The sequence below is a fragment of the Delphinapterus leucas genome, chromosome 11, assembly GCF_059928025.1.
Source record: "Delphinapterus leucas isolate spDelLeu-1000000601 "Yukka" chromosome 11, BTC_Dleu_Yukka2, whole genome shotgun sequence".
NCBI lineage: Eukaryota > Metazoa > Chordata > Mammalia > Artiodactyla > Monodontidae > Delphinapterus > Delphinapterus leucas.
The window spans coordinates 8,365,549-8,498,224 of record NC_143139.1 but is presented as its reverse complement, the minus strand read 5'-3'; the positions used below and the strand labels follow the sequence as shown (position 1 = coordinate 8,498,224).

Genomic DNA, 132,676 nt, shown 5'->3' with positions numbered 1-132,676 from the left:
TGGGGGTAGATCAGGTGCTTTCTGGCCACACCTGGAAACAGTGAAGCGAGTCATGTGAAGAGCTTCTTCATACCCTGGGAGGGCGTCCAGGGAGGACGGCAGCTGGCTCAGGGAGCTGGGGGAGTGAGCCACGGCCAGGATTCTTCGAGCCGCAGGGCCAAACACTGACTGCAGGGCTGGAGAGGAAAGAAGGACTAGAGCTCAAGTAAACGCGGCGTCCACAGAAATCAGAGACTTACGGCACACTCAATCCCCTTTCATTTTAAACAAGTGTCCAAATTCATCATCACTCTTGGCCACAGATGTTAGGAAAACCCTGTGAAGCTTGTTCAGAAACCAGCTTCACTCTTTGCTAGGAGGTCCCATCTTCTCTGGATTCCTCCGATTCTAAAGTGGGCTCCCATATCTCACAACCCTGTCCTTTTCCCTTTACGGATTTGGACCCCTTTATACCAACACACTTAAGTTGCAGACTCCTTAGAAATAGTTGTTTCTGCCTACTTATCTTTTCCCCAAAATGACAGTGAGAAAAGAAAAGCAGGATAGATGAACAACGTGCTATAGTGTTCTCTCTTTTCAAAATAAATATCACAGGGTATAATCACAGGGTATAATTCATCACAGGGTATAAATATCACAAGGCCTGCTGTTCTGCCTTGTATTCATGCTCCAATTTTAGCAAAGAATATAATGCAAAGAAGAGAACAGAGGGAAATAAAGGAAGGTGTTTTATGATCATCCAGTGTTGGGTTTAATATCTAATGGTTTAAGACCTGGTGAATAAAGAAAGTACACACAACTCATTTCTCTAAAGATAAAAAAAAAATTAGTATAGATAATAGAAAGTGTACGTTTTCACAAAAATCTAAGACATTTTCAAAAAAGGGATATGTTCAGAGCTTCAAATGGTTTTATCAAAATAATTATTTATAAACTTGGGAATTCTTCCTGTAAGACATTTCCAATATTGTCTCCAACATTCCATTTCTTTCTTCACTCCATTATCTGACCAACAACTGAAAATACAGCATCCATGGGAGACCAGGTCACTGCACCATCAGGCTTTGGGAAATTAAAGCTGCCCTAAGTTTTAGAATCTTTAACGCTATTTGATGAATGTTTTTACACCGTTGCACTGTCCTAAGCGATCGTTGAAACCTGGGTTCACTTCCCACGTCCTACGTCAGTGTACTCACAAGTGATGGTGCTCTGGAGAGTGTTGTCCTGGTCAAAAGCGATGACCGTCACTTCATAGGGTGGCCGGCCCTCGTCTTCCCCATTTTGCTGGTGACCCAGACAACAGCGGAAGCACATAGAAGTGAGGCCACACAGGAGAAGCAGCGCCCCAATGACCACCAGCAACCTGTAAAGACCCCACCCAGCAGTGAGAGCTCTGTGGTCTGGCGTTTTTCCCAACTTTGGCATAATCAGTCTTCAGTGTCTCCATTTTGATTTTTGTTTGAGTGTTTTATAGAACGACTATCAGATTTTAATTCCCAGGTTTTCTCTTTGCGTACATGCTTCCTTATTTTGCCAGCAAGACTAAGTCAGTTCACTAGAGCAATTCATGACAGATTTAAATGTGGTTTGGAGGGGCTACTTTTTACTGAAGTAATCTCCTCTCTGTGGCTTTCTCTAGAGCTGACCCTGAGAAAGTACACAATAATCCGTCGATGTTGGCCCAGGAGATGGTATTGAAATAGGAAATCCTGGTATATTGTCACACAGGTTAGTGATGGGGTAAAGAAGCTTTACTCCATGAGATGCTAGGAAATAGGCTGGATGTCTCAGTTTCTTTTCTGCTGTCAATATATTTAAAAACTAAAATAAATAAATAAAAGTAATACCCCTGAGAAAAACTCCCTTTTAAACATCTTTCTGGGTAATATAGCTGAAACTTACCATATATACCAGAGATGTACCCAATCTGTGGTCAGGCAACTATGGAGAAAGAATAAAGGTTTGTTTGCAATAAAAATATAGTCAATGCCTGTTATAATTCCAGAATCAGAAATACAAGTCACAATGTATGATACCTTGTTATAATAAAAGCATCACAGGTTATATTAACTTCGATGTAACCAGCTGAATCTATTATGAAATGGGATGCCTTCAGTAGTGATTTATACTATAGATGGCATTGTGTAAGTCATTATGAGACAGACTAAACTAGTGATCATGAAAATAATGTTAATAGAACCTGTAACCATGACCATCGTAAACAGTTTTGATGACAATTACCAAGAAAGAACTTTCAATGCAAGTTTACAAAGAGTGGAAATAAATGTGAAAGTTAAGGTTTGTATATATTTGAGGTCAATAAAATTTAAACATAAAGAAAATTTCAGTTATAAGTGTGATAGTTTGTAATTTATGTTTTGCAAGTTGTTGCAAAAAGGGCCACCATATAAACAACAAGGTCCTACTATATAGCTCAGGGAACTATACACAATATCCTGTAATTATCCATAATGAAAAAGAATATGAAAAAGAATATACATATATATATTTGAATCACTTTGCTATACATCAGAAACTAGCACAACATCACAACACTGTAAATCAACTATACTTCAAGAAAAAAATAAAAAGCAGAAAAAATAAAAAAGGGCCACCATAAAACCATAAAAACTCCCACCATAAAAAGGGCTTTAAATTTTCACATCCAGGATCAAGACAGATAAGCATACCCATTGAGGCCAAACAAGGAGGGGGAAGAAAATGTAGAAACCAACTTCCTCATGACAAAAGCTAATTAAATGTTCTGAATGAACTAGGGCAATTATCAAGTTTCTCTATAGAATGAAGAAAATATGGATTGCAAGGGAGAAGGAGTGTGGGATAAGCTGGGGAGTGTGAAGGGGAGGGGAAGGAAAATATTTGTTTGTCACTGAAGATGAAAACATTTACTACTTTATGATCTAGTGATCTGTTGAAATCCACTACTATATCCTCTCTGTTTGCACAGTTGTAGATCATACAGTTTTCTTTTTCACTGAACAGTGTCTCTAGATGTTCTCACATTCCCCGTTTGTTCAAAGCCCCTTCCAGTTCTACAATGTTACAATTCTGATTCTATTAAAAATAACCCTCCTATGGTGGTAGGTGTCTAAAACCGCAGAGAGCTCGTGGCAAGTTACCAAGGCCATCACCATTTCCTTTGGGTTTAACAGACTTGGCTGTAGGGAAACTCTTCCTGTGGCTAAATATGTGTTTTCCTTCAGCCTAAGTAAGTCTCTTCATTCAAATTGTCCCTGCTTTCTTAAATAGTTTACCTCCAAGAGGAATGAATCTCTTCCCTTTTTATCTTTGTGTCCTCTGTGTCTACATAGGACCTAATTGTGACAGGTTTAGATTGAGGGATAACTACCTCAAACTGATAGCTGAATGAAGTCTGCAATAAATATTAACATGCCCCGAAAAATAGGAAACGCTTTGCAGATTTGAAATGGTGGTGCTACGCTGGCAATCCCCCAAGTATATCTTCGTGTCAGTAGTGAATCCTGTCTGTCTCGGTGACTCACTGAGAGGCTTGGGAAAGAAAATCTTTTGCAAATCACTGTGACTCTATAAACTGAGGTTAAGTCTGCTGTTTTGACAGGAAGATCGGCTTTGGAAAAACGCCACCAGCAGTGTTATCTTGAGTACCTAGGACATGAACACCTGTTTTTGGATAACCTGTCTTTGAGATTAGTGGGTTGATGCCATTTAAGTAGAAATAAGGGAAGTCAGAGATATCTAATGACATTTTGACCCTGTTTTGGGTGTTGATGTTTTTGTCTGTCTCGCTTTCTTCCCAGTGTGGACTCTCAGATACTTACTGTTCAGGATTGACACAGTTCTCCTCACATCTTGCCCAAGGAAGCTGTAGGAAGGGAAACAATCTCAGACAGGGAAATGGCCTCATCTGCTGTGCTCAGCCGCCTACGAGTCATCCCTCACGAGTGCGCTGTCAGGTCAGCTGGTGACAGCAGGGCAAATACAAGGACAAGGTCATGGGGTCAGTCATGTTTAGGACTGTTTTCATCTCTCCTATACCTGACCTTTATTAAATTCACAGTGGGAAAACCTGGAAGAGCAAATACCTAATCTGTTTTGGTTTTGGTTTTTTGGTGGTGGGTGAGCATCACCGCCTCTGTGAATGAGAGGCAGCATTTATACCAATTTGTTTGTCCTAGAAATTTCCTGATCTGTCTCTCAGGATACAGTTCTTGTTCTCCTAATTCTCTATCAGTTAGAAATGGAATTCAACCCCACCGCTCTTCTTTATTCCCTCCGTACATCAATAACTCACCGTACAAGAGAAGAGGGGGGGAAAGGGAGGGGAAAAACTTATTGACTGAATAGCTACTCTATGCCAACCAGATTGCTAAGAATTTTTAACATTTCATCACAATAGCCATGCTGGTGGGTACATTATTTTGAAACGTTAAGAGGCTAAGGCATAGAGGTTTGAGTAACATGACCAACTGCATACACCTATTGAATTGGCCAGAATTCAGATCAGACTCTCTCATGTATACGTGTGGAATGAATCACTAGAACCAGGGACAAGTCTGCTCTAACAGCTGTTGACATTGCTGTCAGGTCCCTTCTACTCCCAAAAAAGGAATGTCCCACTCCTTCTTTTACCTTATATTTCAGTTGACTTTCTCCTTCAAAAACCTCTCTAGGTAAACTTCTATTCTAGAAACTGTCTCTCTCTTCCAATAACTTGGATGACTTGATATTTCAGGAAATCAACAACAAAGGCCACAAAGTTACTCTAAAAAGAGGCAAGAATTTGTACTTATTGGGAGTTTGAGGGGAGGGTGGAGGCAGGCAGGGGACACACCTGCATATGACATTGGGTGAAAAGGATTTGTAAAAGAACAAACAGCTGGTCTCTGTAGAAGGCATTTGAGAAACTCCTGGTTTTGTTTTAATTTAAAATAATTGGCCACTAAGGATGACAAAGTATGTGTTTCCTCAACCCACCCCTGGTACTTCGCTTTGTCTTCTTGACTAAAGTTTAAAAAAAGCCTAAAGTGCTCAGCCGATAAAATGCCTCTTTTCAGGCCTCTTGCAAAAAGAGAAGAAACGAGAAAAGAAAGGAAGGGAACGACAAGGAGGAGAAGAAGCAGTAAAAAGAAAATACAAGAAACAGCAAGAAAAGGCTATGGTTTCAGACATTCCATTAACTGGTATATAGGAAGTAAAGTAGCACCCTCCCTGTTAGGAGCTGTTCAGGAATCTGAAACTGGCCCATTTCTTCATTTGCTTTTCTTCTTAATAGATTTCATATCTGTGTAAACTTCCCCTTGAAAGTGATCCAGAATTCCTCAGTCCAATGACTCTTTCTCAGCTAATGAGTTACTCAGAGTCTTCTGCTTCTTAGTGGGGAGAAATAAAAAGTGCAAAGTATTTTAAAAGAGTTTTCTTTCTCAACTTATCTCTGATCCAGAGGCACCTAAACTGCTAGAGTAGTATTAGGGCTGATATGAGAAACACTATTTAGGGGAATTATGTACTTGGTTTTAATAATTTACTTGGATTTTTTTTTTTTTTTTGGCCATGCCACGCAGCTTGTGGGACCTTAGTTCTCTGCCCAGGGATCGAACCCGTGCCCCCTGCAGTGGAAGTGTGGAGTCCTAACGACTGGACCACCAGGGAATTCCCAGTAACTTACTTGGGTTTTTGAGGGATAGGTGAGATGTTAAAGATAGAAGAGATGTTAAAAGAGAGAAATATACATGAGACACTTCTAAATTGCCATTGCTCTCCTACTAGTATATATGTCCTTCTTTTCACTGATGTCATTAGTCACACATGCACTATATGTAATCCTATAATACTAAGGGAACATTCCAGTTATTCTTTTCCCTACCATCCCTTTGGTTCTATATATGTCTTCCCCCCTCATTCATTTCTCTCCAGGTTCTTCTGAGAGTTGATTTATCTGAGAAACAGAGGTCTTATGCCTACGTTTTCACGACTCACCTGGATGAAATATACCAGGGCAGAAGCCATCAGGGCTCGGGATTGCACTCTCATCGGGCTGGACTCCTACTTCTCCAGATCACGCACTGGGCGTCTGTTGCCTCCTTTCCATGCTCTGTGCCATGTCTGACTTCTTGACCTAGAGGACCTAAGGAGAGAAACTCTTCTCAGCAATAAATTGGTTTTTCCTCCTCTCTCTTTCTCTTCTCTTACTCCCTCGGGCTGTTATTTTCTGTGGTTTTTCTCTCCCCTTTCATCCTAGCTTCTTTCTCTATTTCTATTCCTGGTTTTAAGGTCTCCAAGTTTGCTTCCCTGTGTCTTCTCTTCTTCCATTCTACTCTTAGCCCTTTCTAGATGTCTTTAAATTTCTCACACTGCCTCCAAAAAGAAGACGTTCAGGAAGGACACATCAGTCCTGTGAATTAGATATTTTTCTAGGCAGTGCTGAGAAACTGGACTTGAAGGAGGATCAAAGGCACGTTGAGGGTGACCACATAAGTTCTCTTCTCCATCAGAAAAGGAGTAATATTCTTGGTCCTTCACCCAAGCACTCCAGGGTGACGGTTGCCAGTTGAAAGTCACCCTGCCAATCTCCATTCACTCCCCTCTCCGTGTGATTAGCCCGCCTCTCTTGCTCTCCCCTTCAGTATGCAGGCCTCGCCTTCACTATGTTGATAATCAACTCTCCTGGTTCTGGGTCATTTATTCCTAGACACTGGAGTAGGGCTGAGAGGTTGCCAAATGAACTGGAAAGCTATAGCATCTTTGGAGAAAGCAGGTGGGGAGATTAGAATTTCTGGGTGCTGTCCATGAAATAACCCTCCACCCTGGCTTCAATTCCCATTGAAATAGTTAAAGAGACATTTTTAAAACAAGATTCAAGATCTATATATCTCTCTCACTCTCTGTCTTTCTCATATAATGTAAAGTCAGAGCAAAAATAAGCACACACGGAAAGAACATAGAAAATTTGTAAAGACGCACCTCTATAGGAACAAATGAATTCTGTATAAATGATGTATGCTTAAGCCAGTAATCTTTTAATTAATACAAAGTATTAAAATTTTTTTAAATACAAAGTCTTTCATAAGAAAATTGGACATTTGTTTACAGGGATCTATCTTATAAACATTGGGAAAAAAACAACTTTCAGATGCTAACTCTGAAAATCTGATTTTACTGAGTTGTTGAGGGGAGACCCTTGGGCGGGGTTGATTCTAAAAGCCCTCCCACCGCATAACAATGTGATACGAGAATGGAGAATATAAACTTAATTTTATTTCTTAGCTAAGGAAATCAAATAGTGAGAGAAAAATCTGGTATGATACTGGTGATTCAAAATCATTCATTTCCAAAAATAAATGAACACTACATTATAGTTGTAAATGTAAGAGTACTTTCCAAATTTTAGCAGAAAACTTGGCCAGGTAGGAGGTATTTTACAGGGTAAGAGAGCAGAATTCTAATCTAGACCCTCCACTAAATTATTATATAATTTCTTCAGTTCTCAGTGTTCCCATTCATTAAATAGGAGTGGAATGCCCACTGGACCTGCCCTAGATGTTGCTTTATGTTGCATCATGAAGGCATTTTGATTGGAATATTTCTAGTCAGAGTGTCATGTACATGTTCATATAGCATCATTAACCTTGCCCTTCTCTTTCTCTTGTCAGACAGGCAGTAGGGCATCATGGCTAAGAATCCAGCTTGGTTGTCTGGGATTAAAAACAGTACTTACTTGGTCACTTATTAGGTGTGGGATCTTAGGCAAGTTATTACATCTCTCTGTTGGCTTAGTTCCATCCTATATAAAATGGATAAAATAATGTTACTTCATACACTTATAGAGATTAACTATGTTAATGTATATGAAATACATATCCTAGTCCTGATATAACAAGTATTTTGTAAGTGTTAACTAAGATTGCCTTGATTTCCACTCAAGTTTAATAGTAACTTTTCCCTTCAATATGCTGGTAACTGATGTCCTCCTGCGTTTCATGTGTATTGTTACCATGACCTTGTTTTAGCTGTCCTAGCATTCCCGTTCTTGAGTATTTCCCCTTGCTATCCTGGCCCTCTCTTCTCCCAGTCATGCCAGCCTTCACCTGCATGAACAGGTTTGCCCATTAACATGACTTTTTTCCCCCAATTGCACTTTTTTGCCATGTGATTGCCATCATCTCTTTGCCCTCCAGCTTCTTAACAGGTTAGAACAAAATGGAATTCTGTTAATGACCTTCCTGTTACTTTTCTTTCTTAGAATTACTACTGCCCCTTGTCCTCCCCCCACCCCTCCCTCCACTGGATTAATCCCAGGAGAAAGAGAACTTATTGTTTATCCTAATGGAAGTGATTATGCCTTGTGGCAGTTTTAACTCTGAGCTCAGTCCCTATCAAAACATCCATGTAGGGAACGATGAGACAGGAGAGAGGATTAGGGTGGGAAGACTGAAGAGGTCCACACTGGAAGGGCAGGTGCCTGAGGTCGAGGGGAATGAACTCATTACAACCCTACACAATCTTGTGGTTCCATTACGCTTGTGAATCATTAGCTTGTACCCAGGTTGTTAAGAACATGGGGTGGAACCAATGGAGAGTACTGTACCAAAGCCTTTTCACCTATGCTTCAGGGAATTGTTATACAACAGTGATAACAAGTGGGGCGAAAGAATTTCTTACTTCTGGTTCCTTTGATTATTCTCCTTTTGACCTTGCCTAGGTCAGGTGACTCACTGCAGGTTCCCTTCCTCTCTGTGCTTCAATGAAATAGAGGCTAGGACTATTATTACTCTGAGGCACCAAGAGTGAGCTATGAAGAGCTGACAGTGGGTTGGACCACAGCCATGGCTTCAAAAATAGATAATATGGCAGGAGAAACCAGTTTTAACTTGCATCTACTGGAAGCTCCACTAGGAAGACATAAAATAATAGTGTCTCTACTTTATGAACCATGATTGCAGCCTAAGGTTTTTTTTGGCCATACCACACGACATGTGGGATTTAGCTCCCAGACTATGGACAGAATCTGTACCCCTGCAGTGGAAGCTCAGAATCTTAACCGTTGGACTGCCAGGGAAGTCCTAGATTTTTTTTTTCATTTTGTTTAAGCAGCCTAAGTATTGAGTGGGAATCTCAGAGGCACTGAAAGTCAGTGATAGGATTAGATTTAAGGAATTTTACAAAACAGGAGGATTAAGATTATCACAGTATTATTAACTTTATATACCATGTAACACATTACCACAAATTACGTAAGCAGCAATGTAAAATGATGCACATTTTTATCTCACAGTATCTGCGGGTCAGAAGTGTGGGCACAGCTAATTTGGGTCCCTTGCTTAAGGTCTCACAGGCTACCATCCAGGTGTCTGCTGGGTTGTATTCTCATCTAAAGGCTTAAGTGGGGAAGGATTCATTTCTGGGCTTCCCTAGGCAGAATTCATTTCTCTGTGGCTGTAAGATTCACGTAAGCTGTTTCTTTAAATACAACCAGGGAGAGAGAGAGAGGGAGAGGGAGCGCACAGGGAGAGATCCATACTTTAGTGAGATAGGCACTACACCTTATGTAACCACATATATGTGATCACGTACATTACATCACCTCTGCTGCACTCCAAGCCACAGATCCCACCCACACTCAAGAGGACATTACACAAGAAGGGATAATGAGAACCGCTTAAGGTCTGTCAAGTCTGTCCATCTATCTGCCACGTAAAAATTGTAGAAATTATTCCCATGGATGTTTCAAAAACAGAAGAAACCCAAATGTCCCTCAGTGAATGAATGGATAAAGAAAATGTGGTATACCTATGCAGTGGTATATTATTCAGCCTTAAAAAGGAAGGAAATTCTGACACATACCACAACATGGATGAACCTTAAAGATATTATGCCAAGTGAAATAGGTCAGACACAAAAGGACAAATACCATATGCTTTCACTTGTATAAGGTCCCTGCTGTAGTCAAATTCACAGAGGCAGAAAGTAGGGTGGTGGTTTCCAGAATCTGGGAGGACAAAGGAATGGGGAGTTGTATTAGTCAGGGTTTTCCAGGGAAATGAAAACAATAGAATTTGTATATATAGAGAGAAAGGAATTTATTATAAGTAATTGACTCATTTAATTATGGAGGCCGGCAAGTCCAAATCTGTAGTGTGGGCTGGCAGACTCAAGACCTAGGAGAGCCAATGGTGCAGTTCCAGTCCAAAGGCTGTCTCCTGGAGAATTTTTTTCTTTTTTGGAGAAAGGGTAGTTTTTTGTTCTGTTCAGGCTTTCAACTGATTGGATGAAACCCACTCACATGAGAAATCTGCTTTACTCTACTGATTAAAATGGTAATCTCATCCAAAAACGCCCCTGCAGAAACACTCAGAAGAATGACCAAATATCTGGGCACGCTGTGACCCAGTCAAGTTGACACATAAAATCAACCGTCATAGGAGTTACTGTTTAATGGATACAGAGTTTCAGTTGGAGAAGATGAAAAACGTTCTGGAGGTGGATAATGGTAAAAATTTTATGTTATGTAAGTTTTACCACAATAAAAAAAGAGAGGAATAGCTTAACACCTATAGGCTAGAATAGCAAAAGGCAAAATATGGCCATGTTGAGGGGCTAGAGCACCCAGAAGATGGTGACTGGTCTAGTTTTCACACTGTCTGTGTTGTGACACTTCTGCATGAGCTTCTGGTTGGAGGGACATCAAGAAAAGATTTGAGGGTGCCCCTGATGTGGGTATCCTCTACTGCATACCACATTTAAAGTCTACTATGAAGTGGATATGCTCTGCCTTGGTGATCTGAAAAGTCTCTCACTGAATCCTTTGAGAGAGATTCATACTGCGTTTATAATATCACTTAAAAGAAGATACCTATGTCTTTTTTTTTTTTTGATACCTATGTCTTTTATGATCTGGTATAATTGAAAGAACAGTGAACTGAGTTCTTGTCTAGCATCAGGTAGAAAAGAGATATTCAGTAAACCACTTAAATTTGGGGGACTTTAGTTCCACTTTCTCAAAATAAAAGAATTGAGATAGAATTTTCTTAGATTTCTTTGTAGTTTAAAAATCCAGTTTATGCTGGTGATGTCTTCACAATTAAGAATCTCGTGTTAACTGTCAACTGTCTGTAGAATATTGGCACAATTAGTATGGTATGCTAGGGTGGTAGAAAAGAATGAGATTTCCTTAATAGAAGGGGATCTATCCTTACTTTTAAAGGGCTTATAATTTAGTTGGAGAAATGGAATAATATTAATGAAGTTGAAAATCAATACAGTGCATGTTAGAGGATATAAAATGAGGGGAGAAAAAGAAACTGACGATGACAATCCGACCTGTAGGTGTTAAGGTGAGAGGATGTTTTAAATATCCTGAAAATTTTTTTAAATTTAAAAAAAAATTTTTTAAAGGAAAAAAGAATTGTTTTTGAAGGAAGTATAGGACTTGTAGAGCTCACCACCAAGTCCTGGACTGCTTAGGGAGATTCCTGTGAGTGTTGACCCAAAGGACAATGGATGATTATGCTCTCCTGGGTCTCCTGGGTGAAGTGTGGAGGTGAATATCAGAGATCTGGGCGATCTAGCTCAATCTTAGGCCTTCTGTAAGGAATGTATTTCTTTCTGGTCTTGTGTCTTTCCTTGGGTATTTTAACTACATACTCACATGCATCCTTCTGAGATACTTCTTCCTATAAAAAGCTATGAGGATGTGATGGGCTCACAAGAAATATGTGTCATGTCCATTTCCTCAACAAGGGTACCTATATGTCTCATCTTAATCCACTAGAATATTGATGGCATCTGAAATAGCGTCGCTGTGGGAAATGATTAAGTGTCCACTTCACTGTGGTATCATTTCAGTATTTATTAATCATCATTAAAATAATTTCCTGAGATCCTATTTATGTGAAAGTCTCCATGGCAAATGCAGTTATGCATCTAATCTTGCTTCCTGGCACTCACAATCAAGGGAGGTGGTGTGGGGCTTGAGGGATAAAGGTAAGTAACATTGATTTGTTACAAGCTGATTGGACTAGGATATATTTGTGAGTTGCTGAGCCTCCTTTGTGATCCGTCTCATAGAGTAGCACTTTAAATGATCAACTATTTTCAGTTTGGCCTCAGATACCCTGCACAGAAAAGGGGAATAAAAAAAATTTAGGGAGGAGGAGAGAAACGGAATCCTAATTAGGCTTTCATTTTGGTGAAAAATTATTACTGGTGAAAACTACTCATTTTCCTAATAGTTTCCTAGACTTTGTTTATTTACATATTTTTCTCCAATCTTTTATGTATTCCCTTCTTTTTATTTTTCTCTTGGTATAGTTTAAAGCAAATACTAGCTATCATATCATTTTTGCCCATAAATACTTCAGAAGATATCTCTAATAGGTAAGGATTTTTTTTTTAAAAGCATGTATAACTGCAACAAGATTTTTTTTTCTGGTTATGAGGTTGTGAGGGAAAAATAGGTGAGAATTCTATCAGTGAATACATATAGTATCTTTACTGGGATCCCATAGAAGTCTTTGTGACTCAAGGCAAACATATAAAATGTATTCTTTGATGAGCAATTCCACTGTGTTGAGTATTACTACTGCTAATATTAATAACTACCATTTATTGATTTCTTATTATGTTTGAAGTACAAAGCTTAGCATTTTCACTCAATATCTCATTTGAACACCTATAGCAGCATTATCAACATTATCAAGTGGACATTATAATGTCCTAATGTATAGCCAAAGACGTTCCCCAAGATTAGAGACCAAGGGAATAGCAAAGGAAAGATATGAAACAATCTCCACCTGGCTCCAAAATTCTCTCTGCTGCTATGTTATACTGCCACTGTACGAGATAGCACTCCTAACTAAGTTCTAAAATTACCTAGGTTATCATGGCTAGAGAGATAAGAGTCATAAGTGATTAATCCCCAAATTCCTAAGTCTATAGCTGATGAAAAAAAGTCAGAATTAAAAAGGAAAATGTGAGACGTATGAAAGACTCAGTATAGAGATAGTCTGCTACAGTGAAATAAGCAAATATGGGTATTGGCATCAAGTAATCTGGTCTAATGCACACTCTTTACTGTGAATTACCCTGTTAAATTTCAGTTTCCACATCTGAAGCGTGGGTACAAATTCCTCTCCTCTAATGCTCATGGAAAATACAGTTTTCCCTTTCATAAATTACTTAGTGAAATATCCTGAAACACTATCAGAATCACCACTTTCCCCTCCTGCAATAGACATAACCCAAGAATTTGCGTCAGCCAACTTCCCAGTATGAAGCAAAGCCTCTCCTTCCTCCTACCAAGTCCTCCTACTCAGGACTTCCTCCTGAGTCATTCTACTAGATATCAGTAGCTACTTAAACACTCCAGCAGGAGCTCACACATTTTTACTTTGTAGAAGTCCTTGGCGGCTTCACTCTCTCATTCTTGGAATAAATTTGGAAATGACTTTTGCTGACCTCAAGAGCCAGAGTATGAAGGGTCAACTGGATCAGAAGCCAAATGGAGAGAGAGACAAAGGTACTAGGGGTGGATAAATATGTACAGGGACAGAATTAGGTTAGAAATGTAAACTAACTGAATATAGGATTAGAAGACTACAACACCTGAATGTGGGAAAATATTAAAGAGTTAATAGCACTTACTTAAAGGAAAAACAAGTCAGATGTAATGGTGATAACGAAGATGATGTTGACGAATAAACTAACTTGGTATGAATGATGCTGTAGTAGAGGGTGATAACTAACTTTTATTGAACATTTGCTATAGGCTATGTTCCATGATATTCACTTTACATGCATTATTTCTCTAAATCTTCACAGCTTGAGATTAGGACTAATCTTATCTCCCTTTTACAGAGGACTAACTAGGGATTGGGAGGATTAACTAAATTACCCAGTTTTATGTGGCTAGTAAGTGGTAGAGCTAGGATTGATCTATAAGACGGAATGAATATTGACCAGAGAGAAACGTTGATTGAAAGATTTACTGAGATATTTGCCTCCAAGGCTAGGATTGGGCAATTATTTGCAAGACACATAACTGTCTTCAACTTCTTTTCTGCCAACTTGCTATACACATTTCTGGGAGCTTAATAACTTTTGAATCAGAGAACAAACCATCCTGCTTCCTGTCAAAATTTCTATTTTGTTTGGGTCATCTGTAGAGTCCATTAGGAGTGCTTCTGACACGTGAGAACTCTGTGAATATATTTGACCACTGATTGATTGGAATCATCATACATTCCGGCTGGAAGTTTTGTGATGTGACGTTCTAAGTCACATAGCTACTGACAATTGGATTAAAGACCTATGTTTGGATCTTAACATTTGTGTGATCTTAGGCAAGTCACTGAATGGTCAGTTTCCTTGTTCGCATATGGAGGATAACATTATCAGTGTCTTATTTGTTTATCTAACAAGGTGAGGAGTCCAAATCCATCACGTGAAATGTTTTCCCGCTGAACCAGTAATATCTGTGCTTTTTAAGTGGTGGACCTCATAATAAGATATTCGTACACCTGTGAGCTACATGATTTATTTATTTTTATAATAATGGTGAATTTTTCTCTTGTAACAAGAAGGCCACAGCTGGTGTGAGTATAGGACATGATGTTAATATGAATCAAGTGAATATTGAGATTTCATTCCTATTTTTCTTTGGTCAATAACCGCAGTTCCAAATAAAAATTGAATGGCACAAAATTATGTATTAGTTCTTTGAGGCTTTCTCAGTTGGTTAACTGACTAAAGGCTTATTTGCTCGATATCTGACATGCGTTTATGGTATGTTACTTATAACGTGTGTGTGTGCACATGCGTGTGTGCATGTGTTTGCACGTGTGTGTGTGCGCGTGCATGCGAGCGTGCATGTGTGCGTGCACACGTGCGCGTACATACACATGGTCCATATTAAAAACATCAGGCTCTCTACCCTGTGGAGGAAGTTAATCTAACCAAGCTGGGCTGAGAGTTTCTTGAAGACTCACTGTGGGGACAGCAGACAACGCATAAGCTTTAGATTCTAGATTTGGAGTCAAATATCTGGTATCGAATCCTGGCTCCTAGAGTTGCTAGCTGCATGACCATAGGTAAATTGCTTAAATGCTTTAACTGTACATAGTTCACATCTGTAAATGTGAATAATGAATTATTTGCAAAACCATTGGGAATACTAGAGGTAAGCAATGCAAAGCACCAGGTACAGACAGTATCCAAAGAATTGTTTGATCCCTTGCCTCCATCATTTTTGTCTTTCTGAATCTATCCTCTGTCACTTTAGGTCTTCGTTTTCTCTCCTCTCGGAGGTGGTACCCTGCTGCTATGGCTCTAGGGATCCTTTGTCTGGGATTACTGGTGACAGTTATATTGCTGATAATCCAATGTAAGTGCTGAAGCCGGGAAAAGATGGAGAACAAAAAATGAGAACTTATAAACATGGTTTATTTGTTGGTTTCATAACAGCTATAAACAGCCTTAATTTAGACACATTTTAGGCAGACTGTTTTAAGAGTGAGTGGGAAGATGAATGGGTACATTGTGCTCTTCCCTCAAATAGATTGAGGCACGGGATGAAGATCATGAATGGTAGGTTTTTGTTTGGTTTTGTTTTCATAACTTCATGGATAAAGCCTATTTAAACCCCAGAATAATGAGGAAGAAAATAATTTGAAGTTACTAACCCACAAGGTCACCCGAGGGACCCAAAAGTAAAAGAAACTTCATTTAGTTCATGCTGAGTTTTAATAGAGATGATTAAATACCAATTTAAAGTTAAGAACCCAGAAATACAGTCTTCATAAATAAAACATTTAAAACAAAACATTCTTCAAATTTATAATATGGCCATTTAGGAAAGAGGGGATGTTGAGAGGAAAAGAAATGAAAGGAAACATGAAAATGGCTAAGAAAGAAGGAAAATGGTGTTGATCATCCATCTAATACACCTGTGTATTTAGGTCATAGATCTGAGTTATTTATCTCTAGAATCCTAGGCTCTCTAGAGTCCTAGAATCCAGGTTACTAAGGCCTTTGAAGTGCTAATTTGTTTCTCGGTTGTTTAAGGTCTCAAACAACTTATGTTTTCAATCTATGAACACTTTCAATCTATAAAACTTTTCCTACTGATCTAGGAGAAGAGCCCTTGACTCAGAGATAGTCATTGGAAGGGTCTTCCTCTGAGGCTTGGACCACTCTGCAACAGGGTCAAATCTGGCTTTCAATCCAAGAGGTCTACTTTGTACTGAACCGTCAACCTTCTAGAACTGAGACATTGGACCCTTAACATTTGCTGCCTGCTTGATTTCACAACTTTCCTTTCATCTCCACCCTTCCTAAAAAAGCAAAACAAAAAAACCAAAAACCAAACCAAAAAATAAACTAAAACGGAAAAATATGTTTTCAGACTCTTGTGTTAGCAGCTTAAAAAAATTCCGTGAGAGGGTTTCTCAAAAACGGGGTGAGTGTCACAGTTTTTAACTAAAATCAGGAAATGTGGAAGGGTAGAGAAAGGGCAGAGGAATTAAGACACAACTAGAGTAAGTCATTAATGACAAGTGCTACTAATAGTCACTGAGTCCGGTTTGTGTCTGACTATCTTAGATCGTCTATATTTTATTTATGCCGCTCGTATAAGACTTATTCTGTGATCCCTTTTAACTTGTGTGTAACTCTCAACAACAAGTAAAATCCTGTCTTACTTTTTTAAATCACAAGTATCTGTGACAGTTCCTCACATTTAAAAAATATTGCATGAGTATCAAGTAATTTCCAAATCTGTAATTCCTGAATAAATTTGGGTCATTGTGCAGCAGGTTGTTGTCAAAACAAATGGTTTGATTTAGTTCTTTGATTTCCTCGAAATCCTGTGGAGGAATTTTTACTGGGGTTGGAAATGGAGTCTTAATTCAGTTCTGATTTAGTATCCCAGGTGTCTGATCTAAAGCAACAGCAAGCAAACCATACTCACCAGGAAGATATCCTGGAGGGACAGATTTCAGCCCAGCACCAGACAGAAAAATCTTCCCAGGAGTCACAAAGAGAACTCAAAGAAATGATAGAAACCCTTGCCCACAAGCTGGATGAAAAATCCAAGAAACTAATGGAACTTCATCACCAGAACCTGAATCTCCAAGAAGCTCTGAAAAAAGCAGCAAACTATTCAGGTATGAGGGAGGGAGGGGTGAAGAGAGACTTCTCTGTAAATCTTAACATTTTTTGGAAATATCTCTAGGCACAAAATTGGCATATTGATATATGTATCCTTTTTTGTTCATCGTGTTCTACACCAGAAGTCCTCTCTTTTTGTCATCCTCACCCTATCCCATGCCAAATTCTTGAGTTAATTTGATTCAATCAACCATACTTTTTGGTGGATTTAAGTTTTCCTGCCTCACAAGAGCTTCTCTTTCTTTATAACTTTCTGGTTTTGAGATTTTTCTGGAAGAAATCCCTCACCTTTACCCTTTGCACAGATTCTTCTCTCTTTCCATTCCAATGTATCTTAATCATTGATTTCTTTTCCTGAGGGGTCTCCTTTGTCCTGGGGAACCCCTTCCTCTTCATTAGCATTATTCTATGGGACTGTTTCTCATAAAGTGTACTACATCAATGTAAATTGAATCAATAGAGGTGAGCTGGCTTGTAAGTGTTGAGTAGATACTTCAAATTAGACAAAGTTATGAGAGACCCAGGAAGTCAATGTATATGAGAAGAACTGAGTTGATCTCAACTGACTAGGTGAACTCAGAATCTAGGAGGCAGATAGAAACATTTATAACATGGAGATAATAATGTGAACTCAATATTACAGAAGTGATCTGTACAGTTAGTACAGGTTTTCTACAACGTATAATTAAATCAGGTATGTGCTTTTAATCATGGGGAGAATTTGAAAGTGTGAAATAGAGTCACTTTCAGTGGTACATTGCTTTCTTGGCGTTAGTAATTAGCCGCCACTAATAAAAAGAGATTTCTGCAGCTTCTTGCTTGTACAGCTCACCTTAATCTCAACCACGTAGTTTTGTTGAATAAAGTAACAGTTTATAGGTACCCGTCCATTTATTTTATAGAGGAAACCCAGGTAAGTTAAATGATAATAACGATAAGTAGTTTTGTATAAAGTTTTGCAGTTTATAAATCCCTTCAGTATGTACAGGGTTATTTAAATTTCCAAAATTAGCAGACGTTTATAGACAAGCTGATTTTTTAGCAAGTGTCAAACATATATTGAATCTCTTTAAGGAAAGAGCTGTTTAGGACATAAAACCATCTCAAAGAAGGCTTAAAGGAAGGAGGCTAATATATCAAGGACAGGAATGTTTATATAAGCTGACATAGCTACATACCAAAAATGGTTTATTTCACAGGTGGGGCTGTAAAATTAGTCTTGTTTTTATCAGTGGTATGGGAGTAAAGTTATGTCAGGATTGTTCAGACTCGTATCCCAGAGATGCCAAGTGTGGACAACTAATCAAAAATAAAAGGTGATATGTCTCTTGTAGCAGATACACCAAGTAACGTGTTTTCATTCCTTGGCAGTGTCAGATAAAAGCCAATTAGTAGAGATGTCAAATAAAGCACTGCTGTCCATCAAGCAGCTTTGAGAAGATTCTCAAAAACATTAATAATAAAATACTATGCAAAAAAATTATGCCAGTTTTCTCAAGTTTGAGACAAGTTTTATCTTTCTTACTAACCAGTCTGTGGTCCTCGGTATATGTATGAAGAGGGCAAGACGCTGAGAAATTGGCATATGTGACTTGCTTGAGGTCAGCCAGCTAGAAAGATACAGAGTCTTCAAAGTAACAGACTACATTTTAGAACCTGAATTAGTGGTGGTTCTCAACCCTTCGTGTACAAAATTATCACCTAAGTAGCTTGTTAAAAGTGGCAAGTTCCAGATTTACCCCAAAACCCTGTATCAAAATATCTTGAGGGGGCATCAAGAAATATTTCCTCAGTTAATTCAAACTCAGGAGTTTGAGAGGTAGCGTAATATAGTGATGAAACACACAGATGCTAGCGTTAGACTGCTCATGTTCAAAGTCCCATTTTCTCTATCTTTCAAATGAAGAAAATTAACCTAACTCTTACATACTGTGGTTATGAGGATTAAATGAGCCAATACATAAAAATGACTGCCAACCATTTTTGGCACGTTGGTTAACACAGTGGTTATTGTGTTTGTTAAATAAAAAAATAATCATAATTAAAGGACATACAGGTGGTTTGAATGCCACATTTTAACGTTCATCGTTTTCACTTTTTCATGGCTTGGAAAACCTACCTAGACCTTTCTTTTAGTTCAGGAAAACCAATATACTCTTTCCTTTGACATAGTAAGACAGGACTAGGCAAATTAATAAATTAGGAAGCTTGCATTCTTTGTTTTCAGTCCGGGCTTATGTATAGCCTTCCTCATTCACTTTCTTCTTTCATAGTTCAGTCCCTTCTACTTTGTCCTCTCTGATAAAGCCTATTCTTACAAAATTATCTGATGGTTTTATGCCACAATGAAAATTGAAATTAAAATGTTGCCTTGCTCAAGGATTTGAGGTTTGTTTTTTTTTTTTTTTTTGGTCACAGCGTAGAACAAAGGGCTTTGTTCCCCAGTAAAGAGGCTTTGTTCCCCAGTAAAGAGATTCCAAGTGTTAGTAACACACGGAAGGGATGATGATGAAGGGGAGAAGAAGGGGGAGGAGAAAGAGGATTTGGGGATCGTTTAAAATATCTGTAAAACACATATCTTGCCTATTGCCTAAGCCCTGAGTTGAGTTTTTTGGACTCTCTGGGAACTTTCTGCTGAAAACTTTCCCCTACTTTCTGAAATCTTATTTAAATTGAGATACTCTCTTTGCACCAATATACTGTTCTCCCTAGAACAGTTCTGTCCAAAAGAAATACAGTGTGTGCCACATATGCAACATTAAATTTCCTAGTAATCACAGTAAACATGAAAAATAAACAGATGAAATTAATTTTAATGACATATTTAACCCAATATACTTGAAATATTATTTTGACACTAATCAGTATAAATATTATTAATGGGATATTTTATATTCTTTTTTTCATAGTACGTTTTCAAAATCAGGGGTATATTTTACACTTACAGAACATCATCTCAATGCAGACCAGCCGTAGCTCAAGTACTCAAGAGCCACATAGGGCTACATGTCCAGAATCAGGAGGCACAGTATCTAAACCCAAATCCATCATTCAAAGACCTGAAGTTTTAAAATATATAAGCATATCTTTTTTAGTAGCAGAATAGCTTTACATATTCATCCCCCCAACTCTCACTTCCATGATTCCAAACATAATTTTTAAAAAATAGATCAGGTTCTAAAATTACATCCCAGCTCAAGCCTTGCTTTTTAACAGTCTTGCTTTTTAATTGAGTTTTCTAAAATCAGAATGCTTCATTTCTTTTTTCTCCAAAAAATGGAGCAATAAAGACTCTAGGCTATTTAGGTATTTGCAGAATCTGGGTATAATTCTAATTAAGAAGAGGCGGTAGCATGTGAGAGTCCTGAGAGGTGAATTGATTTAAGAATTGTAGAAATATTTTTACTCAGGCGTAACTCACTAATTAAGTATATTACATTTCCTAGGGCCTTGTCCCCAAGACTGGCTCTGGCATGAAGAAAACTGTTACCAATTTTCCTCTGGCCCATTTAATTGGGAAAAAAGCCGGGAGAATTGCTTGTCTTTGGATGCCCACATGCTGAAGATTAATAGCTCAGATGATCTGGTGAGTTTTTAATGGTTGTGTGTTGGGCTGGAATATTGGTTTACAGGGAAATAGATCAGGTTAAGGCCCTCCTTGAGAATCAGAATATGTACCTGTTTTCTAGCCTAGGCTGGCCACTGGTTACGTGCATGACCTTGGATGGACAGGTTATGAAGTATCTCTAGGCTCCAGTAGACATTTCTGTAAAGCCTTCAGGAGGATGTCTAAGAGCTCTTTGGGTTCTTTCGTTTTGTGAATCTAATTGAAAAAGTCCACATCGACTCTTTCATCAACTCAGAAACGTGACTTCCCACAGGAATTCATCCAGCAAGCAATCGCCCATTCCAGTTTCCCATTCTGGATGGGGTTGTCTCTGAAGAAACCCAACTACTCATGGCTCTGGGAGGATGGTTCTCCTTTGCTGCCCCACTTGTAAGTTTCCTATTCTTTGCTGAACCTACTAGTGAAGTTACTGCCACATTCCACGCAATGTCCTCTTCTTGCTGGAAAGAAGCTTGGGGAATTTCTGAATCTCTCTCCCCAGCTCTCTCACACAGGGACTTGCCCGTTTACCCATTCAGATCTTCTCTTACATTTTCCTTCTCACGTTTATTGCTGACTTGAAGCTTTAAGACAAGGCTAAGTGCCTGACACAAGGTGGCAGTAAATCTAAGTTTGTTTTTCTCCCTGCCTGCAGGTTTAGACTCCAGGGAGCTGCTTTCCAGATGTATTCTTCAGGCACCTGTGCATATATACAAAGGGGAGCTGTTTTTGCTGAAAACTGCATTTTAACTGCATTCAGTATATGTCAGAAGAAGGCGAACCTATTGAGAGTACAGTGAATGTGAAGGCTCTGGAAGAAAAGGAGGAGAAGACCTTTGAATTTTCTTCTGAAAATTAAGCTCTACTTCGTCACTTAGGTGCAAACCATAAAAGCCCTGAGGACTTCCTGTTACTAGCTAAAGTGCAGAACTCCTTAGCAGAGACTGGGGCCCAGCTGCTTGACACCTTGATAGCAAAAGTTTTAATTCTCTATGTATATTTTTTTTCACCTAGCTTGTTCCAAGCCCCCCTGCCAGTCTTCAGTGAAGTCCATTTTCCTGTTTCTAAGAACTTGTTGCCTAACTCAAGGTCACAAAAATTTTTCTGCTATGTTTTCTTCTAGACATTTTATAGTTTCAGATTTTACGTGGAAATCTTTAACTTTTGGGGGGATAATTTGTAAGTCACGTACGGATGTATAGAAGTTCTTTTTCTTTTCCTTTTTGCATGTGGATATTCAATTGCCTTTGCAACATTTGCTGAAAAGACTATTCTTTCTTCACTACATTGCCTTTGCACTTTTGTCAATAATTATGCATACATGTCTGGGTCTATTTCTGGACTCTATTCTGTTCCATCGATCTATTTGTGTATTCTTTGTGCATAACACCATTACGATATTTTGGATTCGGTAGTTTTATAATATATCTTGAAATCACATGGAGGTAGTTCTTCAATGTTGTTTTGGTTAATCTATGTCTTTGCATTTCCGTCTTAATTTTTGAATTGGCTTGTCAATTTCTAAAAAAACTTTCTGAAATTTTGAATGTGATTTCACTGAATCTATAGATAATTGGGGGAAATTGAATTCTTTAGAATACTGATTTGTTCAACTCATGGATCTTCTTTATGCGATGTTTTGTAATTTTCTCTGTATAGATGTTTCACATATTTTATTAGATCATCATCATGTATTTCACATTTTTATGCTACTGTAGACAGTACTGTTATCATTGTAGTTTTTATTTCCAATGTCCTTTGCTATTGTATAGAATTATAACAGTTTTTTATATTAACCTTATATCCTGAAACCTTGATAAGCTCACTTATTTCTTTTAGTAAGTTTGTGTGTGTGTTTGCGTGTGTGGTGTGTGTATGTATTTCATTGGATTTTCCTCATACATAATCATGTCATCTACAAATAAAAATATTTTTATTTTTTCCTTTCTGGATGATTTTTATTTCTTTTCCTTGCCTGATTTCATAGACTAGAACCTCCAGTACAATATTGAATAAAAACGGTGAGAGTGCAAATTCTTATTTTGTTCTTGATCTTGGGAATAAGTCAATGTTATACCATTAACTAAGGTGTTAAGTGTATATTTTTCATAGATGAATATTATCAGTTTGAGAAATTTTCCTTTTGTTCTTAGAATACTGAGAGGTTTTATCAGAAATGGGTATTGATTTGTCTAATACTTTTCCTATATCTGTTGAGATGATCATATAGTTTTTCTTTTCTCTTTTTAGTTTTTTAACATGATGAATTAAATAGTTATAGAAGTTTAAGCCAACTTTCGATTCTCAAGATGTGTTATTTTAATATATCACTGGATTAGATCTGCTAAAATTTGGCTTAGGATTTTTGCAACTATGTTTATGAATGACATTTATATGTAATTTTCTTTTCATGTAACAGCTTTGTCTGGTTTAGGTTTCAGAGTAGTACTCCTTTATGCCAATTTTCTGGAAGATTTTGTGTAGAATTGGTATGATTTGTTCATTCAATATTTGAAGCAATTTGCCATTGAAGTCATCTGGGCATGGAGTTTTCTTTGTTTCACAAGATTTTTAATTATTTACTGTTAAAGGTTCAGTTTCTTTAATAGATGCAGTGCTATTCAAATGATTTATTCTTGAATGAGCTTTGGTGGTTGGTGTCTTTCAAGGAATTTGTCCATTTCATCTAAGTTGTTTGATTTTTTTGGCCTAACATTTTTCTTTACATTTTCTTATTACTTCAGTATCTCTAGAGTCTGTAGCGATGCTACTTCTCTTATTCCTGGCATTGTTAATTTATGCCTCCCCCCCCCCTTTTTTTTTTTTTGCGGTACGCGGGCCTCTCACTGTTGTGGCCTCTCCCGTTGCGGAGCACAGGCTCCGGACGCGCAGGCCCAGCGGCCATGGCCCACAGGCCCAGCCGCTCCGCGGCACGTGGGATCCTTCCGGACTGGGGCACGAACCCGTGTCCCCTGCACCGGCAGGCGGGCTCCCAACCACTGCGCCACCAGGGAAGCCCTATGCCTCCCCTTTTTTAAAAAAAATCAGTTTGGCTCTATAACGTTTGCTCTAAACTCTATTTGAATGAAATTAATACAGGCACTCCTTTCTTTCTCTGATTAATGTAAATATGATATATCTTTTCCCATTCTTTTACTTTTAACCTACTTTTTGTCTTTTTAGTTAGAGTGTGTTTCTTTTAGGTGACAAATAGTTGAGTGCTGCTGTTTTATATAATTTGACAATTTCTGTCTTTTTGTGTGTGTGTTTAAACCGTTACATTTAATGTGATATTGATGTAATTAGATTTAAGTCTACCATCTCGATATTTCCTTTCACCTTCTTTCAACTTGTCCTTGTTGCCTTTTCCTCTTTTCTTGCCTTCTTTTGTATTAATGAAATATTGCTGACTCTCCCATTTTATCTTCCTGTTGGCTTATTAGCTATTACTCTTTGTTATTTTAGTAGTTGTTTCAGGATTTATATACACATCACGACTCACTGCAGTCTACCTTGAAGTGATACTATACAACTTCATGTCTACGAATAGAACCTTAGAATAGCATACTTCCATTTCTTTCCTCCCAGCCTTCACACTAATGTTGCCATACATTTTATTTTTATATCTGTTGTAAACACCACAATGCATAGTTATCATTTTTGCTTAAATAGTAAATCATCTTTTAAAGACATTTAAACCGTAAGCAGAAAAATCCTACATATTTGCCCAAGTAGTGACCATTTTGGGTGCTCTTCATCTCTTTTTTAGACCCACATTACATCAGGTGATATTTTAAGTTTTCTTAAAGGACTTTCTTTATCATTCCCTATAGTGAAGGTCTACTTGTGAGGAAATCTTTCTTCTTTTCCATCAAGTTTGAAAAAATTTAAGCTGCTAGGCTATTACCTCTTCAAATGTTTTTTCTGCCCCGCCTCCCGGTACCCCCTCACTCCACCTCTCTCCCCTCCCGCCCGTCCCTATGCACACACACACTGTTGAGGGACTCCAGCTATGTGAATATTGGGCTGTCACAGTGCCCTAATGCTTCTTTCTTTCTTGCTCTCTTCCCTCCCTCCCTCCCTGTCCTTGTTCTTTCCTTTCCCTTTAAAATTATTATTTCTCAGTGTTTCATTTTTGTTAGTTTCTATTGATATATAATCAAGTCCATGAATCTTTTCTACTGAGTGTCTATCATTAATATCACACAGCGTATTTTTCATCCCACACTTTGTAGTTCTCATCTCTAGAAGTATGCTTTAAAAACAAATCCTCCATGTCTCTATGTAGCTTTTTAAATCTATGAACATATGAAGAACATATTAACTATTTTAATGTCTGTGCCTTCTAATTCTAACCTCTAAGTTGTTTTTTTGTAATTTTATTTTTTAATTGGAGTACAGTTAACCCTTGAATGATGTGGGGGCTAGGGACACCAGCCCCTTCATGAGGCAGAAAATCTATGTATAACTTTGTAGTCAGCCCTCTGTGCCTCCTTTCCAAATGTGGATTGTGTAGTACTGTAGTATGGATTTAGTGATAAAAATCCACATATTTGTGGATGCATGCATTTCAAACCCATCTCGTTCAATGATCTACTGTATAATTGACTTACAATATTATATTAGGTCAATGCTAGATATTTTTCGTTCCTCTAAATACTCCTGAGTTTTATTGTGAGAACAATTTAAGTTACATAGAAACAGTGAGATGCTCCTGAGTATTGCTTTTATGATTATCAGGCAGTACCAAAGAAGTTCTCAGCCTGGGGTTAATGATTCTCCATTATGAAGGAAATATTTTCTGAGTATCCCACCCAATACTCAATGGGCTATGATCTTGTCCAATCTTGCCATTGGGAAAAGGCACTGTTTCCTGCCCCACGTGAACCTGGGCATTATTTCCTTCATTTATTTTATTTTATTTTTTTAATGATACATCTTTCCATTTATTTAGATATTATTAAAAATTCTCTGCACAGTAATTTGGAGCCTTTAATATAACACTCTTGCACATTTTTATTACATTTATTATTGTATTTATTATTAGGGTATTGATAGTTTTCTTGCTATTGTACATGACAAAAAATCGTCTATTTTTGCTGGTATATATGAATACAACGTATATTTGAATATGGGGTTTTGTATCCAGTAAAGTTGCTATAGCCCATGAAATAAGATAAGACAAAGAATTAAAAGATATTAAGATTGGAAATGAAGAAATAAGACTGTCATCGCTTGCAGATTTTATCATTAAGTGCTTGGAAAATCCCCCCAGATCTACAAATTATTAGAATTAATAAGTAAAAATAGCCACTTTACTGGAAACAAAACCCCTTTGTTTATTTTTGATGGTTCTTTCTCCAAGCCCTCTGGTTACTCCCTCACACTCATGCTCTGAGCTGTAGGAGATTCTCTGCAGGTCTCTGGGGTTCTCTCTCTGTGCAGCTCTCCTCTCTCGTACTCTCGCCTGAACACTTGCTGCCTTTGTCTGTCTCAATTCTGGGATTTCCCAGTAATCTCCTCAGTTCCCCTTCCCTGTGTGTGGCCTGCAAACTCCACAAGTGTGGTAAACTGGGGCAATCCCGGCACTCACCTTGTTTGTTTCCATCTCTCATAGATCATTGTCTTGCTTTGTTGCTTGATATCCAGTGTTTTGAAAACTGCTGGTTCATGCATTTTGTCTGTTTTTGTTTGTTTGTATCTGTCAGGTTGGAAGGTAAATCCGGAAAAAAAAATTGCACAACGTGAGTGTTGTGAGTTAAGTTTTATTTGGGGCAAAATGAATATGTCGTCCTAGGGGACGACATTTCAGATAGCTCTGAGAAAGTGCCCCTAAAAAGTAGGGGGGAAGGTCAGTGTTATATACAATTTTAGTGAAGGGGGGACGTGCAGGCAAGCACACATTTTGGCAGAGGGTGGCTGCTTGTCACGAGGAGCAGACGACACCATTGATGATTTTAGTGCTTTTCTAGGTACGAGGAGATGCAAGAACTGGGCTCATAAAATTTTCTCCTGAAAATACCTAACTATCTAAAAACCTGTTCTGCCCATTTTTCCCAGAGCACAGAGGGCCTCCTTCCTGATCTCCACCCTGAACTCCTTTCAGGGGTGTTGAAGGTCAGCACCTGCTGTGGCTCATGATTTAAACCTTGTAGAGGTAGATGGCAAGTGCCAATTTGTAGGTGGCACGGTCCTTATTACTCCATTTGGCTTTGAGCAAACGTCCAAGAGAAGGATTTTGTAATTAGGGACTTTAGTTTCTCTTTCTGTTGGAACTACTGATATCTCTGAACAAAAACATGTTAGGCTGAAAAAAAAAATCTAGTCCAGATTGGAAGATGAATTTCTTGCCTCTGTGTCTGGTATAGAAATTTCAAAGTTGATAACAGAGCTATCTTCTTTTTTTTTTTTTTTTTTGCGGTACGCGGGCCTCTCACTGCTGTGGCCTCTCCTGTTGCAGACTACAGGCTCCAGATGCGCAGGCTCAGCGGCCATGGCTCACGGGCCCAGCCGCTCCGCGGCATGTGGAATCTTCCCGGACCGGGGCACGAACCCGTGTCCCCTGCATCGGCAGGCGGACTCTCAACCACTGCGCCACCAGGGAAGCCCCAGAGCTATCTTCTTTAGCCAAGCTGACAGTGCCAATGAGTCATTGTTCAGTCACTTTTACTATTTCTGTCTCCAATTCTTCCAGACGTTGGCAACGTGTCTTCCTAAACCTTAGGTTTGGAGGAAACTACCTTAATCTGATCTATCTTGGGGATATATCTCTCAGTTTATAGACTGCTGCTTGATCCCAAAGACATAAATATTCTTATCCTTGCTTGTTACTATTTAAACAAGGGCTACAACTACAGCCTTGGGCTACAACTACAGCCTTGGCCTGCAGTCTATTTATGTATGCCCTGAAAGCTAAGACTGGTTTCTACATTTTTAAAGCGTTATTAAAACAAATATGCAGAAGAGACTGTAAGTGACCCACAGAGTCTGAAATATTTATTCTCTCATCCCTTGCTGAAAGAGTTTGCTGACCCCTGATGTAAATAACTGACTGTTTAGGCCATGTTTATTTCTCATTAAGGGAATGAACTCTGAATTTGGACTATCTGAGTTCAAATCCCAGTTTTGTACATCTCTGTTATCTAAGGAAAGTTACTCAACATCTTTATTAGCTTGATTACCTTAACTGAAAGATAGGAATAACACTAGTAGCTCATAGATCTTCATTTTATTTCTAGTAGGTCATAGATATATGAGGATTTAATGGGATAATGTTTATATAATAATTCATGTAGTGCCTAGGATTCGGTTAGAGTTCAAGAAATGTTAACTATTCTATTAGTTCATTTTTTCCTTGTATTTATAGTGTCCTACGAGTGTTTCTCTTTTTGGTAGTAGGTTCTTAATCTCATACAGCAAATTGACCAAATAACTCCTTAACTTAGGTTTAATGGTGTTTATAAACATTGTTTAGGATTCTTTTTTGCTGTTGTTGTTGAAATAATGTCCTGTGGAATACCTCCTGACTTGCCTCTTGTTTCGTGAACCATAAAGAGTATTGTTCAGCATTTCTTCAGTTTCTTCCTTGTGGAGATTTTCTGAGTTTATTAGGGCTTGCAGGGCATTTGGGTCAATGAGCATAGATGGTATTCTATTATAGAATAGAGGGTATATAAGTGAATATTATTTAAAATACCAAATTATCTTACAGTATTTCACAGAGTTAGGCTGTTCTGGTTTGGAAAGATGAGCAGAATAGGTATGCTTTCCTGCATGTATTGTTCAAGTTTTTAAATCTTAGCAAGTAAAATGAGTAAGTTTAAAATATCTGATCTTTATACCTTAATGTCTCCAAATGTACCTTCTTTGCACCTATATTTACTTCCAAAATCCCCTCCATGATCAGTCATCCCAGTGATGTGCAAGGTATTAACCCATGAAGGATGCCATGAACCAGAAAGTTCATGAACTACTCGTTTCCTGGGAGCAAATTTTAAAAATGAGAGAGAAGTACATGGTCCTGAGCATTTGCACAGTTGCGAAAACACTGAATTTTAAGTAGGAGTATTAAGTATTTGACTTGTACCTGAACCATAAGGAAATCTCAGTGGATTTGAAAATTATTAAATCGGCTGTTTGTAGAACCCATTAAACTTAGTGGTCCACATTATACTCCAGTGAAGAGCCACATGCCTCAGCTCTTCCCTAGTTCTTTACCCCATTAAGAGCACAGCTGACAGATGATTTATAATTCTACTCTTAGAGAATATACATAATTTAAGCTTAGTAAAGCATCCTATAAGACAGATAGCAGGAACCTGAATATATTCATAAACATATATGTGTTTGCTAAGCTCTTTTCTGGGATATGCTTCTACAGCACTAAGTCTTTTACTTATTTACAACAGACCCCAAACATTAAAAAATATATAAATAGACAACTTTTTCTCAATATTATGCCCATATTATTAAGCATGTGGGTTATATATTGGAAATGAAGTAGGATGCCTAATATATAATTTTAAAACACCTGCTTATATACCTCAGTAACCTAAATATCAAAATAACAGTATCAGGCTATTTTACTTTCTCCGAGTTATTCCAATTTGCTGTGACAGAGATGTGGATTAGAAATTTTTCTCACTTTTTTGGGGTTACACATTCACTTATTTAACAACTCTCACCCAGATGCTCTCTTTCTTTAGTCCTAACAGAGTAGGCAGTAATTAACATACAGAGAGCCTATCCTTAGGGTCCTTACAGTCTCGTGTGCAGGAAGAAAACAAGCAAATTAAAAATAGCTACATATGTACAATTTTATTCATTCATTTAATATGTGAAGCGCTACTCTAGATGCTGGGAATTTGTAGTGAGCAAGACAAGTTTCCTGCTCTCCAGGAACTTATGACACACTGAAAATTAAAAGTATAGTAAACATATGTGGTTATTATTGAAGGAATCCAACGGCTGCTCACAATAGAATAACTCCCAACAACTACAATTTCTCAGGAATAAAGTAATACAGATGCCTTTAAGCAGAATGAAAGTCACGTTTTTATTATGAGTCAGGTCCACCCTGCAGAAATGCTTCCGTTTTACTCACAAGTGAATAAAACAGAATAACTTCCTCTAATTTGCCTTGAAATTCATAATATAAAGCAGCAGATGGCGCCATCATCTCATTCACTTCTGCCTGATTTTGCTAAATCTTTTTAATGAATTCGTATTGACTCAGCTCAGATCACACCCCACAGGAACTCTGTTTTCTTTTTTTAGTTACCCTATACCTTTCTTATTCACCATCCAAGGATACTAGCTGGGCTTAAAGACCCATCATCGTTTTGCTGGTGAGGAAACAAGCAGAGAAAATGAAACAATACATCTAAAGTCACTCAGTTAATCCAGTGACAGAATCAGGAGGGACATGGTTCATTCATTAGCTAGAATTTGGACTTTGAATTTAGAAATTCTGCCAGTAACTTGGAGATTTTTTCCCCCTCTGCAATTCAATTGCCTTATCTCAGGTTGTTTCCACTTTTAAAAATAAATGAATAGAATATACCAGGTGAATAGCTTCCAAATATTTTATGGGTTCAATAAAATTATGTACTAAATTCCCAGATAAAAAACAAGTAAAATCAGGGATGCTCTGGTTGTATTGATACTGGGACAGTCTAGACACTTTCCTGTTTGGCTTGTACTGCATCACATTTTGCTATATTTTTCTTCCTATTAAAGACGATACAGAGTTTAAAGGTACAGGAAAAAAAGAAAATATAGTCAACGTATTTGACCAAAACATGACTGGCCAATACAGGGACAATGCCACAGGTAACCTAAAACAAACAAACAAACATGCATATGAGAAGCACCTCCCACTTGAAAATAACACCCGCCATTCTTTGTTTTCCCCTGCTCTCCACAGTCAATTTAAAGACAACTTGGGTGTGATTTGGGACTAGAAATTGGAATCACCAACAGTTTAGCTCTTAGTTCATAAGAAGTGTAATTGTTAGTGTTCTTGCCTATTTCCCCCAATAGACAGGACCGTTAAGACACTGGTCTAGACATTGGGCATAGAATACCTATAGAGACAGAATGCTTGTCCTTTTGGAGTTTATAAGCTGAACCAGACAATAGCATTAGGTAATTTTAGGCTATAATATAGGTAGGCACTTATATATATTTTGTACGTGTATTATTATTTTTAAAGTATTTTTGCTTACTTCTCCTAATCTTTTATACATATATTTACTGATAACCTACAATAAATCAGAAACTAGTCTAGGTTCTTGGGATATATGTGTGAATGAGCAAGGAATGAACAAGCAAGGTTCCTAACTCATGGGGCTTACAAACATGGAGATATGGCGAGTCTAACTACAAACAGATGAGATGTATTCCAATAGCGTGAAGTACTTCAAAGAAAAAACGAAAAGCTGTCTGATGTGATTCAGTGTGATGGAGAGCTGCTGTGGTCATATTCTGCGTCAGGCTGAATGATCAGGGAAGACCTACCAGGAAGAGTGATATTTGAACTAAGATCTAATTATCAAGAAAAACCCCACCATGCAAAGTTCTCAAGGCAAAGCATATTAGCCAAAGTATAAGCGCAAAATTCCTGAGACAGGAACAACTTGATGTGTTTGTGTGATCAAAAAGAATATTATATGATATAACTTATATGTGGAATCTAAAAAATAGTACAAATTAACTTATTTACAAAACAGAAATAGACTCACAGACATAGAAAATGTCTGTGAGTAGAAAAACTTATGGTTACCAAAGGGGAAGGGGTTGGGAGGGACAAATTGGTAGTATGAGATTAACAGATGCACACTACCATATATAAAATAGATAAACAATAGATAAACAGCAAGGATTTACTATATAGCACAGGAACTATATTCAATATCTTGTAATAAACTATAATGGAAAAGATTAAAAAGAAAACGAATATAGACACACACACATGTATATACATATATATATGTATCCAAATCATTTTGCTATATAAAACTTAGAGGAAAACATAGGCAGAACACACTTTGACCTAAATCACAGCAATATCTTTTTCTATCCATCTCCCAGAGTAATGGAAATAAAAACGAAAATAAACAAATGGGACCTGATTAAACTTAAAAGCTTCTGCACTGCAAAGGAAACCATAAACAAAATGAAAAGACAACCCACAGAAAATATTTGCAAATGATGCGACCAATAAGGGATTAATTTCCAAAATTATTACAAACAGCTCATGCAGCTCAATACCCAAAAAACAAACAACCCAGTCAAAAAAAGGGGCAGAAGACCTAAATATTTCTCCAAAGAAGACATACAGATGGCCCAGAGGCACATGAAAAATGCTCAACATCACTAATTATTAGAGAAATGCAAATCAAAACTACAATGAGATATCACCTCACACCAGTCAGAATGGCCATCATCAGAAAATCTACAAACAGTAAATGCTGCAGAGGGTGTGGAGAAAAGGGAACCCTCTTGCACTGTTGGTGGGAATGTAAATTGGTACAGACACTACAGAGAACTGGATGGAGGTTCCTTAAAAAAACTAAAAATAGAGCTATTATATGATCCAGAAATCCCACTCCTGGGCATTTATTCAGAGAAAAACATGTTTCAAAAGGATACATGTACCCCAATGTTCATTGCAGCACTCTTTACAATAGCCAAGACATGGAAACAACTTAAATGTCCATCAACAGGTGAATGGATAAAGAAGATGTGGTATATATATATATATGTAAAATGGAATATTATTCAGCCATTAAAAAAATGAAATAATGCCATTTGCAGCAACATGGATGGACCTGGAAATTATCATACTAAGTGAAATAAGTCAGACAGAAAAAGACAAATATCATATGACATCGCTTATATGTGGAATCTAAAAAAAAATGGTGTAAATGAACTTATTTACAAAACAGAAACAGAGAATGAACTTATGGTTACTAGCAGGGAAGGGTAGTGGGGAGGGATAGATTAACTAGATTACTACCGTTAACAACAGTTTAACATATGTAGAAATGAGAGCATGACCAGGCTAATTCAGCGGTACTGAATGCAGTTTTTTAAGTTGTTTTATTGGTGCAATATTCAATCTAACTCTTGATTCAATTTATTGTATTTTTAGCTTATAAAACGTGTTTTCACTTCTAAGAACTTTTCTCAGATTTCTCATTTTTCTTTGAAGAAAAAACTTGCTGTATAAATGCAATTTTCATTAAATCTCGCTGAGAATGTGAATTAGTTAATTGTTATTTGCTGGGTTTTGTTTGTTGTTTGGTTGGTTAGATTGGTTTGTTTTTCACCTGTTTCTTACATTACTGTTTAACCAGGGGTATTTTTCTCAGAATATGCAAACTGTCTTTCCCCACTCCCTCCTGCCGTCTTTTTTTTTTTTTTTTTTTAATTTGCTGCACCTCGAGGTTTGCTTGCGGGATCTTAGTTCTCCGACCAGGGATCGAACGCAGCTCCTGCAGTGAAAGTGTTGAGTCCTAACCACTGGACCACCAGGGAATTCCCCCTCCTGCCTTTTAAAATGCTGAGGGATTATTTTTCCTACTTTGTCATTGATTTGTGTGATCACTGTTTAATTGTTTTAGTCCTGGACAAAAGAGAAGTCTAAAGTTTACATTCACTGAAAATTTTCTTTGACAACTTAGAGAGTCAGTTGTTTTTGTAGGTTTGTGATTAAACAGAGGACGGCAGTCAAAGAAAATAAAAGTTATTACATAAAGATTCTCCCATTGTGCGTGGGGTGTCTGAATCAATAGTAAAAAGCTTTTTATTACTGCCTAGAAGGTGCTCCCTTCATTCCTGTTCTCTAGTTCTACTTAGTTGACTGACCTTTCTTCCTTAAGCCAATTTATTCACTCTGAGAAAAAAATCCCTTTCTTTCCAGCTCTCCTCTGCTTTCCCAAGGGCTGCATTATCTAACTGGATGTCTGATGGAGGTCGAGATTAGATCCACACCACTATTTTGTGCCTGTGAAAAGTTAGTAAAACTTCTGTGGCAGGCTAGGTAAGACGGTGAATTTTACTTTTTTTCATTGACCTCTCTTCCATGTCGATACGTATTAATGAGAACTGTAGAACTCTTGGAACAGAACAACTCCATCCAAACCTTTGCACTAAGACATTTGACAAACTCTAACATGGCGTCTAGCAGTTTAAGGCTGTGTCCTGGAATGATCCCAGATCCCTTTAAAATGCCTGCCTGAGAAAGTTCATTGCTGCCAGGAGAATTTACTGTTTGTTCGTGAGACAGTGGCATGGACATATATACACTACCAAATGTAAAACCGATAGCTAGTGGGAAGCAGCTGCATTGTACGGGGAGATCAGCTCGGTGCTTTGGGACCACCCAGAGGGGTTGGATAGGGAGGGTGGGAAGGAGGGAGATGCAAGAGGGAAGAGATATGGGGATATATGTATAGCTCATTCACTTTGTTATAAAGCAGAAAGTAACACAACATTGTAAAGCAATTATACTCCAATAAAGATGTTAAAAAACACACACACATACACAAAAAAATAAAATTAAATTAAAAAAATAAAATCCTCTCTCTGCCCTTTGAGGTGTAAAGCTACCACCTAAAACTTTCCTCAGGGTCCTGAGAACCATCTCTGAAAGCAAACAGGGAATTAGTTAGGGAGATAACCTGCCCTCTCCCAGTCCCCATGGGAGGGTAGGGCCCTAGCTTCAGTGGGGCACAACCTTGCTGCAATACGCAACAGTGTATCCTGTCCAAAGGATGAAGAAGCTTGTTTTTCTTCCAGAGAAGCACCAATGAACAAATCCGCATGGTCTAGTCACATGGATTAACCCTCTTAATACCACTCAGTGCCTTTCCCTTAGCACAGCACAGCCTTTAAAAAGTCGATAGTCCTTTGTTTTGGGGAAGTTGAGTTCAGTTTATGCTGGGCCCTCCTCTCTGTTATAATCGTATTACTGAAGGAAATCTGTCCTCACCAACTTTTTTTTTTTAACATCTTTGTTGGAGTATAATTGCTTTACAATGGTGTGTTAGTTTCTGCTTTATACAAAGTGAATCAGCTATACATATACATACATCCCCATATCCCCTCCCTCTTGCATCTCCCTCCCACCCTCCCTATCCCACCCCTTTAGGTGGTCACAAAGCACCGAGCTGATCTCCCTGTGCTATGTGGCTGCTTCCCACTAGCTAGCTATTTTACATTTGGTACTGTATATATGTCCATGCCACTCTCTCACTTTGTCCCAGCTTACCCTTCCCCCTCCCCATGTCCTCAAGTCCATTCTCTACGTCTGCGTCTTTATTCCTGTCCTGCCCCTAGGTTCTTCATGACCATTTTTTTTTCTTAGATTCCATATATATGTGTTAGCATATGATATTTGTTTTTCTCCTTCTGACTTATTTCACTCTGTAGGACAGACTCTAGGTCCATCCACCTCACTACAAATAACTCAATTTCGTTTCTTTTTATGGCTGAGTAATATTCCATTGTATATGTGCCACATCTTCTTTATCCATTCATCTGTCAATGGACATTTAGGTTGCTTCCATGTCCTGGCCATTGTAAATAGTGCTGCAGTGAACATTGTGGTACGTGACTCTTTTTGAATCATGGTTTTCTCAGGGTATATGCCCAGTAGTGGCATTGCTGGGTGATATGGTAGTTCTCTTTTCAGTTTTTTAAGGAACCTCCATACTGTTCTCCATAGACACTGTATCAATTTACATTGAATGAGTGTCTGGTTTTATCTTTGACAACAGCCAGTAGTCTCTTCCATTCTGCTTGCTTTGAAGTCTTGTGAACAGATGGGTACCTCTCTAGTTTCTAGCAATGATAAATGTTTTTCCATATCTCATTAACTTGGGTATTACTGTGGAAATTGGCAAAGAGGAAACATTAAGCATTTAACATAGTATTTCAGTTCCAGAATTCTCCATAAGCTGTTACTTGCAATATAAGTGTACAGAATGGGGAAGGGGGCAGGGTAGCATAACAGAAATGATCATGAGTTTTGCAGTAAGAGTGGACTTCGGTTTGATTCCTTGCTTCATTATTTTTATTAGTTTCTTAAAACTGAGCAAGGGAGTAAAATTTCTTTGTCTCAGTTTTGTCCTTTGAAAATAGGACTAAACAACAAGGTCCTACAGTCTAACACAGGGAACTGTATTCGGTATCTTGTAATAAACCATAAGGAAAAGAACATGAAAAATATATATCTGAATCACTTCGCTGTATACCAGAAACTAACACAACATTGTAAATCAACTATACTTAAGACAGAAAATAGGACTAATAGTGCCTATCTCATAGACTTGTTGGAAAACTGAGATTGTATAAGAAAACACGTACCATAGGTAGTACTTAGCTCATAGTCATTGATGAATAAATAATTTTCTACTTTGTATTATAAATCTCTGACAAGCCCCAAAGAGATTTGTTTCCTCTCTCTGTTGTTACAACAATGTACCTCCTTATGGTATCCTTCATGAACCTATCTGTGGGTTTCCTCCCTTACTCCATAAGCTTCTTCACAGGTATCATTTATCCTTTTATCCCCACCTCCTGTCAATTGAAAAGATGGGCATTTGATACATGTTTACTGAAAGAGCAGTACATGAATGCATGAACAGCTGTAACAAAGTATTGGTGAACTCAAGGGACCAAAATTGTTTTAAGTTTACATAGGCCAAGTCAATTAATGATGTCCAGTTCGGTTGTGAGAATACTGAAAGCGGCATAAGACATTAATGGTTTCATTTTTCTTATGTTTGATCTGAAACAAAGATCTATCTATTGTGCTACCTTATAATTTTCTTAAGAATCATCCGTCTCAGAAACAGGATCTAAAGGTACCAGTGGGAAATTACCACTGCATATTTTTCATTTCCTGCTTTTGGGTATCTGGTTGGACTGCTTAAGCTCAACTTGTTAAAGCCTAGTAAATGCCTCCCCCACTTGACTTGACTCATAGGTCCTCTTTTGCCCACAGGCAGTTGTCTTCGGAGAAGAGAAGAAAGAGCTCTCGTATACCGAGGCAACTCAGGAACTCAATAGCACAATGGAACACCATTCTTCCATAGAACATTTGGATGAAGATGGATATACTCAATTGGACTTCAGCTCTTGCAATATCATCAGGAAACCTGTGGTCTCAGAGAAAGGTATATTTTTTTCTTTCTGACTTCAACATTTACATTCTCATCAACTAAAACTGGAAGTGGAAAAAATTGGAGAGACTTGCGATTTGTTGGGCTTTTATTAATATATTGTAAAAGGTTTTCAGGAGTCACTGAAGATAATTTGAACGTGCACTAAGGCTTTTGGTAACCATTCGGTGACTACTCATTAATACAGCCGACCCTTGAACAACATGGGTTTGAACGGCACAGGTCCACTTATACATGGTTGTTTTTCAAAAGTAAATACTACAGTACTACACGATCTGCTGTTGGTTGAATCCATGGATTCCAAACTGTGGATATGGAAGAACTGAGATACAGAGGGCCAACTCTAAGTTATATGGAGATTTTTGACTTTGGGGAGGGGCGGTGCCCCTAATCCCTGTGTCGTTCAAGGGTCAACTATGTTTAAGTTAATTATTACGATGATAGAAAATACTCACAATTTCTCTGTTCTATAGGGACAGACACTTCAAAAATAAGAAGTGGGTAATAAGTGTGATGAGATGCAAAGCTGAAAGAATTTCAATAGGAGTGGCTTGTTTATTTGACAGAAAAGAGTAAATTGCAGAATAGAGGTCAAAGAAACACAGAAGTGTAAATGAACAACATCAGGATATTGGAGATAAGAATGAGAAGAATGAAAAGATGGAAAAAACAACTTGTGATTTTATGGAAAAGGCCAAAGGGAAGTCAGAATTCATAGGGTTTAGAATCCTGAGCCTGTTTGTGTGTGTGTGTGTGTGTGTGTGTGTGGTAATGAGATCGATTTGGAATTTTTTTTTTTAAACAAAAGGGAGTTCTTTGTATGCCAGTGAAGAAATATATATGTATTAGCCAAAAAGATCCCATCATCAGGACATGAGTCTTAGACATAGTGTAAAAGAGGTGACATCTGGAGAAGGGCATTAAAAGATTTCTCTCTTCACTGAATGAGCAATTTAATCTCTATGGTTCCCCTATTTGACAACTCTCTGAAATGCTTTTATTGCTTATTCTCAGTTTTTAAGTGGTGATATTAATATAAAGCGAGTTTCCTGTTATCAGGAGATTATTCACAGGTTTTGACGGCAGAATTTACTCTCTTCTGCTTTCTGTTCATTCCCATTGCACAATCATTTTCCTCTTGTCACTTATGCAATTCTTTTCTTGGGCAACTCGATGGGGAAGAGTGGAAAAACTAGATGATGCAAGAGGTAGGGAGGCATGTGTGTGTTTATAGATGTGTGTGGACAAATTGTGTTGCCTATAATGTGTTAGTAGTCCCTAAGCTAGGTACTTTTACATATGTTAACTTAATGCCCATAATAATCCTTTGAGGTATTATTAACCTAATTTTTCACAAAGAGAAATGGAAAAACAGAGGAAGTAATTTGCCCAAGGACGTGCAAGAAGTAAGTGAAAGGGAAAGATTACCCTTAGTAACCAGAATTATTTCTGCTACATTAAGCTATCTCTTTTAAGAATAGGTAGGATTTCTTGAATCCTGGTAGTGTCAAGAACTATAGACATCAATGTGGAGCTGAAATTAGGAGTGCATAGATATCAAGTTTCAGAACCTGAAGAGGTATGCTAAAGGTGGAGAAAAATTCAGACTAATCCTACATGACTAGCTTATCTGGATATCAGATTTTGATGAACTGTAGAATTGAAGTGCTCTGTGATCCATCATCCAATTTCTTTATTCAATTTCTGCTCCCTATGGTGCCTCAGGATTTTGTGCTGCATCCCCTCGTTGGCGTCCCATTGCTGTGACTTTGGGAATTTTATGCTTGGTAATGCTGGTGATAACTGTGGTGCTGTGTACCATGGGTGAGTATTGGTGGGAGAGATTAACAACAGACATTTAATAAGCATTTATACTGTTCCAGGCACTCTTTTAAGAGCGTAACATAATCTAATTGAATCTGTATATTGACCCTATTGAATTGGCGCTATTAGTTCTCATTTTATTTCTAGGGTCATAAACTAGTTATTGGTAGGACCATGATTAGAAATTTGGGTGATCTGCCCTAAAAACTCATACTCTTAACTGCATGCTCTCCTTGAATAGCTGGTTTCAAAGCTATGGAATTCCTAGGATAAATTAATGAAAGCAAACCAGAGGAGGTAAAAAGGAAGTACAATTGGTGCTTATCTTCCTAATGAAATAAATTCTCTAAAGAGACTATAAGCTATTTTTTATGTCTCATGATTTAAGGAAATTGTTTTATACCTGATCTTTACTCTAAACTCCTTTGGATAATATCAGGAAATACCTGAGGCACTTATCAAATACTAACTAGTTATTTTGTGACGGATGAATAAATTTCCATAGATTTTATTGCTCATGCATTCAAAATTGAATAAAGTATTATTGTACCTTCAAAGAGGCTATATGAAAGATTTCTTAAATAGGCAAGTGTTTATTGAGTACATTCTATGTTATAGGCACCAGGCAGGTTCTCAAGGAACTCTCATTTTTAAATAATAGAAGGAAGATAGAAGATTTATTACTCTTTCAAATCATCCATGGTACCAATTGACTGTATTCCATTTGCTTCATTTTTCTCTTTTGTATTAAACCTTCTTCATGGAAGTTATTTCTTTTTTCCATATATTTCATCTATCATCTATTCTATCTATCTATCTATCTATCTATGATCTAACTTTACCTCTCCATCAGCAATGTATTATCTATCACTAATCAAGTATGTATCCCTTTACATTTCAACAAAAATATGGTTTTGGGGATTTTAATTCTCAAACATAGCAAAATGACCTTTTCTTCTGTAATTACTATTGTTGTTGGTATATGAAGCTATCTGGAGACCCAGTTCAGGGAACAACCTGTTGAAGGATAACAGCTTTCAATCAAGAAATAAAGAGAACCACAGTCAACCATCTCTAGAAGAGAATGTGGCTCCTACCAAGGCTCTCACGACCACAGGCAAGGAAGAATTAAAAGATTAATAAAGTCCTTGATTCAGAAGGGTTAATTATTGGTGCTAAGGTTTGGAGCAACGGGTGAAGAAAGTACTTTTACGTGTGGTGATTGTGCATCCAAGGAAAGCCCACAGCAGTATTGTCTCAGTAAAATATGTCCCCTGTCATATATAAAGTGATATCATAAATACCTTATGAACTTAGTTGAATCTCCAACTTAGTTGGATTTTTTAAAAATCAGTAACTAATTTATCACAGGCTATGTATTTAGGCTTATAGGAGATTGTATAATTTGATGTGAAGGAACAAAAAGTGTTCTCATCCCTTAGGGAATTGACATTTTAAAATGATATAGTTAAAATAGGACATAGGAAAAGAAAAACGGATAGAAAAAGGAAAGTGTTGCTAAGAATTAAACATTTACAAAAGAAATAAACCTAATAGATATGTTTCTGTAAACTCTGGTTAAATTTGTTTTTCTTTAATCCTGCAAGTTCATTTATTTAATTATAATTTTATATACACGAAACTTCAATTTCTAATTGCATCATTATTGACTATGACAATATTTTGACTTCAATTTTCCATCTCTGGACACATACCTCCTCACTATTTGTATCACATTACTCTATAATGTGAATGATTGCTCTTATACTTTTCTTATTTGGAAAATTGCTTTCTGAAATGGATCTCACACTTGTAAAATAAGTTAACATGAAATTACTGTATATCTCAGTGATTGATTTTGAATTGATTTATTAGTTATCATGGAGAAAAGGAGTTCTGGTCTGACTTTGAAGGAATGGAAGACAAGTCAAGAAGGAAAGGAGGGTTCACTGTCTAAAACACTGTTTATAGCCACTCAATTCATTTTTTAATTGTAAATGAATAAGGGGTTTTAATGTAGCCTCTTCTGTAAGGTTGTACCCATATAGTTTGAATTGAAAATGAAATCTATTAATGGTAATTCATTGATTATTTATCAAGTGTCCTTAGGATGAATGGTACTTGCACTGAAAGAGGGAATTGATATAGTATGAATCTCATTGTATTTATCTTTTATTTCCAGGAGTTCTTTCTAGCTCTTGTCCCCCTAACTGGATCACACATCAGAATAGCTGTTATCTATTTAGCACATCATTAGATTCCTGGGATACATGTAAAAGACGGTGCTTGCAACTGGGCTCTAATCTCCTGAAGATAGACAGCTTAAAAGAGTTGGTAAGTGTAGATTTCAGTTATAATTATCTGTGGTCTATATTGAACAGAAAAATAGAGGTAGGTTCCAGGTAATGATGATTTTTCCCTAAAAGAAAGTCATTTTACATATCCTCCATGATTATAATAATAGCATACATTAAGTGAGTAAAGTGCATAATATATGCTTCTCTCTGTAATTAATTAATTAAAATATGAACACATTTTACTTTGAAATAAATCCTTTAAGCACAACTGCACATTGACCATAATAGTCAGGCCTCTACTCATTTTTGTGGCCTTGGATTTCAGGTTGTAAGTGTGGTGGAGTGAAATAGAAAAATCTTCCCCTTGTTATCATAATTACCGAGAGAAACAGCAGCTATGATAATATACATTTATAAATCATTTACTCCTTGCAATATACTAGGAAAGGCAAAGAGGTTTAAAAAGTAGGCTTGTTTTAGCAGTGCTCAAATAATTTGTGAGAAAATAGAAACAACTCAGGTATTAAAAGTAAGATATCTCGTACCGGCCACAAGTGTCATAGAAATTCAGGGAGAGATCCCCACGGACATAAAAACTTTACAGAAAATGTGCAACTTACGATGCATCTTGAATGAAGGATAGAACTCAGATGAGCCATGAGAAGGGGTTAATAGTCAGGAAACATTCTATACTACAAATCTAAACAATCTATAACTTCTATACTTACTTTTACTACTCTCAATATTTTTGTTTCTATTCTGTCTTACCCAACAGTTACAGTTCACATAAAAATTAATGGAAGTAGATGTATGATTAAAAAAAGAGCATAGGATTGGAAGTCTGTCTGACTTTTAGACCTTCCCGTAATTGCCGCTATGTTGTGCTATATTTGTCAGCAATTCACATATGATCTTTAACCCCCAGATTACTTATGCATAACTCATGCAGTGGGACTAAATACTTTAAAATTGTCATCTCACTCTGAGAAGCATTTCTTGACTAAGGTCATGTAAATTTATATTTTCTGTTAAAATTGTGGAGAAGATGGTGGCCTGTCATCCATGAACATTGCCTAGGATATGTTGTCACCCTTGGATTTTGTCAGGTAGGTTGAATGCAAGCCGTGCAATGTTGACATTAAGGATGCATTCTTTATTGGAAAATTAAACAATACGACTCTGAAGAAATGAGATACGACTTTTGAGACACTCAATGGCATTCAAGAATTGGCCAAGACAATTGGCCAAGACAGAGAATTGGTCAAGACAGAATTGGCACTTCTGTCTAAGTTGACGCCAGTATATGTGTACATCCTCCACCAAGGTGACTCAATCTCTGTTTCTCAAAATCTCCAAGAGTCTGTTTCTGTATCTTCTCTTTATCTCTATCATCTCTGTCTATCACACTCTCTCTCTCTCCTTGACTTGTATTTGTATTTATGTTTCCTTACAGGAATTTATATCTAGGCAAGTGTCTTCCCAACCTGACCATTCATTTTGGATAGGGCTTTCTCGCCGTCAGACTGAAGAACCATGGCTCTGGGACGATGGTTCAATATTGTTGTCTAACTTGTAAGTATCTGGAGAGACAAAGCTTCATACTCTTCCTCAGAGAGGTGAGAGCATGTCAGGCAGTTAAGAATCTGATCTGTTGGCCATAATAAGAAAGAGAGAGAAAAAGATACATAGTGATGGGGAGAGAGAAAGAGTGAGCCAGGAGAAAAAAAGAAAACAAGAGGGTAGAGGAGGACTGAAGAGTCACAAAGAGCTGAATGGCCATCTCGAGCTGTCAACACAAGTGCTCCCTCAGCTTTCTTACTAGGAGGGCATGTGTGTGAAGCTGCCCAGGAAGGTGCAATCACTGTGACTCAGTGTAAAACTGTGCTTAAGAGCAATGCTTTGAAGTCAGTTCTCAGCTTGAGTCAATGATTGGCCCACTCATTGTGTGAAACTGGATGAGTTCCTTAATCTAATGGCACCCCTCTTTCTGCACCTGTAAATGAGAATAAAAATAGTACGTACCTCTTAGGATTTTGAGATAAAAGTAAAATCACTTAGCACAGCATCTTGCACGTAGTAAATGTGTGATACATGCTATTATTATTAATTTTAAAAGCAACCACATTTCACTTTTTTTTTTTTTTTTTTGCGGTACGCGGGCCTCTCACTGTTGTGGCCTCTCCCGTTGCGGAGCACAGGCTCCGGATGCGCAGGCTCAGCGGCCATGGCTCACGGGCGCAGCCGCTCCAGGGCGTGTGGGATCTTCCCGGACCGGGGCACGAACCCGTGTCCCCTGCATCGGCAGGCGGACTCTCAACCACTGCACCACCAGGGAAGCCCACATTTCACATTTTATAAAGCTCTTTTAGACATATGAACATTTGCATGATTATAAATTTTTCCTCATTGTATGCGTACTCACTAATATACACACAATGAAGAAGAATTTACATATGGAGACTTATTATGAGGAATAAGCTCACACATGATTATAAAGACTGAGAAATCCGACAATCTGCTGTCTGCAAGTTGGATACCCAGGAAATCATGTAGTGTATGAGCTTCAGTCCAAGTATGAAGGGCTTAAAACCAGGGGAACCAACGGTGTAAAACCCAGTGCCAGAGCAGGAGAGGGTGAGATGAGATGAGATGTCGCCACTCACACAGTCAGGCAGGAAGAAAGGAACAAATTTCTGCTTCTGCCTTTTTGTTCTATTTAGGCCCTCAATGGATTGGGTGATGCCCACCCACGTTGGGGAGTGAAGTCTAATTTACTGAGTCTAGTTCACTGATTCAAATGACACACTCAAAAATAATGTTTGATCTGGCTGTGGCTAGTAAAGTTGACACATGAAATTAACTCTCACAAAGTGTTGAAGTCTTCCTCACTGCAGTTGTCGTTCATTTTCTCTTTAATATCTGCAGAATATGAAATTATATTCCCCTTTTCAATTTCTATTATTGGTATGTGTATTTGCATATGTGTGTGTGTGTGCTTTCTTCTTTCTTTTCTTTTCTTTTTTTTAATCAATCTCATTGGGTGTAGTTTTCAAAGAAAGAACTTGTGGCTGTGTTGATTCTTTCTCCCTCTGTGTCTTTTTCTCTCTCTTTTTTCCCCATTAATTTTGGTTTTCACCTTCATCATTTCCTTCCATTCAATTTCTTTGTGTTGAATTTGCTACTTTTTTTTTTTTTTTTTTTTTTTTTTTTTGCCGTACGCCGGCCTCCCACCCCTGCGGCCTCTCCCATTGTGGAGCACAGGCTCCGCAAGCGCAGGCTCAGAAGCCATGGCCCACAGGCCCAGCAGCTCCACAGCATATGGGATCCTCCCAGACCGGGGCACGAACCCGTGTCCCCTGCATCAGCAGGAGGACTCCCCACCACTGCGCCACCAGGGAAGCCCCAAATTTGCTACTTTTTCTCTAACTTCTTGTGTGGACTCATGAAGTTCGTCCTTTTTTTTCCTCAAGTGTGTACATTTAAGGCTATAATTTTAGTGTATTTTCATTTTCATTCAGTTCAAACTACTTTTTAATTTTCATTGTGAGTTGTTCTTTGGCCAATGAGTTACTTCGAAATGTATTTCTTAATTTAGAAATATCTGTGTGTTTATAGTTATCCTTCTGTTTTAGGTTTTAGTTTAGTTCCATTGTGGTCAGAGAACATACTCAGTGTGACTGCAGTTCTCTGGTTTTTGGTTTTGTTTGTTTGTTTCTTTGGCCACACCATGCAGTGCAGCTTGCAGGATCTTAGTTCCCTGACCAGGGATTGAACCCAGGCCCTCAGCAGTGAAAATCCTGAGCCCTAACCACTGGACCACCAGGGATTTCTCAGTTCTCTGGTTTTTATTTGCTTCGTCTTATACTGAGAGAATTATAATAAAATCTTCCACTGTAATTCTACTCACAACTCTGTAAACATTTTTGTTGATGTGTTGAAGCCAAATTATTAGGCACATATAGTTTAGAATTGTTATATCTTGCAGGCTCAGGCTCATTCAATGTACTTTTTCTTTTCTTTCTTTCCTCTTTTTTGAACTTTTTTTTATTGTTCCACCTTTTCTTATGTTAATTTAGAGTTTACTTTTTAACTAATTTTAGCAGTTACTCTAGAGATTTCAACATACAGTCTTCACTCATCAAAGTCTAATATTAATTGGCCTTTTCATGTTTTTCCTGGGCAATATAAAATATTAGAGTATTTCTTTACTCTGTATACTCCCTCCCCAATTTACATGCTATTATTTTTGTGTATTTTAACTCTGGCCCATATTTTCCCACATTTTAGTATCTCTAAAATTGGCAAATGTCTTACCACTGCTGGTCTTTTATAATCATTGTCATCCTGCACTAAAATTGAGCTCTGTCAAAGCGTAGCATTTGTTTCTGCCAGTCAAAGAGGAACACCACAAACCTGAGGCTACTTAAATTAAACACTCCAGTAGAGGTTTTGTATATGTGTGTGTGTGTGTGTGTGTATACTGTTATAGGTTCAGACAGAAAAATTGTACGAGTAGCAGCTTGTGGCTCAACATCATAGGGGGTATAATTTTTTCCTCCCACCTTCCCCCTGGTGGCAAGATTGAGAAATGCACTTTTCATTGTTACTCTTTTTTGTTTGGCAGTTTTATTTTTCATTTACTCCTGCACCAAAATAGTCCTTTGTTTTCCAGCTTCTGCAGGGTTTTCTGTTAAATTCCCATCTCGAATGCATTTATTTCACAGAATTAAATAAATGGTACACCAATGGTTGATGGCATCTTGGATTCAATAAAAGTATAGCCCTAGAAAACAATATAGATTTATGCAGTCAGTTTATTAGATTTTCCCACATATTTACGGGTTTCATTGCTTCTTAATCCTCTCTGCCTCTCTTACCTTCCATTTTGAATCATTTTCTTAAATATGAAGAATACTCTTTAGTATTTCCTTTAGAGTTGAAATTTTAAGGTCAGATTTTCTGTGCTTGTCTAAAACTGTCTTTATTTCAAATTTTCTAAAAAATATTTTGAGTATAAAATTAGCAATTTATAGTCTTTTTTCTTTCAAGCATTCAGAGATATTACTATAATGTATTCTATTTTTATTGTTGTTTTTGAAATGTCAGCTATTTGAAGGTAATATATGTTTTAAATTTGATGTCTTTTTTCAGCTTTGAAAAGTTTTCAGCCACATGCTTCAGATGTTGCTTCCTTCCTGACTTTATTCCCTTCTTCTGGAATTCCAGTTAAATGTATTACAGACCCATTCACAATATCCTATATGTCTCATTGCTTTTTCCTATATTTTTATCCTTTTTTTCCCTGTAACCTATGTATTTATTTCTCACCTATCTTGCAGCATTTATTTTTCCTCATCTGTAGCTAAACTGCCACTGAAAGCCTCAGTTAAGCTTTTAATTTAGTTTGATGAATTTTTCAGTTTTACAATTTCTCAAATCTACCAGTTGCTATTTATAATTCCTAGCTTTCTTCTAACATTCTCAGTATTGTGTTTTAACTCCTAGAATACACTGTATAGTTGTTTTAACATTTGTGCTTGATAATACCAGTGTCATATACTCATTTGTATCTGTTTCTATTATCTTTTTCTTCTAATTTTTATTCATATCGATATATCTGATTTTTTTTTGATAATGCACTTAACATTATCTCTTAAATGTTTGTAGAATGAATTTGAAGTTTACAGAGAAGCTTTTCATTTGCTTCTGACAAGCACCATCGGGTATGAATAGTACAAACTGAGTATTATCACATTTTGATTTTAATACCACTTAACTATTTCACTTCCACTAGCCAAAGCACAGTGAATTTATTAACAAAGAATCTTGACAAAATATATCTCCTACTTTTCTATAGCCCTTTGTCTTGTGTTTTCTTTTCTGTTTTAAAAAACGAATAGTGGACTCTCTAAAGTCATAAGAGTAGGTCCAAATTAACATTTTGATATGTAACTACTCATTGGTGACAGTAATTTAATCTGGCTCTGTACATACTCCAAAATCTCTTAGAGGTCAAGAAAATTTTTTGGAGAAGATCACTGGTCAGAATTCTCCCTGAGGCTGGATCAAAGTTGTTTCATGTCCTTAGTCTAGTTATTTCAATAGAAGAATTCTCTCAATCCTCCAACTCCAGAGCCAAGAAGAGATAGATGTACAGGATGAAAAGTACCAGACCATAGCTTTTATACTGAGGCTCAGTGATGCCCTCTGAGCTTGACTGAATAATTAACACTGCTCCTTTAGGAGACTAAAGAGCAAACAGAACAGAGCCGTGCTTCTGTTAACCCATGGTAATTCTCATAATCGTTTCTCATTATATTGCAATACAAAGCAAACTTCAGGATGCATTAAAAATATAGGGTTGTTTGAACTGCCTTTAAATGGCTTTGATATCAATGATTCTTCACTTAGTTCTAAATAACTTTTAGCAAGAACGCTTCAACTTGGTCTACTCACTAAACATACCCAATAATATTTTCCCTAAACTGTTGCTTCATTTGATAAATATACTTCTAGGTAAAAGGTTAAAAGAGAAGTAAAGAACTGTCTATAGAATGTTAAATAGTTTTTCTTTTTTGTCAGTTTTATTTAATTTTATGCAACTAGTAGTATTTCTTAAAATTTTTTTGAGTCATTTTTATGCCTTAGTAATGAAGGTTATTTTGTTACCACTGGAAACAAATAGAATCTAAATTCAAGTTTCCTTTTTCAATGATACGTACACTTCAGAGACTCTTTTCACCAGTATCCTTACCAATTTATTTCAGCATTGTGGAGACAGTGGACAACATTCCTTATGTTTGTTCTATACAATTACCTTATTGTATTTTATTTTAACAGGTTTCAAATCAGAAGAACAGTTACCAAACAAGACTCATCTCACAGTTGTGTATGGATTCATGTGTCAGTCATTTACGACCAACTTTGTAGTGTGCCTTCACACGGTATTTGTGAGAAGAAGCTGTCAATATAACGGTGGGGATGTCGCCGTGGAGGAGCAGAGAGCAATAAGTAAGATAGTAAGGAGGGTAGAAAACAACATGTTTATGACCAAAAGCATCATAAAAAAATCATCCAATTCCATCTCTTTTTTTCTCAAATAGCCGAGAGAATATGTCTGCCATATCTCTGACTAAGAGAATCTTGTATAATGCGAAATTGTAGGGAATCTGCTGTTATAAGAAAGCTTTCTCCTTTTTAAATACTATCAATCAAAAAAAGATCTGATAATGAATATAAAAAAGTAACCTGTCCTCTTGACAGAGGTATTAACATGTTGTAATGCAAAACATGTTTTATTACTTTTTATGATTACTGTTTTGCAGTTTTCAGCAATTCCTCAGGAATTAATTACTGTTAAAAGGTATTATTGGAACATAACTAAGTTCCCTCATACGGGGATTTGTCTCTTTCTTATTTTCTTTTAAACTTTCCCATTGGTGCTACTTATATTTCCAATGGGGATTTCCATATTACTGGAGAGGCATTTACAGTCTTCTTGTATTCATTAATATGTGAACAGAAATTGCATCACGTTCACTGCCTTTTTCCCTTTAAAATGGTTAACGTTATGCAAATTTCATTTTAATAAAAAATGCTAATGAAAGAACCTTTGGCCTTTAAATTATGTGCCATGTGTAATTAACACTATCTCTATTTGCCCTCTCCCCAAAAATGATGAATCTGACCCTGGGGAGGAGGTAGTATAATAGGTAGTTTTGGGCTGAAGAATAAATTTTGGATCTTAAATATTTAAAGAATCGAAGATAGAAATGTTTGGGGAGGTTGACTAGTGTCTTTTTTTTTTTTTCGCGGTACGCGGGCCTTTCACTGCTGTGGCCTCTCCCGTTGCGGAGCACAGGCTCCGGACGCGCAGGCTCAGCGGCCACGGCTCAGGGGCCCAGCCGCTCCGCGGCACGTGGGATCCTCCCGGACCGGGGCTCGAACCCGCGTCCCCTGCATCGGCAGGCGGACTCTCAACCACTGCGCCACCAGGGAAGCCCCGACTAGTGTCTTTTAAGACGCTAACTTGTGTTGTCACTATCTGAAAAGAAATGTGGAAGGGCAAAGACAATTCAGGTTGAGAGTTAAATTAAGGCATAAAGCGGGATTTCGAAGCGATGCCATGCATTTTAATTTTGTTTTTGGTTTAATTGGGTCTCCTGTATCCTCCGAATGGAGTGGATGGTTTGAAGAAACCTTGATAATCAAGGAAATAATCCTGTATGCTGAATGTCCAGCTGCACTTATCTAGACCAGACAGGTGAGGCAACAATAACCTATAACTTAAAGATAAAAGCACGACTTTAACAAAAGTGGTGGTGTAAAGTCAGAATGCTCTAGGCTGTCCAAGGCATACCATACCTCACTTGTCAATACACGTGTATACCACAGCCAAAGTGGGAACGTGCATGGGAATGAAGAGAAAACATCCACACTTTTCCAAGAGACAGAAAAGGGGAAAATAGCTACTAGCTGACGTTTTGTCTAAAGGGCAAATTCGAGATGAGTAATGATCATGCCAGAGGAAACACCTATTCAAGCGCCACCATATCCTCTTGCCTGAGTTATTGCAATAATTTTCAAAGAAGTCTCCCAGCATCTACACTTGTCTTTCTGTAGTCCATTTTCAAACGTAGCAGACTGATTCCATTAAATTGAAAACAAACCATGCCAGCTCCCTACTAAAACTCTCCTTGACTTCCCACATATCTGAGTAAAAATAAATAAATAATTAGAAACAAAAACCAAAAGACCTTTACAACGGTCTACTCACCAAGACAATTGCTGGTCATTTACTCCTTCGAGCTAAGCTGCTTTTCTCCTCATGACTCATTCCATTTAGGATGATGGTTTCTGTACTGTTTCTCAGCCACAGCTGGCATGCTTGCATCTCAGGGCCTTTGAGCTTCCCCGTCCCTTTACCTGAACTATTCTTACCCTAGATACCTGCAGGACCTACTCTTTTACCTTTCAAGTCTTTGCCCAAGTATTACGTGTTAATGAGGCTGACTCTGACTACCTTATTTAAAATTACCGGCCCACGTTTCTGTACATTCTTAACCTCCCTCACCCTCTGTGTATTTCCATAACTCTTATCATAGTATCATATATTCTACTATTTACTTACTTATTATCTTTCTTGTATATTATCTGCCTTCTTCCATACAATGTAGGCACTAAAAGTACAGAGACTTTTGTTTTCCACTGATGGATCTCAGAATCTGAGAATAGTACCTGCAATAAAGTAAGTATCCAAAAAATATTTTTGTCATGGTTGAAAAAAATATTTAAGGACAAGTATTAAAAATGTTAATGTGGGTTGGTAAAAATTATCAAGAATCTACTTGAATAAAGTTTGAGAGATAATTCTAAGTGCTATTTCATTAGAATCATAATTATCAGCACCTCCTAAATTATAACACCTCAGCTGTGACAATTTCTAATATCCTATCTTCTTACTTCATGTTCATATGTGCTTCTCTTACCTCTCTCCCTTGCAATTTTTTTTTTTTTTTTTTTTGTGGTACGCGAGCCTCTCACTGTTGTGGCCTCTCCCGTTGCGGAGCACAGGCTCCGGACGCGCAGGCTCAGCGGCCATGGCTCACGGGCCCAGCCGCTCCAGGGCATGTGGGATCTTCCCGGACCGGGGCACGAACCCACGTCCCCCGCATCGGCGGGCGGACTCTCAACCACTGCGCCACCAGGGAAGCCCCATCCCTTGCAATTTTTTACTGCCTTCTCTCCTGTAACATTTTCTAATACATCAATCCAATGCAAATGACCAAATAACTTTTGATATCCTACTTTTTATAGGGCATTATGCAGGAGGAAGGTCTCTTTAGATTTGTTTAATTTAAAATGATCTGATGAACAATGCACAGGTTGAGACACATAGTGAATTCACAGTATATGCTTCCTGAGCCATCCCTCCTAGGGTCTGGTTGCTCCAGCCCAAGCATCTTCCACATTTGTTTGTGTTTAGTATGTTTGATTTAACCAAGCTATCTCCCAAAATACAGAAAAGCATTGGTAGAATAATGTAATTCTACTGTATTTATTTGGGAAAAATTTTTGGATATTATCTAAAGCAATCTTCTGATTTCCCTCTCAGCTTAGGAAATTTAGGCAAAAAATTGTTCCCTGGTTTTCTAACGTCATAGGTAGTAATAATCCTAAAAGTCCTGACTCCCAGTAAAATATGTGATTGTTCATGATCATTGTGTACCAGATGTGTTGTACACAAAATGTTAAATTGAGTCCACATGCTGTACGAAGAAAGATCATTGAATTGACTACAAGAGAGCATTTTTAAAGCGAATTCTGTCCCTAACCAGCTATGTGCCTTTAGAGCAATCACTTCATCTAGCTGGACTTCAATCTCCCTTTTTGTAAAATGAAAGAGTAGTATCAATTAGATATACCCCAAAGGACTCTCTTAGGCTGACATTCCGTGTATATGATGCTTTACGCTATGCCCTTGGGGAAAGGAAAAGCCTTGTCCTATAGCCTTTTCTCTTTTCACAAACGCACAGAGAGGTTAAACTTACTCTGAGTGACACAGTGAGTGTATGATGGGTAAGAACCGGGTGAGGTCCCTCTGACTGGGATTATTGCTCGGCAGAGCCTGAAGGAATCTTTGGCAATTGTAAACTCTTGCCATCTTTTACACTGCAGTTACACAGGAAGTACTAACAAGTAAGCAAAAGAGAGCTGACAAGGGCAACCCCTTCCGTAATTGTTCAGAGACCGCCCAAATAGAAAACACATGCTACTTCCCCTCCCCCTGACCAATTTGGCAATCAGAGTCCAAGTTCACAGGAGAGGGGCAGGGCCTCTCCAGACAGGAACTGGGGTTGGAGGCTTCCTCTGCTACTTGCTCAGACAGAACAACCTTAGGAATGCCATTCAGTGCCTCGGTTTCTGAGCTGTCTCACTTGGGGAAATCCAACCATCATAGCTCACGGTCACCGCTGCAGGAATCCAGATGCAGGCCAAGTACAGCAGCACGAGGGACATGCTGGACGCTGATGGGGACACCACGATGAGCCTGCATTCTCGAGCCTCTACTGCAACCCAGCGGCCAGAGCCTGGCCACACAGGTACCCTGTCTCCCGTAGTCCAAATTGGCCAGACCCTTGAGAAATGCACAGGATGAGCCACCTCTCCTAGGAATGCACAAAGTGGAGGAAAGAGAGAAAATGTTTTCATGATTTACAATAACATGTAACGGAGCACTTTCTACAACTTGCCTGCCACGTATATGAATGTGTGAAAAATTAAACATATATGCGTAGATGTTTTTCTAAGATTCTGTCTCTGGCAGAGTGGTTTGCAGTTGAGGGTGTGTTGCTTTTACCAAGCAGCTTCAGCACAGAGACGTGAGACTGTATCTACAATGAGAGCAATGTCCCTTCCCCTTCCTGCGTTCCCATGAAGGCCAGATCCAATGCTGTTTTATTTACCAGCTGTGATCTGATCCAGAAATTTAGATTTATAAAGGCTACCTTTTTGCAAGTTTTGAACTCATGGCTTTAGAGGGGGTTTTCCAAGCGGACACACCAACCCTGATATTTTGTTATAATAGTTCTGCATCTTGAAGTTGTGAGGTCTTGTGAGAGTCATGCCAACATTAAGTGTTTGCTTTATCATCTATGAAGTGACAGGGGATTAAATCAAATGCCTTCCAAGGTCATTCACCTTTGAAATCCTGACTTCTTGATGTAAATAGTGGCCCCAGATGCAATTACATCCCATCCCATTCCCTTTTGTTCTGTTGACTCCTAGAATATTATTGAGATGATTGGATTAAATTATGAAAGTATTTAATTTGAGTTACATCTTATGCTTCTATTTCAAATAATTCACCCTTTGACATAGCAATAATATGTAATAATTATTACTATGTAATAATATATATTATTGCTATGTCCATAGAAGAGACAATTCACACACATAAAGAAGGATTTTATTTCCTAGGAAACTCAGCCAGTCTAAGGCAGAAAGGCGAGTTAAGTTCTAGTAAAAAGACATCAAACTGTAGTAGAGACAGGACTAGGTTCTAATACCAGGGGTGTCACTTACTAACTGTGTGATATTGGACAAGTTACTTAAGTATCCTGTGGCTTCAGCTTCTTCATTTGTAAAATGTTAATGATGGTAACCATGTATACAGTGCCTATTACGTGTCTGATATTATTCTAAGCACTTATACATATTAACTCATATTAACTTGAACTAATGTAAAATAGAAGTAACAGAACCTCTCTTATCAGGTGGCTATAAGTACTAAGGTTGATAACTAGGTAAAAAAAGTCCTTGGTACGTTGCAGACACATCAAAAGTGTTGAGTTCCTTTTCAATATTTCATTCCTTGAGAATTCTTAAAGTGATCTGTTTAAAATTTTTGTGTGGATCTGCCTCAGAGAGAGATTCATGTAGTTGCCTGTATTTTCATATGTCCTAACTTTTTGACCATATCCAGATATTCTTCACCTTTTGAAATCTGGACACTCACTTTTTCACTGTTCTCTTCCTTTCCTCCTTTATCAAAAAATGTTTAGGTTTTCTTCCCTTTTCTTACTAAACTTTTCCATTCACTTTCTATTCGTTGAATGACCCTCGACCTGAGACCCACTAATGGGGCTGCTTTTTACATTTTTATTTACTTATTAATTTTTACTAAACTATCTAGTAAGTGGTGAGGCGGTCCTGGGGATTTCCAGCCTCCTTGATGGGAAGCAAAGTGAAAACTTTGGGATGTCAGTTTCTGTAGCCACCAGATATGTGTAATAGGACATGGTATGTTTTCCTCCAACAAATCCTGTGAAGAGTCAGCTGTGGTTTCAAGTGGCTTGTGTACAACTTCATTTTCACCTTTGACTAGAGCTGGGAGGTCTCACAAGGCTTAGCGATCCGCATGATCAGGAACAGGGTGTACAAATAAGTTCTGCTGAGGTTGAGGGTGGAGAGGGGCGTGGGGCAGGATAAAGCACCAGCTGAAACATCTGGCAACCTTTTTGTAAGAATGGAAATGCAAACAGCAGGAATAGGGGTTACAAAGAAGGATCTTAGAGGCAAACACCTGAAAATAGTTATCTTACCCTATGTGTCTAATATTTTGTTTCCATCTGGTGATAATGCAAGTATTTAGAGGAATGTCACTCTAGAAGTCTAATTATCTGTTAGAAAAACAGATCTGATATCATTTTGCTGTTAAAAATAACAGCAACATCTACTCTGGGAATTTTTTGGCAAAATGCAGAAGATTCAGATTCAACTTAATATTGGGGCACAGCTGTGACTAGAAAATTTTAGTGTTTTCTTTAGAATTAATAAAAATAAATGATTTTCCAGTTTTCAATTTTTCGACATAAAATTTATGTTTGTGTTAAAAAATGCCAAATAATTCAGAGGATAGAAAGTAAAAACGAAAGACAACACCCTCAGACCTCCTTTCCCTAAATTTATGCTTGGGGTCATGTTATGCCAGGCATGTTGCAAAGTACTGAGGATACAATGTCAAATATGACATGATCCCTGCATATGAGGAAACTTAAAGTCTAATACAACTGTCAGCTGAGCAGCAAGTGTGATACAGTGCCGTGATGGGGCATGAGCTTGGTATAAGGGAGAGCTTGGTCACTTCTGTCTGGTGGGGGTAGAGATCAGGAAAGGTTTGAGAGAGGGAGTGACCATTGAGTGGACTTGACTTTAAGATGTTCCCCATGATATGGGAGAAGAAGTGGGAGGTTTAAGTGGCTGCAGGCACTACAGGCAGGCAGACACAGGAGAGGAGAGCCATGGCAATCTTATGTAACTGTTTTTCAGAGAATGTTAACAAATATGTTAACGGTGAGGGACAGAGTTGGAGGGGGAATGTTGACAAGAGGTAAGTCTGGAAAGTTACGGAAGACATTATGTCATACGGAGGTAGTTTGATTCTATTCAGTAGGTGAAATGAGTAAGATTTAAACAGGGAATAACATGATCAATTTTGTGTTTTTAGAAGAACATCTAGGCTGCATGAGGAGTATGAAACTGGATGAGCTAATACCCAGATTTTGCACTAGTCTAAGGATGAGAGGAGAAGAACCTGAACTGAAGTGGTGTGGAAGTGGGGAGGAAGATTCAGATATAAAAGATACTGAGCAGGGAGAGTTTAAAGAATTGGTGACCGGTTACAAGGGGGAAGGCAAGGAGAGGGAGAGCATAGGTGGAGTAGGTTCCATCTGACGACATGTAGATGGTGCTACCATGAAGTGAGCTAGAAACTACAAGAGGAATAGGAAAGATGATGGATTCAGTTTAAGTTTGAGATGCTTGTAAGAGAGGGCACATGCAATTGGAGTTGCCCTAAGGCACTTGTATATACAGCATGTGGGTCGGAGGTAAGGATTCTGAACTGCCTATACAGGTGAGAATTGTAGGCATTTAGGTAGGAATTAAACTTTCTGAGTGAGATCACTGAGGAATGTAAACTGAAAATGAAAATGAAACAAAACAAGACAAAACACCGGAGAAGAGTGCCAAAGAGAGAATCTTAGGGAATACAATTGAGGGGCAGGCTAAGAAAGAGACTCCAGTAGGAGCTGCTAAGGATGAGTGGTAAAGAGTGATGGTGTAGAACAGGAGAGAGGAAGCTAAGATGCAATAACTTCAAGAGAAATGGACAAGTCAATGGTAATGAACAGTGAATTTTTAAAATAATAAACAGTCGGGCTTCCCTGGTGGCGCAGTGGTTGAGAGTCCGCCTGCCGATGCAGGGGACACAGGTTCGTGCCCGGTCCGGGAGGATCCCACGTGCCGCGGAGCGGCTGAGCCCGTGAGCCATGGCCGCTGGGCCTGTGTGTCCGGAGCCTGTGCTCCGCAACGGGAGAGGCCACAACAGTGAGAGGCCCGCGTACCGCAAATAATAATAATAATAATAATAATAAAAATAGTAAACAGTCAATACGGCAGAGAGTACAAGTATGAAGAAGGCAAAAAACAGCTTACTGTTTTAGAAACAAGAAGGAAAATAGATTATTATATAGCACAGGGAACTCTACTCAATACTCTGCAATGGCCTATATGGGAAAAAGAATCTAAAATAAGAGTGGGTATATGTATATATAAAACTGATTCACTTTGCTGTATACCTGAAACTAACACAACATTGTAAATCAACTGGACTCCAAAAAAATTTTTTTAAAAAGTCATGGCATAAATCTCATCTACTTGATTCAACAAATCTTTAATTCATGCCTACTAAATATTAAGCATCACGGTAGCACTGGGGAGACTATTTTTAGGTGCTTGGAGAAGTGGAAGGAATAATCTGAATCACTAATTAGAAGAACGTCATGCAATGCTATTGAACATATGTAGGAGGCCACAGAAGCAAAGAAGAATGAATAAGTTACTGACCATGTTTAGTCATGTGGGTATTTTTGGACGAGGTGACATTTGACCTAGTCTGTAAGCCTGAGTCCAGGTTTTCCAGGTAGAGCAACTCAGGCACTGGGTGACCTTTCCAGAGTGAGGAACACACGTGCAAAGATAAGAGCACAGAGGTAAGTACCAGCTTGCTGCAGTGCACTCCTGGGTAAAAGAAGGAAGACGAGAGTACAGAGGGAAGAGATGAGGTATTGCTTCTGGATTGGAATTTAGATCAGGATAAGATCATTTTGGGAAACACCAGCAGAATCAGACAGGATGGCAAGGTAGACTGTCGGTCTGAGGAATGGGTAGTCCTCAAAGAAGGGGTGGATGAGGGGATTTGGGGCAGCTGTGGCTAAAAAGTAGGATGAGAGTCTACCATGGAGGGTTTTACAGCACGCTGAGGGGTGCTCATGCTCCCTTCTCCTTAAGGGAGAGAGTAAATGTAGTAAACTCACCTTGGTGGTAGAGTGGAGAATGTATGATTTAAAATGACTGTTACGAACATATTCACAATACAGAAGTGAAAAGTTGCAAGTGGTAAAATGCTAGTGTTTCTGTAATTCCATACAGAACTGCCATATCCAGGCAAATATTAATGTGGGGTTTGTTGGGAGGGTTGGAAAATGATTTTAAACAAGCGCTCCGGGGACTTCCCTGGTGGCGCAGTGGTTAAGAATCTGCCTGCCAAAGCAGGGGACACAGGTTCGAGCCCTGGTCCGGGAAGATCCCGCACGCCATGGAGCAGCTAAGCCCGTGCGCCACAACTACTGAGCCTGCGCTCTAGAGCCCGCAAGCCACAACTAGAGAAGCCCGCGCTCTGCAAGAAAGAGAAGCCACCGCAATGAGAAGACCGTGCACCACAGGAGGAGTAGTCCCCGCTCGCTGCAACTAGAGAAAGACCGTGGGCAGCAGTGAAGACACAATGCAGCCAAAAATAAAATTAATTAATTAATTAATTAACAAACAAACAATCAGCTCTGGAATGAGAGTGCTCGGATAGAATGTCTGGCTCCATCATTTACTAGCTGTGCAACCCAAAGCAAATTAAGCAGCTCCTGGGCACTGCAGTTTTCTTATCCAAATAAAGGTTAAAATTAGTGCCTTCTTGGGCTTCCCTGGTGGCGCAGTGGTTGGGAGCCCACCTGCCGATGCGGGGGACGCAGGCTCGTGACCCGGTCCAGGAAGATCCCACATGTCGCAGAGCGGCTGGGCCCGTGAGCCATGGCCGCTGAACCTGCGCGTCCGGAGCCTGTGCTCCGCAACGGGAGAGGCCGCAGCAGTGAGAGGCCCGCGTACCGCAAAAAAAAAAAAAAAAAGTGCCTTCTTGGCTGCTTCTGGTTTCCAGGCAGCCCACTCTCATCCTTTCTCGGGAGTGTACTTTCCCTTTGCTTAATTTAAACTTAATTAAACTTAATTAAAGTAGCAGTTTACTACTTAAAACTGCTCTATACCTCTCATCTGAATTCTTTCCCTGGAGAGGACAAGAACCAAGGAAATTGCTGTTCCACAGTGTCTTTCACAGAGCAGAAATTTTAAATTTTAATGAAGTTCAGCTTATCGACTATTTCTTTCATGGATCATGCCATTGGTGTTGCATCTAGAAAATCATCACCAGTACTTCCAATGGAGTAAAACAGAATGGAAGCTTGCCACTTGTGACAACATGGATAGCCCTTGAGGGCATTATGGAAGAATTGTCACCTGGGGAATGCCCATGAGTCTCAACCCACGAGTTAAACTAGTTCAAGGGCTTCCTGGTACAACAGCTGCTCTAAACCTTGGCTCTGCAAGAGGGGGGAGCAGTCACCACAGTGTCCGCTGCAATTCCAAACAAAAGCAGAGCAAAAGTAACATCAGTTACCAGCAACAAAAACACCTCAAACTACCTGGCACTTTCATTATCCTGGGCAGCTTTATTCTCGGTAAATGTACCTTTGCTGGACTTTTCATTTATTAAAATGGCTTCCAAATTTTCAAAAAAAAAAAAAAAAATAGAGCCCTCTTGAATAATTATTGGGAGATTCAAATGAAATACTACAACACACTCAGTGAGTACTATTGTCAGTCTCTGTGTGTCCCTGGGTAAGGCAACTAAGCTCTCTAGGTCTCAGTTGCCTACCTATAACATTGGGATTATAATAGCATCTACCTCATAAGGTATTTGTAAAGATCGATGAGATAATTCATATACAGCATGTATCTCAGTAACTCAAGGAATGTTAGCAATTATCATTAATAGTAATGTTATTTTTGAATTATGTTTCAGAAACAAAACCCCTTGACTGGATAAACAATGGACTCATGTAAATTTTGCTCAAAAGGAGAAGGAAAAATACAATTGACTTTCTAATTGCTGTGAATTAGAAACTCGATATTCTAGAAATAGCTTATATGTTTTTAGAAGTATAGTCTGTTGAAATTATAGGAGGAGTAACGCTCATTTACTTTGAGAATGAAAATAGCAAATATTTGAAATCAATTCATAAGAGAAAGGAAACATGCATTTTCACGAACACTGAAAACTATGCTCAAACCACAGAACCTCCAAGTCACTTCTGAAATATTATATACCTTGTCACCTGTTTAGCCCCATGTCTCTGTGAGGCTGGTTCACAGGAAGGGTACAAACTGATGTGCTGTGGTTCACAGGGAAATGTACAAACTGAGGTGCTAAGTGTGACAATTTAATCCTGGCTCTGCGACTAGTTTGCAATGTGGCTTTGTGCAAATTATTTAAATTCTTTGTGTCTTTTCAAGCTTTTACGATCCTTTCTATTTCAGAGGCATATTAATAGCCTACATTTGGTAATGTTTGTTTCATTTCTTAGAAGGCCTGGGAGTGGAGGTGTACAAAGTGTTCCCTCTGATGCCTGATGAAGGGCAGCTGGTCAAGTATGACAACTCTCTTCAGCCACAAAGTTTCGCATAACTACAAAGGGATTTATATTCAAAACTTGACCTTAGCACTGTAGAGTTTTATAGTACAGTTATAGTAAGAGGATACAGGAAAGGGGTGTTTTTTTCTATATATATCTTATTATTCCTAGGGATCTTTGTATCATTCCTTGGCCTGTCCACACCTTTTTCTAAACATGCCTCGAGACAGCATAGGGGTTCTCTTCCAAAAACTAAAACCGTAAGAAAGCCAAGCCAAACTGAAGCACCTCCCAGGCAGCTTATTTTTTCTTATTTTAGGGTGGGAGTGGTCCCTAGAGAGAGACCTCATTATGATCAGGGCACTAGGAATAAAACTCAGGAACGGTAAACCCACAGTCAGAAAAGAAAATACCTAGAGGGAAATACAGCTTCAAAGAAAAGGAAAAAATAAAACTTTCAACACTATATAGCCTTTCCATCATGGAAGCCTGGTTTCCTAGGAAACGGTCACACCTGCTGTAGAAACTCCCTAGGGTTGTGTTTCTCTGGGTCTTTAGTTAAAACAGGAGGGCTTGTGAATATTGAAGCAGGGAGGGAAGGAGACAGGGAGCAAGGAAGAGGTAGAGAGAGGAGAGTTCGGGTAAAGACATTTCCAAATGATCAGGGAAAGATAACTCCTTAGAAGGGAACTTTTAAAACTTTGTGTCCTTTAGCAGAGATACACTACACTTCTTTCTTATTATGTCCTAGAGGCAGCCTTAGGAAGGATCATGTATTTATTCTTTGCATGGATATAATTATTATTAAATAATGTTCTAATCCCTAAATTCCATCCCCTCATTTCACAGTAAGGATTTAAGTCCACTCTTGTTGATCCTCTGGGCAGAAAGTCAACATCTCCCTTGCCCCAAATATTATACAAGGAAAAGTGGGTTTCTGGAGGTATAAATGAGTTGGTTGATTTACATAGTTCTTCTTCTCCTTTACTTTCTTCTTATTTCTAATTTTGGCTGGGGAATTATTAATCATAAAAAAGGGACAGGATCTTTTAAAATTTTATGCCTTTGAGATGTGTATTAATATCAATAGGTTTCAGCAGGAAAAGCCAAGTATATAATAGATATTTATACATACTAAACACATTCATTCATTCCATTTGAACTGAACTTATTTCAACTGATGTTCTAGGTGCCAGAACTGATGTTCTAGCGACTAAACAGACAATAGTCTTTTCCAAGAAGGAGCTTATTTTCTCCTGGAGTAAGACAGACATGACCCCCCTTCCCTCAAATAAGTAAGATATAGAGTATATTGGATGGTAATAACAGATGATGGAGAAAATAAAGCTACCATGGTGGTGGGTCTACATATGTACTTTCCTCTGGAGTCTAGAAACATCCACCTGGTTAATTTTCTTGGGCTATATAGAACTTTAAAGAGACGTAGGGTTTTGGAGAGGATGTCTAGCTTAAGCTATATTCTGCTCTGTGATCTTATTCTTTTATGTTCTGCTGATTTGAGATATTCTTAAGGACAATGCCGTGAGAAGCTAGCAATTTCCAGAAAAATTTAGGCCAAATCAGATAAGCCAGCTAATTGAAGGATAGGGGAGAAAGCAGATCTCTATTATATCTGTTTATGATTCAGAATCTCACATAAGTCAGTGTATAGAAACCAGTTTGGCCAGGAGATGAATTTAGCTGAGTCGGCCCTGTGCTGACAGAAATATTGCTGAAAAGTCAATAGATTTTTTAAAAAAAATCAACCTGTAAAGTTTAATTTTAGATAACCTCACTAGGTTATTTTAGATGACCTCACTAGGTGATGGGCTTACTCTTGACCCAGCAGAGCTTCTGCAATCACCACAAGGCTCTGTGCCTCTGTGAAAATTACATAGTTAGGTAATATTAATTTTTCATAATTTCATTCTTCATTCATTCACTCGTTCAAATATGTATTCAGCCCTTATATGCCAGACACTATTTTCAGTACTGGAAATACACTGTGAACAAGATAGATAAGATCATTGTTTCAATGGAATGTACATTCAAGGGGAGGTGATAGACAAAAACAAAGGAAAACCATGGAAATATCACTTAATAATCTTATTTTTAAAAAGCATACATAATGCGGTGATGTGCTAGAAATGGACTTCCAAGGACATCTTCCAACAATGTGCCATTTAAGTGGAAAGCTGGGTAACAGAAAGTAGGCTACCAATAACCCATCTGAAGACTGATTAATGCAAGGGTATAGGAAGAGCTAATGCAAAGGTACCAAGACATGGACACACTTGTTTGGATCAAGGATAAACAGGAGCCCACTGTGACTACAGCATTTGAGTGAGAGAAGAATAGTTCAGAAATGGATGACAAACCTAAGTAGGGCCCAGGTGAAAAAGATTCTTGTAGAATTTTATTCTAAGTACAATAAAACTACAGGCAGTTTTTAAATCACAACGTACCATAATAAAATGTCCACTTTTTAAAAAGAGCCATCTGGGTCTTAGGAAAAGTGATGTAGATTTTATTCTAAAAATAATGCACACTATTGAAAGTTTTTATGAAGGATATAGTTATAAAGTGAAAATAAGGTTCACTTTTTAAAATATATCAATGTCTGTATCCTGATTTTTACTTATTTTCCCTGTTAGATTGTAAGTCTCAGAGGATAGTGATCATATTTTCTATTTCTATACTATCTTTGCTAGTTATCATTCCCCATTTGGAAATAACGTTTGGCACAAATTTCTGTACCTGAAATTTATCACACAGAGGACTTTGCTAAAGAGGAAATGAATTTCTGTGTCTTTAATCCTTCTATTTTCGAACCAGACTTGAATTCCCAATGAAGTGAAACTCACAGGTCAGGAAGAGACCAGGGTTTGTTTGAGGGTTTTACTGTCCCTTTATTTTAATCACAATGCTAGAGGATACCTACAGCTGATTGAGGGTCTTCCTGATCAGATATTGCGGGCTATTCAGATTGATAGTTGACCTCACTAGGTGATGGGCTTACTCTTGACCCAGCAGAGCCTCTGCAGTCACCACAAGGCAAACCCGTGGGGCGTGGGCAAAGGAAGGATGCTGGCTACAGCTTTTTTTTTCTTTTTTTACTTAACAGATACAAAGTTGAGATCACTTAGATCCATCCTTGAGAAACTGATGATCATGTTGCTTTTATAATCTATTTTTGGAGCTATAAAATCAAATGAATGAGCAAACAAAATCCTTACAAGAGAGAGGCTTTTGACAAAGAAATCCCCCAAAAGAAGCAGTAAAACAATCATTTCTCGTTACTGATAGGCAATTTGCTTTTTCAGAAGAACCATATGGGAAGGGGGCGTTTTGCAAAACGTAGCAACAAATTAATTCCACCTCTTCTCTGACGATGTGAAAAATTGTTCTTTGTTAAGGCATTTTCGTGAGAGTCTTTTACAACTCTAATTTTGACAGAAAGGTTATACAAATAGCCGTATGGAGATGATGGTAATGCATAACTTGATTCAGTGCAAAGTAGGACTGGGTGGATGGGGAGGGTAGGAGTGGGTGGGGCTTGTGAAAGAATCTAGCCGTGGTAAGTGAGGCTTGGCGTGGAGCCTTGTGACAGTGTTTCCTAGGACAGAGGGAATGTTATCTAGCCCCTGAATACTGTTGTCCTGTAAATTTTGCTCCTTCCTGGAACCAACTCCTCTCACTAGCTTGCTGCTGACACAGATCCAAGAGGAAGAAAAAGTGTCTTTTCTTTTGTCCCCTGCAGAGCCCCGGCGTCCCTCTTCTGCTTGGCGTCCAGTGGCCCTGATCCTGCTGACTCTGTGTTTGGTGCTGGTGATTAGCCTGGCAGCTCTGGGGCTTGTGTGTAAGTCTGCACTCTGACTTGGGGGAAGATCCTGGTTCCAAGGTTTGTCTAGGATGAGAAATACTTGTTATGATATTCTTTTTTTACTTTGATTCTGGAGCCTGTGAATAAGTCCTTATTGAAATGCAACTCTGTAAATGATGTACCTTATTCTAATGCAACTCTGTAAATCACAAGCGTAGTGGAAGAAAGATTAAAATACAACAGTCACTTACCAGCTAGACTTTTACATTCTGAGATAAGAAGGGTTTTGTTCTTTGTTTATATATCAATATTGTTGTTTGTTTATATATCAATATTTAACATCAGCAGTTTTTAATGAATGCATACTCCAGCCCTCTTCCATTCCACAAAAGACGACAACGGCAGTGGTTTTTGCTTTTAGCATTCACGGCTCAGTGAGCTAATCAGAGGAAAAGATTTCATTTATATCCCACCCCCTCGATATACGGAGAAGAGACCAGGTCTTAATCACTGTTATATTTTTCAAAAAGTCCAGGAAGTTATAGAATCATTTTGCAAAGACTCATGAAAATCAAATAAGGAAGAATTCACGTATAAAGTCTTTAAATTTCAAACTAGTAAGGACAGAGTAAAAAACTTAAAAAGGAAGTGAGTAAATGGGTTTCATCAGATGGGACCCTACAGCAATATGTCCTGAACAGTTGAAGAAGGTGGTTCAAGGTAAAAGAGCACATAGAAAAGCAGGTTCAAATGTCAAAATTGGATTTTTTTATAGGAAATTTTAGAACTTGTTTGTAATCTTAAATTTTAAAATTAAAAAAAAAATGTATCTTAGTGTTTCTACCCTGGCTCCCAAATTTTCACTTCATTTTGATATAACTGTTCGTTTGCATAAACCATTCTTTTTAGTGGTATAAAGCAACTCTCATGACTCATGAAGAATTCTTTTTACTTAGATTTAGAAACCTGGAGTTTAAAGCTAAGTGTTGAAATTTTCTAGCCAAGTGATGTTAAGAAAGTTACCTATTCTCACTGAGCCCAATTGCAAAGCTTAAAAAATATAGAAACAATAACATGACTCTTTCAGTGACTGAATAGGATAACAATGTATGGTACATTGTCAATATACCGATCAATAGATAAATGGATTTATGATTTTAGGTTGAGTAACGGTTTGACAGTGTACACAGAAAGATTTATTGAGCAGTAAATATGGTTAAGGAATTTATCCCTGAAGTCAGGAATTGTCATTATGACTCCATATTTTCAGATAGGGAAACAGAAATCAATTTGCCCAAGGCAATACAATTTATTATGTACTATAGTCCAAACCTGAGTGTAGGCAATGCGCTCAGAGCCTGGGATCTTAAATAACATACTGTTGCTGTCTTCCCCAGATGTAGAAAATAGAAATAGAAATAGAAGTGAAGAATATAAGGTGTCCAGTCTGACTTGGTAAATTGGATTAGTTTTTCAGTTCTACCAGCTCTCCAACACTCAGCAAGAAAACATTTCTCAAAAGGAAGAAAGGCTGGGGAATCTCTCCCGACAGCTGCAATCTCTCCAGACTCAGAAAAGGAAGCTTGCAGAGACTCTGCATCACGTGGCTGAAAAACTCTGCCGTGAGCTCTATAACAAAACAGGAGGTGAGTCCTGATCGTTGAGCTCCCCTTTGGGAGCGCTATACAGAGCTATACGGAAAATCAGTCCATATAGCGCTGCTTCTCCCATCAATGTACCTGGGAACCATGTATTATTCAACTAGTTGTCTGGCAAACTTAATAAAGGTTTGGACATCCAGATCATCCCCGGTTATTGGGATCACGTAGTTCAGCTGTGTCTGTGTTACAGAACGTGAAGGGATTCAGCAAATTCAGACATTTAGAATAATAAATACAATTAACTTCAATTAATCAGAATAACACAAGTAAATAAAATACAGGTTTTTTTCTCAACTAACCTTGGCACCTAAATACCTAAGAGTAGGATACATTTCCTAATGTATTCACAAATCCTTCCTCATGAAGAAGTTAATGAACTCATAACTATAGTTTCTGGATTTTAAGAATCATATAGGAATCGAGTTAAAAAGACAGATAAATGGAATCAGGCTCTAGTTATTTTAATGTAGTATGACTTGTCTGGGTACCAAAAATCTGCATTTTATTAAGGACCACCTATGATGACAAGGCCAATTTTGTTTGTTTGTTTTTGCGGTACACGGGCCTCTCACTGCTGTGGCCTCTCCCATTGCGGAGCACAGGCTCCAGATGCGCAGGCTCAGCGGCCATGGCTCACGGGCCCAGCCGCTCTGCAGCATGTGGGGTCTTCCCGGACCGGGGCACGAACCCACATCCCCTGCATCGGCGGGCGGACTCTCAACCACTGCGCCACCAGGGAAGCCCGACAATGCCAATGTTGGATGAACTGTGCTTTGGTAAATACTACTGGACAAGCCTAGAAGCATCACCTTAGTTCTTTGTCTTCTTTTTCTTCTATCCTTCTGGGTTTCATAACACCCAGCTCTATTCAAGTCTGTCTTCTTTTCTGTTCTCCCTATTATGCGTGCATAGGAAGCCAGATACATTTCCAAGTCCCCGATTTGTCTTGCCGGGACTCTACAGTCAGATGAAGTCTCCCAGTCGTCCCCACACAAACTGGTTTCCACACTAACCAGACAGCCTGATTTCATGGTTACCCAGTAAATAACGTCAACACGCACACTTCCACTTCTCTAAGTGATTCTTTCCTACACGACTAATGATCTCACTGGTCATAATTTTATTTATTTTCTTTATTCTTCTTTAACTTTATTGAGGAATAATTGACAAATATAATTATATATATTTAAAGTATACTACATGATGAGTTGATATACACATATATTATGAAGTGATTATCAAGATCAAGATAATTAACACACCTACCAGATTACTCATGGCATTAAGGGACATTGTAAGGGGTTTGGCTTCTATTTTTTTTTTTTTTCTAAGTTTGCGGTACGCGGGCCTCTCACCGCTGTGGCCCTTCCCGCTGCGGAGCACAGGCTCCAGATGCGAAGGCTCAGCGGCCATGGCTCACGGGCCCAGCCGCTCCGCGGCATGTGGGATCTTCCCGGACCGGGGCACGAACCCGTGTCCCCTGCATCGGCAGGCTGACTCCCAACCACTGCGCCACCACGGAAGCCCTTGGCTTTTATTTTGAGCAAAAGAAAGATTCATTTCAGGACCCCGAGCAGGAGAAGTACATGTCTGACATGAGTTTTTAAAGGCTCATTCTACAAATATGTTGAAAATAGACTGGGAGAGGGTAGGAAGGATAGAAACAGAGAAATCACATAAGAGATGACTATTGCAATAATCCAGGAAAGAGGGAATGGTTCCTCAAGCTAGGATATTATTGATGGAGATGAATGCATGATGTAATAAAGTGGGGTGTGAGGGGTATGAGGGAGATAAAGGAGTCAAAGATAACTCCAGAGTTCTGGGGCAAAGCAGAAATGGGGAAGAATTCTGTGGTCATGAGGGGGGAGGTTAGGAACCAGGGATGCTGCTTTGAGCATGTTGACTTTGAAATATCCCTTAGATATGTGTGGTGATATGAGTAGGCAGTTTGATATATAAGGAAAAAGGTCTGGGCCAGAGATATAAGCCAACTTTCAAAGCAAATCTCCCAAATTATTGATTTATTTAAAACCTCATTTTACCTTATGAAATATTTTAAACAGTCAGAAAAATATGAACAATAATGTAACATCCATCTGTGTATTGACCACTCAGATTTTCACATGTTAACATTTTGACCCTGGATTGCTTTTAAAATAAGGACATTTTTGTGGAATCATTGAGTTCCCATCTCACCATACACTGACAAGGGATGTGGATACAGGTGCCCAACTCTCAAAGGCCCAAGGCCATGTATCCACATAGGTGATAAGACCATGGTTCTCAGGGCCTAGTTCCTGTATTTACAATCACGACCCACTCAGTCCATCTCACCCTTGACTTGTGCACTTATTTCTCTGACTTTGATGACCATTTCAATTTCTGACACATGGAGATTTACCATCTTAACTCATGCTTGGCTTAGTATTGTATTTATGTGATTTTTTTCTAAAATTTTATTCACTTATGCTTTGAATGAAAAAATAATCCAGGGCTTCCCTGGTGGCGCAGTGGTTGAGGGTCCGCCTGCCGATGCAGGGGACACGGGTTCGTGCCCCGGTCCGGGAAGATCCCACATGCCATGGAGCGGCTGGGCCCGTGAGCCATGGCCGCTGAACCTGTGTGTCCGGAGCCTGTGCTCCGCAACGGGAGCGGCCAGAGCAGTGAGAGGCCCGCGTACCGCAAAAAAAAAAAAAAAGAATAAAAAGAAAAAATAATCCAGATCTTATTGATATATATTTCATTAAAAAATCCTTTTACTACCATATAAGTGGATTCTGAGGAAGAAAATTATAGAAACTTCAATGGTTTCCCAAATCCAATGCATATTGAGTTTTTGAACAGATGAAAAGTTCTTTATGAAATTGAATATTCTCTCTGTATGCTGAATTACACGGGTCAAGGAACACTGAAGTTCCAATCATTGACTACTAGATTCCATTGTCCATAAAAGCAGGTAGTGTCTATTTTAATTCCCATTGTATACCCAATTATAATTGGGTTATAGTGGGTGTTCAGTAAATATTTGTAATTATCATTGGGCAATTAAATATCTAAGAGCTAGGGAATCAATTCTTTCTTGCGTCATCAAATATTATGTAATTTCAAGAGAACAAAAACAACAGACCTGGGTAGAAGATAACATTAAATTTGGTTTCTTTTCAAGAACACAGATGCAGCCCTTGCCCAGAAAAATGGAAGTGGCATGGGGACAAATGCTACAAGTTCTATGAAGAAAGCAAGAGTTGGCAGGGCTGTGAATATTTCTGCATTGCTGAGAGCTCGACCATGCTGAAGATTAATGCACGGGAAGTACTGGTAAGGTCCTGAGGCTTGCTCAGTGTTTGAAGTACTCTCAGAAAGAAATCTTTCAAAGGTTCTAAGGCGTCAAAGCCCACAGACTCTCCTATTTATTGCAATCAAGGCCTCAGTCTTATTCCTATTGCTTTGAATGATCTCCTGAGGTCATCATTTGTGGAATGACCTCCACAACTATCCACCCCTTAGAAAGAAGACCTTCAAGTTCCCCAACAGTCAGGAATCAAATGAAGAAGGTCTTAATTTCTTAACCTCTTTTGGTTTGGTTAGGAAGGGAACAATATTGATGCCACGGTCAGAGACATGAAAATAGCACTTCCTGTCTTTCCATGTGAAAGTGACAAAACTTTTGATCGAAACATTTAATTAAATCATTGCCATAATCTGCAAATAAATATCTAGCCTTCCAGAAGTTTACACCCTAAAATAGACTGGTCAAGGCAAATATGAAAATGAAATTGGCATATATTGAGTAAGTACATGCAATTGAAGTTCACTATTGAAACGGCGTGATTGTTCCCTTTTACATTTATTATTGTCTCTGGATTTTTTTTTAAACATCTTTATTGGAGTGTAATTGCTTTACAATGGTATGTTAGTTTCTGCTTTATAACAAAGTGAATCAGCTATACATATACATATATCCCCATATCTCCTCCCTCTTGGGTCTCCCTCCCGCCCTCCCTTTCCCACCCCTCTAGGTGGTCACAAAGCACGGAGCTGATCTCCCTGTGCTATGCGGCTGCTTCCCACTAGCTATCCACTTTCCACTTGGTGGTATATATAAGTCCATGCCACTCTCTCACTTCGTCCCAGTTTACCTTTCCCCCTCCCTGTGTCCTCAAGTCCATTCTCTACATCTGAGTCTTTATTCCTGTACTGCCCCTAGGTTCTTCAGAACCATTTTTTTTTTTTTTTTAGATTTCATATATATGTGTTAGCATACTGTATTTGTTTTTCTCTTTCTGACTTACTTCACTCTGTAGGACAGACTCTAGGTCCATCCACCTCACTACAAATAGTTCAATTTCGTTTCTTTTTATGGCTGAGTAATATTCCATTGTATATCTGTGCCACATCTTCTTTCTCCATTCATCTGTCGATGGACGCTTAGGTGGCTTCCATGACCTGGCTATCGTAACTAGTGCTGCAGTGAACATTTTGGTACGTGACTCTTTTTGAATTACGGTTTTCTCAGGGTATATGGCCAGTAGTGGGATTGCTGGGTCGTATGGTAGTTCTATTTGTAGTTTTTTAAGGAACCTCCATACTGTTCTCCATAGCGGCTGCATCTATAGCCTTTGGATCTAATTCCTCAAGCGGTATGACCATTATTTATTTATCACTGTTTTAGCAGAGGTCTTGGCACAGAGTAGTTTATCAACAAAGAGTTATTTAATTGAAATTAATACCCTGCTAACTGTGCAAACTCTTAACATCTTTCTAGTTACATCTTAATTCCTATCCACTTCCTGAAATCTGTGATGAATGAAACTCTGCAATCTCTCTCAAACCTCTAAGATAATCTTTTTCATCCTTTCTTTTTTTTATTTTAACGTCTTTATTGGAGTATAATTGCTTTACAATGGTGTGTTAGTTTCTGCTGTATAACAAAGTGAATCAGCTATACATATACATATATTCCCATATCTCCTCCCTCTTGCGTCTCCCTCCCTCCCTCCCTATCCCACCCCTCTAGGTGGCTCTTGATGGCTCAATTTAGGCAGAAAAAGAGGCGATTTATTTGACTAAGCCCATGTATCCCAGCATAAAACCTCCTAATTTTTTTATTCTCTGTTTCCTCCCCCTCCAGCACAAACTGAGGATTCAGATACACCACTGAAGTATACTAGATGCAGTGGTTAGAAGTATTATTATGAAAGTTACATAGTAATTTTATCTTATGCACTTCATGTATTTGCATTTATTTAAGTCACTTTCATATGATTTATTTATAGAACTTTTAATGTGAAGGGGCCACCATTCAGTTGGAAACACTATTTTCAACTACAGTTTCTTTGATATGCCTATACTGTAACTATCACTTAGTTTCATTTATATTTCCAGTAATCTTTTATTGAACCAATATGTGCCATTAATTATCCAAGGGATTGAGGATGTGAAAATGAATAAAACAAAGTATACGTCCTTAAGGAACTCATAGTATCGTGGAAAAGGAAGGTATAACAATGGATAATGATAAAAGAGTTAGATAATTTCTGTGTTAAAGAGTGAGATGATATAGAAGGAAATAAATAACTTTAAACATTTTTCAATATGGATAGTAGAAAAGGAATTACATCTATGTAAATACACAAAAATGTATATGCATATGTATGAAACATTTCTCCGTTTTCCCTTCTTAGTCTGAGACATAAATCAGCCTTATAAATTTTTCTTTTACCCTGCTTTGCATTAAAGTATATTCATTATTCTTTTCTCGTTCCTGGTCAGTCCTTTTCACATGTATTCATGAAGATTACTTCCCATTCCTGCACTTTTCCTTCCAGATTCTTCCAGTTTCCAGAATCACTCCACATCTCTACATCCCATATTTTTTATATCAATCTTGTTTAATCCTGTGACTTGAAAATAATGGGTCATTTATAAATCTTGGTTGATGTGATTCTTGGTTTCGGAACATCAGCATATAGTCTATGCTTATTAAGAAAAAATAATCCTTTAACTTGGACAAATTAACTGACCTCAGCATGGACACTATTTTTCTTGAATGTACTACCATCTACGTTCTCATATTAAAAGTGAGGGCCAGCCCTACACATCTCTGTATGTATATAACAATTCTAAAGCTAAATGTTTTCTTGTGTGCCTTTCACAGGAGTTTGCCATGCCTCAGAGCTACTCTGAGTTTTTCTACTCTTATTGGACAGGGCTATCCCGCAACGGCAATGGCAAGGCCTGGCTGTGGATGGACGGAGCCCCTTACTCCCATGAACTGTAAGCCTTCAGCACATTTCATGGGAAAGGCATTTAACAGAGAGCTTTTGCCTGAGTGACAAATATAAATGAAACTATCACTGTGTTTGTAGGAGGACTTCCAAAGGTATATAAAACATAGTACTTACTCTCAGAATAGCTCATAAACGAGTGAGAGAGACAGACCGGGATTCTCGGAGAGAGAGGGAGAGAGAGGGCTCTGTTATGGGTGAATAAACTGAAGCCCAGGTTGTAATGGGTGACCTGCCTAAGGTGGCACAACTCTACAACTTGTCAGTACCCAGAGGCAGTATAAGACCTCAGATTTCTTGGCTCTCTGTGCAGTGAAATGGGGAGCACATCTTTCAAAATACAGTCTCTGAGAATAGATTTACTCACAATATAAACAGTAATATTATCAAAAATTAGTTTTACTTATATGAGCATTTAGATAGGCATGTGTATGGTATATTGTTTGAGATGGGTAAACGTAATATCTATATCAAAATGTATTACAGTTTAAAGCCTTGTTTGAGCAGACACCTTTCTATATACCTATATAGGATTTATTTTTCCAGGAGATAGTACATATTCAATGTGATTATTTTTTACAGTTAAATCAACTGAGTCACAGAGAAGGTAGATAATTTTTCAGATGGCAGTAAAATCGAATGATAAATTGGATTTAACGTGTATTTTAATTTTAGTTAGAAATAGTTTTTGTTGTTTTGGGTGAGCTGATGCTTCTAAGAATCGTATGGAAACTGAGGGGCTGAGAGGAAAGAGTCTGGTGACCCCATCTTTCCAGTAGACTCATTATGGGTGTCTATTCTATAATTTTATCAAGCTTAGGACACTCCCTGTGTACTTTTGTATTTTAGAAGTAAACTATGATAAGATGAACTTTTTCTCTCTTTTTTGAGGTTTGAGATTATAATAGATTTCACCAGCCTAAGAAGTAGGGACTGTGTGACCATCCTCAATGGAAAGGCTTTCTCCAAGGACTGCAGGGAGTTGAGGCGATGCGCATGTGAAAGAGCTGCAGCCACGGTGAAGCTGCAGAGGCTCCATGAGCCCCTCTGAGCCGGACATGGAGGCCAATGGTTCTCCAGCTACAACTGCAACTGCAGGCTCCCTTCAGAGAAGTGGAAGATTTCTGCTCTGCAGAACAAAAGTCAAGTTCTTTATGTGCGCCTGGCCTAGTGTGGTTTCTGTTCCTTTTCCTTCCATTTAATCCCTGTTTATACCTTCCAGGTACTGAAGATTTGATAATAATAAATGTAAATAATGGAAAGTGTTGGTGGGTTTAGAAAGGACTTGTGCTTTGGGGAAAAATTCCAACGTACAGATGCTCTTCAAAATGTGAGAGCAATCAGTGTTGTGGTTGTGTGTGCCTTATTGAGAGTTTGTGGGGACTCTACAAGAGTGCTGATTATTTCATTATTTGAGAAAAATAAGAAATCTTGGAGAGGCATGCTGTCTTCAAGAGGATGGTTTTAACATTTTAAATCTTTTGAGGCACGTTTATAACATCAATGTGTGGCTAAAGATGAGTCAACCGAATTGTGATAGGGTGAGTTATCCAATCAGGTCATGGCAAGTGAAAGAGACACTGTGACATCTGCATACACAGCTGGCTTCTGTACAGGTGCCCCTAGCTCAGGGCAATATGCACGCACATAACAGAAATCATTGCAGATAACACCATCACAGCCACTGACTTCATCGACTTAGAGATAAATCAATTTTAGGGGTTTAACACTAGAAAGGCTAATCTATTATCATTCTTTGTTTTTCAACAGTGGAAACTAGGATGCTTCAGTTTTATTTTCAGTAAACATCTATCTCATGGTGAAATGACATTGAATTAGCAAATACATGATAAAGGGGAGATGTTTGTATTTATTCCTGCAAGACTGTGTCACTTATCAATCGTTGCTTGTAGATTTCTTCCTTAAGAATTTTCCCTTCAATTTTCTGTTAATTAGTTAGGAAATTTCTTCAGCATTGAACAAATTTTACAAAAAGAACTGCATTTGTGGCCATAAAATGAAGTTTTAGATCCCGTATTGTAATTTATTATCTGGCAAATCCCTTCACTTCACAAAACTTATTTCATCAAGTATAAAGTAGACATATTTACAGTTTCCTCAGGGTGTTCTTGTTGGCTGAAATGAGGTACATGTGGAATTAGTTTCATAATCTACATTGCAATGTAAAACGTAAGGGACATTAAAAATATGTAGAAAAGCAGAGGAGGGATTTAGTTTTTAAAAGTAGGGAAGCGAAAGCAAGCATAAACCATCTTCTTCAGAGACCTATATTCGTGAACAAATTATAGAGAGGCCCCTACACTGGGGGCCTGTGGATGTTACTAAATATTTTCCATGGCGGGTGCAGGTATTTAATGAACGTGGTTGATATAATAAGCACATAACGAGAGACAGGGATTAGACCTTTAGTTAAGCAATTAAGTGTTCTTTAAGCCTTGTTACTGCAGCAAGAAAATATGGTTAATCTGAGAAAGTCAAATGATTTTGTGAACTAAGTACAATTGAGGTGGCACACATTCAGTTTTGACCCCCGGCATCTTACGTGACTGCGGACTGGTTCAGGGCTGGATGACGGGTGTCTCTTTAAATGTCATTGCTTTAACAAGTCTAGCTGCCTGGTTAGTGGGTGATAATTAGTGTTTTCTCTCCAGATCTGCAGTCTAAGGGAAAGTGTCACTTTAGATGGTGAGGAAGGAAAAATAACAGCATGTATCTGACGTTTGTTATTCTTTTTTTTTTGCGGTATGCGGGTCTCTCACTGTCACGGCCTCTCCCGTTGCGGAGCACAGGCTCCGGACGCGCAGGCTCAGCGGCCAGGGCTCACGGGCTCAGCCACTCCGCGGCATGTGGGATCTTCCCGGACCGGGAGCACGAACCCGTGTCCCCTGCATCGGCAGGCGGATTCTCAACCACTGCGCCACCAGGGAAGCCCTGACGTTTGTTATTCTTGAGCTGATTCCTCTCCATCTTTGCCCTCAACCTCCTCATCTACCTAATAAAATCCACAGTACTGATCACGACATAAGCAAATATTTCAGAAGAACGGAAAGGAGTATGGCACAGGATTCACGCCACAAACTTGTTTTTTTTAATTTTAAGAATAGGCAATAACCATAATATGACTTTCTGAGAACAATTTTCCGTCGAGAATCAGACAGGGTAGCACCCCGTGAATGGGTTTTCCAACATGAGAAAACTTTTGTTCTTCTAGGCTCTTGTGTGTTTAGGTAATTCTGAAGAAACTGGGGTGGGGGGGGAATGTTAAATGAGGAACGAGGCCTTTCCTGGTAGATCCGAGTTCTCCAGGGTACACAATGAGCTATTTCTTTTCCTGAGGATATTAACCAGCTCTTAAAATTTATCAACAGGAAACAGGTCAGGGGTCTTGTAACAGCAGGAAATGTGAGAAGTGTGCTGGGAGCTTTTACTTTAGAGATAGTAGCAGATTGTGAAATACATAGAAAGGTCTAGAAGGTTGCCTCAGGGTTGCCCTCAATATTTGGGAGTCGAATACTTTCTAATGGAATTCTTGCAGTTTTCGAAGAATACAAAAAGCTGCATAATCTGATTTCAAGTGTACATAACTTCTTTTATTCATTGTATGAATAGATTTTTAGAATCTAATGATACTTATTATTATTCTACCAATATTACCAAAGTTTTTCTTTTCATACATTTAATGTCCTTTGGATAGAGCATGTTAAAAAAGCCTCTTTACATTTATAGGACAGGGTTTTATTTTTCCTATCCTTTCCCTTTTTAAAAACTAAGCCAGAACTCAGTGAGATGGATCAGATACCCAGTTCATTATTGGTGGGACTAGGATATGAAACTGATTATCCCGGTGTTAAGGTCCAGTCTTTTACCACTGTGTTGAAAAAGGCCTTGCTTTTCTGGGCCAAAAGCAAACGGCAAGGAAAAAATCTCCCACCCGTACCATCTGTGTGGAAAGCAATATTACCACTGAGGAAATCTGTAGAGGCTTATGCCAGCTGCTCTGTAGATAAAACTCGGACTTGTATCACATGCTGGCGGATGACGTCAGCTGTAGGATGTTTGCCTCTGGCTTCATTGTACTTCTTCTGAAAAGAGTTATTAAATGCTTCCTATCCTTTCTCCAAACACAGCTCCATGACAATACTTTGAAGAATCTTGAAGACAAACAGTCTTTGCTACTAAAACTTGCTATTATTTCCCCTTTATTCCAGGTGATTAGATTGAGCTGCCATCTGTAAAAACCAGAGCGGACAATTTATACTGTGTTTTCTTTGCTATTTTCCTTTTCTACGTTCAGCAGAAAACTAGAGAATAATCCCTTTTATTGACATTCCCACCATTTAAGCTCCAAGTCAAGGGCAGATAAAGAAACAAACACAAAAACATGCCCTTCCCATCCCTAAAGGAATGTCTCCTTCAGAGGTCATCTTTTACAATAGGCTTCCAGGTTCACTTAAATGATTTCTTACTGCCTCAGTGAATTAGGTTTTATTTATTTAAGTGGTGTCTTTTTTTTTTTTTTTTTTTTTCGGTACGCGGGCCTCTCACTGTTGTGGCCTCTCCCGTTGCGGAGCACAGGCTCCGGACGCGCAGGCTCAGCGGCCATGGCTCACGGGGCCGAGCCGCTCCGCGGCATGTGGGATCTTCCCGGACCGGGAGCACGAACACGCGTCCCTTGCATCGGCAGGCGGACTCTCAACCACCGCGCCACCAGGGAAGCCCTGAAGCAAGTTCTATTATTGCTTTTCAAGGAGGACATTGAGGCACAGAGAGATGTAGTTAAAAGTGCTGGAGTATTAACCTTGAGGATCCAGATCATGAGTCTTTTGATTTGCGAGTGGTGGGGATGGTCAGTGAGAGGCAGGAAGGAAGCTCGCAGCCCTTCTTTACTGGAGACACGCTGATATTGGCAGCCTGACTATTCCTTCCGCTTACGTGTAGCTCTGGTTGTTCGTCTCTCCAGCAGAATTCTGCAGTCCTAAAAATGGTATTGTCTTACAGGCAGCAGATAGCAGCCTGTCTTCCTTCCAATTTGAAAATCCATATCTCTGTCCTCCCATCCTACTGGTCCAATAACATAATGCCTGGAAACCCAGCAAATGCACAGAAAGATCTGGCAAACAGTGAGTTTAAAAGGTCACATTTATTCATTTATTAAAAACAGTATCAGTCAGCTAAAACTGCATCATCTCCCCAGTGACTTATAGATTTTTCTGTCGAGTTCACAGTCACTCTAAATTAAAAAGAGAGAGAGAGAGGAAGAAAAAAAATGACAAATAGAAATGATTTTTCTTCAGCTTGTTTTCCACTCTTTAGGGTTTTGTCCTCTGTTGCTCTAAACCAATTTTATTCTCGGTAATTAACTTGAACAATGTCAAAGGGACATCTGGAAAATGTTGAGGAATATTACCAAGTGTAAATGCAAGATAGGTTTTGTGTCTCGGGTAGCTGGTTTCACAACCCTTGCACTGGTTTACTTCTGCGCTGACTCTTAAACTCATTGTTACAGGTTTTCCAATGATCTGTTGCAGGTATTACCATAATGGAGCAATCACTTCAAGCAAACTTTCTTTCAGGTAGAAGATCTTAACGCGTATTTCTCACAGATGAAATATTTCCAAGTGCTGCAGTTAGCGGAAGAAAGGCCGTTGTTTCTGAGGTATCCACAGACCTGGTTAGTTGATTGGGGTCCCTGTATTGGTGACCTGGAGGCGCAAGTCAGTGTATCTGAGGTTAGGTGTTGGGCTTACGGGAATGTCCTCTGGGCAATAAAATGAGAGATGTACAGCTTTTTCTTTTGTTTTAATCTGTCACCCTCGCGGTAGTTTTGCCCTTCTTCTTCAATAACAGAACTATTTTCTCTCAATAAAGTATGTAAATATTACTTCAACAAGCAGCATTTAAAAAAAAAAAAAGCTTGAATACAAAAGGATAGGCTCTAATTTGGAATCTCTTTTCTGATTCTTAATTCTCAAAATCCGAAGGCACTGCTGACCAGCCTCCCTAGCTCTTTCTGAAAGCTTACTATGGAAATTGCCTAACAATTACTATAGTCTCTTGCCCTTAGCCCTCTAGCCTTTAAATGATACAAAGGAAATGTACGTGATAATCACGTAGTATTGTTCATTCAGACTCGAATTTTGATGTGAATGTGCCACAGTGTAATGGCAGTGGGGCTGAGACAGAAAATTTAGAAGTCATGTAGCCATTCTTAAATTATCTTGGCTTTGATTCCAACCAGAAGCCTGTGACATTATCATGCTGGTTTTGTCTTCTGGAGGAAACGTAAGGTATAAAATAAAATGAACTTTTGATTTCCCCCCTGTGTCTAATTCTTCTTGGAATGTTTCCCTCAGAGACTTACAGATCAGGGGAAGGAGAGGAGCCGTCTCGCCAAAGCCAAGGTTGGCTGGACCCATCCTGAGACAGTCCCACCCAGTAATCATAGTTTCTTTTGATCTTCCTCAGGCTGCCAGTGATAAAGTCCTATAAGAAACAAGACTTGAACAGTGAACTGAGGATGGGGTGGGGGGTACTACCAGAAAAACCCCAATAAATTACCATGAAATATAAAGTATGGTATTTTGTTTCCACAGAAATAATTAGAATTTGAGAGCTGGAAATAGAGAGAGAGAGAGAGAGGATTTTTAAAAGAAAGGATACCTTTTTCCCTATTGCTAAATGATCAATGTGGTGTTAAGGACTATGGAGAAATTAGGCATCTGGTATCAAAATAGTTTTAACAGATTCAGAATTTGGCATATAGTATATGACTTTCCCAGGATATTTCAATGTGAGAAATAGTTTAGAAGATTCCAAAAGCAACTTAACTGTAGGCATATTTTGTGAGAAGAAATATTTCTAACTTTTGTCACTAAATTTGCACAGAAAAAATAGTGTGAACCCATAATTGTAATAAGTTAGTCCAAGTTGCCTTGGTTTATTACATAGCCTTAACAAATTGTTCTACTATTACTCTTACAAAAATGAATTTTGACTAGTTACTGAATATAGTAGGCATACATTTTTAATAAATTCAGAAATGTGTAACTATGTCTTCTACTTCGCACATAATTTATGGGTAGAATGATTTCAGGGAAACATCTTACTGTTTGCTCGTTAAGATGTTAGTAAACTAGATTTAAGTTCAATTAAACTTTTCATTTAGCAAATGCTTATTTTCATAAATCTCTCCATTTCATGACATCACCTCACTTTTTATACTTCTACTTTTCTTGATAATCACAAAATTGTTATAGCTTATTATACTTCCCTACAGCATTGAAAATAAGACATTTAAAACATACATACACTTATAATGTATGCATATCTTGGAGTGGGTTACCATGTTACAAAACGGTATTTCTCTTACCCTTTCCCCTTTTTGATTAACAAAGGACATAGAACTAACATATTCTCCTTGATTTTTGAATAACCATCTCATTTTTTGTTTCTCCAGTTAAAAGGAAACTAAGCCATGCTAATTCTTACTTTGTGTGTTAAACCTTTTTTTCAACAAATCTACCATTGTTATAGAGTATCAAGGAATTCTGTCTTATGAGAACCAGTCTTTTCTTTTAATGGGTAATATGGTATTTTCAGAATGATGTGAAACCATAAAACAGTGTTTACCATTTCTTCTTTGCTGTCTATTTGTAGAAGCTTAGATCCCTCCTTCAAACAATCCTCTCTACTGGTGTGCCAAATTGTCCAGCTTTCAAAGACACGGTAACAACTTTCTCCATTGCGAATCCAGTTGTCTGGACAAGGGCTGCAGTTATGGGCTTCAAATATAAACATTTTATTAAAGTTATTGTAAAAATATTAGTAGCATATCTTCTCAAAAGAACCCTTGTGTCACTCCCAGTAAAGCAGGACTCTTTAACCCAATGGTTCATATGATGCAGTACTTACCAATTTCAGCTGCTTTGAGGCTGAATACAGTAAGATTTATACAATTATTTCCAAGTGCAGTAGGTCTCTAAGAATTAGTTTAAGATAAAATTAATTTGAGAATATCTATTCCCAAATTGTTCCTCCTCTATAATAATTGATCTGATTATTCTATTTTTAGAAATCTTTCCTCCTTTTAACTTTACATCATTTATAATCTTCATTTGTTTGCTTATTGTTTCATGTCTTTTAATCTTATTGACCCAATTTAATTGGGAATGTACCAAGCATAATAATAAGTACATTCCCAGTTAATTAGGTGAGTAGCATAATAAGCCTCAAGTTGATGTTTACATTCTGAGAGTTAAACATGAAAAATTTTCCACACAGAATGGAGAGAACAAACAATGCACCTTGAGGAATGATTTTAAAATTTGTGGGTGAGGAAAAGTGAACAAAAACACAACTGACCAATATGTTTATTTTAGGACTTTGATATAACTAAGAAGTAAGCCACAGTGTTTAACCAGTTTTACAGAACCTGTGTTAAGAAAGAATGTATTCACAAAAGAAGGATGCTCAAATGTATAAAAGGGGAACCAAAGAGCAGGAATTTGACCAAGTGTTTCTGGCACTGTTTTATAGAGGGAAAGACACTGCCAGATCACTAGTCATTAGAGAAAAGCCTTCTACTTAAGGTCAAAAATGGTTCACTATCAGTTTCCATGGCACAGATGTCAAGTTATTTAAGGCTCTTCGATATCCTTTGTTTGAAATAGACTCTAGTCAGTATCCTGAATATTGTTAAAGTCATAGCATAAGTAGTGTTGAAGTGGCAGTTGAAAGGTTGACAACATGCTGGATTTGCAAGTCTCCAAAATGGATATCGTCACTGATTTAAGGTTGATGGCTCAGAGGTGGGCCTAACTCATGCTTTCAGTAGTCTGTTATATTTTAAAACACTGATGTTTTTTAAACATTTACTTGACAAAATTTCAATTAGAAGGAGCTATGGTAGGTTTTTGACCTCTCTTATTGACAATTACTAAGATGATATCCACTACAGGGAAGTTAATTCTCTAAATTTTATGTATTAGTATTATTAAACACTAGTTAAGTAACCGTAGAGTACTTGACACACTATTAACAAGTAGAAATAGACAGGTTTAAAATGCCTGTAAGGGATGAAAAAGATAAAACCAAAGTCACTTAATAGAATTTTTAAAAATGAGCTGAACGCTGCATTGTTATAATTTTTGTAAGTACCCTGATTTTCAAAATGAATTTTCTGCTTCAAGAGATATCTAAATTTGAATCTAAAGCAAGATCTAAACTAAATAAATTGAGGCATTTGGAGCTCTAATTAAAGATACACGTAAATTTGAATGATTGGATAAAACATAATATGTTGCTTTTTTTGTTGTTTAATCTTACCTACTAATCTCACACATTCCATTTTGACATTTGACTGTATATTTTCCTTATCTGTATTTCTTGGAACCTCAGTATTTTCCACACGCTATTGATATATATATATATATATATATATATATATATATATATATATGAGATTAAACTGAAGAGTAGATCAAAAGTATGTCTCTCCTATTATGAAATCCTGACTATAATTTTACAAAGAATAAAATGTATGTCACTGGTTTTTTGTTGTTGTTGTTGTTGTTTTGAGGAATTGGTGTATACATGTGTATCCACGCAGTGGAAACTGATTTTGTATCAATTACCTGAACTGAAAGACGTCTGCATCAACATTTGGCAATATTTCATCTGCAGGTCATGGTTTCTCTTCCACTGTGTGAAATTGAGCAGTACTCTGTCCTGTTGGATGAGTTTTTCTTGCTGCTTCATTGCAGTAGTGGACACCTGGAACACTTCAAACAATAACAACCATTCCTGATAAAATACTGACATATAACAAAGTAAACCTTCAACATAGACTAAAGAGAACTACACATTACTGATGATATTTGTGATTAAAACCTACAAAGAATGCACAGCAAAAAGTCTCTTTGCCATTCCTGTTTCCTTATTCACCCAATTCCAGTCTCCCAAAGTAGTCAGGTTTGCCAATTTCTTTTTTATTCTTCCAGAGATGTTTTGAACTTTGCATGCAAATGAATATAAAATCTCCTCCTTCCCCTTTACACAAATGGTAACAATCTTTTTACATGGTTTTTCACTTTTTATTTTACCACTTAAAATATATTTTGGACATAATACTGTGTTAGTACATAAAGAGCTTTTTCATTCTTTTGTTATTTAGCATTCTACTGTATGGATATGTCATGATTTATTTTAATAATTCTCTATTTTAGACTATTTGTAATCTTTTGATATTACTGAAGTACTGTAATAAAGAACCTTAGTTATACATAATTTCACACATGTGTAAGTATATTTGTAAGGTACGTTGATGGGTCAAAGTTTTGTGCGTTTAAATTGTATTAGATATTTCCAAATTACCTTCCATGTGTGCCGATGCAAACTGTATAGGAAAAACTCAGTTTTTCCTTCTATAAGCCTTTCTCCTGTGAATCATCTTGACTTTTCTGACACTTCCGGTCACCAAATGTATGGTTTCTCCACCACCATATCCCTCGCCCTTCTCCAAAACACCAGCACAGTGTCCTATAATTTAATTCAATCTGACACTATCTTCTTGGAGAAAGTAACAATCCCACAGGTCAAGGGCTCAGTCCCAAAGATTGCTCCCCCCTTCAGATGCCAATGCAAGTAGTAGGTCCCCAGGTTTCCACAACTTCTGTTTGATTTGGCTACAAATTGGAGGTTCCCGTGACTCCCTCCTGGGTTCAATTAATTTGCTAAGGCAGCTCACTGATAGCGAAATGAGTTACCAGTTTTTTAAGGGTATGATAAAGGGTACAGATGAACACCCAGGTCAAGAGATACATTGGGAGAGGGCTAAAGGGTCCCGAGCTCAAGAGCTTCTGTCCCCATGGAGTTGGAGTTGGGTGTGTCACCCTCCCAGTGTGGATGAGTTTACGAACCTGGAAGCTCTCTGACTCCACACTATTGGGATTTTATGGAGGTTTCCTCACATAAGCATGATCAATTGTTTTTCTTTTTTGTAAATTTACTTTATTTATTTATTTTTGGCTGCATTGGGTCTTCGTTGCTGCGCATGGGCTTTCTCTAGTTGCGGCGAGCGGGGGCTTCTTTTCATTGCAGTGCGCAGGCTTCTCATTGCGGTGGCTTCTCTTGTTGCGGAGCGTAGGCTCTAGGCACGCAGGCTTCAGTAGTTGTGGCGTATGGGCTTCAGTAGTTGTGGCTCGCGGGCTCTAGAGCGCAGGCTCAGTAGTTGTGGCGCACGGGCTTAATTGCTCCGCGGCATGTGGGATCTTCCCAGACCAGGGCTCGAACCCGTGTGCCTTGCATTGGCAGGCAGATTCTTAACCACTGCGCCACCAGGGAAGTCCCATGCATGATCAATTGTTAATGCCATTTCCAGCTCCTCTCCCCTTTCTGGAGGATGGGAGGTGGAGCTGATAATTCTAAGCTTCTAATCATGGTGTGGTCTTGCTGGTGACCAGCCTCCATACAGGAGCCTATCCACAGTCACCTCATCAGAACAAAAGATGTTCCTAGTGCTCTTATCACTTAGGAATTTACAAGCGTTTCAGGAGCCCTGTGTCAGGGACCTGGTCAAACACAATTATTAGAACGAGAGATGTTCCTAGTGCTCTTGTCACAGCAGAGTAGAGGGGAGAGACACTAATGTATATCTTCTATTATCTCATACAAATGTTCTCTCAATTTCATTTGAATTTGCATGTATCTTTTTATGTTTGATGTTGAAACTCTTTTCACACATGTATAAATAAAGGTCAGTTGTATTTTCTTTTCAATGAAGTGTATAATTATATCCTTTGTAATTTTTTTCATTGGGTTTCTAGTCTAATATATGTGGTCCTTATTGTGCCATGAGAATTAATTTGGGCTGGCCTGGAATCAGCATGAGCAGTGTTTCTAAAATTCCTACATGACACTGATCTCCGGACAAGGCATGAAACATACAGGTTAATAGTGTAGCTTTGTTATCATGGGTATGAGGATTTGGGGGGCCAGATTATACTATCTTGTCAGCATTGTTCATTGATGACATACGATTGATGATTTGTCCCTGGTTACAAAGAGACCCTGAGAAGGCTCTGCTGTTGAGGCTAGTTACCTCTCAGGAATATGTCAGGTGGTCAGCAAGACTTCATTTTGGGCTCCCAGGTACCAAGGTGTCTTGTGTACCCGTCAGTGGTTCCTGATCCAAGAGAGAAATTGTGTTGTGAAAGGACACTTACATGGAGAGGAAGAGGTGCCTGTTGGAACCTGGTCTTTCCAGACACTTTTGTAATACACATCCTTTTTTTTTTTTTTTTGCGATACGCGGGCCTCTCACTCTTGTGGCCTCTCCCGCTGCGGAACACAGGCTCCGGACGCGCAGGCTCAGCGGCCATGGCTCACGGGCCCAGCCGCTCCGCGGCCTATGGGATCCTTCCAGACTGGGGCACGAACCTGTGTCCCCTGCATCGGCAGGCGGACTCTCAACCACTGCGCCACCAGGGAAGCCCCACATCCTTCCTTTAATGCCTTCCCCTGCCCCTCCTCCGCCTTCATCTCCACTTCCTCCTTCTACTCCTTCCTCTGGCTTCTTGGTATCCCATAGTGTGGAGGTATCATTTTTTAATTAAGTGGTCCCTTACTGATAGGCAATTGCATTTTTTTCAATCTTTTTTGTTTTTCTTCCTATTGCTACACGTGCAGGTTTATCAATAGGAAAACTTTCCAGAAGTGGGATTTCTAGATCAAAATTAATTCATTCAGTTTAAGATAACCCAGAGTTTGTTAAAAACATGATTGTCATGGTTGATCTTAACGGATTTCATAAACTAGACAGAGAAGAAAACAAAATTCTGTGCCCATCAGAAAGCAAGACTTTTGAGGACATAAAAGTGTACAGTATGATTTTATCAGCATCCTTAGTATGTACTATGTGCTTTTTGGCTATATAATAACTGATGATTGGAGACTACAGGTTTATTTTTATGTATAAAACAAATTCTACATTCCATTCACTTGACAATATTGTTTCAAGATGTTGCACCTTCAGTTATTTTGCTTTAAATTGAAACTGTTCTCTGTACTTCAAGTTTCTTTCATCTTTTTACCCCAAGTAGTTAATATTTATAAAATAACACTGAAATTCGTTATACAGAATGGATACCTGAACCATATCTTTTGATATTTGCAATGTCAGTTAAATATGTATTCTTGCAGTTAGAATGGAACTTGGCAATATTTCATTAAGAGTCCCCAGTTTTTACAGAAAAAACTGGATTATTATATGTTAATTGACTTGTATGGTAGTTCTCTTCCAACTCTGCAAATCTGCTTCCAGTATATATGTTTGATAAACAGGTATTTAATTGTGAATTTCTTTTTAAAATGGACTAGTATTATATATATATAAATATATATAGTATATTACCTATACTATATATATTTATATTTATGTGTATTTTAATAAAGTACAGAGGGAGGATAAGGTGAGATAAGGGAAGTTCTGGCATTTATGCTGGGCTGTGAAATTTTGTTTGAGGAGATAGACAAGGTAACAATTACTTCTTGAGAGCCTAGAAATTATTAAAACATTCCTCTCTGAACCGCCAGGAAAATAAGATCATAGCTAACATGAACAAGGTCAAGTTTCCTGTACTTTGTGGAAGCAAACCTTGTACTCTTCTCCTCTTCATTTCAGAACTCCTAATTCTCCTTTGCCAGCTAATTCCTCCTAGACAGAAAAATGATTTGCCAAGGTATACAAGAAATAAGACTTATCCAGGCAATAGCCTTCCTCTCTGTCTTGCTAAGCATATTTCTCAGTGCTAGCATGAGTGATAATGAAGGGTCTTAGTCCTGTTTCTGGAACCTGCAGTTCTGTAATTGTTACATTTTATAAAAAATTCATTTGCTAGATATAGAAACATGTCTCCAGTTTGGACTACAAAGAATAAAGAAATGTGGTTAAATATTGGCTCAAACAAAGTTCTCACATTTACCTTAAACATACTAACTGGTACCTCATCAAATATAAAGTGAAAAACTCATATTAAAATAATTGTATAAGTCAAATTTAGAACAAATGTATATTAGAAAAGGAAGAGCCTATACTGAAAACTTACAAATTGCAAGCTTTGGCATACTAACATGACTCATAAATTGAATCATGATATAAGCAATTATTTGCATCATTTTCGCCAACAGACCTATGGTATTAGATTTGAGTTAAATAACATGCAATTGAACATTAAAAGTTATCATTAGCCTCCGAGTGCTTAGAGAGTTATATCAAATAAATGTCCCATAACTTAAATAAGGAAGCCATTATCTTATATCATTTATGTCATTTAGATGTTTCTAATTGATTTGTCTATCCATTTATAAATTATGAAGTTCCAGTTCCACGACATACGTACATATAATTGTATATAACACTACATGAAGTATGTAACCTATCTATAGATTACTTTGAAGATATCCTTTTGTACTTACACTTGACACCCAAGAAAATGGAGGTTGCTAATGAGCCTATGCAGAAGATACATAAAACCACCGTCACAAGACACCATGTTCCTAAACAAGGAATAGAGACAATGAAATTGAATTAGAGAAAGTAGAGGAAAGAGGTGGGTCAGGATAGGACTACACTGAGTAAACTAAGCAGTTAACATTAGACATTCCTTCTAGAGAATCACCGAGGCCTTGTAACTGTGTGTAACAAGAAAAGGTGAACTCAAACTCTTGGAAATGCAAGTCATAACTTGGAATACACTGGATTTGGAAAAATGCCAAATTGAACAGTTTTAATAGTATACTTCTCTTATCCTTATATAACACCACAAACTTAGTAACTAGTTAGATGTATTCTCTTCCAACAATCTTTGAGAGATGATGGCAAGCCAGGCAGCAGGATTTAGTTTTTGAGAGCAAAGAGGCTGTCTCCAATCTCATCTCCTGTCAGTGTCACTTGAGCATGATTGGTTCAAAGGTATTTCCCTTTAAACGTACGATTTTGGATGAGGGCAATTTTTTAAGGTAATTTTGCAACTATTCAGGAAAGGAAAATGAATGTGTGATTTGTTATATCCTTAATGCTAGTTACAGGAAAATGTATAAAATTTATCTTCGGATAATGTCGTAGGCTGAATAACAGCTTTGCCTGAAATGCCTATGTCCTAATCTCTGGAACCAGTAAGTGTTACCTTACGTGGAAAAGGAGATTTTAAAGGTATAATTAAGTTAAGGATCTTGGGATGGGGAGATTATCCTGTTTTACCTGGGCACTTATAAGTGAGATTTACATTAGAGGGACAGACTGCCATATGATGGAGGAAGCAGAGAGACATTTGAAAATGTGCTACTGTCTTTTGAAGATGGAAAAGGAGTCACAAGCTGAGGAAAGCAAGAAATGCAGCTCTAGAAACTGGAGAAGACAGGGCATGGGTTGCCCCCTAGAGCCTCTCTAGGGAAGGTAGCCCCATGACACCTTGGTTTCAGCCCAGCAGAACCTGTTTCGGACTTCTGATCTCTAGAACTATAAGAAAATAAATTTGTATTGTATTAAGCCCCTAAGTCTGTGGTACTATATTACCTAAACAATAGGAGACTAATACGAATATTAAATTATAAAGACAGAACTGATCCAGGCTGATGGGTGTTTGCCAGTTTTTTCAACCTACGTTTTCTCTTTTACTTCTTAGTATTTATCAGATAATGTGCAGGGTGTTTTTACGTGGGAACTAAAATTACACAAAATATATGATTTCTTTCACTTATTTTCCAAATCCAGGAATTCATTGTCTTTCCAGAGAGAGGAGAGAGAGAGAGAGAGAGAGAGAGAACCAATGTAATACATATTTGTCAAGTCCATTTCTCTTTTCCTTTTTCATTTTTATTTCTTCTCCGTTTCATTTCATTTTTAATGTTATGCATGTTATAATACTATTGTATATTATGCAATATTATGCATCATATTATCCATATTATACTACTCTTAAGTGGGTTATCTCAGATTAGAAAAATCACCTTGGGCTCCTCATAGAACAGGAAAAAAGAAAACCCATAAACCACAAGGTCTTGGTCTAAATAAGTAGAACTGGTTACCTGAATTTTTGGTGGAAGACAGATGTTTCTGGTAAGGGTTTGGTGTTGGATTATCCCACTGAAGAGAGGTGTATGTTTCTTCCTCCTGCATGTCTGAGGTGCTTTGATAGGTAAGGGGGTCCACATGAGAAGCTGAGACAAATAACTCCTTTTGTAGTCAGGAGCAGATTAATGGAAGAACTGAAATTAGCTACCTTTTCACACCAGTGGGGAAATATGTTTGAGTTTAAGGAATAGAATAGATGCATCTTCATCCAGAAAGTAGAAGTTTAAGCCAAAGCGTAACTTGGTAAAAAAGGAAGTGAGAAAGAGACTGAACTCAAAATGGTCAATGATAGAATAGGTTATTGCTCTGGTTTCTACAACGTAGCAGATGTTGCAGGTGATAGCACTGGATTACTGTTAAAATGAAAAGGCCAGAAGTGCAGGGAATGAGCTTACATTTGGTTTAGGGTGTGAAGTGTGGGAATGACCTTGATGGCAAAGATACGAGGATAGCTCACATTGGGCCAACCAGCGTGGAAGGAGTTGTAGATCACTGTACATGCTTAAACAAGAAAACTGGGAAGGGATTTCATCTCTCAAATAAATTTACACATTGTATTATCTGGGGTGATGCAGTTGCTGTGACAAGTAAACCTCAAAATATCAGTCGTTTAACACAAAGTTTATTTCTCGCTCACGTAACATTTTAGCTCCAGTAATACTGGTTAGTGGGTAGTTTTCCTCCAAATGCAACCCTGCTCCTTCTATTTTGTGGGTGGTTGGAATGTCATACTTCTAGCCAATGGAAAGAAAAGGAGAAGATGGCATATCCACAATTGTTTCTTAAAAGCCGTAACCTTGAATTATCATGTATGACATTCACATCCACTAATAGTGCCCTGTTTGGATCTACAGTTTGGTCCTGATAAGCCTAATTTTTGCCTGGCTAGCAAACTTTCTACAATAGTTTCACTCTAGAAGGGAAGCATGAATTATTTAGTGGATAGAGGGCTGTTTCTGCCACATCCTGTGACTACAGCATTGGTATTGAGAAATTTGATACTTTTTTTTTTTTTTTTTTTTTTTTTGCGGTACGCAGGCCTCTCACTGTTGCGGCCTCTCCCGTTGCAGAGCACAGGCTCCCGACGCGCAGGCTCAGCAGCCATGGCTCACGGACCCAGCCGCTCCACGGCATGTGGGATCTTCCCGGACCAGGGCACGAACCCGTGTCCCCTGCATCGGCAGGTGGACTCTCAACCACTGCGCCACCAGGGAAGCCCGAGAAATTTGATACTTTAATCATCATTCATATATTGGCCATTTGTCCTTACGGCCAAAAGTAGTGTCTCAGTAATTTACAGTCTGCAAATCCCAAGGGGGCATCTGAGGGCATTTAACAAAGACGGTTTTATAAAGATTGGGGAAGGATTAAGGAAACCAGAAAGGGGTTGTGAAATATGCATTGGGGAACGATTATCACACCCAGGCCTGAAGGGTTAAGGGGAGGGTAATTATTGGAACTTTGTGACCTATCTGAAAGGGCCATGGCCTAAGATACAGAACATGAAGGCTTTGCCAAACCAGGGTGTGGTAGGCGACAGCCAGTGGCATAAACACCCGGACCGTTCTCCCCTTTCACCCCCCTGATCACTGCTAGTACCTCCCAACAGAGGAATTAACTGGAAGCCAGTGGCCAAGTTTGCCCAGATATTGCTGTACCTTGGAGTTCTGCGTCCCAAGACATAGGATGGGGCCAAGAGGATCTCAAGAGGCAAATGGAGAATATCCAGCAAATTCTCCAAATATGCCATATGATTTTTAAGTGACCTGAGATTCTGACAGAGAAAATAATGTGACTTAACTCCCTATAGCCTTTACATTGAAATGATTTCTATCGAGGTGAAGAAGAGGAAGAAACAACAAGCACAACAAATATGCATTAAGAGCAATGTCAGGAAGAATGCAGGAACCGAAATTCAGTGGTTGCCATTAATTTCCAGGGGCTCTCAAATTTTATCAGCACTAAATATAATGCTCAGAAAGATCTAGGTTTCCCCAATATAGTATGCTCTCTGATAAATTTCTTTGGGGGAAACATTGGGCTCTCCCAGCCAAAGATTAGTATGTCACTTGTATGACGTTTAATGTTTTTAATCATACTATCTTATTTATTGTTCATTATATTCCAAGCACCGTTTCAAAGGCCTTTTACATGAATTATTTTGAATCTCAAAATAGCTCTGTGACATAGTTACTATTATTAGTGTGTTGTAACAAAATTGCAAATTGAGGCATGGAGAAGTCAAACTATTTTCCCAAGTTCACTTACCTGTGCTACTAAAGTCTATGCTATTCTGATTTTATGTATAAGATGCTTTTGATATGAGTATCAGAAAAAAAGAATCTTTGTAGGTACAGTTTGATTGGTTTACATTTTTTAATTGCACTTTTGCCATCCACTACAATATTATTCTTTAAAATTCAGTCATGAATAGCGATATAAAATGTATGCTTTTCCATTTGGGGGAGATAAAACACTAAATTTCAGAGCTATGGCTGATTTTTGGACAGTTTTCTGAATTATTAGTTCCAATTTGGTTTCTCTAAATAAACAAGTAAAAACAGGAAAATAATGGCATTATACCCCAAAAGCCAAGATCTCAACACATTTGAAGTGGAAACAGAATCTATAGTATTTCTATTATTTTTCCTCAGTGCCCTCTCTTGCCGCCCCTCCCGTGCCAAATCTGCTTGTTTATTGATAGTCTAAAACAAAATCGATTCAAGTGTCTTTGGGTGTCAGTGCACAAAGCTATAAAAGTTATACATATTCATTGAGTATTAATTATATGCTTGGTACTCTGCTCAATGCCTTACATAATTATATTAAATAATCCTCACAATTACTTTATGAGTAAGGTAATAATATTAAACTCATTTCATAGATGAAGAAACTGAGTTTTAAAGAGACTAACCAATTTACCAAAAGCCAGATAAGGAGTAAGTTCCAAAGTAACATTTCTCGAAATGTATTGAAGGATACTTGTATCAGAAGCAAGTCAGGGTGCTTATTACAAACATAGTCTGTCTCCTCAGCCTTCCCACTGAGTACCATAAGTATTTGTGTTTGAACATCTGCATGTTTTTTGGTTTGTTTGTTTGGGTTTTTTTCGTTTTTTTTTTTTTTGCGGTACGCGGGCCTCTCACTGTTGTGGCCTCTCCCGCTGCGGAGCACAGGCTCCCGACGCGCAGGCTCAGCGGCCATGGCTCACGGGCCCAGCCGCTCGGCGGCATGTGGGATCTTCCCAGACCGAGGCACGAACCCGTGTCCCCTGCATCGGCAGGCGGACTCTCAACCACTGCGCCACCGGGGAAGCCCCTAACTGCATGTTTTAACAAGCACCTCAATTGAGATGTTTGAGAATCATGTTTATAAATTTTATTGCCACGAATTTAAGGAGAAAGAGTACCTTCAGGGAAGCTGTGAAAAGAAATGAAAATTTTGCCTATTATCCTGTTAAAGGGTGCCTCTCCACATATCTATAAATACTGCATGAGTTACTCAGCAAAAGCCAAACATAGAGCTGTCAGGAAAAGAACTATTTAAAGCATTTTTGCTTGCTGTTCCACTAGCGTGTGCAACTTGTTAAAAAGCATTTACTCATTTTCAAACCCCGTCAGTTTTCTTGCAAACTTTATTTTCCTTCTCTTGGACAGAAAATTACTGCTCTTCAGTCTGACCATAGGGGGACCTGGAATAGAAATTATATCTGTATAGTGTTTTACTGATTGCTGTGCTTTCTAGTGAACTGTCTCACACAAAGAGAAGCAAATATCTTTCTGTTTCCTATGAGCCAGGAGCTGTGCTTGCTGGCATAGAATAGAAAATAAGAAAGTCATGGGGTTTGCTTTCATGGAGTTTCTGATATAATTAATACTTTGAAGTTTTTATTTTAGGTTGTGGAACTGTGAGGTATATAAGACAGGTGTTATCCTATTTTAAATATTAGAAAATGGAAGTTAAGGGGCAACATGATTGAGCCATGGTTGTACTTGAGTGATCATGCCATCTAAATTATTCTACTGACTCCAAGTTTAGTATACTTTCCACTACCTTATGCTGTCTTTCAAACTTAGATATTTTGCATAGTCTCAGACTTAGATATTTTGCACAGCTTAAGTCATTTAAGCGCTAACCTTTCTTGTTTCAATGTAAAATGTATATGTTTATGTCTGAAGATGCAGTGAATCATAGCATGTTGAGATAATTAGGAATGGAAGACAAGAAGAATGAAAATTAATGGAAATTAATTAATGGAGCCATTGGGAAACCATCAGCTCATAGACTGGTTTCTGGATGTATAAAGAAGGCACTAAGTTATTCCTCAGTATAAAGGGTTATATAAAGAAGGAACTAAGTGGTGTTGGTAGGAAAGATAATGTAAAGATCACTGTAAGGGGAATAAAGGGAAAAATAAGCAATTCTATGGCTAGTGACTCCTTCATCCAGATCTCTTATTGTACCATCGATCACTTGTCTGTGACATGCTGTGCTTGCCTTTGCATTAAAGCAGTTGGTCCACCTTTGCCATGCCTGCCTTCCTTTCACACATTAAATAATGTTTGTTCTCACAGAAGGTAGGGTGAATTTTCCCATTATGAAAATAAGCACAATTCATATTTTCTGTTGCAGTTCCAGAAAGCTTGAACCTGTGAATGGAAAAGGTAGAATGAGTTCCTTTGAAAGCTAAATAAACAATCAACAATCAAACTCTGTGTATAGTATTTTGTTACATAAAGTGGAGATAAGAAGTACGAGGCAAAAAATTAAAAAGCAACATTCAGATCATTGAGAAACTTCCAATCTGCTTGGGGGTATAAAGTATGTACATTTGAATAGCTCAGTAGCAACTTAATATGGCATAAGATTAAGCAGAAGTGAACAGTAGGTACAGTAGGAGCCCAGAGGAAAGGATGGATGGGTATCTGAAATAATGAGAAAGGCTTTACCTTTTCCTCTTTCCATGGAAGATCATGCTTTAGTTCTGCCTTGAAGGAAGGGTAGGATTTAGATAAACAGAGAGGAGCCCTGTAGGACAAGTAGCTGCACAGGTTGGAAATGAACTCAAGGAAAAATAAGTTGATTAAAAATTTTTGAAATGAGGATTTATGTTATAGGGCAGCTGGATACAAGACTGTATTGTAATTGCTTGTTATATTTCCTGCTACAGTGCTATGACAAGAGGACGAAGAATGTATATTTATTCATTCATTTGCAAATATCTATGGGATATCTACTAGGAGCCAAAGTTGTTTTATGTGCTGATGACAGAGTGGTAAACAAAGACAAGGTCCTTTCTACTGGGGAACTTACATTATAATGAGAGAAAGTTGGTAAGAAGCCAACAAATAAGTAGAAAATTTCAGAGAGTGGTAAGAGTCATGATGAAACAGACAGTGTGATATGATAGACTCAAGTGCATGTGGTGGAGGGAGGCTAGGTTAGTTTGGGTAATTAAAGCTGGTCTCATTGAGGAAGTGATGATTAAACAGACTTGAGTGACAAAGGGGAGTCCTTCATAGAGTTCTGGAGGCAGAGCTTTCTAGAAGGGAAGAGCAAGTGCAAAAAGCCCTAAGACCTCAAATCATGTTTGATTCATTGAAAGAACAGAGGGATCACCAGCGTGCCTGTACTATTGTGAATGAGGCAACAAATGATAAGAATAAAACCCAGGCCTATGAAGAAGCTTGCTTGTACTCATAATATTCTTGACTCCTACCCATAGTAAATGCTTAATAAATATCTGTTGAATAAATTAATCAGAACTTTATGTAATGATCAGATTGTATAAATTTTTAGTTATAAATTTAAATTTTAACTGGAGAGACATTGCACAAGATTAACAAAAGGTGATTAGAGATTGGAAAACCATATTAAGTAACCCAATGTAATTGGTCCCTTTGCCTGGATTGTCTGTAGAAGGCTACAGACAAATGGCACGAGCTCAAACTGGGGCCGATTCTGGTCTGGTTCTTTCCAGCTGAGGTCTGAGGCTCCCTTTTGACATGAACATTAGAATCACCTTGTGACTGATAATGTGCCTGATTCTTGGATACCCCTAAGGTAAAAGACGAGGTAAAATGACACTGAAAAGTCAAAAGAAGCCTCAAAGTAATCACTTTCAACCATAAAATAATGAGGATGATAATTTTGTTCTGAAAATACGTGAAGAGAATCAGATCAAGCTAAGAAAACAAAACAAAACAAAACTACATACATAGAATGTTCCAGTGGTGAAGTTAAGGGTAGAAATGAATGGGAAAAAAGTATCAGGAATAGCGGTGGATTGCGACTTAGATAAAAAGCAGAGGAATGGGAGAGTAGGAAAGTAGAATCTTATTACAAGTGCTCTCTTGTTAGGATTATGGTGTAAGTGACTCAGCCAATGCTTATGTAACACACAGTAAAACACAGAGCCACCTCCCAACTTTTAAGTAACCTGTACTCAAGAGGGTAGAAGACCTCAGGACTCAAAATTCCTAGTTGTGCCTTGTATTCTGAGCATCCAATAACTTACAAATTTTTGGAGGGAACTGAGCCGTCTTCCCACATCCAGACATCACTGGATTTCTGGCGGGACAATCCAACCCAACGAATTAATCCAGTCCTGCTACTGATGTATTGCTATTGCAAACACAAGTAAATATAATGGTCAGAGTGTTTCTACAGTTCTTGTAATGGCATAAAGGCAAAGCTTCATGATAAGACGCTGGACATAAAAAGTGGATTATATGTCTATATTAATACTAATTAATTATATTTGATATTTAGAATTGTTCCAAGTTCACTTGTTTTTGCATAAAAATACTTGCAGGATACAGGGAAAACTGTAAGCAAGATAGATAATATTCTAATATCCCTATGTGTTTATCTTCCATCAATTGAAGGTTAGAATCCCAAATAAAGTATCAAATATGGCTCTTAAATGAAATAAGTGGTAAACAGCTAGAGAAGGAAAACGAAAAGAAATACATTGTTGATGAAACTTTATATTCCCTAGAATTAAGCTCTACTCGCTTTGGTTTCATTGCTTAGCTTGCCTACAGAATCTTGCATACAGGAATATTCATTTATTTTAGTTGACTGGGTAAAAGAGAGTTATACAATGTCTTTCTCAAAGGAATTTACAAATGACGTGCATCTACTTTTTCCTACTTTGAAATTATCACTATTTACTATACTATATACTATACTTGTTTATTTTGTTCTTTGCCTATTGCTCCAACTGGAATAAAGTTCCATGAATTTAGGAATTTTTGTAGGTTTTATTAACACATAGGTTCAGGTCCTGGAATAGTTCCATCACATATCTGTTGAATTAATGGATGAATAAATCAGTCAATCAATCTATCTATGGGTAGCAGAATTAAAAAGAGGTCAAATGTTCACGTACTCACATACCTCCCGGAAAAAACAAGTGAGGACACATTCTTGGCAAATAAAAAATGACTTGAGCATCTTGGCAGACATGTGAGACACAAACTGGCATTCCATAAGAGATGTTCTTAAAGCTTGATCTACCTGTCACCTTTCTGTTGATTTATGTTTTTTTTTTAAAGTACATCCATATTGTATATTTCCCTATAGGACCTGACAGATACAGTCTACCTGAAATTTAACTATTTTTTATTTCTCAAAAAATTACATGACTTCCTCTTTTAGTTGTTCATCTCCAACATGATATCAACCTAGAGTAATAAGATTCAAGACTTGTTTAGTCTCCAATTAATCTCTTTGTAATAGAATTGAGATTTCAAAGCAGGTACTCTCTTATTTTGCCTGATTTGAAAGAAGTTAATTTATCTGAATATCTTCTCTAAGAGTCTGAGCCACAAAAAAAAGTATATGGTACAGCAAGTTAGAATAACAGGACACCCAAATAAGCGTGAACATCACTGGGCTGATTTCCTCATGTCCAGTCCACTACTGGTTACTTCAGCTCTCAGTAAGGTACAAGTCAATTTTGCTGATTACCTATAGCAGTTCTGTAGAAAATGGCTTGCCTGAATATTTGAATTCTATTGAATTTCTGTCTGCATAGAGCCCGAATCCTGATCTTCTATTCCAATTTATATTTGCATTTATTTTAATATGCAAAAATGTGAATAATTACTATATTAGAAATTGTAGGATAAGTACAATAAATAATTTCTGCCTTTTAAAAAATATACGTTTGGACAAACTGTTATTGGGTAGAAGGGAGACTCCAAGGCTTTGTTCCTGGCTTGCTCCCAGGATTTATGAAAAAGCAAAGCTACATTCAATAATATAGAGAGAGTGCAGTAGTGGATGTGAATGTACATTGCTTGAAAAGAGAGCTTTTGTTAGAAGCTGTCAAAAAGGGAAATATAGAAGAGGAGACATGTTTAATAAAAAATTTTCAACTGAAATCCTGTGTGTTGTGCAAATAAGATTGTGCCCCAAACTACATCTGGGAGGGCCTATGAAAAGATAGAGTTTGCCTCATGGTTCGTTCAAAGTGTCAGCAATTTAGCAAAAACTGAGAAGGCATGTAATGTTGGGATAACACTGATATTTATATTTTCCAGTCATATTGAGTTTCTTTATACTTTCAGATCCTGTTTTGAATTAATAAACAGAGTTAAGGAAGCCAAGAAATTATCTTAACTCTTGTTGCAGAGGTAAGACCAGAACTCAAAGTTTCATTCGTTCTATTTCAGCACTTTCTACTCTCAAATGTAATTTTTACTGAGCTTAATAAGGTTCTGAGATTAGCACAAACTGCAAGACATAAAAATGTAAAAAAAAAAAAAAAGGCAAGTGTTTCATTTGAGATTTCTCTCCTTATGACTCTAAAATATTTGACATAGAAATATTCTTACCAGTGTGTCCTTCCTGGTGATCTTCAGAAGAGTAGCATTTACATCAGCACAATACTTCTTACTGTCTTTCCATGTCAAGTTGTGCCTGAAGAATCCATAGCAACTGTCTCCATAATATCTCCAGTGTATGTCACATGGGCTGCATTTATGGCCTTAAGGAGAATCCAAGCATAGGATCCCTTTCATTCTGAAAGGATGGGCTTACTTTTTTCTCATATTCAATGTTTCCTGAAGATCTCAAGATTCCTGACAGATAGCATCACAAAAATACTCCAGAGTTAGGGGAGATGAAAAGACTAGCAAATCATACTTACTTTCCTTTTGTCCTGATTGTTGTAGTAAATCTTGGCAGAACTTCCTCGCTAATTGTTTCAGAGTTCCTGAGAGATGTTCATTCTCAGCTTGTAGGTAGTTTTGCTGCGTGACAACTAGATGTAAAAATTAGATAATAATTTGTAATTAGGGTAATAAGGAGTGATGCAAAAAAAAAAAGTCCTCTCAATGAACTTTATGTTCATCAGAGTTGTCAATCTATGAAGTGTTTACTAGATACATTATGAGTAAAAGAGTGCTGAAAGGGGATCAGGGTAAAGAGGTTATAAAGAAAACATTGTGTCAGGCAGAATGACAACCGAGAGTTCTCCAAAACAATAGGTGAACTATTTGAAGGAGATGACCACAAGTAAGAACATGCCTTAATCAAATCGCATGCCCAAAGCAGCTGTTTTGACCTTTCCTTGAATGCAGATTTCTAAGCACATTTCACAGAGGTGAATGACCTCTGCTATTATGTTTTCTGTGTAATGCCAGAATATCCATTCACTTAAAAAATACATATTGAGGGCTTCCCTGGTGGCGCAGTGGTTGAGAGTCCGCCTGCCGATGCAGGGGACGCGGGTTCGTGCCCCGGTCCGGGAAGATCCCACATGCCGCGGAGCGGCTGGGCCCGTGAGCCATGGCCGCTGAGCCTTCGCATCTGGAGCCTGTGCTCCGCAGCGGGAAGGGCCACAGCGGTGAGAGGCCCGCGTACCGCAAACTTAGAAAAAAAAAAAATACATATTGAGGACTTCCCTGGTGGTCCACTGGTTAAGACTCCGTGATCCCACTTCAGGGGGCACGGGTTCGATCCCTGGTTGGGGAACTAAGATCCTACATGCCCTGTGGCGTGGCAAAAAACAAAACAAAACAAAACAAAAAAGTATTGATTTGTTGTGCTCGAAGTACTGTGATATTCAGGTAAATCAAAGTAGTGGATGAAAAGTTCTAAAATATCTTATGAAAAAATAAACAAGTATCTGAACAAGCAACAATTATACAGATGATAATGTGACGTTGGAGGCCTTTTAGATGTATAGGAAGAAAAAATATTTATCAATTAGGTGGGATATGTATTGTCTCAGTGGAAGTAAATACATTCATCTTAAAAAATGGGAAGGAGGACATTTTAGGAAGCGGGGACAGAATCAGCAAAATCTCAGGCAGGGGGACATAGGATTTATTTGTGAAACAGAAAACTCCAGAGTTGGCTGGATCTTAAGATGCACAGAATAGGGAGGAAAAAAGGAAAGTTTCAAAAGATAGTGTGGATCTATACTAAGGAAGATCTTAAAGACCAGCTTAAAATTCTTCAACAGTCATTTTTAATTAATTTTAAAAACCTAAAAGGTAATTTTAATCAAAAGATAAAGTTCAGAGTTCTCCTTTATTGAGAATATCCTGGCAGCTATGTATAGGATAATTGCAGTAGCGACGAATAGATAGTGACAGTTAAGCTTCATGGCATACACCAGGACACTTACGTATTGCCTTCCTCAGATCAAGTCATTGGCAATAAGTCAATACTTACACATAATCCCCAGAGCCACCAGCCCAACAGCTATCCCCATGCACAAGATCAGCAGAATCAAAGCCATCACACGCCACAAAGAGGAGGAAGCAGGGTCACCTGTGGACATACAATAAAGATGTTAGGCGGCAGGCAGTATGGCATAGTTTTGGGGGACAGCTTCACCCCCATCCCCTGCCCTCTCAGGATTGTCCAAGTGATATAAACAGCTTCTCGGGCCCATCTTGCCTTTGCTCCCTTGGTAATCACCAGCAGTAAACACAACCCACTCCATCCCCACTCCCACCGGACTTCTCTCTGAGTCAAAATGTAACTAGCAGCTAAGGTCTTCTGTGTTTGTGTTTGTGTTTGTTTTATTTTGTGCTCACTCCTCTAAATAATGGTGTTTATAAGCTACAACTGTGGAATCACACCCACTTGCTGACATCTTAGAAAGTGGAGTTTTCCAACATTTTCTCCTCTTATCCCTTAGATTTCTATTCCCTCCAGCATTTAAATCTATAAGCCTTAATGTAATGTGCCTGCTTGTATCATTTGTTGTTTATATTCTAAATAACATATGTAGCCCATGTACATACCACTCAAATGATGTAGGGAAAGAAGGTCATTCAGGAAAACAAAACAACACTATGTATGCTATCACTAGTAGAAAAAAGGAAACTAGGGTGGATCCATTTCAACAGTTAATTTCCAAGTTGCTGCCTCTTGGGCATTCTTACCTGAAGTGAGAGCTGGTTTTTGAGTTTTAATATTTAAGGTGACGTATCCATCTTCATCCTGCATGGCTTCCCTTGGAATGAAAGTTAACTCAGCATTCAATGACTTTGCAAAATGTAGTGTCCACCCTTATGATTTCAATGTCTACCCGTCTGTGACCCTCCTCTCTCTGGTAAGGTGGAGACGTATGAGTTGGGGCACATGATTTTTTGTTTTTTGTTTCTTTCCAGGAAACCCTTTAATAGCTGCTCAGATATACATGGACCTTGAACACCAAAACACAAAAATAATAACTTGTGGTAAACGAGTAGATATGGCATTTGTTTCCTGTCTCCTTAACTTCCACTCTGACAGTTCCATCGTGTACATCCTTTCAAAGAACAGAAGTTCATGTTTCATCGTAACCTTGGCAGAGTCTAAATCATGTTGTTTAAATGAACTTATTTCTGATGAAAACTCACGGATAACACATCAACAGATACAGAGTCTATCTCGTCGTGGTGTAAGAGTCTGATATAATTTGATCTAAGATGAGCTATATTAGATGTTTCATGGTCTTGTGTTAGAAGGTCTAATTATGACCTAGAATTCATCCAACTTCTTGCATGTCTTGCAAATCAAAGGTTTTTTTTTTAGAGTAATTCATCCATCCATTTATTTGATCGCATTAAGTTGAAAAACTGAACAAGCTGACATTTTAAGTAATGAGTCAAGGATATTCAAATTATATTATACTCTTTAGCCTCTGCAAATCAAAGGTTTAAAAAAGTTGAGAACTCCACATGAAGCAGGATTTATATGGCTTAGGTTTAGGCATCAAAGGAAAACAATCTAATAAAGTGAAATAATACAAAGTTAATGTCTTGATGTATTGCCTTTCAGTAATGTTTTCACTTTAAAGTAAATTTCCAGGAATGGCTTTTGGATCTTTGATAACTTTAACCATAAGCTGAGTGTCTTATGGCTGGATCTATGCTTCATAAAAATATATTTGCCTTTATTTGTATCCATCAAGCATGACTTTGTGGTGTTAGAAATATGCTGGGTAAGTACAGAAGCTGTCAGGGTCAAAGGAGGCCCTGATAACATGAGTCTTAATTCTGCTTCCTCTCTCCACCTACCCCATAAATACAAGCTGAGTTACTCAGCAAAAATTAAGCGGAGAACTGCAGGAAAAAACGATAGATACAACAAAGTTTTCTTTTCTCTTTTCCGAAATCCAGAGGATTTTCCAGCTATCTCTCAATCACCCTATAAGGCCTATCATTGACATTTTATTTCTACTTGCGTATTTTATCGCTCCCTCTTTTCTTGGCATAGGAAAGTATAGCTGAAGAAGTCTTTATTCCAAATATCATGATGAGTTTGAATTCGGAATAAAAACCTCTGTTTAATATTGTAGAGGTTGAGTGTTACATAAGTTATCTCTTTTATTTTAAAGCAAATATCTCATTAATTTAATTATGTGTCAGACACTGAAATTAATAGCAAGTATTCATGGAGAAGTCATGGCACTAGTCCTTATGGAGCACTAGACTTTAGGTACTTAAACTTTGCCTCTTAGTATTTAGAACAACTTTCCACTCCACCCCACCCCAGGCCACATTTTTGTCCCTCTTTCTTGTTTCACTCTTTTCCATTGCATATATGTGAGGGTGTGCGTGTGTGTGTGTGTGTGTACATATATATATATATATAACATTTTTGTCATGTATACTCACAGGAATGTATTCCATGGCTCTAAAACAGTGACTGACATACAGTTACCACCCAGTAGAAATTTGGTGAATGAATGAATGAATGAGTATATGTAAAATGGGCACTTATTGGAATATTGCACATGCAGAAAGCAATTTAGGGAATCTTGGGAATTTTCTATGATCATGCTTTTTGCGAGAAGCCTCACCATCTACCCAGTTTCCAAGTTCCTTCCGCTGTACTAATTTAGGTGTTACCCAGACTCCGTTTTCTATATTTATAGCCGAAGAACCAGTAAAAGACACTAGGATCACAATGACAAGGTATGGATACAAAAGCAAAGGAAATTAGTGAAATGCATAGCACGGTGGATAAGACTGATCAATATATAACGATGGCTAGAGGATGTGTAAAAAAGAAAGACAAAAAGAAAATGATGTTGACTAGTATGAGTGTTATAATAATGTCTCTAAACTGAAAAAACATAAAGGACATCAACATTTTGCAGTTAGTGATATCTTTTTTATAGACCTTTTACTGTACATCTCCTTTAAGCTAACCCTTAGGTGCATTTATCAGTGATATCCTGTTCCCTCTCTCAGTTCTCTGAATTCAAATTGTTGGTTCACTTCTCACTTTCTAGCCTTCAACACACATATCAAATACGTTTATCTTTGGGAAAGGCTAGAATTTCCTATCATGGAAAAAATGCCTAATTGATATTTTCTCTTTCATTTTCAGAAAGCTGAAAGCTGTGGACTGAAAAGTGGAATGAGCTTTATTAAAATAAACTAAATGTATAACTATCAGACAACAACTGTGGCAAAGCTTTTGGTTACAAAATCGTAGATAAAATGAAGGGGAAAATTGTGTTAGACCACATTCACAACACTGAGACGTTTATCATGCGTGTGCATACAAAATCCCTGTAAGTAAGAAAGTCAAATAATATTCAAATGGAATAGATAAGACTTAAGATTTGCCAGAAAGGCGAAGATTGCATAAGAAGAGAGAGGAAAGGGGAATATTTATCAGGGAGGGCACGCATCTGAAACAAAGTTAGGGAAGTTGGAATGAGTATGGTGTGATCTGTGATCAAGGAACGTGAACTGATCAAGCATATTTGAACTGAGTATTCACATCACAGTATATTGGGATACAAGGTGTCCTATTAAAATCACTGTAAAACTTACAGTTCAGGGACAATTAACCAATCAATTATTTGAACATATATCTATTGATCACTGTGTATGCCTCAAGCACTATCCTATTTTCTGGGGATCAGGTGGTGAACGAAACACACAAGAGTTGTGCTCTTATTGAGCTTATGTTCTAGTGGAGAGCGGTGAACACAGATAGCAAAGAAGAAAAGAAAGAAAAGAGCAAGACAATTTCAGATCATCATAAATGCTATGGAAAAAGTCATACAGTAGAGCTTTATTGGTGGGGCTTGGAGCAGCCCTGTTTGTGCTCATTTGAACTGGTTTCTTTAACCTTTACTAGAAGGGGGTGGAGAATTGCAGTTTTCTTCCATTTTTAAAAATTGAAGTATAGTTGATTTACAATATTATATTATTTTTCAAGTGTACAAAATAGTGATTCAATGTTTTTATAGATTACATTTCATTGAAAGTTACTACAAAATAATAACATATTTTCCTGTGCTGTACAACATATCCTTGTTGCTTACTAATTTTATACATAGCAGTTTGTATCTCTTAATCCAACATCCCTCTCTTGCCCCTCCCCCGCCCACTGGTGACCATTAATTTCTTCTCTATATCTGTGAGTGTGTTTCTGTTTTGTTATACACATTCATTTTAACTTTTAGATTCCACATACAAGTGATATCGTATGATATTTGTCTTTGATTTATTTCACTAAACATAATACTCTCCAGGTCCATCCACATTGTTGCAAATGGCAGAATTTCATTCTTTTTTTATTGCTGAGTAATATTCTACTGAATATATGTACCACATCTCCTTTATCCATTCATCTGTTGATGGACACTTAGATTGCTTCTATATCTTGGGTATTGTAAATAGTGCTTCTATGAACACTGGGGTTCTGTATCTTTTCAAATTAGTGTTTTTGTTTTCTTCAGATATATACCCAAGAGTGGAATTGTTGGATCATATGGTAGTTCTATTTTTAGTTTTTTGAGGAACATCTGTACTGTTTTCCGTAGTGACCACACCAAGTTACATTCCCACCAACAGTGTAGGAGGATTCCCTTTTCTGCACATCCTTGCCAACATTTGTTATTTGTGGTCTCTTCGATGATAGCCATTCTGACAGATGTGAGGTGATAGCTCACTGTGGTTTTGATTTGCATTTCTCTGATGCTGAGCGATGTTGAGCATCTTTTCATGTGCCTGTTGGCCATCTGTGTATCTTCTTTGGAAAAATGTTTATTCAGGTCTTCTGCCAATTTTTTAATCAGATTGTTTGTTTTTTCGATATTGAGCTGTGTGAACTCTTTATATAGTTTGGACATTAACCCTTATCATCATCAATATTTTGCAAATATTTTCTCCCATTCAGTAGGCTGTCTTTTCATTTTGTCAATGGTTTCCTTTGCTGTGCAAAATCTTCCACTTTTAAGAGCATCCAAAATAACTTATGCTTAATTCTGATATAATAACAATGAGATCATTTATTATTGCTTTTATATGCTTGTATTAATTGCCTTTGTGGTAGGCGTTATACTTATGCCAGTTTTACTAAAAAGAAAAATAAAGCACAGAGGTTAAGTGACTTGCCAAAAGTCACTGGACAAGTAAATGTTGATCCAGGATTTGAATCAATCAGTCTGTCTTCATAGTCCTTTATTTTAAACAGGATATTTTTTTTTTTTGCGGTACGCGGGCCTCTCACTGTTGTGGCCTCTCCCGTTGCGGAGCACAGGCTCCGGACGTGCAGGCTCAGCGGCCATGGCTCATAAACAGGATATTTTATTACCCTGATTGGATGAGTCTGTTGATACATTTCAAAAATAAATTCTTTCCTATATTCATCCTCTGGCTTCTCCTTGTGGTCATTTGTTGTTGTTGTTTCTGCTTTTATCTTTTCTTTAGGTCTTCTGGTACCTCCAGGTTTAATTTTCAATTTTCTCCATTCCTTTTTGTAAATAATTTTGAATTCATTCCCATTCTGCTCATTGGGTACTATCCAATATAGGTCCCTCTTTGAAAGTATTCTCTGACATAAGCATAATATGTGGGAATGGAATGATTATTGAAGAACAAAGTGAGAATACAACTTCCCATTGTGTAAACTCATTATTTCTTTTAATGTATCCCAGGTGAACAATACTTCTCTATTTAAAGCCTGTGTTCCCTTATTTTCTGCAATGAACAGTATTTTCTGATAGATTTAATTCATGTGAGAGCAGCAAGGGAAGTCAAAGGTGATTTTAAGTTTTTGGCTGAGGAACTGTAAGTGTGAAGTTCTCATTTACTGAAATGGAGAAATGTAGAGTGAAATGATTGGAAAAGGGTTGTTCATTTTTTTTAACGTGTTAAGTCTGAAAATTCTATCACATATTAAGTGAATATGCCAAGTCTCCATTCAGATACCTGAACCTGGCGATCAAACGCTGGCATGAAGATATCCATTTGGAGGTCATCTATGTATGGCTGTTACTTGAAGCCCTGAATCTGGAAGAGCTCATCTGGCAATGAGAATACACAGAAGATAGAGGGTCAAGAACTGAACCCTGGGGCTCAAAAGTATTTTGAAGTCAGCTATGGAGGAATCAGCAAATCTGATGGAAGATTAGGTAATGAAGTAAAAGAAAAACAAGATAATGGTGTCCTGGAGAGCAAAGTATTTTGGAGAAGAATTTTAAATTAAAGGGAATTAACAGTTATGTCAAATGCTGTTTATAGGTGGAGTAAAATGAATCCTGAGAAATAGCCATTGATGTGTTGATATAGAGGTTAACAGTGACTTACTAGCATCTTACTAGAAATAGTGAGGGGGAAAGCCTGATTAAAGTGGGTTTGGGAAAACAGGAAGATCCAGCAGGCATGGACAGCTTTTGAACCCTTTTGTTGTTGAGACAATTAGAGAAATGGGGTGATAGTGTGTGTGTGTGTGTGGCAGGGGTGTAAGCAAACATTTTTTGGCTTATTTTTAATGGAGATATTATATCATGTTTACAAGTTAAGGTGAGTAAACCACTAGAGATTAAAAAAATGATGATTCCAGAGAGGGAGAGAGATATTTACAAGTTAAAAATATTTGACTAAGCAGATGGAATGGATTTCAATTTGTAGATGGAGATTGACTATAGATGAGAGTATATAGAATTTAACCACAGAAAACGGTTGAAAATGATATTGCTTTACATATACAGATGTAAAATATTTTTTGTATATTTGCTCATGGGGCAGAGGAAATGCTCTTCTGATATTCTGATTTTCTCAAGATAAGAGGCCAGGTTTTTAATTGAGTTTGAGAAAGGAGAACAGAAATTTGAGAATTGAAAAAGAAAGAGAAATTGGGAGTAATCTTCTAGCAGGTTCACAGAATAGACTGATTCGTAAGACTGCTGGCAAATTATCTTTCAAAAATGTAAAATAAGACCAGAGAATGCGGTCACATTTAGCTGCTCGTACAGAGTAGGTAGGGTTGGACTCACTGGGATGCATTTTCCAGATAGGTACAATGAAGGAAGGGACAAGCATTGAACTCGTAGCTGTACATAAGGAAGTGATCATTATAATTGACCCTGACAAACGGTCTAAGCCAGGTAAAACAGGAAATGAGACATGAAGGATTTAGGACAATGAAAAGGTGGCATGGTCACTGAATTTGATATCCCAGGGGGCATCAAAGTGCCGTAGGCCATAGACTCACTCTAGGGAATGAGCTGGAGAGAAAGGACTTGGAAGTTAGAGAGTAGAAATCTAAAACTGAAGTAATAGAGGGGGTGCTCACATTGGTAATGAAATTGTCTGGATCTAGTGCAGCACTGTCCAATAGAATTTTCTGTGATAATGGAAATGTTATACATTGTGCTATCCAGGTCCACAGCCAAGAGCCCCACTTGTGGCTACTGAGCACTTGAAGTATGACTAGTATGACTGAGGATATGAATTTTTCATTTTAATTCACTGAAGTTTAAATAGTCACATGTGACTAGTAACTACAATAATGGAAAGCATAGCTTTAATGAATGATCACCATAATGAGTGGTCGATTTGTGGTGTGGTCAGAGGTGACTGGAGGTAAATCCAGGACCTGAGAGCACAGGGTATTGGAATTTTCACCTGCAAGAATACTGAAATTACTGATAATCATGACAGGAATAGAAGTGAACAAGGAGATTTAAGACATTTGAAAAAATGGTAAAGAAATGAGAAATGCCCTGGAATTTGTAGATGCTTGCAGTGCGTTGTGTTATTTGATAGTATAATATGATATAATGTGCTACAGAGAAGCTGGATATTTTTAAGGGGGAAAGTATAGACAGTAGTATCTAAAATCAACTAATAACAGATAATATAGCATTTTAGGATCATAATAGTAGAAAGTGTGTAGGAAGTATGATCAATCTTCTTTGCTATAGAAATAATTAGGAAACAGATGAGATTCCTCATCATGGTTTTACCGAAGCATTACTTCTTTTTTATTTATTAATTTATTTATTTTTGCTGTACGCGGGCCTCTCACTGTTGTGGCCTCTCCCGTTGTGGAGCACAGGCTCTGGACGCACAGGCTCAGCGGCCATGGCTCACGGGCCCAGCCGCTCCGTGGCATGTGGGATCATCCCAGACCAGGGCACGAACCCGTGTCCTCTGCATCGGCAGGCAGACTCTCAATCACTGTGCCACCAGGGAAGCCCCAAAGCATTATTTCTTATAAGATACTAAGAAATTAAATACTTTTTAAGGGAACTTTAAGGCATATGAAAGAATTAGGGAAATGAAAATGAAAACAGTATTTGCAAAATTAAGTGAAAGACCAGAACAAAGAAAAACACCCCTGAACTCTCAATTTTTTTTAATGGTCAGCTAAATTTTTTTTTTTTTTTTACATCTTTATTGGGGTATAATTGCTTAACAATGGTGTGTTAGTTTCTGCTTTATAACAAAGTGAATCAGTTATACATATACATATGTTCCCATATGTTCCCGTACACCATTGCTGGGGTCTTCTCTGAGACTCCAAATCTCCCCCTCTGTCCCCGCCAGTGAGGGGAGTTCCCAGTGTGTGGAAACCGTTCCTCCTTCACAGCTCCCTCCCAGAGGTGCAGGTCCTCTCTCTTTCTCCCCCTTCCTTTTCTTTTTCCCTACCCAGTTATGTGGAGATTTTCTTTCCCTTTTGGAAGTCTGAGTTCTTCTGCCAGTGTTCAGTAGATGTTCTGTGAGAACCATTCCACATGTAGATGTATTTTTGATGTATCTGTGGGGAGAAGGTGATCTCTGCGTCCCACTCCTCTGCCATCTTGATACACAGAACTTTTCGTTACAGCACCTATAAAATTTTATTCAACCAATATTTATTGAGCACCTATTATGTATCAGGCATTGATTTAAATGATAGGGATGCAACAGGTTTCCAAACGGGAAAAAAACCCTGCCTGTATGGAACTAGACAAGGAGACAGAAAACAAAATGTAACATTTTAAACTACAAAGAGAAGCAAATTATTTGGAAAAGACATTTTTATATTTGTCTGATTAAATTATTTTATTAATGTTTATGAATCAGACTAGAACATAAAGTCCATTTCAAACTTTGGCAGAAATGGTTATTGGTATTCTGCTGAAGTTATTATCATTAAAAAATAACAACAACAACAACAAAAAAACTGCAGACCAGCAAAGGGTTGTGAAGATTAAGAATACAGATGTCATCTTGACTGGTGACTCTCATGAGTAGTTCTGAAACAATTAGACCATCAAAACAGGAGACTATAACCCATTGAATAAAATATGAAAGTGGAAGCCCACAAAGGTATACATATAAAAATGAATAAATTGAAATTTTGATGATGAATGGGATATTCACAGAGTTTAAAAATACCACCTGTGAAAGTGAAAATTGCACAGAACAATGTTACACGGGAGAGGAAGACTTTATTCAAGTTATTGCAGTAGGGGAAATAGACCAGAATTCAGTCTGAACTAAAAATCTGCTGAAACAAAAAGCAATAAGCTTTTAAAGAGATGGGGTAAAAGGGGGATCACATACCATCTATATGACTTTACTCAAAAGAAAATTAAACTTTCTCAGATATTCATAATAGGAGGTAGTTTTACAACTTGGAGCTATAGGCACCCACTGAAGTTTGGCTCCTACCCTCTCAAAGAAACTGAGAAACAAAGGTGCAATCTTTCTTGATGATTGCATTTCAAAAGGATGGCTCCCAGGTCCTGGCGAAAGACATTTCTGGGCTGTAAAATATTTAAGAGGCTTCTTGAAAGATTTACATCTCTTAGGGGTAAAGAAAGAATTTCCAGTAGCAAGTTTCCTAGAGAAAATGCTCTAAAAAGGGGGAAGTCAAGAGTGCATCATCAGGAAGAATGAAACTTGTCTAAAGTTTAGTCAAGCTCAGGGGAATGTTAAGGCCATCTTGGTCATCCCCAACAAAATATTGATTGATTACAAAGGGAAAAGAGAAACTTTCCAGTGAAGTCTGGTAGGCACCACATTAACCATGTGAATAAAGTGAGCATCATCAATAATGGAACAAATAAAACTGCATCTCCTGCAAGGTTGCAGCGAGAAAAACAAAGCTTCGCTGCACGATTGCTCTGCTATTCGATAATCAGACAAATGTAAACTGAAGAACATTTTACAGAACACCCAGCTTGTAGTATTTAAAAGTATCAGGTCAGGAATGTCAAGGAAGGCTAAGGAACTCTTCTAGATGCTGAGAGACTAAAGAGACAAAATAACTAAATGCAGAAAATGATTCTGATCTGGGTGTTTCACTCCAAAGAACATTATTTGACAACTGGCAAACCTGGTAGAGAGTTAGAGATGGTAGCACTGTGTCAATGTTAATCGGTTGATCGATAATTGTATTGTGGTTAAGTAGGGGATTTTTTTGGTAGGAAATATACACAAAAGTATCCAATGATACGTGAAATTTTATAATGAAATTCATCAAATTGGCAACTAATTCTCAAGAGGTTTGGAGAAAAGGTAATTTTTTTTTCCCTGTACCTATAATCTTCTTATAAGTTTGTGATAGTTTCTAAATTAAGACAAAAGTTGTATAAAGCCAACCAACAACATTTTTAACACTTTTTACCCAGAAAGTCCAATTTTAAAGTTTACGTCATAGAAATAAAAGTGCTACTTATTTAGAAAGATATTCAGAATATTTATTGCAGCATAGTTCATGTAGCAAAAATCTGAAAAAAGTTAATGCTCATCAATAAAGGAGTGAAAAATCCACACTATAATGCAACTCAGAACTATATGAAATTTCCATAGGATATTGTTAAGAATAAAAGAAAAGCAAAATAACAGAAAAGCAGACATAATTTGTTCACATTTGTTGTAAAAGAAAAGGTGAATTAAATCATGAATATAAATGCATGGGTTCACTCTGGATTACATTATCACATAAAGCATCAGAGGGGTATATCTTAGATTGCTAACATGGGTTACTCTGTGGCTAGGACCCATGAAGATGATCGAGGGAAAATAGAAAAGAGAGGCTGGTGTTTAACTGCAATTTTAAATACTTACTCCTGAAGATTAATGTTAGGCAAAAGAACATTTATCCTTGATTATTCCACTATCACTTTTAAAATTTTAATATTGGCAAATCCATTTGAAAACACTATTGCAAGTTTCAGAGTAAATTCTGTTTTCCTTGATGGCAGCACAGCTATTTTCTTTAGTTGGTCCTTTTATGAAGAACCTGCAGAAGAGAAGATGAATACTTAGTTAATCGTTGTTGCTGAAGACATCCATTTGTGTTTTCAGTTAATACCCTCCCTTTATTAAAAGGTAATTCAAATATTCGAGGAATTTTCAAATACCTTGACTCATTAAATATTCCAATATCTCTGTAACTTAGTATTACTGTTTGTGATTGGCAGACAGTTCCCTGAGGGTCTGTTTGCAAATGACAGAGCTAAGAAGAAATTTGTGCCCATAATTCTATGCTAGTATTCTTTCCATTGTTCCATGTCATCCATTAGATTAAAAACAGATTGAGACACGTGAACTGCTCACTTAACGTTTCTTGGCTTTTCATATCTTATTGTACAATAGTGATAATAATATTTATCTCATGAAATTGTTATAGAGGTTAAATGAATTGATGTTTGTAAAGAACTCAATATACAAACTGACCCATGTAAGCCCTAAATAAATTGTACATTTGTTGTATTACTTATCTATAAAGCAACATGTTAAATACAATAGTAAAGTTATCTCTAAAATACTGTAGTCTTAGTGATTTATTCTGTTAGGAATTTATTTAAACTTAGAAAAAAACATTCAAGAAGGTATCATGGAAAAGAGACCCATGATCATCAAAGCTTCCAGAATAATAATAGACAAGTAAGTATTGGATTTTCATATTGGAAAATACACTGTTATATTTGAACTTATGCACCTTTATATTTGAATTTTGTATAGGTGGTGTTGAGTGAATCTGGCATGAGGAGAAAACCCAGGTTAGCATCTTCATAAGTAGCCAATCAGGTCATGTCCAGTGATAAAACTCTACCCTTTCTACACACATCCATAACTTTATTCTCCATTCCAAAGATGTCTTCAGTTGACTTCCTTAGATTGATTAATTTAGAACAGTGAGATAGAAAATAATAATATTTAATGATGAGATAGGAGTGAAGGGAAAATCAGTTTTGCGAGTTTGTTAGCATGTCTGGTACAAGCAGCCTAGTATCCATAGAATTGTTCTTGGTATATATACTCTCAGTTAAAATGAAACAGGAATGATCATATTTTAGCATCCTACTAGTCATTCAAATTTACCTAATGTTTACTGAGGAATTATTACATGCCTGACACTGTCCTGGGTATTTATTTCAAGCAAACTGTTTTTAAGGTAAAACTTTCATGAAAATATAGTTGAAAATTTTAACATATAGTCATTAAGTTTGTGATTCAGATTCATTGTTGTGGGGAATTTAATCTGTTTAATTAAATGATATATAAAAGATATGCCACATAGTTATTCTAACTGCTCATTAACACAGCTCCCTGAAATTTCTGGAAACTTGACTTTCTTTCAGGTTTAGGAACCCTGAGTTTGAGAAAACACTTGGACCAGGTTGTTAGCTTGGGAAAGCTCAGGTTAAGCATTAAAACTGTGTTCATATCTGAGCATACTACCTGAGTCATATGGTATAACTCCAAGAATAATGAAGTCCAAAAAGAGGCCCCTGGAATATATCATGACTGGCCTGAAAGCAGAATTTTTCTTAGGGAAGCACCTGCACGGTTGTAGAAAGTCTATCTTAATACTCATTCATTCAGATGGTATCATTCACAACTGTGGGCTCAGTGATACTTAGGGGAAAAAAATCTATTCCTTGATCTGGCCTGGAAAAATGTTACTAATTGATCTTTACTTTAGTCTCCTTTGGCACACTTTAAATAAATATATCCTGCTTGATTTTCTCATGGGGTATTTATGCCTGGTTTTGCACAAATCCATATCTACAACTGACATTTTTCAATATAGTAGTCGTGCAACAAACGAAAGTAAATTGTTTTGTTGTACTAAAAACTATTAGATTAACATAATACTGAGCTTTGAAAGAAGAACTTAATTTTTAGGAAAAAATCTAATTTAAAAGAATAGAACTCACCCAATATCTGCTCTCAGGTTGCAATGGAATTAAACTAGATCTCATTAAGAAAGATAACTAGAAAATCCCAACTACATGGAGATAAAACAACACACTTCTTTTTTTAAAAAATTGTATTGGAGTATAGTTGATTTACAATGTTGTATTAGTTTCAAGTGTACAGCAAAGTGGTTCAGTTATACATATACATATATTCATTCTTTTTTAGATTCTTTTCTCATATAGGTTATCCCAGAATACTGAGTATAATTCCCTGTGCTATACAGTAGGTCCTTGTTGGTTAACTATCTTATATACAGTGGTATGTGTATGTTCATCCCAAGCTCCTAATTTATCCCACCGCACCATGTTTCCCCTTTGGTAACCATAAGTTTGTTTTCAATATCTGTAATTCTGATTATGTTTTGTAAATAAGTTCATTTGTTTCATTTTTAAAAAAAATTAGCTTCCACATATGAGTGATACCTTTTTCTCTGTCTGACTTACTTCACTTAGTATGATAATCTCTAGGTCCATCCATGTTGCTGCAAATGGCATTATTTTCTTCTTTTTTCATGGCTGAGTAATATATATACACTACATCTTCTTTATCCATTCCCCTGTCAGTGGACGTTTAGATTGCTTTCATGTCTTGGCTATAGTAAATAATGCTGCAATGAACACTGGGGTGCATGTATCCTTTCAGATTATGGTTTTCTCCGGATATATCCCTTGGAGTGGGATTGTTGGATCATATGGTAGCTCTGTTTTTAGTTTTTTAAGGAACCTCTGTACTCTTCTCCATAGTGGCTGTACCCATTTACATTCCCATCAACAGTGTAGGAGGGTTCCCTTTTCTCTAAACAACACACTTCTAAATAACACATGGATCAATGAAGAAATCTCAAGAGAAATTAAAAATATTTGAACTAAATGAAAATAAAACAGAACTTATCAAAATGGGTGGGATGCAGCAAAAGCAGTCCTTAGAGGGAAATTTATAGAATTGAGTGCACATATTAGAAAAGAAAAGAAATTTAAAATAAATAATCTAAGTTTCCACCCTAGCAAACTAGGGGAAAAAAGAGAAAATTAAACTCAAGGTAAGCAGAAGAAAAGAAATAATAAGAATTAGAGCAAAAAAAAATCAATGAAATTGAAAACAGAATGTGAATATAGAAAGACAATGAAACCAAGAGTGGGTTCTTTGGAAATATCAATAAAATTGATAAGCCTCTGGCCCGGCTAACTAAGAAAAATAGAGAGAAGACACAAATTACTAATATCAGAAATGGAGCAGGGGATATCACTACAAATTCCATGGACATCAAAAGGATGATACAGGAATATTATGAACAACTCTGTACTAACAAATTTGATTACCTAAGTGAGATGGGCCAAGTCCTTGAAAGATACAATCTTCCAAAACTCACAAATGAAGAATGACTGGATGGGAAGGTAGGATTTGGCAAAAGGTATTCTGTTGGGCGAAGGAAGGTGTTTTCAGGGAGAGCAACATGAGAATCTTCGCTTCATTCTCCACCCAGATGTGTTTATCTCACAATCACATGGTAGCAGGCTCTTTCTTTAAGCCCTCACATTACCACTAGAGTGCACCAGTTCACAAGTGGAACTGAGGTCAGCCAGGGAGAGTCCTTGCTGGAACAGAGAAAAAGAAGGCTGAAGGCAGTATTGTCAGAAAATCAGCCTGCTGATTTCATTTACTCCTAGGTAGTAATTTGAAACACAAAATCATCAAGAAGTGTGCCTTAACTCACTGACTCCCTCGCATCTATTAATTAATCTAATTCTTTTCTTGAGGCATGCAGAAACAATCTAGTTATGTTTGTTTAATATTGAATCATCATCTATACTGATCTGGTCATTGAGCTCAGTACAGTTACATACTATCTATTAATATCTTCCTTCATTCTCCAAGTCTATTAGGCAGGGACAGTGGATCATTCTTTTAAAATTTAGTTTTTAGGACTACCTTCCCTACCAAAAAATTAAAATTATTAAAATAAAATGAACTAAAGTAACTTAGATTTAGAATTTTTCTGTATTATTTAATACAACATGAGTTAACTGAATATGCATTTCAAGTTTATGGCTGAAAATAATCAATATCTATGCTATTGATTTAGTAATTTCATTGTACTAAAGTCAGCTTCCCTGAAATCAAATCATTTCTTTTTTTCAGTTTTATTGTTTGAAAAATATATATGCCACAAATAAATTTATTGCTTTATAAACATGTTTCCTCTTCAGAATGCTACTTACAAAAATAAACACCAAAAAACTTAAAAGAAAATAACTTACAAAAGCTTAAATTGAAATATTATCCGTGCCAATCTGTTTTGGACACCCTATGCCAAATACCCTTCAACAGGCCTGAAGACTCTAACATTATTGTAAAATTAATAAATTTTCTTTCAAGGAGTAAAAAATGGAATTAATGAATTGTGTGTTAGGTATTGAGTCAAAGTAGGTCACAGTAAGATCTATGTAAACCTTTGCTAAAAAGTTACATTTCAAAAATTGCGACAAATGAAAATATGTGATGTTTTCTTTTTTCTGAGAAGTCATTGTCCTAAATGATGCTGACTCCCTGTTTCATATTCTACTGAGAAAACAAAGTAGAACATGTTCCAGCCCAAATAATATCTGAATGTTTAATATTCTTTTGAATTGAAATCAAAACAGTGAAAAAAGAAAACAAATCTATGTCTAGTTCTAATTTATTCAGAATCTTAGAATTTGACATTTTTATCTCATTTTTCATTTAAAAATAGGACTATCCCAGTAAATGGAGAAATGGAGACATAATTCTGGCAATGGAGATATAGATATATATATATATATATATATATATACACACACACACACACATATATGGACACACATACATATATATATATATATATACTTATGGGAGAAAATTAACAAAAATCTCACCAGTGAGTATGAAATTTCAATGCAGACTCATGAAAATAACATTCTACATAAATCCTCCACTGTCATTTCAGATCACATAGCAGGCTACATATTACAGTTACAAATATGACTAATCTAAATATAATAATAAATAAATAAAGCTTCGAAGAAAGTTCATATGGGACAAAGAATAACCTTTATGCATATTTCACATGAGAAAAATGATAGTGGTGGAGTCAGAGGGAGTGCTAGAGGTAGTGAAGATGGGAATCTCGATATTAATGATATTATTAGTCCTACTTCTCTAGCAAACAAAGAAAGTTTATAAAGGAAAGGATAAGATCATTATATCAAATTCTTCTGAGAAGTCCATTAAGAAGAAAATTGAGTACCGAATATAGAATATAGCAATAGGTCAATAATGACCATGACAATATTGGAAAAATGATTTTAAGATTTATCCAGAAGAAGACAGCAGAAAATCCAAGATTACTTTCCCCCTGAAGAAATAACATTGTAGTATCTTCAGCTATCAGATATTAAATGATAATAATAACAACACCGATAACAGCAATAATGTTAATATCTTCCCAGACTAAAAAACGATCACCATATAGGTCTCAGCTCAATTTTTAATTTTTGAATAGTCAGACTGGTTGTGAAGACTAGATGTCAATCAAATAGATCTGCCAAAAACTCATGCAAAGACCAACCTGTTCATCACACAGTATGTCAGCAGTCTACATACCACTGCTCCTTGAACTTCTATCATTCTCCTATGAAAAAGATATGAAAAGTCTTGAGGATAGAAACTTAAATTACAATAAATGTTTGGTGGTTAACTGACACAAGAAGAGAAATCAGTGCAATACAAACCGTATGAAAAACTTTGATTACTCAGACTAGATCCCCTGCAAATCCACCAGTATCATCTGCCCAGAAAAAAAAAAAAAAAAGACTAGGAGATTTTTCCACAGGCTCAAGCTGGGTATATAATGAAGCATTGGTAATGAAGTTGTTTGGGAGCTAGAGTCATGGCATCTTTCATAGCAGGGTAGAAGTGAAAAAGTACATGGCACCCCAAAGTTAAAAGGCTTCTGTGTCTTATTCTTGGACTTGGTATTGCACATTGTTTCTCCAGTGTCTGATTCTTTCCTGGGCACTACTGTAGCCACAAATCTGAAGCCTAGAAGAAATCTGAATGATTCAGAGAAGTCAGCTTTTCTAATATGACCACCCTCAATCTACTCACTTTGTTGCTATCATACGCACACATTGATTTATTAATTAATTCAAAAAATAATTAGTGAACATCTATTCCCTGGCAATGTTCTAGGTACCGGGGATGGAGCATTGAATACAACAAAACTGATGATCTCCTGCTGCTTACACGCATATGGAGGGAAATAAGCAATAAACCAACCAACCAAACAAACAAACAAAAAACTATATAATTGATGAGGAAATGCCTTGAAGGAAAATAAAGCAAGGTCCCAGCATAAAAATGGGCAGTGGGTTTGCAATTTCTGCAAGAGCAGAAGTTGAAAGGTCACAATTAAAAACCTGTTACAATGACAGGCAAGAGTTGGTTGAAATACAGTGGTAGCACTGGAGCTGGAGACTGTGTGTATAAAGGAAGAACTCACAGATGGGTTAGATGTAGTATTGAAGACAAAGAGAGGAGACATCGATGCTTCAGGATTTTTTGGCCTGAGTTACTGGGATGAAAATACCATTAATTGAGACGTCAATAACTGGAAAATGACCCTGTATGAAAGGCAAAAAAAATGTGAAGATTAGTTTTGAACATTTTAAGTACAAGATGCCTATCTGACTTTGAAGTAGAGAGGTTGGGGGAGCGGTTGATGGAGAGGTATGGAATGAGAATGTAGGCAGCGTTTAGGCTGAATGGGCTCATCTAAGAAGCTGATGAGTATTAAGAGAAAACAAAAGGGGAAAGAAAGGATTCTGCAGACAGAAGAAGTACCCAGTAACTTAGAAGCAGAGAGAGTTTCATGCAAGTCAAATAGAGAGAGGGAGTGAGAGAGAGCAAGGGAGAGAGAAGGAGGGATGGAGAGAGAGATAAAGAAATCTAGAGTTGTATATACTTCTAAAAAGAGACATTCCAATGTGGCTTTGTGTTATTCCCCAGCTAGATAGATCTATTCAGGCACAGGTAAAATGTAGGCACAAAAGTGGATTAAATTACAGAGGAATAACCAAATTATATTGGTTAATTCACCTAGCTGTGACAAGAGACATGCAAAGGTGCTTCTGTTGTTACTAAAAGAAATGTGCAATCCCAGTTTGTGCTCATACAGATACAAACATTTAAGAAAAAAGTTTTTTGTTTTTGCTTCACTGGATTTTAAGGTGCATTGGGTTCTGTATTTATACTCCTTATCATCATTCTCATTTTATTATCCTTTCAATTAATTCAATTATTTGCTATTTTGACCTATGTTTTGCATTAGGGTTTTATTATAATAGTGTTACAAACTGTAACTTATTATAATAAGTTATAATTAGAGTTACAAACTATGACCTTAGTTACTTCTTTATCTTGAGATTTGAATGAAATTGTAAACTTCCAGTACCCCTAAAAACATACCCTGTAAATGTGTAACTTCCTGTTTCTAAAAAAAGAAGTTCAATTAACTTCCTATAAATTACATAGCTTTTGTGGTGAAATCAAGAGAAACATGTAAAGGAAACGGAAGTGTAGAAGTTACATCCTTATTTGAGTGCAAATAAATTCTGAGACTTTAATGAAAAATGAAAGGTGAGTTTTCCTAAAACCTGGCAACATGAAAAGTTGTTCCAACATTGAAAACAAGATTGTTACTTATATTGTCTACAACTGGTTTATTATACAGCCCCTTAGCAAGGCTTATTATTAAACCTCTCCTTTTTACCAACTTGGGTAATTATGTCATTTTAGAATTATACTTTTGCAGGTAAAATGATTTATTTATAAGGTTTATATCTTAAATTGGACTATAGATGTCCAGGGCAGGGACCACGGCATTCATCTACTTCTCATGGTTCTTATTTTTCTGATATTTTTTGAGAAGCATGGGACACTAGTGCTTTACAGTTGAAAATCGGGATAAATAAAGATATTTCCTATTTTATTCATCAATTTAATATTGGATATGTTCTGTTGTATTTTTGGATATTAGGTTCTTATTGACTTTACCATTCAATCATATTCAATTCAGTACACCTATCATTCAAACCAATTAGTCATTTGGTCAATGAAAAAAATTTATATAGATATGTAGCCTCAGTTATGATAATTATAAACATAAATTTTGTTTTCCCAGCATTTTTCTTCCTATTTCTTTGGGAAAATCGTCTGCACACATAATATGGCCTTGGGAGGTTGTCAGCCAGACTATACCATACTCCTGGTTAAAGTGATTTCTTAAAAAAGGGCAGATGACCAGTGGGTACGTGAAAAGATGCTCAACACCACTAATCATCAGGGAAATGTAAATCAAAACCACAATGAGATATCACCTCACACCTGTCAGAATAGTTATCAAAAAGACAACAAATAACAAGGGTAGTGAGGATATGGAGAAAAGAGAACCCCGGTGCACTGTTGGTGGGAATGTAAATTGGTGCAGCCATGGTGGAAAACAGTATGGAGAGTCCTCCAAAAATTAAAAATAGAGCCATATGATCCAGCAATTCCGTTTTATCTGAAGCAAATGAAAAACTTAATCTGAAAAGATGTATGCATCCCTATGTTCACAACAGCATTATTTACAATAGCCAAGATATGGAAGCAACCTAAATGCCCATAGATAGATGGATGGATAAAGAAGATGGAATAGAATATTAGCCACAAAAAGAATGAAATCTTGCCATTTGCAACAAGATGGATGGACCTGGTGGGTATTATGCTAAGTGAAATAAATCACACAAAGACAAATACTGTATCATTTCACTTATACATGGAATCTAAAAGAATAATGAACAAACATAACTAAACAGAAACAGAGTAATAGATACAGAGAACAAACGGTTACCAGAGGGAAGGGGAGTGGGCGGAGGAGTGAAATTGGTAAGGAAGATTAAAAGATACAAACTTTCCTCACTGTGGTGTACAGCAGAAAGTAACACAACATTGTAAATAAACAGTACTCCAATAAAAAAAAATTAATTTAAAAAAGACACAAACTTTCAGTTGCAAAATAAATGAGTCACAGTTACAAAGTTCACAGTGTGGAGAATATAGTCAATAATTATGTAATATCTTTGTATGGTGACAGATGAAAACTAGATTTATCATGGGGATCATTTTGAAATGTATAGGAATATTGAATCACCACGTTGTGTACCAGAAATTACCGTAGGGTTGTAGGTCAACCATACTTCAAAAACAAACAAACTCATAGAAAAAAAGATCAGAATAGTGGCTACCAGAGTTGGGGGGCAGGGGGAAAGGAAATTGTATGAAGAAGATCAAAAGTTACAAACCTCCAGTTATAAGATAAATAAGTACTAGGAATGTAGTGTACTACATGATAAAGATAATTAACACTGCTGTACATTACATGTGAAAGATTTTAAGAAAGTAAATCCTAAGAGATCTCATCGCAATAAAAAATATTCTTTTTCTATTTCTTTAATGTTGTATCTATATGAGATGATCAATGTTCAGTCAACCCATCGTTGGAATCATTTCATGATGTATATAGGTCAAATCATTGTATTGTATACCTTAAACTTATACAGTGTTTTATGTCAATTATGTCTCAACAAAAAAGGATGGATGAAGATGCTTATAAGAAAAAATATGGATCTATATATTCTGACCTCAGTAAATAGAACCACGTTTGCTTTTCTTCTGTATGAGTCATTTTTATGTTTTTTACAAATGTGGGGTGTTTCATGCAAAAATATGCATTTCCCTGTGTTTATTGGAGAGTCAAAACATTCCTTGTAAGTGTCCTCCAAAATGTCAGATGCAAGAGAGTTGGAGAAGCAGCTGTTGTCAATATACAGGCTACAGAAAAATTCTACATTTTCTCATTCCTTTGTAGTATTGCTCCCAAGAAGAAAAGATTACATGAATCATGCAAAAAATAAATAGACCAAGGATGAAACTCCACTTTTTTTGCTAAGCTTTGCCCCCAGTATTTCTTCAGACTGTGTTTCAGGTCAGCTTCCTCAGGAAACAGACTCTCAGATGGAGGTTTGCATACAGGATGTTAATTCGGGAGGTACCTCCAAATCAACACCTGTGTGTGAGAAAGAGAAACTTCTGTTTGGGTAGAGGGAAACTTTGAACTGTGATTCAGTTCCAATAAAAGCTTTAGTTGCCACTATAGGGAGCTCTGAAGCTGAGTGGTCCTTTTAATTTGTCCTGATATAAGGCGAGAGGTCTAGGTGTTTATAGTCTCATATGAAATAGTCATTTGATGCAGTTGTTCCTGAGGGGGGGAGTGTGACTTTGAGAAGGTGGTATCTTTTGGCAAAAAGCCATACCATAGAGATTCAACTGAAGACTGTGAGATGCCAACTCCTATCAACTGAGGGAGTAAATTCTTCAGTCGAGAATGGGGCCATGACACTGCATCCACTGCAGATAAAAAATTACTTTCTAAATCAAAAGATAGAAAAGTCAGAACATATATACATATATATATGTGTGTGTATACACACACACACACACACACACACACACATATATATATATATATATAATTTTCTTGATTAGAATCCTTTGCTTAGGGCTAGAACCATATACCTAAATGTCTATTAAAAATAACCAGGTGAATCCCCCAGAGTCCAGAAACTGACCTCATCACTTTGATTCTCCCCTGAGTCCAGTCTCTATCCTCTATATTATTTCAGGAATACTGCCCACATTGTCTGCATCAAAACACGAGGACCATATCTGACCTTCTATTTCTGCATCTCCTCTCCTTGAATTTCCTTATCCAGTTAATCATAGACTGTTTTACTAATCGTGTCTTTAATTCGACAACTTTCCTTCATCTCTACTGCCACACACTTGTCTTGAATACAATCACCTTTTTATGGTAACGTTTATTCCAGTACATCCTATGTTGCTCAGCCTGAGTGATCCCTCTAAAAATGAACATCTGATCCCAGTTAGTATGCGATTTAGAACACTTTAGACACTTACCACTGTACTTAGAATAATTCTAAACCATTTAACAGCATTTATTTTTGTTCTTTGTAATTTAACTCTGTCCTCTGCTTCACTCTCTAGTCTCACTTCATTCCAGCTTGTTGGATTTCTGTCAGTCCCTCTGATTGGCTATTCCTCCTCCCATATTTGAGACTTGTACTATTTGTCCCTGTTTAAAAGCTCTTCTTCTTTCTTATTTACCTGGAAAATCTATGTTCAAATTTACTCCTCATATTAAATACTACTTTTTACATAAAACTATTCTCATACTTGAGAAATTCCCCAATATGTTTCTATAGCTCTCTTTATTTTTATTATCAAAATAATAAACATACTTCATCATAATTACACGTAAAATTTTCTAGCCAAACATCAGCGGAAATGGAATTATGACCTACGAAAAGCTATCCCTTTATAAAGTCAATAAGAACATTGACAAAAAATGTCAAAATCAACTTTCTCAGAATGCCGGAAATTCACCAAAGACTTGCAAAAATATACTATAAGTTATTCAAGAAAACAGCTGCATCTCATCAAGAACAGTGACTGTTGTGGAGTTTTCACTTGCTCTGTTCCCATCCCCTTCTTCTCAGCTTCATAGCAGCCTTGAAAACCAACAGTCTTGCAACTACAGTAGCTGTGAAAACCAGCAGCAGAACAGGAACTGGAGGGGACAGAAAGAATTTGGAAGTCCTCAAAAAATGAATCTCAGAGTAGTCATTATTTGAACTAGCTGGCATTCCCTGGAAATTCCCATCTGTAGGGCATGTTTTTTCTTGACCTGAGAGAGTCAAACATAACTTGCTCAGTGCAAACAGCCTTTTCCCCAGGGGCATTTGTCAAAAACTATCTGTACCAATTGCTGAACATTATAGCTTCCTGAGGTAGCAATAAGTGTTGGGGCAAAGAAAAGGCTGATTAAAAAAAAACTTAAGAGAGAAACATGGGGATAAGATGCTCATAGAGGGCTTTGAAAAATTTAACATACTGCTAGAAATATGGAATGCTTCGTGCATGTGTATGGCTGTGAACATGCTCAAGGAAGACCTGAGAAGGCCCCAAATTCTCACTTCTGACTGACCTTAAGGCTCTGTGCAAGCAAAGGTTAAGACAGAACTTTTCAATCAGCTATTTTAAATATTTTCAAAGGACTAAAGCAACCATGTTCTCAACCATGTATGAGAATAATGTCTCAGCAAGTAGAAAATCTCAATAAAGATATAGAAATCACAAAAAAGAAACAAATAGAATTTCCGGAGTTGAAAATTACAAGAAGTGAAATTAAAAGTTGACTAGAAGGGCTCAACAGCAGTTTTGGCTAAAGAAAGAATCAGTAAACTTGAATTGACTGAGATTATCAAGTCTGAGAAACAGAAGAAAAAAAAAAGAATGAAGAGAAATGAACTGAGCCTCAGAGAGCTGTGGAACACTAACAAGCATATCAATCTAGGTATATAGGAGCCCCAGAGGAGAGGAGGGGTGGAAAGGAGTAGAAAATTTGTTTAATTATAAGTGTATAAGCTTCAGGTGTACAGCATTATAATTCAATGCCTGTATACACTACAAAGTGATCGCTAAATACCAACCATCATTTTACAGTTGAACTTCTTCAACCGTTTCACCCAGCCCACCAACCCCCTTCCCCTCTGGTAACCAATAATCTGACTCTTTACCTATGAGTTTGTTTTTGTTTATTTTTTTTGTTCGTTTTGTTTTGTTTTTTTGATTCCGCATATAAGTGAAATCATATGGTGTTTGTCTTTCTTCCTCTGATTTATTTCCCTTAGCATAATACCTTCAGGTTCCATCCATATTGTTGCAAATGGCAGGATTTCATTATTTTTTATGGCTGAATAATATTCCATTGTGTGTATATATCACAGCTTCCTTACCCTTTCATTCACTGAGGCACACTGTGTTGTTTCCATATCTTTGCTATTGTAAATAATGATACAATGAACATAGGGATGCATATATCTTTTCAAATTAGTCTTCCAATAAATACCCAGAAGTGGAATAGCTGGCTCATACGGTAGTTGTATTCATAATTTTTTGAGGACTCTCCATACTGTTTTCCATAGTAGCTGCACCAATTTACAGTTCCACCAACAGTGTACAAAGGTTCCCTTTTCTCCACATCCTCTCTAACATTTGTTATTTTTTGTCTTTTTGATGATAGCCTACTCTAACGGGTGTGAGGTGATATCCCATGGTGATTTTCATTTGATTTGCATCATGAATAATTAGTGATGCTGAACATCTTTTCATGTTCCTGTGGCCATCTATATGTCTTCCTTGAAAAAATGTCTATTCAGATCTTCTGCTCATTTTTAAGTTGAGCTGTTTGGGTTTTTTGGGTTTTTTTGAGTTGTATGAGTTGGTAATATATTTTAGATGGATACATTGTTGGATATGTGATTTGCAAATATCTTCTACTATTCAATAGGTTACCTTTTTTTGTTTTGACAATGGTTTCCTTTGCTTTGCACAAGCTTTTTAGCTTAATATACTCCCATTTGTTTATTTTTGCTTTTGTTTCCCTTGCTTTTAGAGTCAGATCCACAAAAACACCATGAAGACTTATGTCAAGGGGTGTACTGCCTATGTTATCTTCTGGGAATTTTGTGGCTTCATGTCTTACATTTAAGTCTTTAATCCACTTTGAGTTTTTTCGTGTGTATGATATAAGATAGTAGTCTAGTTTCATTCCTTTGCATATAGCTGTCCAGTTTTCACAGTATCATTTTACTAAAGAGTCTATCTTTTCTCCATTGTATGTTCTTGGTTCCTTTGTCATAAATCTATTGTCCATAATAATGCAGGTTTATTTCTGGGATCTTAATTCTATTCCACTGACCTCTGTGTCTGTTTTTGTGTTAGTACCATAGTATATATATTTGTTTCCTATAGCTTTGTAGTATGGTTCAACATCAGGGAGACTAATACTCCCAGCACTGTTTTTCTTTCTCAAGGTTGCTTTGTCTATTTGTGGTCTCTTGTAGTTCCATACAGACTTTAGGATTATTTGTTCTAGTTCTGTGAAAAATGTCATGGGTATTTTGATAGGCATTGCATTGAATCTGTAGACTGTTTGGAGTAGTACAGACATTTTAACAATATTAGTTCCTAATACATGAGCACAGGATATCTCTCCATTTACTTGTGTCTTCTTCAATTCCTTTCATCAGTATCTTATAGTTTTCAGAGTGCAGATCTTTTACCTACTTTGTTCAATTTATTCCTAGGTATTTTATTCTTTCTGGGCCATTGAAAATGGGACTTATATTCTCTGATAGTTTGTTATTAGTGTGTAGAAATGCCACAGATTTCTGTATATTGATTTTGAATCCTGTGACTTTGCCGAATTCATTTACTACTTCTAGCAAGTTTTTTGGGGTGGAGTTGTTAGGGTTTCTTGTTCCTGACCTTAGAGGAAAAGCTTTCAGCACTCACCACTGAGTACGATGTTAGCTGTGGGTTTGTCATATATGGCCTTTATCATGTTAAGGTACGTATTTCCATGCCCACTTTGTTGAGAGTTTTTGTCATAAATGGATGTTGAACTCCATCAAATGCTTTCTCTGCATCTATTGAAACGATATGATTTTTACCTTACAGTTTGTTAATGTTGGAGTACCAGTCCTTAAATAATTTGATTACATAATAAATTTCTAGTTGCCTAACTTGAGGGCAATAATCTTGCAGTATGGAAATGCAGCAACAATGACAGCCACAAGCAGTATGTGAAACAACAGTTGAAAACATGGGTTCAAAAGTCAGGTTGTTTAGTAAAATGTACTTTTTTTTTTTTTTTTTGCGGTACGCGGGCCTCTCACTGCTGTGGCCTCTCCCGTTGCGGAGCACAGGCTCCGGACGCGCAGGCTCAGTGGCCATGGCTCACGAGCCCAGCCGCTCCGGGGCATGTGGGATCTTCCGGGATCGGGGCATGAACCCGCATCTCCTGCATCGGCAGGCGGACTCTCAACCACTGCGCCACCAGGGAAGCCCAATAAAATGTACTTCTAATGAGCAAGTTATCTATTTATTTGAGGTAAAAAAAAAAACAAACCTGTTGCGTTTGTTTCTGTGCAGTGTTTACAATATAAATAGAGCTGGCTGAATGAATTCTGAAATATTGAATTAAATGTGGTTATTTAAAAGTAGCTTGTGTTTTTTTTTTAATATTTCTCATATTTTCCCTTTCACTGTTCTCTGTTCCCTTACAGTTACTTCTTTATTATAGAAACTATCCTTAGATATAGATTTATGTCATATAATTGAAATATTTCTCTAGCAATAGATACTGTAAGATGTTTAGAAGAAAAGATATTATGCAAAAGAATTAGGAGGATTAAACCATTCATAGGAGTGGGGAAGATGGATTTGTTATGAAAAACCATAGGAGATACAAGAAGAAAATAAAATCAGCATTTAAGCAGTAGCGTCAGTGGACAAGAAATAAAAATTATGGGCTTGGCAATAAAGGATAATTAGTTCTGAGGTGGCTTTTAGAAAGCAGTCAAATAAAATTCAAACTGAATATAGTGAGAAACGCTATATCCATGAATTATAGTTGCCAGATATATTCACTTTCAAAATGATTTTATATGTGTGTAATTGTGTGTTTTGTATAGGAAAATATTGTAGGAGAAACGGGAGAGGTTGATTATTCTCACAGCAGGGACTTCTAGCTTATGCTTCTATAAATATATCATATTGAACTATAACATCCTTCTTTTATCATAAACACAAAGTTAGGCTGGATAAATATCACAATAATACTAAATCTTTGTCAGTTTGCTTTTCATATTTAGGTCTACAATCCATGAGGAATTAATTTGTGTGTGTGTCATAGGGATCAAGTTAGTTTTTTCTCACATGGACATCCAATGTCCCAGCACATTTATTGGAAAGGGCATCACCTAGTCAATGCCTTGCCATATCACTTGTATCATAAAATAGTCTTTGTGTACGAATGGGTATCTCTACTCTGCTCTGTATATCAACTTCTCTATCTGTACCATGACGCACACTCTCTAAACTACTGTAGGTTTATAACTATTGATGGCTGGTAAAGCAGGTCTTGCAATCTTGTTCTTTGTTAGGAGTTCCTGGACCACTTACAGACTTCTGAAAAGTTAACTAAACTTAGTACCAGTTTGTCACCTTTCATTTTAAAATTTGTTAGGATGTTTGAGTGGGATTACAATGAATTTAAAAATCAATTTGAGAAGAATGGTCAAGCTTACAATATTAAGTTCTCTAATCCTTAAACAGGATATGTTTATTATTTGTGTCAATATTTCATAGTTTTGTTAAATGTCTTTTGCTAGACTTATTCTTTAATATTTGATTTTTTGATACAGTTGAGAATGTCTCTTTTAAAAAATTTATCTTATATTTCTTATTCATTTATATAAATTCAATTATATATACATTTATTCCTCTACTATCAAGAAAATTAGGTAAACTGTCTTAAATATTCTAATAGTTTATTTAACAGTTTATAGATTCATTGGGGTTTCTTATGTACTCAATAATATCAACTGTGAAAACTAAAATTTATGAATCTACTTCTGAGAAGATATGAAGTATTTTCCCCATTCTCCCCACTAAGTACAACAAAATCCCTGGATATTACATATGAAATAACCATAAGAAGAGTGAAAGATGGTGAGGATAAGGCTGACGGGAGAATTCAGGACTAGAAAAATGGTGCGGTGGTGAGTGCCATGGGTTTTCTTTTTGTCTCATTTATCCCCGACACGGAGCTGAAGAAGCCAGCAACCCAGAAATGCCAACCAGTGAAAACATCAAAACATCCACAAAACCCTGCTCTCCACCAAAAATCCAGGAAAAGGGCAGCCTAGCAAAACAGAAACCTTGTAGCTAACAACTAGTCTACTCCAGCCAAGCACCACAGAAGAAAAAACATGGTCCCACTGTCATGCACAGCAGCAAACTCCAAGGTGCAAACCTGAATTTCCATACTTGCCTATCTGTAACAAGACACTCCAACTGCCCCCACTCCTAACGGGATGGTGTTAGAGATAGCCACCTAAGGACCCAAGACATTCATTCTCACTGGGCAGTAATGAATGCCCTCCTTCCCCAGGGAGTCACTGGCAACTCTGTGCAAAAACTAGACTTCTTCCCCTACCCAGCAGCTGGTGTCAGAGGAGGACTTTTACCGATGCCCAGTGGTGTTAGGTTGTACAAATATTTGCAAATGAAACAACACATTTCTAAATCATTCGTGGATCAAATGGGAAATCTGAAGAAAAGTTAAAAGGACATTGAACTGAATGCAGTGTTTTTCTGACTTGATCTTTTTCTATTCTCTAGAAGAATCTGAAATTTCTTATTTCTTCCTTAAATGTTTGGTAGGTGGGAACGTAAAACTATCCGGGCATGGTGTTTTTTACTTATGTTTTCATGTTTTATTTATTTCCCAAGGAGGATGTATTTAATTATGGGTTCAATTTACTTTAAAATTTATAAAACGATTAAGATTTTTAAAAATTCTTCTTGTTTCAGTTTTGTAAGAGGTGTTTATCTAGGATGTGTCCATTTTACTTAAATTGTCGAGTATGTTAGCTTAAAATTATACATGATATTCTATTATGACTTTCCATGTCTGCCTCGACTTCTCCCACTTTCTGGCAAATTCCCTTCCATGGGTTTCATTTTCCTTTCCTAACATCTTGCCTCAGTAAAGGCTAATTCAACCCATCAAGAAATATTTTAATACATACATTCAAACTTTAAATTTATTGGGCAAAAGTGTGGTAATAATCCCTGAATGTCTTCTACCTGGAGATTTTTCTCTATGTAAGTAGGTACAAACATATCCACAGGAGGTGGGAGAAGCAGCTCTGTTCAAATTCATTGTGTATCTGTCAAGATTCAGATACAAATGGATATATATTTTTCATCACCTAGTGACACAGGCCCTTACCTACCTAAAATTTCTACGTGTTATATTTGCCATTTCAACGCTATTGTCTTTGAGAATATTCCCCCAAAATATTTCCTACACGTAAGAAGCCTGGAATTAAGTGACATAAAGATATATCTCATCTTTGGTATAGTTCTTGTATGCCTTTTACTTTGAAAAATAGTCGGATTTTTCAGAGTCCAAGTTTATGTATTCATGAACATTGTATTTAACCTTCACTATTTCAAGTTAGGAAGAAGAAACATACCAGCTCATACTTTCCAAACGAACTCATTTCTATGTTTTAGATGTTTTACCAAAGAGGAAAATTAGAAAGTTCAAAGGGTGAATTCAGAGAGGAGAGAAGGTTGGAAAGTGGTTAGAAGTGGAAATTCCCCACTTACTTACTCATGGTTCCCTCTTCTGACCCTTTACGATAACCAGTGGGAGAGCACACACACATCTGTGATTTAAAAATAAATTTTACCAATTTACATAATTTGTATGATTCAGTAGATAAGACATTAGAAATGGCAGCTTTGATTCCCAAGGAGATTAAAAGCCATTCAGAAACCCAATTCACCCATTGAAAGAAAAAAAGAAATTAAAAAAAAGATGAAGAGGTTGCCTCTGGAAATTCTATCAGGTCTGAAGTTTGCGGTCTCTGTGAACGTGGGCCACCAGAGCATCCTGCCGAGCTGCTGCCTGATAAGGACTGTATATCCTGTCTTCTTTGTATCACTTTGCATGCAGCTCACATTACTTCATTTCCTTTCTGGAACCTTTCCCCGGATTCTTCATATAAGGTCAAACATGAAAGAGACGTGCGTTGAGTTCTGGTGTCCTGAGTGGCTTCTTCCAAATTTGTCCAGGCACTAATTTCTCTCTAAAACTCGGCTTTCTCAACTGAACTATGAGATCTTAATGATCATCTTTGCCCTGTGGATATCCCTTAATGTTTTGATGTATTCTTTATGAAATAAAACATAGAAAATACCTCTGAAAAATTTGAAAGTTATGTATTATGACCACGTGTGTTTTGTAAGGAGATTTTAAAGAGTTTATTTGAACAAGTTTTCTTTCTTTAGGTTTCTTGATGTGTTTCTTTGCTTTAGAGAATTGAAGCCATCAGGGCTGGCCACACAGGAAGTTGGCTTTCACATTTAGATAAATAAGGAGGCAACCGAAAAACCTTCTGACCCCAAAATCTCTACCACACTGTGTCCTGACCCTCTACACTTTGCTTTGTCCTATTTAGTGTAATTTCAGAGGTGAGATACCTTCCTTTGATTTAACAAATATTGATTAGTAATGTAAACTTGTAATTCATTATATATACATAGGAAGACACTCTTGCAAGTGAAATAACATGCTTTTAATAATCAGGACAACAGGTATCAACCAGGACTGTGCTGGGCAACCCCGATTCATTGTTCATGCCTCTGTATGGATTTAAGTTGGCTGCTTTCTCAGGCAGATTTCTTACACTTAAAAAATTGATTGTGAAAGGGGATGGAGGAGTAATAAGAAAATAATTAATTTTGCAATAAAATTCAAGTTATTGTGGAGGACTTGAATAGCATGAGGGCCAGTGGATGCCTAGAAACCCGCTGATAGCATATGTTCTTGGTAATTTGGCTGGTTTTTATGTTTTCAATGTCTGCTTACTGCCACCTGTATGAGTGCTGATTTCAACAAAATACTTTGGCTGCTCTCCTAAAAACAAGTAGAGAAAAATGATTTCAGAACAAAAATAATAGATTTCGATCAATGTTATAATGTTTTAAAATATTTATTTTCATAAAGTAAGATCTCTAGACATCACTTTCCTGTGTCCAAGGGCATATAAAACAAATATTACATATATTATACATATATATGTTATATATAACATCAATTACATATATTACACAATGGCATATATAACATATATTGCATATATTATACATTTATTGTTACATATATTATACATTAATATATAAATATATATGCATGTGTTTGTATATATAGACATATGTAAATATATATATATATAATATCCATTCACCTGATTATGGCTGTGGAAGCAAGAAAGCTTGAACACATAAAAAAGTGTTTTAGTGTCACAAAAGCTGTTACAGTTGGTTGTAGGAGACTGCAGCTTCCTCTGTCTGTCTGTACCCTAGACAGACAAGCGTCACATTACATCATATCAGCAATTAGGCTGAGACTGCTCAGTTATTATCTGTTAACATCTTACATGAAATGAGGAACTTTTCTTTCTCATGACCTGAATCAAACTGTTATTCCTTTACTTATCGCTAAATACCTAATCTACACAAACACTGTGGTAGAAAATTAATTTTCTCATTTATGATGTTTTCTTCCCCAAAACTTTATAAGTTGGATGCTGATACCTTCATTGCACACATAACAAAGCCAAAATCTAGTGGAGTTGTATAACTTTCCCAAATCTGCATAGCTAACAAATGCTTGAGTTGATATTCACATACATTATTTCATGTATATATCCAACAAATATTCGTTGAACTCATCCTATGTTCTAAGCCTTATTATAGGTACAAGTTATTCATTGTTGTATAAGACAGCCATGTCCCTGCTCTTAAAGATCTTACTTTCCAGTAAGGGAAGTAAATATTAATAATTATTATCTTAAAAACTATATATATATTTATATACAACTGAACTACAAAGTCTCAGATGATATTATGTTCTATAAAATAAAAGAGTGAGGTAATAAGTCATGACCAATGGGAGGTAATTTGTGCGGGTGGTCATGGAAGGTCTTATTGAGTAGGTAACATGTAAGGTAAATATAGATGAGAAGAAAGACTTAGCCATGAAAAATCTGAGATCAGAGGGAATAAGGGCAAGAGCACAGCCTATAAAATGAAAATAAGTTCAGCTTTTTCGAGGAACGGAGTGAAAGTCAACACAGCTGGGCTATAAGGAGTAAGAGGCAACATTGTGGGAGTCAACTATCTGTAAACACTACTCTATTTTGCGTGCCTGTTAGCCTGCTAATTGTTCTGAAACATTCAAACTTCGCAGGTAGTCTGTGTCCAGCTAAGAAAATTAGAGTTTCACACTTACATGGGAATCATCAGAGGGGAAAACGTACATTGGAAAATGGTATAACTGGACCGTGGCTTTTGTGTCAGTCCAATAAGCTGTTGAAACAACCTGCTTTGCACTGGAAGAGACACAGCAAAGGTTATCAGTGTGTGTAAGTATGTATTCTTTCCTTCTCTTTATATCCCATGGACTTGGAAGATTGCAGAGATATATAAATATATATATATATATATATATTCTCATGCATTCTTCACAACGTGCTGTGTGTAATTAGTGTCAAAGTGCGGACATTAACCCAGATTCCCAACTCCAGGAGATGAAATAAACATTTAAAAGACTGAAGTTTCTTTAACCCAAAGAAATCAGTAAAAACATCAGCTATTCCCTTAAGTACCAAACTTCACTTCCCCTTTGTCATTCATCAGCAGGACTCAAGTATGCCCTTGCTGCCCACTGGCAGTGTAAAGGCATTCATTTCTCAACCCTACGATCCCACTAACCTCCCTGAGCAGCACTTTATATTTTGGAACTTTTATGTTTTTTATACATACTCTTTCATTAACTCATATTTATTAATTCACTCATTCAACAATATGTACTGAGTACATACTAGGTTCCTGTTACTACATCACATGTTAGAGTCACAGAAGGGACAAGTCAGAAAAAGTCTTTACCCCCAAGCAGCTTACAGTCTGGTAAAGAAAGTAGGTGATAAACAATAATGTAATGTCAGATCTTGACAAGTGACAGAGAGAGAGATAAAGTCATGTGGAGTCATAGAGTAGGAGGTTCTATTTTACATAAAGAAGGCAAGTGAAGACCTCTCTGGGTAAATGATAGTTGAACAGTGAGTGAACTGAAGTAAAGGGAGGGCAAAACATGCAACTAGATGGAGGAAGAACCTTTTAGAGAAAATGCATGACCCTGTAGTGGGAGGATGCTTGACATTTTTGTGGAACAGCAAAGCCGTGACTATTGGAGAGGGCAGTGGCTATGGTAGGAGAGGTAGCCAGGGGCCAGATCATGGATAAGGCAAAGTCTTCTCAAATATACAAGAAGGTCTTTGCATTGTATGGTAATTTTGATAAGAAGCCGTGTCTAGTGGGAGAAGTGAAGAAGTGAACTTCTCACTAAAATGATACTACTTAATTATAAAACAACCCCTCTAGCTGCTATGTGGAAAACATACTAGGAACTGAGTGAAAAATAAAGAAGAACAACGAGAGTTTTAGGACCAACGTGTACCTCTTCATGTCTTAGGTAAACAAATAAATATGATGGTCTAACTAGCCTACAATAGATGGTAATTTTCTACCCACTTAACCATAACATTTTCACAAACGCTTTATTCTGAAAACAGAATATCTGTACTCTAGTCATATTAATGATAAAATTTGAGGGCACTAAGATTATTAACCAGAGTGATATTTTTATCCCCTCCTTAAATCACTAGACACAGATATTCTACATTCATTTTGTATTGACCTTAATAACTTATCTGGATGATATTAATACTATGGCAATATATTTTTATAATAATCATTCTCAGATGTCCAAAGTGTCAGAGATATATGAAAATAATAATCTAGAAGATTGGAGAAAAATAGAATAAGATATTACTGAGGGGAAATAGGGCAGTCTAAATGACAGTAAAATATGACATGAAAATTAACAGGAGATAAATGAAACAGATCATTTAAGATAAACAATTTTAGAGCATAGAAAGGAAGTACCAGCCACAAGGTCTATTTCCTCCATTAAACCAGCTACTTACTAAATGATACCTTGAAAAACCAGTCCCCAGGGAAGAATCGAATGACACATTTCTGAAAGCCAGTTTATAGCTTGCTAAGTTAAACTCTTCCAGACTGGAGAAAGATGCATGAGAATAGAGGTGGTAACTTTCTTATTCAACAATAAATCCTCTAACCCCAAACAGTGTCAGGTTCATAGTAGATGTTCAATAAAATAATAGTTGTTAAGTATATGATTATATGAATGAATGGGATTCCAGGGATATATTACTCCCCACATTATTTCCATCTCAAAGATAGGAATCCCTAACTTTTAATTCTTTGCTTAGATATTCTGTTTCCTAAATTATTTGTTTTCTACAAATTTAAGAAAGGATATCTCGGATTCTGGGAAAATCGCGCTTGTCTCTTCACGCTGCACCTACAATTGTGAGAAAGCACATTTCAGACAGCAGGGAAAACCCGTAGCTCACCACAACACCGCATTGTAAACTGTTTGGGCCACTAGAGCATGAATTAAAGAGGACAGGAGTAGCTGAACGATCCGGAGGTGAGAGGAAGTGGGTGGAGACAATGTAACTGAATATAAATGCTAAGATCTCAG

General features: G+C 37.4%; 7 protein-coding genes across 9 annotated transcripts in view; 4 read left to right on the top strand and 3 right to left on the bottom strand.

Annotated features, from left to right (window-relative positions):
* The window catches only part of TMEM52B (transmembrane protein 52B), a 7,682-nt gene extending 1,488 nt beyond the window's left edge, over positions 1–6,194 (bottom strand). Inside the window, exons 1-5 of the mRNA XM_022577069.2 lie at positions 5,980–6,194; positions 3,822–3,865; positions 1,903–1,941; positions 1,197–1,363; positions 1–176 (exon numbers count right to left, since the gene is read on the bottom strand). The exon at positions 1–176 is cut by the window's left edge and continues 1,488 nt beyond it. Coding sequence (XP_022432777.1) covers positions 1–176; positions 1,197–1,363; positions 1,903–1,941; positions 3,822–3,865; positions 5,980–6,033 — 480 coding nt within the window. The 5' untranslated portion in view covers positions 6,034–6,194. The remainder of the gene's footprint in view (positions 177–1,196; positions 1,364–1,902; positions 1,942–3,821; positions 3,866–5,979) is intronic.
* Positions 6,195–13,379: 7,185 nt separating this feature from the next.
* Positions 13,380–23,182, top strand: LOC111176755 (oxidized low-density lipoprotein receptor 1-like). The gene is made up of 6 exons (XM_022577555.3): positions 13,380–13,516; positions 15,278–15,379; positions 16,917–17,159; positions 20,610–20,749; positions 21,045–21,160; positions 21,426–23,182. The coding sequence occupies exons 1-6, from the start codon at positions 13,441–13,443 to the stop codon at positions 21,568–21,570; spliced, it is 822 nt and encodes a 273-aa protein (XP_022433263.1). The 5' UTR covers positions 13,380–13,440; the 3' UTR covers positions 21,571–23,182.
* A 13,589-nt stretch (positions 23,183–36,771) lies between these two features.
* CLEC7A (C-type lectin domain containing 7A) lies at positions 36,772–48,690 on the top strand. 2 transcript variants are annotated; one of them, XM_022577551.3, is made up of 6 exons: positions 36,775–36,954; positions 38,686–38,784; positions 39,773–39,901; positions 40,967–41,118; positions 42,535–42,653; positions 47,922–48,690. In XM_022577551.3, the coding sequence occupies exons 1-6, from the start codon at positions 36,852–36,854 to the stop codon at positions 48,052–48,054; spliced, it is 735 nt and encodes a 244-aa protein (XP_022433259.2). In that variant the 5' UTR covers positions 36,775–36,851; the 3' UTR covers positions 48,055–48,690. The 2 variants fall into 2 exon arrangements, with proteins under 2 accessions (XP_022433260.2, XP_022433259.2); XM_022577552.2 differs by lacking the exon at positions 39,773–39,901 and having other exon boundaries at positions 36,772–36,954.
* A 1,662-nt stretch (positions 48,691–50,352) lies between these two features.
* Positions 50,353–72,419, top strand: CLEC1A (C-type lectin domain family 1 member A). Its single transcript, XM_022577546.3, has 6 exons — positions 50,353–52,183; positions 63,141–63,239; positions 64,673–64,849; positions 68,034–68,185; positions 71,025–71,143; positions 72,046–72,419. The coding sequence occupies exons 1-6, from the start codon at positions 52,069–52,071 to the stop codon at positions 72,203–72,205; spliced, it is 822 nt and encodes a 273-aa protein (XP_022433254.1). The 5' UTR covers positions 50,353–52,068; the 3' UTR covers positions 72,206–72,419.
* A 3,374-nt stretch (positions 72,420–75,793) lies between these two features.
* Positions 75,794–87,467, bottom strand: CLEC9A (C-type lectin domain containing 9A). Of its 2 annotated transcripts, none has more exons than XM_089920274.1 (6): positions 87,259–87,467; positions 85,648–85,728; positions 80,808–80,987; positions 78,805–78,956; positions 77,537–77,658; positions 75,794–76,877 (listed from the first exon to the last, which is right to left on the bottom strand). In XM_089920274.1, exons 1-6 carry the CDS (start codon positions 87,347–87,349, stop codon positions 76,745–76,747), a joined length of 759 nt encoding a protein of 252 aa, XP_089776400.1. In that variant the 5' UTR covers positions 87,350–87,467; the 3' UTR covers positions 75,794–76,744. The 2 variants fall into 2 exon arrangements, with proteins under 2 accessions (XP_089776400.1, XP_022433258.1); XM_022577550.3 differs by having other exon boundaries at positions 80,808–80,954; positions 87,259–87,463.
* Positions 87,468–89,438: 1,971 nt separating this feature from the next.
* CLEC1B (C-type lectin domain family 1 member B) lies at positions 89,439–98,915 on the bottom strand. Its single transcript, XM_022577541.2, has 6 exons — positions 98,713–98,915; positions 97,994–98,092; positions 96,462–96,575; positions 96,148–96,299; positions 93,822–93,928; positions 89,439–91,953 (listed from the first exon to the last, which is right to left on the bottom strand). The coding sequence occupies exons 1-6, from the start codon at positions 98,774–98,776 to the stop codon at positions 91,809–91,811; spliced, it is 681 nt and encodes a 226-aa protein (XP_022433249.1). The 5' UTR covers positions 98,777–98,915; the 3' UTR covers positions 89,439–91,808.
* Positions 98,916–132,637: 33,722 nt separating this feature from the next.
* The window catches only part of CD69 (CD69 molecule), a 7,920-nt gene continuing 7,881 nt past the window's right edge, over positions 132,638–132,676 (top strand). The window contains exon 1 of the mRNA XM_022577540.3: positions 132,638–132,676. This exon is cut by the window's right edge and continues 154 nt beyond it. The gene's annotated coding sequence lies outside the window, so the exon portion shown is untranslated.

What these genes read in the sequence shown, in the direction of transcription:
- CLEC1A (XM_022577546.3), top strand. Translation starts at nt 52,069, where the DNA reads ATGCAGGCCAAGTACAGCAGCACGAGGGACATGCTGGACGCTGATGGG. An exon ending in GGCAGCTCTGGGGCTTGTGT is followed by an intron (nt 63,240 to 64,672) that starts GTAAGTCTGCAC and finishes AAATTGGATTAG; the next exon opens with TTTTTCAGTTCTACCAGCTC. An exon ending in GCCCCTTACTCCCATGAACT is followed by an intron (nt 71,144 to 72,045) that starts GTAAGCCTTCAG and finishes CTCTTTTTTGAG; the next exon opens with GTTTGAGATTATAATAGATT.
- LOC111176755 (XM_022577555.3), top strand. Translation starts at nt 13,441, where the DNA reads ATGACTTTTGCTGACCTCAAGAGCCAGAGTATGAAGGGTCAACTGGAT. An exon ending in AAAAGCAGCAAACTATTCAG is followed by an intron (nt 17,160 to 20,609) that starts GTATGAGGGAGG and finishes TACATTTCCTAG; the next exon opens with GGCCTTGTCCCCAAGACTGG. An exon ending in TTAATAGCTCAGATGATCTG is followed by an intron (nt 20,750 to 21,044) that starts GTGAGTTTTTAA and finishes GACTTCCCACAG; the next exon opens with GAATTCATCCAGCAAGCAAT.
- CLEC9A (XM_089920274.1), bottom strand. Translation starts at nt 87,349, where the DNA reads ATGCAGGAGGAAGAAACATACACCTCTCTTCAGTGGGATAATCCAACA. An exon ending in GTCTTCCACCAAAAATTCAG is followed by an intron (nt 85,729 to 87,258) that starts GTAACCAGTTCT and finishes TTCCTTGTTTAG; the next exon opens with GAACATGGTGTCTTGTGACG. An exon ending in TAGACAGCAAAGAAGAAATG is followed by an intron (nt 77,659 to 78,804) that starts GTAAACACTGTT and finishes TGTTTCTTATAG; the next exon opens with GACTTTATCACTGGCAGCCT.
- CLEC7A (XM_022577551.3), top strand. Translation starts at nt 36,852, where the DNA reads ATGGAACACCATTCTTCCATAGAACATTTGGATGAAGATGGATATACT. An exon ending in ACCTGTGGTCTCAGAGAAAG is followed by an intron (nt 36,955 to 38,685) that starts GTATATTTTTTT and finishes ATGGTGCCTCAG; the next exon opens with GATTTTGTGCTGCATCCCCT. An exon ending in CAAGGCTCTCACGACCACAG is followed by an intron (nt 39,902 to 40,966) that starts GCAAGGAAGAAT and finishes TTTTATTTCCAG; the next exon opens with GAGTTCTTTCTAGCTCTTGT.
- CLEC1B (XM_022577541.2), bottom strand. Translation starts at nt 98,776, where the DNA reads ATGCAGGATGAAGATGGATACGTCACCTTAAATATTAAAACTCAAAAA. An exon ending in TCACCAGGAAGGACACACTG is followed by an intron (nt 93,929 to 96,147) that starts GTAAGAATATTT and finishes TGTTTGCAATAG; the next exon opens with CAATACATCAGTAGCAGGAC. An exon ending in TCAGTTCCCTCCAAAAATTT is followed by an intron (nt 91,954 to 93,821) that starts GTAAGTTATTGG and finishes TTCCATTCACAG; the next exon opens with GTTCAAGCTTTCTGGAACTG.